At 43.7% G+C, this 144,179-nt stretch overlaps 1 protein-coding gene across 5 annotated transcripts; it reads left to right on the forward strand.

The window, feature by feature from the left end:
• Nucleotides 1–15,395: 15,395 nt before the first annotated feature.
• LOC128826379 (butyrophilin subfamily 3 member A3-like) lies at nt 15,396–113,044 on the forward strand. 5 transcript variants are annotated; one of them, XM_054009632.1, is made up of 18 exons: nt 15,396–15,664; nt 18,690–18,711; nt 34,179–34,331; nt 44,682–44,810; nt 47,014–47,049; nt 50,171–50,239; nt 54,826–54,906; nt 57,463–57,504; nt 60,225–60,317; nt 69,942–70,022; nt 76,323–76,355; nt 85,038–85,058; nt 98,951–98,971; nt 102,159–102,179; nt 105,475–105,495; nt 107,002–107,022; nt 110,348–110,374; nt 111,907–113,044. In XM_054009632.1, the coding sequence occupies exons 4-18, from the start codon at nt 44,693–44,695 to the stop codon at nt 112,434–112,436; spliced, it is 1,215 nt and encodes a 404-aa protein (XP_053865607.1). In that variant the 5' UTR covers nt 15,396–15,664; nt 18,690–18,711; nt 34,179–34,331; nt 44,682–44,692; the 3' UTR covers nt 112,437–113,044. The 5 variants fall into 5 exon arrangements, with proteins under 5 accessions (XP_053865607.1, XP_053865604.1, XP_053865605.1 ...); XM_054009629.1 differs by lacking the exon at nt 34,179–34,331 and adding an exon at nt 40,712–40,798; XM_054009630.1 differs by lacking the exons at nt 34,179–34,331; nt 50,171–50,239 and adding an exon at nt 40,712–40,798.
• The last annotated feature ends 31,135 nt before the right edge of the window (nt 113,045–144,179 follow it).

The following is a 144,179-nucleotide window of genomic DNA, read 5'->3' on the forward strand; positions in this document are numbered from 1 at the left end:
AAACTAAATTTCCTTTTACATGTTCTAGGCTTTCCCCTTTATCTGGAGGTGATAGATCAGATCACCTTCCTAACAGCCCCAGATGGCCTTATTTCCATGTGACTAGTTTGGAATGTGAGGATGTGATCATTCACTTCTCAGCTTATAGCTGCCTCTGCTGCTTAGCCAAAGGCCTTACTTAGCCTAAGAACAGAGCCTCAGACTGTCACAGTACAAGAAGGCCCTTTCACAGATAGATAGTGATTTTGATTCTTTCTTTTATACCTCTATAACTAGCTAAGTGATAAGAATACACGTAAATTCTTAAAGTATATGCCTTTACAGACAGGCCTGAATATCTATCTCCTAACATCCCCAACATGCGATGAGATCCAGTACCTCCCGTTCGGACCATGCTGGAGCTTGTCTGTGAATCCAGGACTGCGTGATCTCTTGTGATGTTGGACTCTGCATGGTCACCTGTGATGGTGGACTGTGCTGATGGTCACCTGTGCTGATGGTGACCAAACAGGAAATGAAATTCAAAAGTTCCCGTGGCTTTTCCTGCCCACCCGGCTAGTGCATCGGAGTTGAGACCCCTGTGAAGGAAAAATGGTCTAAGGCCTAAAACTTTGGTCAAGTGAACTGTATGTAGGGTCAGGTAAACTGTATGTGTGACCTGAAGGGAAGGGGGGAGGTAAAAGGAGAAGGGTAGAAAGAAACTCATCTGGAGTACTGTTTCCAGTTTTGGGCCTCACACTACAAGAAGGATGTGAAAAATTGGAAAGAGTCCAGCAGAGGGCAACAAAAATGATTAGGGGACTGGAGCACATGACTTATGAGGAAAGGCTGAGGGAACTGGGATTGTTTAGTCTCCAGAAGAGAAGAATGAGGGGGGATTTGATAGCTGCTTTCAACTACCTGAAAGGGGGTTCCAAAGGGGATGGATCTAGATTGTTCTCAGTGGTAGAAGATGACTGAACAAGGAGTAATGGTCTCAAGTTGCAGTGGGGGGAATTTAGGTTGTATATTAGGAAAAACTTTTTCACTAGGAGGGTGGTGAAGCACTTGAATGTGTTACCTAGGGAGGTGTGGAATCTCCTTTCTTTGAGGTTTTTAAGGTCAGACTTGACAAAGCCCTGGCTGGGATGATTTAGTTGGGGATTGGTCCTGCTTTGAGCAAGGGTTGGACTAGATGACCTCCTGAGGTCCCTTCCAACCCTGATATTCTATGATTGTATGTACTTAAAATAAATTTGCTTTTAGTTTTTCTGTCTTTTGCTAGTGACTCTTCAAATTCCTTTTTGATCTTCCTATTGATATTTTTACACTTGACTTGCCAGAGTTTATTCTCCTTTCTATTTTCCTCAGTAGGATTTTACTTCCAAATTTTAAAGGATGCCTTTTTGCCTCAAACCATCTCTTTTACTCTGTTATCTAACCATAAAGGCTTCCCCCTCTCCTTTGGTCCTCCCACTGTTTGTTTATTTGTGGTAATAATTTAGCGTGGCACTCCATTATGGTGTTTTTAAATAGTTTCCATGCAGCGTGAAGGTATTTCACTCTTGTGACTCTTCCTTTAATTTCCATTAAATAGCTTCCTCATATTTCTTTAGTTCCTGCTCTTGAAGTTAAAAACTACTGTGGTGAGGTGCTTTGGTATTTTATGGAAAATATTCTGATAGGATGGCACCACAAACAGTACATAACTAATCATCTTTTTTTCCTCAAAGATAGATCACTACATATTGTTAGGGTTTTGATATAAATTAATAATAAGAGATATCAAATAATAAGAGTCCACCAACTTTTATTAATAAAAAATTATCAATCAAAACATAATACAGAAAGGAAAAGTCATTTGTTACCCACCCATCCTGAAGACAGCAGTGCAGCTGGTCAAAATTCCTCAAGATTACATAATTACATACTCCACCTGTATTTATACCTGACGTGAAGATTGGTTATACAATTTAGCACAGAAAGCATGGTATAATATAGGATACTATTTGCTTACTGTTACCTGCTAATATAACTTATTGAGATAAACTAGTAGTTAGCAATGATAAAATACATTCCTAGTAAATAGCACTCTGAGAGAGCTCAGCTTTACAGATTTCAATAAAGTTCCATTCCTTATATGGGGAGCCACCTCTGCAAGATTAGCAATGTATGTAACTATAATTTCACAGGCAATGCTGTTCCACTTTGCCTTCCTTCTAACTGCAAATTACTCTGTTACTTTGGTTCAGTTTCATCAACAGTGTCGTGATGCATCAGGAAGCTTTGGCTTAGTTTGGTCAACAAAACTGAGCATCACAGCCATTTTAAATTTATTCTTCTCGTTTAAATGAACAAAGGCTCATGGTTGTTTCTTTGTGTAAATTTTTAAAGAATGGATTAACCTCTCCTGAGAACGAACAATCATTAAATGGGAACAACACAGACATGTCAGTTACACTGAAAAAGGTCACCTGCCTCTCTTGGTAACTAAGGTAAACTCCAATTTTTGTGGACTTTTTCTGCACCATGACCAGGGTCCATGGATCTGTTTTTGCCCAATAATCTCTGCCACTCAGACCCAGAGCCCAGAATCCCTCTTTAGGTGATAAGGAAAGTTTACCTTTTCTCTTTGTGGATTTTCTGGCCACTCTCACGTCCCAGTCACTGATCTTCCCAACATCCACCTCGCAGTAGTGCTTTCCAGAGGAGAAGCCTTGAGAGCCCAACACACAGACAGTCGAATCGAACCTTTCTGGATTTGATGGAACTTTTTTAGGTTGAGCTTCATGTTTAAAACTCTTCTCATCCTCATCAATGCAGAGGTTGGGGTGGGCAGTGCTTGCATCGAGAGTAATGTGATCTGCAAAGAGACATTGGGTTGTCAAAAGCATTGGTCTAATGTCAGTCTGAGCTGGGATAAGGGGAAGTTTACACAGTGGGCCCCATCTTGCAGTCCCTTCTCAGCCTGGAGTTTTGCCTGATTCAAGCCTGCTTGACAATGTTTTTGTTGTATTGAGATACTTCAGATAAGAGTTGTCTGAGGTTCACATAGAACTGAACGTGATTCTCAATAATTTGGGTGGCATCCACAAGGGGGATGCAGCCAAATAAAATCAACATTTAAGGTGCCATTGTATTCACAAAATACTACCTCTCTCTGCAGGAACATAAATTCCCTAGGCACGTTGGTGTCCACCATTAAGTTTCCCAAGGTGCCTGTCATAGGTTTCACCCCCACTCTGAACTTTAGGGTACAGATGTGGGGACCTGCATGAGAACCCCTAAGCTGAATTACCAGCTTGGATCTGGTCTGGCTGCCACCACCAAGTGCTTTCACAAGAAGCAGGGAAAGAACCACTTGAAGTTCCTCTTCCCCCCAAAATATCTCCCTCCCAAGTATTATAACCCTTCCCTGGGTAGCCTTGAGAGACTCCTCCACACTTCCCTGTTTGATTCCTGGGTCTTTTCCACTCCAGCCAAACTGAAACTGATTCTAACACAAAGAGACTCAATTCCCGCCTTCCTCTTGAAACATCTTGTCCCCCCATTGGTTCCTCTGGTCAGGTGTCAGCTAGGCTAGGTGAACTTCTTAACCCTTTACAGGTAAAAGAGGCATTAACCCTTAACTATCTGTTTATGACAGTGCCTAAACTGTGGCAGCTGGGAATGCACACAGCCACCTGAGTACTGACATTGTCTAGTAGCATGGCACGTAACTCATGCCCAAGCCCCAGCAGGATTCAGAAACTAGGTGTTCCCCTGCCTAGCCTGTCTTAGGGGCCTGATCCAGTGGATGTGAAAGACAGGTAGGTGAGGTAATATCTTTTACTGAACCAACTTCTGTTGGTGAGAGAAACAAGCTTTCAAGCTACACAGAGCTCTTCTTCTCACCAACGATTTGGTGGGGACTGAGAATCAGTTCTGCTCCCTTCTTTGACACTGACTCATTGTGAGCTTATTCAAATATCATAAGCAGTATCTGTGAAACTTCACTAAGGAACAGATCCAGCTGGACTAATATTTGCAAAGAGATTAGAAGAAAATTGCAATACAATGCAAATTACTGTCACAACTCTCACATCCATATGTGTCATAAATCACCATGATTACAGCTATCTTCCATTATCCCCTTAATGATCATCACTTAGTAACATTCCTTTAGCACTATCACCATAATCAGCAGAAAAGTGTGTAGATATTAATATGAACAAAAATATTCCTAGAATGCAAACACAGACAGATGTAATACACCTTACCTACACATGGGCTCCTCTAAACTCCAATTATTGGAACCTGAGCAGGGTCTTCATCTGCCTAAGAACCAGGGCTGCCCAGAGGGGGGTCAAGTGGTGCAATTTGCCCCAGGCCCCGGGCCTCGCAGGGGCACCCACGAGAATATAGTATTCTATAGTATTGCAACATTTTTTTATGGAAGGGGCCCCTCAAATTGCTTTGCCGCAGGCCCCCTGAATCCTCTGGGTGGCCCTGCTAAGAACTACTTTGTCTGTCTTGACCTCAAGCCAATGCCTCATCTCACCTGTAGTACTGTGTCCAGTTTTGGACCCCACACTACAAGAAGAATGTGGAAAAATTGGAAAGAGTCCAGCGGAGGGCAACAAAAATGATTAGGGGACTGGAACACAACACTTATGAGGAAAGGCTGAGGGAACAGGGAATGTTTAGTCTGCAGAAGAAGAGTGAGGGGGGATTTGATAGCTGCTTTCAACTACCAGAAAGGGGGTTCCAAAGAGGATGGATCTAGACTATTATCAGTGGTACCAGATGACAGAACAAGGAGTAATGGTCTCAAGTTGCAGTGGGGGAGGTTTAGGTTGGATATTAGGAAAAACTTTTTCACTAGGAGGGTGGTGAAGCACTGGAATGAGTTACCTAGGGAGGTGGTGGAATCTCCTTCCTTAGAGGTTTTTAAGGCCCAGCTTGACAAAGCCTTGGCTGGGATGATTTAGTTAGGGTTGGTCCTGCTTTGAGCAGGGGATTGGACTAGATGACCTCCTGAGGTTTGTTCCAATCCTAATCTTCTGTGATTCTTATGTTCTATTATCTTACCTCAATAAACCACTTTGGGCCAAGTAAAGTGGGATAATTTCATCATATGTTTTACATACAACATATTATAGTTATGCATATGCAGTCTAATACTTTCCACTTGTCTTTATTGAATATACATCCTTCTTTACTCAGCATTTTGCCCACTTTTCCCAAAGTGAAACTGACAATATCTGGCAAGATGTCTCCTCCTCACTTTTCTTTTAATCTCCAAACCCACCTTCACACTGTCCCACTCATCCACTCCAATGACACAGAATAAAGGCCACATTGTGCCTCACCCTTATGTGGGCATAGAGGGTGCAAAAAACAATCTCCCCCTTCTGGCACACTCCCCGTGTAAGCACTGGACACATCTTCAGGCTCTGGGTGATCTCCTCTCCTACCTGACCCCTCACCAGCCTGTAAATGGAACTGGGGGAGTGTACTGAACCCCATGCCCTGGCGTTGCATTCTTCCTATAGCCCAAGTACTGCAAAGGACAATGTAGCAAAGTTGCACTGTTTTATCATCACTCAAGTTGTTAAACTGGAGTACATTGAAATGAGCCACTGCATATTCATACTCATGAAGGCACGTGCATCACATGACCTCCTCATTACCAAACTAAGGAAGTATAACCTAGATGGAGCTACTATAAGGTTGGTACATAACTGGTTGGACAACAGTTCTCAGAGAGTAGTTGTCAATGGTTCACAGTCATACTGGAAGGCCATATCAAGTGGAGTTCCAGCGGGATCAGTTCTGGGTCCAGTTCTGTTTTAAATCTCCATCAGTGACTTAGATAATTGTATAGAGAGTACACTTATAAAATTTGCAGACGATACCAAGCTGGGAGGTGTTGCAAGTGCTTTGAAGGATAGGATGAAAATTCAAAATGATCTGGACAAACTGGAGAAATGGTCTGAGGTAAATAGGATGAAATTCAATAAGGACAAATGCAAAGTACTCCACTTAGGAAGGCGCAAACACTTGCACACATACAAAATGGGAAATGACTGCCTACAAAGGAGTATTGCAGAAAGGGAATCTAGGGGTCATAGTGGACCACAAGCTAAATATGTGTCAAGAGTGTAACACTGTTGCAAAAAAAGTAAACATCATTCTGGGATGTATTAGCAGAAATGTTGTAAGCAAGACATGAGAAGTAATTCTTCCGCTTTACTCCACACTGATTAGGCCTCAACTGGAATATTGTGTTCAGTTCTAGGTGCCACATTTCACGAAAGATGTGGACAAATTGGAAAAAGTCAAGAGAAGAGCAACAAAAATGATTAAATGTCTAGAAAACATGACCTGTGAGGGAAGATTGAAAGAACTGGGTTTGTTTAGTCTGGAAAAGAGAAGACTGAGAGGGGACATGATAACAGTTTTCAAGTATCTAAAAGGTTGTTACAAGGAAGAGGGAGAAAAAATATTCTCTTTAACCTCTGATGATAGGACAAGAAGCAATGGGCTTAAATTGCAGAAGGAAGGTTTAGGTTGAACATTAGGAAAAACTTCCTAACTGTCAGTGTGATTAAGCACTGGAATAAAGTGCCTAGAGAGATTATGGAATCTCCATCATTCGAGATTTTTAAGAGCAGGTGTTATAAACAGATAGTTAAGGGTTAATGCCTCTTTTACCTGTAAAGGGTTAAGAAGTTCATCTAGCCTAGCTGACACTTGACCAGAGGAACCAATGGGAGGACAAGATGGTTCAAAGGGAAGGAGGGAAGTTCCCTTTGTCTAAGTCAGAGTTTCACTTTGGACCAGAGTGAGAAAGCTCCAGAATTCAGCCTCTTATTAAGTAGTGAGTATTAGTGAAGGAAATAAATAGGTTTATGTTTATTTCTTTGTAACCTGTCTTGTGCAATTAGAGGAATCATCAAATTGGGTATTTGGGTATTCTTTGTGTAACTAAGTTTTTGCCCAGGGGAACATCCTCTGTGTTTGGAATCTGTTGTCTGTGAGAGTAGCTGGTATGCTAATCTCTCCCAGAGGGTTTTCTTTTACCTTTCTTTTCTTTAATTAAAAGCCTTTTTGTAATAACCTGATTGATTTTTCCTTGTTTTTAGATCCAAGGGGGTTGGATCTGGGTCCACCAGGAGTTGGTGGGAGAAAGGAGGGGGAATGGTTAATTGCTTCTTGTGTTAAGATCCAAGGGGTTTGGATCTGTGTTCACCAGGGAATTGGTGAAGAGTCTCTCAAGGCTACCCAGGGAAGGGAATTAGTGCTTGGGAGTGGTGGCAGCAGACCAGATCTAAGCTGTTAATTGAGCTTAGAGCTTCTCATGCAGGTCCCCCACATCTGTACCCTAAAGTTCAGAGTGAGGAAGGAACCTTGACAGCAGGTTAGACAAATACCTGTAAGAGATAGTCTAGATGGTGCTTGGTCCTGCCATGAGTGCAGGGGACTGGATTTGATGACTTCTCGAGGTTCCTTCAAGTCCTATAATTCTATGATCATGAGCCACCAGGATGTTCTAGGGAGCAGTGTCCAGTGGAGCTCCTCACCCTCATCTCTTCCTCCCATCCTGGAAGGTTTTCAGGGTATCAAAAAGGAAGTGGTCCCAACCACCCTTCAGCTCCTTCCCCTAATTTGAGAATTCATAACATGAGACTCCAAAGAAGTGGGGAAGATGGGTGGGCAGTGTCACTATGCAGAGGCTTATCTTGGAGAACAGTTATGGATAAGTAATCTGTATTTCCTCTTCAAGGGGCTAAATGAGGGTACAGTTATGGGTGGAGGTCTCCAGTCTGGGACTCCAGTCAGAGGTGTGTACAGAGAGGCAGATCTATATATGAAAACCATTGCTTTTCAAGATGGTCTCATTGCACATGCTGCTTGTAGTTTTGAGGCACCCATGGCACAGAAAAGAAAGCACCCCAGGAACACTTCTGAAAATGAAAAAGAGCTCTGCCTCTGGACCCCAGAGCTGAATAGAACATCCTTCAGGGTGTTAGCACAACCACACAGCCTTTTGTCCCATGCCAGCTAGCCCTATTGCCCACTCTGGCAAACCTAATTGATACCGTGGCCAGAAAGCAAACCTCACACACCAGTAAGTGTAGGTGATGGATTATATAGCTGCCTCTGCTGCTTAGCCAAAGGCCTTACTTAGCCTAAGAACAGAGCCTCAGACTGTCACAGTACAAGAAGGCCCTTTCACAGATAGATAGTGATTTTGATTCTTTCTTTTATACCTCTATAACTAGCTAAGTGATAAGAATACACGTAAATTCTTAAAGTATATGCCTTTACAGACAGGCCTGAATATCTATCTCCTAACATCCCCAACATGCGATGAGATCCAGTACCTCCCGTTCGGACCATGCTGGAGCTTGTCTGTGAATCCAGGACTGCGTGATCTCTTGTGATTTTGGACTCTGCATGGTCGCCTGTGATGGTGGACTGTGCTGATGGTCACCTGTGCTGATGGTGACCAAACAGGAAATGAAATTCAAAAGTTCCCGTGGCTTTTCCTGCCCACCCGGCTAGTGCATCGGAGTTGAGAGTGTTGTCCAGAGTGGTCAAAAGGAAGCATTCTGGGATAGCTCCTGGAGGCCAATAATGTCGAATTGCATCCACAATACTTTTAACCTGGGATTGCAATCTCGATTTAAGCACTACTCCACTTGCTGAGGTGGAGTACAGAAATTGGATTAAAGAGCCCTTTAAATAGAAAAAAACCAGTTTGGTTGTGTGGACGGATTCATTTTTTTTTTCCGAATTAACTCGGCTAATTCCAAAATAACTGACTAGTGTAGACCAGGCCTCAGTGTGGACACAGGGCAGTGCAGCCATACCACAGATGGAATATGGTAGTCCTCCAATGCTGTCCTACAATTCCCTGGAAACTCCTCCAAAAGTACCTGTCTTGCAGCCTACCTACACTCTATTGACAAGGGGTGGCCCCAGATGGAAGCCTCCTGCCAGTTCATAGCACTCTGGACAGCCTCATGGCACCAAATTACAAGCTCTTTCCACTACAAGCAACTTCTTTGATGAACCAGTTTCAGATCCACATAGACGCACAATGGCTGCTGAGCGGTCACCTCAGAGGGCTTCTGCCTGGCTTGAGGGTATTGAATCTTTCATGGATTTTTGGGCCAATGCACGTCCCTTCCATGGACTCAATACTCAAAACAGAAACTGTCTTAGATGGGGAGTCACCCTTCTGAGGATCAGTGCCTGGAGGAAATTAAGCATTTGAAGGTGATTTTATGTCTCTAACATTGCTGTGTCTGAAGGGTCTCTAGGCTCGTCTGTTCCACCATGGGGCACGCAGAGCAATTACTGCCAATCTGCAGCACCTGACACTCACTGTGTGGCTACAGCAGTGGGGAGGGGAAGAGGGTAGAGTGAGATTTTCAAAGCCAGCAAGGAGATTTTGATAGTAGCATTGCCAGGCCTTGGGCTACCGTGTGTTTTTCCTAAAGCTCCAGCTCCTGGAGGCACATGATTCTGTGAGAATCTCAGCTTTCATTTAAAACAAAAGTCAGTGTCTAGCTCTAGTAGTTGCAGAGAAAAGCTTAAAAATGAGACCTGAGTGTGACCGAAGGGAAATAAGAAGAACCTGAAATGTGGGTTTGGTTTGGTATTAAAATCTGATTACTTTTTAGCCAATCTCCTGATTTCTGAGGCCTCATTCATGGTGTTTGAAGGTTTGGGGTTGGCGACGCTGCAGCTCCCATTCACCCTGATTGCACAGGGCACTGCAAAGATCTCAACATTGCAGGCCATGAGAATCCAGGTTCCAAGGAGGGCAGGTCTAGCAGCACGGTGCCTTCGGGTCCCATGGCAGGACAGGAAGGAATCAGTGTTGCGGGGGCTCTGGGAGCCTCTCTCAGGGGCAGCAAGAGCAGGGTGACATGCTGCAAGATCCAACAATCCTGCCACCCAGAGCTAAGACCCAGTCACCCTAATATTATCTGGACCCCACAGCCTCCTGGGCCCGATCCTTTTCCTCTGCAGGACTGAGAAGGTCCCAGGGGGGTCACTTAGTGTCAGATCCCCCTACCCCAGCCATTCATGGGGCAGCATACACGGGGGACAGGGAGGGAAATAATTGGGATTCAAACTCTTTTTACCAGAGTGAGAACACAGCGCCAGGAGGAGGATCCCCAGGTGTTGACATCAGGGGGCGCTACTACCCCTGAAATGGATCTTTACTGGATCCCGGTGGTGCAAATTACTGTCATACCAGTGAAAAAGGTCCACAGTAATTATCTTCAGTACACAGCAGTTTATTGAGAAGGAATTACACAAGCGGTAAAGGGTTATATTAAGCACATAACTCCTATGTTAGACATTAAGAGCTATACATTCCTCTTAGCGAGTCTCTTTCACAAACATACACAAACAGACCCTGCACTAGCCTCATGCAGTTCCTGCTAGGCAAACAGAGAAGGTGGTTACCAATTTTATAGATGGCTTCTTCTCTCCTGGTCTGTTCTTCTCAGCCCTCTGGTCTGTCTCGGATTCCCTTGAGGCAAGGCCTTGATTGCCTTAGACCCCTCTAGTTCACAGTCCTACTCGAGCCCACGGAGCAGAGGTTTGGCTACTCTGTCTAGCAGCGTTGCTTCTTCAAATGTCAATTAAGGAATCCCAACAACAGTAATTTACTTTGCTTGATTCTTATACTCTTTTTCCTCAAAGGAGCCACATGTCTTAAAAGCATGCCCAGTGGGCGTGTGGTTATGAATTTTACCTAATTAGTGTTTTAGAAGAGGCTGGTGGGGGGTGGGGGGAAATGGTACCGAACGAAGATCACCCCACGTTTACTCACTCATCACTCATTCACTCTGGCTCTCTGCGTAGTGTCCTTGCTGTAAGGTCACTATAACTAGGTCCACCTGTGCTCCAGGCTAGAACTTTATACATGTGATATTTACTTTTGTATGGGCCCATATTTGTCATCCAATAGGTTCAATATCGATTGTACATGCAGACTTTGCCAGTTCTTTATCAAATGTGCTTCTGCTTAAACGGAACCTGCTTCCAGGATCCTCTGCAGCCATTCAGCCATGTTTAATTCATGTCAAGTTATGTACTCACCATTCATTCAGTATGGCCACACCAATATGGCACCATCCCAATAGCAGGAGGCACACACAGACCTGCCACCTCATCATCATGGGGACACCCCGGACAGAGCAGGGATGGTTAATACCTCCCTAGACTGCCTGAGGGGGCTGGCAGTGCAGGAAACATGCCCCATCCATCATCTGACCTGATCCACTATGTTCCAAGGCAGAGCATCTCCCCAGGGACAGGAGAGGATGTCACCCCTCCCAGGCTGCTCTGCCTCCTGCCCAGGCCTGGCACTAGGAATTTTCATCCCCCATTATCCACCTCATTTCCTCCCCTTGATGGTTCTCTGATCATCCATTGGTGCAGGTGCCCCGCGATACCAGTGCAGGGAACTCCAGCATCAGAGCAGGGGCACTTCTGAGGTAACACCAGTGATACCCACACCGCTATGCCCACTGAAGAAGGAGCCTGGCTCAGTGCCTGCCATCACCTTGGACAACACAGCAGATGAGTGACCCAGGGCTCTCCACAGCTAACCGCATGAGGCTCTACAGCATGAGTTAAAGAGCCAGGCTGTGCAGCTGGGGCTATGACAGACTCATGTGCTGTGTGGATCAGGCCCAGAGGGGACCACACCCTGGCTAATAGGTGACATCTGGGCACCTTTCTCCACTGCTTTTGTAGTGCGATACACTGCTCTGAAGAGTGCATCTGCAGCGAACATAAATTGACAGAGTGTTAAGGTCACAACCAAATCATACTTCTACAGCTATTTCATCATTCCTTAGAATCCTTAAGGTACAATGATGTAGTGGTTTGCCAAATAATGCTATCAGGGGCTTGTGGTCTGTTTCAGCATCCACTGTCTTGACATAAATATATTGCTTGAGAGAGAAACAAATTGAGGATTGCCCAGAGTGTGTCATGGATGTCCCTGGTCAGAGGAGTCACGATTGCATGAACTGGTTCATAGATCATAGAATCATAGAAGAATCATAGAAGATTAAGGTTGGAGAGACCTCAGGTTGGAGAGACCTCAGGAGGTCATCTAGTCCAACCCCCTGCTCATAGCAGGACCAACACCAACTAAATCAGCCCAGCCAGAGCTTTATCAAGACGGGCCTTAAAAACCTCTAAGGATGGAGATTCCAACACCTCTCTAGGTAACCCATTCCAGTGCTTCACCACTCTTCTAGTGAAATAGTGTTTTCTAATATACAACGTAGACCTCCCTCACTGCAACTTGAGACCATTGCTCCTTGTTCTGTCATCTGTCACCACTGAGACAGCTTAGCTCCATCCTTTCTGGAACCTCCTTTCAGATAGTTGAAGGCTGCTATCAAATCCCACCTCACTCTTCTGCAGACTAAATAAGCCCTGTTCCCTCAGTCTCTCCTCATAAGTCATGTCCCCCTGCCCTCTAATCATTTTCATTGCCCTTCGCTGGACTTGCTTCAACTTGTACATATCCTTTCTCTAGTGAGGGGCCAAAAACTGGACACAATACTCCAGATGTGGCCTCACTAGTGCCAAATAGAGGGGAATAATCACTTCCCTCAATCTGCTGATCCTCCTAATCCTACTAATGCAGCCCAATATGCTGTTAGCCTTCTTGGCAACAAGGGCACACTGTTAACTCATATCCAGCTTCTCGTCCACTGTAATCCCCAGGTCCTTTTCTGCAGAACTGCTGCTTAGCCAGTCGGTCCCCAGCCTGTAGCAGTGCATGGGATTCTTCCATCCTAAGTGCAGGACTCTGCATTTGTCCTTGTTGAACCTCATCAGATTTCCTTAAGCCCAATCCTCCAATTTGTCTAGGTCACTCTGTACCCTATCCCTACCCTCAAGTGTATCTACCTCTCCCCCCAGCTTCATGTCATCTGCAAACTTGCTGAGGGTGCAATCCATCCCATCATTCAGATAATTAATGAAGATATTGAACAAAACCAGCCCCAGGACCGACCCCTGGGGCATTCCGCTTGATAGCGGTGCCAACTAGCCATTGAGCCATTGATCACTATCCATTGAGCCCGATGATCTAGCCAGCTTTCTATCCACCTTATAGTCCATTCATCTAATCCATACTTTTTTAACTTGCTGATAAGAATACTGTGGGAGACTGTATCAAAAGCTTTGCTAAAGTCAAGATATATCACGTCCACTGCTTTCCCCATATCCACAGAGCCAGTTATCTCATCATAGAAGGTAATCACCTTGGTCAGGCATGACTTGCCATTGGTGAATCCATGTTGACTGTTCCTGATCACTGTCCTCTCCTCCAACTGCTTAAAATGGATTCCTTGAGGACTCCTCCATGATTTTTCCAGGGACTGAGGTGAGGCTGACTGCTCTGTAGTTCCCTAGATTCCCCTTCTTTTCTTTTTTTAAAGATGGGCACTATATTTGCCTTTTTCCAATTGTCCAGGACCTCCCCTGATAACCATGAGTTTTCAAAGATAATGTCTAGTGGCTCTGCAATCACATCAGCCAACTCCTTCAGCACCCTTGGAAGCATTAGATCCGGCCCCATGGACATGTGCATGTCCAGCTTTTCTAAATAGTCCTTAACCTGCTCTTTCACCACAGATTATGTGAACTGTAAAATTAAAGAAATTAGTGGTAGTTTGTGTATGGAGAGTATGTTAAATTTCATCACCTTGGGATATGCACTGCAATGCCTCTGTTTAACCAGGAACATTTAGATCAAGATGCAGAGCTGGTGGATGAAGTGACAGACACAGAGGACCCAAATAAAGCATTAGTTGAAATAATCAAACCAATGGAAAATGTTTAATGTGGAAGGTTAAACGTCTTCTTTGCTCAGCAAATTACAAAATCCTGCAGAGAAAAAACACTAAAACTTAGGGCACAGTTTGGGAACAAAAAAGGGTGTGCTGTAAAAATAAAATTAAGAAAACAACAAGTGCTTTAAATAAAATGTCAATTGAAAAGGACATTGTGAAGTGTGTTTTTATGGAGCCTGAGGAGTTGGGGGAGGTTGGTTGTCGAAAGGGAAGTAGGTTGCACGTGTAGTATATTTGTTGTTAGGTTACAGTTTGTTAACAACAACAAGAGACGTCTGAATGGCTTGTTCCTCTAACAAGGGCCCCCGGGTGCTTTTGCATGTTTGGGGCATCTGGGCCTTTGCAAAGTAGCCCCAGAACCCCTCTTAAATCATACCATCTTCCACTTAAACTTTGTCTTTTCATTTTCCCCCAGGGTCACTGCATTGGGACTTTAGTGATCATGACACCTCTGTTTTCAGCAAGGTCTCAGGTCTCTCATCTACTGGTTCATATTATTTAATGCTGTAAAGCGTCTAGGGTTACAGTTTGCATAAAAGTGTTGTATAAAACAAAAAAATAATTCTGTAGGGAACCTAAAAAAGGTAATAATAAACACATTTGTAATTGTTGCTTTACAGGCTCTGCTACAATGTATCTCCAAGTATGTTACCCCACAATGTTTTTGTTAATCTTATTTATGTATTATTTCTGATAGTCCATTGGATGGGGGAGATATTACCTCAAAGTGTGGGAAAGTGTTTCTGAATGACAAACTAAAGCATAACAACTAACAAAGAATGGCTGCCTACAAAACTGTTCCACTGAAAAAGATTTCAGTCAGTTATCAATATACCCTTAAAACTCAAGACAGCTTTCTTATCCCCATGTCCTGTTCACTATGGCTGTGGCTTTTGTCTTTTTTATTTCTTTTTTTTTTTTAAACCCATCACTTGTGCGGGGGAGGTTAAGCGTACTTTGCATTTTTAAATCTTTCTTTACAATTTACAGGCATGGCATGGAAGAAATCATGTGTCACAGGAACAATAGCATCCCTGCCGCACTTTCTCCAGGGACTAATTGTCAGGTGTAGAAAATGTTTAAATTACAAGCTACCACTTTCAGTTTGAAAGGGGTTTCCTGGTCCTGCTTGCATCCAGGTGGTGCTGCAGAAAGATGTGCAATCTGGGTCTTTCAGCAGTCAGCTGACGGAGAGCCAGCCTAGGGCAAGGTAGGGTGAATTCTGCCTCTCTGTTTTAGGGATCAGCCTGCTCTTTCCCCCTCTGTTTTGGGGTTCTTGTCTGCTAGGGTTCTGGCTTCTAAGGAATAAGCAGTGTTAGGTTGCAACTTTATGATAAGAATATTTTATGTTTATCTAACCTCTCTGTGTGTATGCCATGAACAGAGCACTAATAACTGGTGATTGGTCTTTTACCAATAGCAAAGTACTACCCTAATCTTGTTATTGGCTCAGGTGTGCTTGTCAGTGTCAAAGGGCTGCCCACTTCCTGCTCACCTGCTCAGACAGGAATAGCAGGTGCACAGCAGCATCTTAAGCCTCCACATCCGGATCCAAAGTTCAGAACAGTTTGCAGGAGCATATGTGGAAGGGGAGACTTACAAACCTTAAGCCTTTGGGCACCTTTGCATCACAATTCATCATCCAGCCCATAGTTATTCATCAACCAAATACTGCAATAAAACTGAAAACCATTTTCTAAGAGAAAGAATCAGACAGAATACAGAGATTTGCTTGGGTCTGTTACACTCAAGGAGATTCTATAAGGCCAAGAGTCAGACTGAAATTCCAGACAAATGTGAGTCTCAATATTAGCGATACTCTTCATATTGTTAATCTGTTTCTGCTCTATTTGAGACTAGCAGGAGCTGTTATGATGTATTTTCAGTAGCGTTTTCCTCTCAGTTTTCCTCTTCTGTTTATCTAGTTTCTGTCTATCCTGTCCAGAGGCACACTGGGTGCATCTGAAGCTCCATTGTCTGTGTCTGCACTTGTGGAATTATAGATGGTCACTGATTAGGGGATGTCTTTCAGTATTTGGTACTTGGGATTATAATACACTATTATTAATACATTAGTGTCTTGTCTCATAGTTTGCATCACCGTATTCCTGCCCAGTAACAGAACAAGTTGGGTCTTTTTGATCAAAGCTAAATTTAAACAAAAGAGTTGTTTCAACTAAATCAATATTTTCATGAAAAATATTATTGTAAAAAAATATTTTATATTCCTATGTTCTTCAGTTGGTTTTTATCCCATTATTCCCTGCTGGTACCTACAGTATGTTGGTGGAATCATGGTTATTTGTAGGGCAATTGGCTTTACTGTGAGAAGGCTCTCTCTCTGTTCAGCTGATGGCATCACTGTGATAGCTCTTGCCCTCCTATTTGGTGCTGTTCTGTGTTCTGACATGTTGCCCTTACATTTAAGAGGAAAAGTTAATATTTAAAGATTGAGCTGCTCTGTAAATAGCAGAAACTCTAGGGCTCTCTGAGTCTAGGCTCCCAACTCTGCAGCAGGAGCCTGGAAATACAGGGGGCTCTCAAGTTTTCCAGGCTCATTGCTGTAGTTTTGGGAGTCTGGAGGTTCTGGGACATGCTCCCTGGATCTGCAACTCTGGGACAGCCAGCCATGTGGGCTGATCTGGGGCTGGAGACCCAGGGCTTCTGGGTCAGCTGGAAGTGCAGCCCTTGGGAGTCCCAGAAGCTGCAGAGTGAAACGGAGTGAACCGAGCTTTATAATTCCACCTGCACTGCACTCTTATCATCCAGAAATGCTGCGTGGCAGGGTTTAATGTTTAACTACAGAATCATCCTGTTTTTCAAATGAGGCTAAGAGAGCTGGGCACCCTAGTTCCACAGATTTTCAGTTAGTCCCCTTTGAAAATCCCAATTTAATGGTCCTGTAGTGTTGTGTGACAACTGTATTAGCTATGTAGCCATGACAGACCCAGGATATTGACAAGAGATTGTGAGTGAGGTAATGTCTTTTATTGGATCAACTTCTGTTGGTGAGAGAGTGAAGCGTTCGAGCTTACAGAGAGCTCTCCTTCAGTTCTAGGAAAGTCACTGCTAAATACAAGGGGGAAAGGAAAGGATGGGTGGGAAAAGCAGCTGGAGGTGGCGGGGTGGGGGGGAGCGTTGTTAGTGGGTTATAGATTGTTGCAATAAGCCAAAAATCCAGTGTCTCTATTCTGTTCATGATTTTTAGCATCGAGCAATGTTTTGAATTTGAGCTCCCTGACACATTTTTTGAAAATGTTGGGCATGTTTCCTTTGAGGATTAGGACTGACAGGTCAGATATCAGTCACCCACCTTGCTTCTCAACTGTATAAGCTGTTAGGGAAAAGTTTATACCCTAACCTACAGTCAGTGTTGATTTAAAGCTTCACATCTCCTTATCACGTGAGAATTTGTTTAATGGAACAAATTTTACAATGAACCTTCTTAGTTCTAAGTACAGGAAGAGCTGGCAATGGCACTTTAATTAACATTGCCTAACTTTCCTGTACAAAGCCCTGTATTTTTTTCTTTTTCTTTTTCTTTTCAGTGGCTTGTATCTTTGCCAAACTTTCACTGTTTGGGCTGAAATTTTCCTACTTGGTCTCTGCTTCTGGTTAAACTATTTTTAGAAAGTTTAAGTAAAAATGATCCAGTCATTTCTGAGAATTAACTTAGGAGAAAATACTGCATAATTATGGTGTATTGAAAACTGTATTAAAATGATAGGCTATCGCTTTAAATTGTCAGGAGTTATTCCTAGGGGGCTCTGTAGGGAAGTGTGTGATCTGGGTCTACACTAATCAGTCCGCAAAGAACCAGCCTTTATATATGCTCTATCTAAAACTGCAGTTTCTTAGATTTAAGCACACACAGACATAATCAATAGGTTTAGAACATCCCAGATATTTACCTAACATCTGGAACAGTATTGAATAATTAACAGCAAGTTTGCAGTGTCCAGTTGCTACCCAACGGGGAGAAAGGGTGTCAGGAAAAATGTCTCTCAAGATGGCTTCAGAGGACTGCTCCAAAATACACTCTATTAGCTAATCTTTAATAACTAATTTCTGCAAAACACACAGGTCATTATGACCCTTACTGGATCATCAGTCTTCTAACTTTCAATAAACTTTCTAATATCAGAGGCGTCTAAACTCAAGGTTTTCCAACCACCAAGATGGGTTGAATGATTCCAATCTACAGGTTCAGGTGAAGCTGAGGGGAGCCAAATGCCTGAAGGAAGCCTTGTTAGCAGCCCTGAAAATAGATGCAGCCTACTAAGCAGAAAACCAGACCAGTTGGTTAGTTCACTGTGAAAAGTTTGCCCAGCATAAAACAGGAACTCTGTGGCAGAGACAGGGGTAGAATTCAGTTCCCCTGCACAGCAATCAGCTGCCCTAATCATGAGCCCCTCCTTTATTTTCCTGAAATCCCGCCTCATTCACTACACATCCTCCAACTTCTGCGACAAATGAGGTGGGGACCTGTAGACAACAGCTTTCTTCACTACACGAGCCTACTTCATAGTCAGAGCATGGTCCATCCTGTGCACTGAATGAGGCAAGGGTTCTGTAGAAAATAAATAGTATGAGATCATGTAACTAAAGATGGTATCACAATGCATACAGCGAGGGGGCTGAATTAAGTCAAGCATGTTTGAGATTTATGCAGGCCTCTAACCTCCAAATTAAAAAAAAAGAAGCATATTAAGATGTATGTAGTATGGCCACTCTTCCTGTAATACATTAACAAATCTTCTTATCGCTTAAATACATTTTCACACATGAATTTAACAATTGGTATTGAATTTTCTCTTTCAGGAAATAAACAAGATGCCACTAAGTAAGTATACATTGATTTCCAAATATTTTCACTAAATTTTATTTTCAATATTATTGGGTCCCTGATTGATCCCTATATACCCAGACTGTTCTAGCTAGAAAAGAGGTATTTGGAGCCCACATCTTTGGATTTGAAAATTAATTACATAAGAAAGGTTAACTCACAGGCTTAATTGCTCTTTCTGTAAAGTTTAAGGACTGGATTGATATCAGAATATTATGGTAAATTATGAGTTGACATATAATTTTAATGGGAAATTAACACACTATAAATTTCTGTATTATATTTTATTAGCAACTATGGGATAACAGTTTTTTATTGGTCAAAAGGTATATGATATGCTAGGGCAGTTTTCAAGAAGACAATTTGGTGCAGGATCCCCTTGGCACATTAAACAGGTCCTTAAAATTCCTTTGCCTACAAGTAACCTTGGGAAAGCCTGCCCAGAACATTTCAGCCACTGGGGAGGAATAGCTCAGTGGTTTGAGCATTGGCCTGCTAAACTCAGTGTTGTGAGTTCAATCCTTGAGGGGGCCACTTAAGAATCTGGGGCAAAATCAGTACTTGGTCCTGCTAGTGAAGGCAGGGGGCTGGACTCAATGACCTTTCAGGGTCCCTTCCAGTTCTAGGAGATAAGTATATCTCCATATATATATATATATATATATAGACCTCCAAAAACCAGATAGTCCATGTCTCACCATATATATGGAAAACCATTCATGTGCAGACACAAATACTTTGCATCTGAACATGTGGCTCAATCACTGAACACTGTATACACCACACACAACCCAGTGGCTGAAATATTCTGGGCATGTATCCCTGGGGTTAGCTGTAGGCAAAAGAATTGTAAGGATCTGTCTAATATGCCAAGAGGGTATATATATTTCCCTCTTTCAGAGAGTTTCCAGGCAGGAAAGAGGTGGCTCAAAGGATTTGCAGATGGATTTGTGTGAGGAAAGCTGCACCTTCACGGTGGTTGCCACTTCTCCTAATTGCCTCATGCCTCATAGTAGGATTCCTTGTTGACCTTGGTGAGGGTGTGGCAGATTATCACATGGGGAAGGCATCAGAACAACATGGAAGTTGGGGAAAGGGCCTGGAGGGGAGAATCATAATCCCAAGTGTTGCTGCTCTTGTGCATGACCATTTCTATGGAAAGTGAGAGGAGATGTGGAAAGGCAGAGGATGAATTGTCTTGTCTGGGGGAAGGAAGATAGTCAAATGGCTGGGTAGGGCAGAAGATCAGTTCATGGTTTGAAACGGGGGAAGCAAAGGAGAATTTGCATGATTTTGCCTGAGACAGCAAATTGGTAATATGGGGCTAGAGACAAAAAGTGAACTGGATTGAAGAGGCTGTGGGAGTAGAGGAGGCATTGCTGGAGTTGCACAGGATCAAGTTGTCAGACTCCTCTCAGGTCAGACTGTCAAAAAACTGGTCAGACAATCCCAAACCAGTGGTATCTATAATAAGATTTAACCAAACTACCAACAAATGTATGATCTTGGATCACTATACTAGCTTAACTTGGAGCCACAGACAGTCCCCTTAGACACTTCAACCCATATTACCACCCAGAGAAATAGTTTTGGGGACCTCAGGATGGGCAGGGATGGTGTCCCTAGCCTCTGTTTGCCAGAAGCTGGGAATGGGCAACAGGGGATGGATCACTTGATGATTACCTCTTCTATTCATTCCCTCTGGGGCACCTGGCATTGGCCACTGTCAGAAGACAGGATACTGGGCTAGATGGACCTTTGGTCTGACCCAGTATGACTGTTCTTGTGTTCTTATATTGTCTGAAATGGTCCCAAAATAACTTGTGATACAGAACAGCAAAGACACTATGCCAGATGGCATTAGGAATCTCAACTCTGTAACTCCTGGCTTTGTCCAGTCTCCTAGGGACTGTAATACTTTGGTCTAATTTCAGTTGTCAGATTTAGTGTTTGGGTGCTGGATGGTGCTGGTGGCCTGTGATATACAGGAAATCAGACTAGATGATACAGTGGTCCCTGAACTCTATGATCCACCTTAATATTTCTGTAATATATTTTATTGACTTGTGAGCATGCACAGCTACCAAAATGTGCACAACTGATAGTCTGAAAATATTTGTATGCAATAATTTCAGTCTTAGGTGTACCCCAGGAAAGAAGGAGTTCCACAATTAAGTCCAAAGCCTCAACTAATTCAGTTGGCACTAACTTTAGAATTGTCTGCAGTTAGTGAAAATAAGAGACACTCTGTAGCTAAGTAGTAGCAATAGAATTGGGTCCCATTGCACTGCAGAATGCACAGGATCCTGCTTCCTTCCTGTCTTACTTCAGCTGCCTCAGTCAGGTTGCACAGTATATTACCCAGAAAGGAATTTGTTCCTAAACATGAATGTCTGCATTTATAGGGTTAATTCCCCCCTGGCAGAAGTCCTATGCATCACTTAAGTCCCTGCTAAAATCTCAAAATAGGATTTACATTGGACTGCAAAGTGTTACTGCAGTGTTCCTGCAAGTGCAAGACATGGAGTATTGCTTAAATTGAGGTGTTATAGATCATCTTGTTACTAATTGGCCAAATTGAATTCCAGCTGATGTCAGTGAGAGTCTCTCCATTGACTTGAATGGATTCGAATCAGGCCCATAGTGAACATCTCTTGTTTATTTTGTAATGCACTCAGGCACTGGAATATGAGGGATTAAGTTATTACAACATGATTTAGGCTCTGACTCAGTGCTGAAATATCAGGTAGAGAAGGCGAAATAATGTTAGGCTATAGCTACACATACAATGACAAGCAGAGAACAGGCACTGCACGTGTTGCTACACACTGCAGTGAAAGGCTCCAGCAGCAGGGACTTGCAGGAAATGGAATGCTAAATTGTAGTATACTGCTCTGCCAATAGGCTTCATGGTGTTATTTAAACCTTAGCCATTCTGGGCAGAGCATTAAAGGATCTTATGATGAACACCTCTGGTGTAAATAAACAAACTCTGTAGCCACTCCATTTCTGATATAGAAGTACATGACATGGTGTCAGGAGTAAAGTAAGAACAGAAACAGAAGGGAAACTGCAATAAAAGTTGCATATAGAAGAAACCAGAAACAAACATTGCAGGATCTCATCACCATACCACTTTTCAATGCCCCAAAGAACTTCAGCTTTGACAAACCTTCACAATGGACAGACTGGAAGCAAGATTTTGCATTCCTACCAAACTCCACAAAGAAACTGGAGATATAGAGGCATTATCTTTAATTTATGCTATTGGGAAGCAGGCAGCAAATCTTTAAATGCTTTGACTTTACTGAAAGTAGTCATAAAGATGAATATGAAAGGTTTTGGGTATGTTTGATGCAGAGCCAAAGTGGGGATTTTTTGTAATATTTTTATGAGAACTGTTTGTGCCTCAGTTTCCCCTATATGCTACATTGTTGCTTAGTGATTGGAAAGGGACAGTTTGCTCTCAGGGCAGGCTAAGATACAGGTGTGAATGGTACACAGCTGTCTGGGGCTTGGGCTTGGGCTCACTATCAGTGGAGCCTCTGAAAAGACAATAGCAAATCCAATCACTGGGACATTGAAACCTAGCAATCAATGACCATAGATTCCCCAGCTCTCAGCAGGAACAAAGGACCAGAGAAGTGTGAAACTGGGTTAAAAGTGTTGGCTGCTGGAAGTAGTCAGGGTCATACCTGGGATTCTGATCAAGGAGGTCAGATGGAGGGAGAGACGGAGCTTGAACAATGGTGGTTCACTACAGCTTAGCTGGGCTCTGGCTTTGCAGAATGGACTATGCTTTAACCTTCATTTCTCCATACTAATCAAGGACTTCCTATACTTAATTCCTGTCAACTACTAAACCCTACTGTTTGACAGCATTGGCTGAGTGCCACTGCAGATGCTTATGGAGGTGCGTTGCTCCCTTAGATTACACAAAACTCCCTCAAGTGTCTGTCTCAGTGGGACTCACTGAATGGAGCTCAGAGTGTGAAAGAGGAGTGGTGACAGTCCAGAGCTCCAGTCTAAGGAGGCGGGTGAAGCCACATGACTTGTCCTGAAGGAAGAGTGGGACTCCAAGAAGCTCTGGCACACTGAAGGGGTTCCTCCCAGAAACTGTTCCAAAGCTGGGGCCATAGTCCTGTGGATCTGTGACAGATGGATACTTTATACCTCAGAGACACGTGGTTTATGAAAGAATATGTTTCCACCACAGAATTCAAGAGCCAGGGGAAATGTTGAATGTTTTTTAAATAGGGTTACCATATTTCAGGTACCCAAAAAAAGAATACTGCCAGATGGAATGGAACTGGAGGGAGAGGGAGCTGAGGGTGTCTATTTGGAGGTGCTGGAGGGAGTACCTGTAGCAGGGGTACTCACTGGAGGTGGGGTGCAGTGTTGTTCCCTGTCATGGTAGCAGGGTGGCTGGCACAAGCCCAGGACACAGTGATAGCTATCAATCAACACCTCCCTGAAGGACCCCTCTGCAGGGCTGGGACCTGGAGTGTGTGTGGCCCAGATATATCAGCTGTGGCTTGCAGGGGAATGGACCAATTAGCTGTGGATGCAGGGAAGCGAATCTATCAGAGTTCTTTCTTAGCGGTAGCTTGTGTGCTGTGCAAAAACCCCAGACCTTTCCTATTATTTGAAAACATGAAAATATCAGAAACAGGCTAGTTATTGGGTTAAGAAATAAAAAAATTAAAAAAACCTTTCACAGCAGCTACAGTAGAAGAGAGATTTAATCCTAGCCACAGCTATTGAAATAGCAAAGCAGTCTGAACTGGGGAGAAAGCAAAACCAAGAGCAACAATCAAACTTGAAAAAGAATAAACTAGTTTAGATGCAGTAAAGAGGCTCATCATGACTGTTCAAAGTCGTTATCATAAAACCCTTGATGCAAGAAGAGAGACTGCCCAGGCTGAGACACAAATTCCAGCCTATATGCACAAGGTGTGGAAAAAGTCATATCCTAAGAGAAGATGCGTGTCTAGCCGGAGTTAGACAATGTAATTAATATATGAAATATAAACATTTTGCAGCTGTTTGCCACACAAAAGCAGTCAGGCAGTTTACTCATATTACCATTATTTCTGGGATCTGTCACACATGAAAACACAGAGTCTGCCTGGAGAGTGAAAGTGAATATTGGTAGCAAGAGTATGGACTTTAAAAATTGTTTCAGGAGAGCTGATGTCACACTCATCTCAGAAGGGACTTTCAATCACCTTCATCCCCTCCTAGAGCTGAAGTCACTTGACACAGCTCTGACTAGCCCTGAAGATATTCTGAATTCCATGGGCCAGTTTACCACAGAAACAATTGACAAACACAGAAGCTATGCATTCAGACTGCATGGCGTCAAGAGATCAAAGACCAACAATGTTCTCAGCCATAAGGTGACTGCCATGAAGGGCTTAAAGTGTGAAAGGTGGAAGAATTCAACAGAAGATTTCATGCTATTGGATTTTGAAAGGAGAAACAGTAATAATCAACTTAAGAGACAATGCTGAACCATACAATGTACAAAGACCCTACTAGGAAGACACTGGAAAAGACTAGCTGTAGATTTATGTGAATTCAGAGGACATTTTTTCATGGTTATTGTGGACAATTTTTCCAGGTATATAGAAATAATGTACTTGAAAGACAGACCATGTTGCAGCAATATCTAGAACCTGAAGTGCACTTTTGCTCACTTTGGTATTTCAGAACAACTAGTGAAGGACAATGGACCACAGTTCACTTCAGCAGAATTTGAGTTATTCTGAATGAAATACAATTTTGATCATATTCCTAGCATCCTACATTATGTCAAGTGAATGGAGAGGCTGAGAGAGCTGTACAACCAGCCAAGAAAATTGTACAGCAGGAAGATTTATTCTTTGTTCTCAGTTACAGATAAACACCAATAGCAGCTACTGGATATCGTCCAGCACAACTCCTCATGGGAAGTCAACTCAGAATGACTGTTCCAACTTTGGAAAAAAATCTCTCCCCAAAGTGGCCAGACATGAAGAAAGTAGCCAAATTGGATAAAAAGGCTGAAATAGCTTATGGACATTTTTACAAGAGATGTCACACAGTTGGAGAACTGCCAGTTCTAGAACCTGGTGACTGTGTTTGTGTCATGTTGGATGGAGAAAAAGAATGTACAATTCCAGCTGACATAAAGAAAAAGAATTCAGCACCCAGACCAACCATTGAGAGTACAGCAGAAACCATCAATATCTACAGTTTGTTCCTCAGAAAGAACAAATCAACAGAACAAACTATACAGATTGCAGATTCAGAAGAACACTCAAGGACTGCAAACAGCCAGTCTCTGCAACTAATGACAGCCAGATGGCCAAGTTGTTACATGTTGGGATCATATAATTATAAAACCAGTATATTTCAGAGAGGGTTAACAGACTGATCTGTACTGTTTCTCAAAGATAGTGTGATTATAGGAATGTAGAACTGAAAGGGGGAGGTGAAATGAAATGCTAAAGTGTATGATACAATTCTGCAACTAGGTGGCCTTGTGTTTCAAATGCCTTATTTAAATGACCCTCAACCATACGTGAGAGAACATTAAACAATCTAATGCTGAACACATCTCGTGTGTATGAGCAAGCTCTGTAGCCAGGCCTTATGTGATACAGAAGTACATGACAGCAGTGAAAGACTCAGGCAGGGGAGAAGCACTACACTGCTAAAAATAGCGGTGTAGGCACTGTGAACATATATTTTCTGGGGGTTCAGATATGTACTGTACTGTGCTCTACCTGCCTAAGATGTGTCTTGCTGTCTACACTGCTATTTATAGCCATGCTGGATGGATGTTCAGCATCTGCATACTGCACATTGCCCTAGGTGTAAAGGCACCCTTAATGATAATGACCTATGAATAAGGTTTTCCACTGCTATACAGAAAGCTCTGTGCTTCTGTGGTGTCTGTCCAGATAAACACTATATTTTGATAAGAGATTACCATACATTTATCAGTGCAGGGCAAGTGGGCAGAAGAAAAGGGTTCAGAGCGTTGTGTCTCACGTGGTGTAAATGAGAGATGCTCTGCTGCTGAGTCTTGAGTTTAACGGTGGGGAAGGAGATGATGCAAATACCTGATTAGAGCTTGGCAAAACAAATATATGAAAACATCCACTGAAATGCTTGGAAAAATAAATATGTTTCTGTTTCACACTAGTCTGGGTTCCCATTTCCCATTCTGCCTCAGAAAATCAGAAGATTATGCTCCGGAACACAAACAGCGGCACTATTACAGGTGTTTTAAGATTCAAGTAGTGGGAGAAATGGCATGAGAGAAAGATGGAGCTCTGGAGACAGGGGAGAGACAAAGCAACTGAGAGAGGAATATTGCCCCTGAGGGGGAGATTGATAAATGAAGACTAGATCTTCTATGGAAAAGAAAGGCTGGCACTCAAAGGAAAGAAGACATTACTGCATTGAGTGACGCTGTTTCATGGAGGTGGAAGGTGCAAGTATTTCCTTTTCTGATACTGACCTCTTTGTTAAGTGCATTGAGATCTACTGATGAAAAGTGCTACATAAGAGCTAGGTATTGTTATCTGCCATCTCTTTGTTGTAGAAGTCTACAGAGGTTCTGACAGTGGAACTAATTCAGCCTGGAGCTGCCATACAGTGCAGTAACACAGTAGCATTGGGCCTGCTGGCGGGGAAAAGGCTGTTCTCTACCAGATGAGAGGCAATGGAAGACACTGCAATGAGGTGCAGATAGCAAATACCAGCACTAGAGAAGTGGCACCTCCTCCAGCAGAGACGGGAGTGTGATTGCCCACTAGGGAGCCCTTCTCTTTAGTGACGACTAGGCATTCTCTGCCATGCAGCACCACAGAGTTCACGACTCACCTCATAGCTGTGTAATGAGGAGGAAAGGGTTGCCCTCTTGGGGAACAGGAGGGCCCATAGGAGAGTGAAAGAGCCCTAAAAGGCAGAGAAAGTTCTTTTGTTCTTGGCCTCAGCCCCCTGCAAACTGTCTCGCCATCTTCCTGAACTCTGCCCTTGCCACAGCTGTAATTATTGTATCAGAGGGACAGAACATCCTATTAATGGTGATCTGCAAGAGGAAAACATGGAGTTGTGCCATTTTTACCTTCTTTATCATGTAGAAAGTAGGTCTGAAACTGTTTGAGTTGTATTCTTCTGCTTGTTAGTTTATATTAAAAGTTTCAGTCCTGTCATTGCTAGAAGATTATGTGGTTTCTAGAAAACTAACGTATTGATGATTTCACAAGAACCAAGACAGTGAACGCTGAGCAGTTGAGAAGAGGAAGGGAATTTTTTTCCAGACCTTTTTAAACTTATTTTTGTTTTGGGGTTGTTGCTTTTTTCTACCTACTTAATTACAATGACTAATATTTTGTAGAAAACTCCTCTGTGTAAAGTGTCCATATCCTTCTTACTTCAGTTAATGAAGTCAGATGTAATATTAATTTTCTAAGACCCTTAATAAAATAGAATTAAAATTAGAGGTGATTGACAAATTTCTAATAACCTTTTTAGATGGGGGAAAAAATCATATGATGAAAACTTTTAATTATCTGATTTTTTTAAAACTCAAAATAAAAATTCTCCTCACATTTTGCCTGGAAATTGTGGATTTCACACCACTTTCTGATTGATTTTCACCTTTTGACAGTTACAAAACAGTTAAATATCATGCAAAAATGGATTTTCTCTCACTTTGGCCATTTTTTTACTTTCTGATATTTTTCCAGTGGAAAATAGGGAGGAAAATTAAAGAAAGAAAAAACAATTATAAGCCAAATTGATTAGGAGAAAACGTTGTAACAAGCCAGTGTGAATGACAATTGGGAGATGTTTAAGGAAACTTTAATAGATGTCCAAAAATCAACAATTCCAAAATCACAAAAAGGAAGGCTGGATCAGTTTTTAAAAACAGATATTCTGGTAAAGAAAGGAAGTGAAAATGGAAAAGTGGAATGCGATAGCAATGATATAAAGTAGTAGTCATGAAATGCAAACAACTGATAAATTGAAGTTTTCAATCAAATATGTATGGCTGGTTGAATTAAGTACAACAAGAAGGATTTTTTTAAACATTGTTTTTAACAGAAGGAATTCCAGCAATGGTATAGGATCATTACTAGATAACAATGGTAAAATTGTTAATTATGATGCAGAAAAAGGAGAAGTGTTCAATAACTATTATGTTTGTGTACTTGGAAAGAAGCTGGCTGATTTAGTCGCATCTTACAGGAGAAATTATATATGTTCTATAACAACAGTAATTTGGAAGGATATCAGACAAGAACTGCTAAATCTAAACATTTTCAAATCTTGCAGGACTGGATAATGTGCATCCAAGAATTTTAAAAGAATTGGCTGAGGATCTCTGAGCTATTTATGTTAATATTCTGCAAATCTTGGAATATTGAGGAAGTCCCAGATCACTGGAGAAAACCTAATGCTCTTCCAATATTTAAAAAGGGTAAATGGGATGGCCCAGAGTGCTATAGGCTGTAGTCTGACATCAGCCCCAGGCAAAGATATGGAAAGTCAGATATGGGATGCAATAAATGAAGAATTAAATGAGGGTAACAAAGTTAGTACCATCCAGCATGGTTTTATGGAAAAATAGGTCTTGTCAAACAAACTGGATTTTTTAAGAGGTTACAAGTTTGGTTGAAATAACATAGTTAAATGCAAGGATTTGACTTAATCCCAGAAGTCTGATTAAAAAATAGCAGTAAGCAAAACCAATTCAGAACATTTTAAATGGATTAAAACTTGTTAATTTCCCATATTTAGGATAATCAATTATCATCCAATGGAGGTGTTTCAAGTGGCTTCTTAAAGGGATCTGTTCTCAGTCCAATACTTTTCAATACCATTAGCAATGATTGAGGAAAAAAATAATTGCTGCTAAAGTTTGTAAGTGACACAAAATTGATGGAGTGATAAATAAGGATGGCAGGTCTAGATTACAGGGTAAACTGGACTCACTTGAACAATATACATTTTAAACTGTCTAAATGGAAGGTCATACATCTGGGAGCCAAGAATATAGATCATATATACAGAATGGGTGACTTCATTTTGGAAATCACAGTCTCAGCGAAACATTTACAGGTCATGTGAAAATGAAATGAAAAGGAGTTTGAAGTGTGATGCAGTGACTAAGAAAGCAAATGAGATCCTTAGCTGTATTATATGTGGAATATTAAGTAGTGATTTGTTATTACCACTGTTTATGAGACTGTTAGTGTGGCTATTGCTGTAATACTGTGGTCATTTGTCAAAATTTCAACAGGATGTTAAAAGAAAGGAAGAAGTTCAATCTATTTATCTTAACAAAAGCATCCTAAGAAATGACTTGATCATGGCCTATATGTACCTATGTGGGGAGGAGATTTCTGGTAGTAGAAGGCTGTTAAGAACATAGGACAGAAAGGGAACTCCCAGGTTATTGAGTCCAATCCGTGATATCACAGGTAACCCCTTTGTATCATCCCATTCATAAACTTATCAAGCTTCATCTGAAAACTAGTTACTCTGGTAGGCCCCATTCATCCCATTGGGAGGCTGTTCCAGGTCCTCTGATGGTTAGAAACCTTCCTCTAATTTCCAGACTAAATTTATTTATTACCAGTTGCTGCCCATTGATTCTTGTGCCAACATTGTCCTTTAGCTGAAATAGCTCTTCTGCCATCCTGGTGTTTTTCCCTGATGTATTTATAGAGAGCAATTGGATCCCCTCTCAAGCCTTCATTTTTCTAGGCTAAACAAGCCAAGCTTTTCTCTAGTAAGATCAGTCCTCCAATCCCTTCATCATCCCACTAGCTTTTTTCTGTACCTGTTCCACTTTGAATTCTTCTTTCTTGAACATGGGTGACCAGAATTGTACACGGTTTCCAGATGAGGGTTTACCTATGCCTTGTACAATGGCACCAGTATATCTCTATCTCTACTAGGATGGCATTTGCCTTTTTCATGGCTGCATTACAATGGTGGTTCATAGTCATCCTGTGATTGACTAATACACATACAGGTCTTTCTCCTCCACTGATGTTTCCAATTGATCAGCCTGCAGCTTATAGCCAAAATTGTTGTTGTTAGTCCCTAAGTGCATGATCTTGCAGTTTGTACAATTAAATTTCATCCCATTTCTATTACTTCAGTTCTCAATGTCACCCATTTCTTCAATGGTCTGATCCTCCTCTGTACTGACGGTGCCTCCCAACTTTGTGTCATCAGCAGATTTCATTAGCTCGCATCCTACTTTTTGTGCCAAGGTCATTAATGAAAATATTAAATAAGAGCAGCACTTTCATTATAACAAGACAAAATTATAACAAGAGTCAATATGTGAAAGCTGGAACATAGTGACCCTGCATGCGAGTTTGCACAGCAAGGGCCTCAGAAATCTGTTTAGCATTTTCTTCCTACAGTTTGTCTTTTTCATGTTTTATCTCTGTTTGTTTTTGCAGTAATTCTCTCAATTGGTCATGAGTTCTTCCATTTTGCTGCTGAACATTCTTTCCATTTCATGTGATTTCTCAGCAAGAAGGTAATTTTCTTGCAAGTCATTTTGGATAGACAAAACCCCATTATTTAACTTTTTATTATCCTGTTTGTATTTCTGTGTCTTCTCACATTCTCTGTATCTCTGTGTCTGTTCTACCAACTGGTGGGTTTTTTTAGTTCTTTTACGTGGCTTCAAAGTTTTTCTCTTTCTCTTTAAAGCAGCCAACTGGGACATATTTGGACTTGATACATTCTTGAATTGTATCAAGTTTGTTCTTCTGGGCTTCAATTTCTGCATGGTAAGATTTCCTCTTGGCATCTCTCATATTTAGCCAATGTCTCAGTGTTACTGCCCTGTAACTCTTGTATGCCTTACCCTCATGATCTTTTAGACTTACATACTGTGTTTGTATGTGGTTCTGCAAGAGTCGCAGCCTCTTTTCCAAAGTTCAGTTCTCTTCATTTACTCTCATAAATTTTTGCTTTATATCTTCAGTTTCTTTCTTCAGATCTGACAACTCTCTGTTAGCCTTTTCTAAGGTGCTGTTCAAGACTGTTTTAATCTCCTCATGTATTATAGCAGGTACATACTGATCATTCAGAGTGTCCCTCAGAGTTGTGTTTTCAGACACTAGTTTGGAGACTTTTGCTTGTTCAGCATCATATTTTTGATGAATCTCAGCAAGCTGCCTTTTAAGTGCCACAGTGTTGGATTTCAAGGCTGCCACTTATTTTTTGTGGCTTATCTGGAGACAGGTGCATAGCCTAGAAGTGACTTACATTCTCACTTCAACTGGTCTTTTCATCAGCAACTTCTCAGCTTCTGCTTTGTTTTCATTGTACTTTTGCGTTACTGCCACAAGTTTTTTTTTTTTCAGATCCCCAATAGTCAGTTCACTTGTTTTTTTTTTTTTTTCATCTCTTCATTCAGTTTTAAAGACACATATTGGCTTTTAATCTCAGGAGTTAGAGTGTGTATTTGCTGCTTAAACAGCTTGTTGTCCATGTGAACCCTTTCCATGTCCTTCTGCAATGTCTGATTCTTCAACAATGATTCAGAAATTGCTTTTTCCAGTTCTTCAGATCTTTACTCAAATCTACCCCTCATTTGTTCATGTTCCTCTGGCCTCATGTGCTGAGCAAATTTAGCTTTCTGACTCTCAAATTCCCTCTTTAAGAGCCGAAACTCTGCCTGCACTTTTTCATATTCTCTTTCCACCTCTACTTACTTCTTTGCTTTCTCATTCACTTCAATTGATAATACAGTCTTCATATTTTTATATTTCTCAGCAGGTACAGAGAGGACTAACTTTACTGCTATTTCTTTTAGCTGCCCTTGTACCTCCAAGAAATTTCTCCCATTCTTCTCTCGCTCCATCTGTAACATACCGAGCTCCTTCTGCAATCTTTTGTTTTCCTCCACCTGCCTTCCCTTATTTCTCTTAAATTCCATAACTAACAACTAATTTTGTTTGATCTGATTCCTTAGCTTGCCTACGTCTGCAGAATTTTCTTCATATTTTGCTTTCATGTCTTCTAAAATATTTTCCAATTGCTTTAGTTGTCCATCAGATTCCTCCTTGGTTCTTTTACACTCTGATGCCAAAGCTTTGCATTCAGCTACCTTATGAGACAGCTCTTTCAGAAGTTTGCTTATTTCTTCTTTTGCTGTCCCATAACAGATTCTTATGTTGTCTAACTCTCTCTCCTTCCTTAGTGTGGCAAAGTACCTTCTTCTCCTCAGCAGGCTCAGTCCTTTTTAGCCTTGGAGACACAGGCTTGGGCGAAGCAAATCCTTGTAGGTAGCACAGGGTCTGGCTATTCCTTCCCTCAGTCAGGCCCTTGTGCTTGTTTATCTTCCCTTCTGGGGACAGAGTGCGGCCTTCCTTGCAGGAAGGGTTCAGAGCCTTGCTGCTCTTAGCTTACTGGCAGCTTCCCTGGTTCTGTCACTCTCCCCCCCCCCCCCCACGCCGGGGAGGGTTTAAAAAGGTCCCAAGCAGTTGGAGGCAGCTGAACCTAATTAGTTCCCTGGTAACCCCTTGCCCAGCTGAACCTTATTTCCCCATGGTTCTCTCTCCTCAGTGGCTTGGGAGAGGCCTTTTTAACCCCCTGGGACTGATTATTACCCCCCCTTTGTAGCTGTTTGTCCTGGGTTTGCCAAATATCCCCCCCCCCCGCTCAACATTATGGGGTTGGGCTACTTGGGTCGGAAAGCAGTGCACTCTCGCAGGCCATCCACATTGCCATGTTGGGTTCCAGACCTATGTCATACTGTGAAGTGGAAGGGTTGAAGCGACAGGAACCATCTTGTTACTCTCGCGTTTTTGTCCTTGTTTTGGTGCATCCACTGCAAAGGGGCATGGTCCGTGACAAGGGTAAACCTCCATCCAAGTAGATAGTAGCGGAGGCTTTCTATGGCCCATTTCACAGCCAGGCATTCCTTTTCCACCAAGGTGTATTTCCGTTCCCTAGGTAGGAGCTTCCTACTGAGGAAGAGGACGGGGTGTTCATCATCTCCAACCATTTGGGAAAGCACCACTCCCAGACCTACTTCAGAGGTGTTGGTTTGTAGGATAAACTCCTTCCCCCAGTCTGGGGCTACTAGTACGGGGTCTGTGCAGAGGGCCGTGCTCAGATCCACAAAAGTGCCTTCGGCTGCAGCAGACCATTTTACTATGTCAGGGCCCCGAGCTTTTGTTAGGTCCGTTAATGGGCATGCTCTGGGGGCGAAGTGGGAAATGAACCACCTATAGTACCCCACTAGTCCCAGGAATGCTCTGACCTGTTTCTTCCAGAGTGGTCGGGGCCACTTCTGTATAGCTTCTAACTTGTTGAGCTGGGGCTTCACCACGCCCCTCCCCACTATATACCCAAGGTACTTGGCCTCAGCTAACCCGATCGAACATTTGGAGGGATTGGCAGTCAGCCCTGCCTTCCTCAGGGTGTCCAGGACCTCTTCCACCTTCTCCACGTGCGTCTCCCAGTCGGGGCTATATATGATGAAGTCATCGAGATAGGCTGCCGCGTACTTTCCATGGGGTTGCAATAGTTTGTCCATTAGCCGTTGGAAAGTAGCGAGGGCCCCATGCAACCCAAAGGGGAGAACAGTGTACTGATATAGTCCTTCTGGAGTTGCAAAGGCTGTCTTCTCCTTGTCGGCCTTGGCCAGGGGGATCTGCCAATAGCCCTTGGTAAGGTCAAGGGTAGACATAAACCGTGCCTTTCCCAATCTGTCAATCAGCTCATCTATCCTGGGTATAGGGTAGGCATCAAATTGGGACACCTCATTGAGTTTGCAGAACCTCATACTGCCGTCCGGCTTAGGCACTAAAACCACGGGACTGGACCATTGGCTATGAGATTCTTTAATGACTCCTAAGGCCAGCATTTTCCTGACCTCTGTCCTAATCTCTTCTCTCTTGGCCTCTGGGATCTGGTATGGCTTAACGTTCACCTTCACTCCAGGCTCCATGAGGATGTGATGGTGAACCTCCATAGTCCTGCCCGGCTTTTCGGAGAACACATCCTGGTTGCGTTTGATCAGGCTGATCACTTCTGATCGTTGTTCCAGAGTCAACTCCGGGGATATCCCCACCAGGTCGGGCTGGTTGCTTTTAGGGGATGGAGCCCCCAGCGCAGCCACTGGAACTTCTCTATCCTGCCAAGGTTTCAGCAGATTTATATGGTAGATCTGCTCCAGCTTCCGGTGGCCCGGCTGTCGGACCTTATAGTTGACTTCTCCTATTGCTTCTATTACCTCGTACGGCCCCTGCCACCTGGCCAGGAGCTTGCTCTCGGCTGTGGGTATGAGCACCATCACCTGGTCCCCCACCTGGAACTTCCGGATCATTGCTTGGCGATTGTAGTTTGTCTGTTGTGCCCCTTGGGCCTTCTCCATGTGTTCGCGCACAAGGGGGGGTGACTTGGGCTATTCTGTCTTTCATCTGCAGCACATGTTCAACAACGGTTCTCCCAGGGTTCGGCTGTTCTTCCCAGTCTTCTTTAGCCAGGTCCAGTATGCCCCTGGGGTGGCGACCATATAACAGCTCGAAGGGGAAGAATCCAGTGGAAGCCTGAGGAACCTCCCATACGGCAAACAGCAAGTAAGGCAGCAGGGCGTCCCAGTCTTTCCCATCATGATTAATCACTTTCCGTAACAGGTTCTTCAATGTCCTATTAAAGCGTTCGACCAGGCCATCGGTCTGGGGATGGTAGACCGATGTTCTAAGGGTCCATATGTGGAGCATTGTACACAGGTCCTTCATCAACTTAGACACAAAGGGGGTCCCTTGGTGCGTCAGGATCTCCTTAGGTATACCTACTCTGGAAAAAATCTGGACTAATTCTTTGGCTATGGTCTTGGACGTGGTATTCCATAGGGGTACAGCCTCTGGGTATCGGGTAGCATAATCTAGTACTACCAGAATATATTGATGCTCCCGGGCTGACTTTTCCAATGGCCCTACTATGTCCATAGCTATATGCTCAAATGGGACCTCGATAATTGGCAGAGGTACCAGAGGGGCCCTTAAGTGTGGTCGGGGCCCATGTATCTGGCATTCCGGACAGGATGTGCAATATTGCCGGACTGCTGCATAAACGCCAGGCCAAAAAAAACCTCTGTAGAATTCGATCCAGGGTCTTATCTACCCCTAGATGGTCCTTGAACAGATGGCTGTGGGCCAGATCCATTATGGCTCTTTGATGCTTCCGTGGGACCAAAAGTTGTTGTATGACTTGCTCTTGGACACGGACTACTCTGTATAGCAGGTCGTTCTTAATCATATAATATGGCCCCGGGCCCTTAACTCTCCCCTCCATGGGTACCCCATTTACCTCGATTACTTCTTTGAGAATATTGTGGTATATGGGATCATTGGCCTGATCCTGACCAAAATTCCCGCATGCGGTCCCCATTTGTCCAAACTCAGGGGGGTCTACCTCCATCTCCCTCTCGGGGAAAGCCCCTGGGGAACCAGGTCCAGCGATAGGGTTGTTGATCGCCAACCCAATCCCACTGTCAGTCGAGCCCCTTCTTTCCCCTACAAGCATAGACTTCTGGCACTGGGTCAGGATCCTCGTCCCCTCCTTTTATCTGCCCTCCATTCCCTCCTAGTCTTCCTGGACTTCCCCGGCGGGGAGAACAAATCCTGGCTAAATTCATGGAAGGCCGGGGAAGGGTTAATGATCTGAGCCACACCCTGGGTCCCAGGGTCATTATTTTCCTCTACCTCCTCCCCAGGGAGTAGGCTATCAAACCCCGGGAAGTCTCGTCTGATAAGGACAGGGTAGGGGAGTTTTGGAACTACTCCCACTGTCAACCTAGTGGGGTTTCTGAGAACTTCTATTTTTACGGGGATGGTTGGATAATAGTTGACATCCCCATGCACACAGGATATTCCCAAGCATTTGGCCCGGGATAGTTGGTCTTGCCCGACCAACTTCCCCGAGACTAACGTGATTGCACTTCCCGAGTCTACTTTAAGGCTGTGGTCTTTATATCATTCATCTTAACTGGTCTAGTATATCTATGAGGGACCATCACAACCCCGACTAGACTTATTAGATCACATGGTCCCCCTATATCTCCCAGTTCACATTGCACAGGCTCTCCTAGATTCGGGCATTGGGCAGCGATATGCCCCATTTCACCACAAGCATAACATCGGTACCCCGCTCGGGGCAGCCCCCTATTTTTCGGGCTGCTGGGCTTTATCTCTCGAGTCTTTCTCCCCCAGTCCTCAAGTCTCTCCGGGATCACTGGCTGCTCTTCTGCCTCCTTCCACCCCTCCATTATCCAACCTGGCGCAAGGGCAAACCGGGGCCTCGGTGCAGAGACTGATCTCCGATTCTGGCGCCTTCCTTCCCCGGTGGTCCGAGAAAGTTCTTGGGCTGCTAAGTGTCTCTCTACGAGGGCAACTAGTTCATCATACAAGGAGGGATCATTTGGTGGACCCACCCTCATATGCCCGGCGGCAACCCCCTCATGTACCTGTCCAACACCAGGATTTCTACTACCTCTCTGGCCCATGGGCCTCAGGGCGGAGCCACTTCCGGGCAAGGTGGATCAAGTCAAATAGCTGGGACCTCAGCGCTTTGTCGTCTTGGTACTTCCACTCGTGGAAGCGCTGGGCCCTTATGGCCAGCGTCACCCCTGACCTCGCCAGGATTTCCGCCTTCAGCTGGGGGTAATCCATAGCTGCTTCTATGGTCATATCAAAATAGGCCTTCTGAGCTTCCCCACACAGAAATGGAGCCAGGATGTCTGCCCACTGATCTTGGGGCCAGGCCTCCCGCAGTGCTGTCCTCTCGAATGCAAGGAGATATGCCTCTATATCGTCATCCGTTGTCATCTTCTGTAAATAGTTGCTTGCATATAATGTATGTGTACATATGTTGAATCCAGTCACACCCAAAAAAGGCTGCCAGATGTGCATGTATGTATGTCAAATCTGGTCAGGTAGTGAAAATATTCTGGGTACAATTACAGTCACCTGAGTGACAGGTCCTACTCACATCAGACCTACCCACAGCTGCCAGATCTGTAAGTGGGTATGCGTATGTGTACAGGCACTGTATCTGACCAGGTAGTGATTTCAACCCGAGTATGACTATTTATATAATCTCAACCCCAGCCACATTTGAGTAACAAGCTTTATTTATCAAAGGGGTAGCCGTGTTAGTCTGGATCTGTTATAGCAACAAAGAATCCCGTGGCACTTTATAGACTAACAGACGTATAGGAGCATGAGCTTTCGTGGGTGAATACCCACTTCTTCGGATGCTTTACTTACCATTCTAGCTTTCATGGTTGTCAGACCCTTCTAAGCCTACTAACATTTCTTTCCTATATCTGGCCAGCAAGGGATTTCAACCTGAGTATAATTACAACCTCAGCCACTCCTGAGTGACAAGTTTTACTTATCATCCAAACTTGCACAGCTGCCAGATCCTTCTGAATTTTACTACAAACTACAATTGCCCGTTTTGTGGATAACTCCTCATGGACTATCTTATACCACCAATCCCACTGTTACCAATCCATCCAGGGCATCAGCAACAGCCAGGACTCAAGTGCTTTTTGGCAGTGAGTTTCTATGTTTCAACCATACCTTACAATTCCTCAGAATAAAGCCTGCCTCCCTCCAGCCTCTACTGTCTGTACCTGAACCCAAAGTCTGCCTCCCTACGCCTTCTGCTTCCTTCTAGGTGCCTGACCCCAGAACCTGCCTCCCTTAGGTGCCCGATTCTGTTTTCATGGTCCTTCTTTTAGCCTATTTATCTAGGTTCCTTTAATTCAAAATGTCAACATTAATGGCAATTAATTATTAACAGGTACCTTTTAAATAATAAAAAAAAGTTTACCTTATTGCTGAGGAATTATTTCTTATACTTACTGACCCTTCCACCAGCCCTTAAACGTTTTACCCAGGCTTCTCAATTTTTTTTAGGATCAAGGCTCAAGCTATCAGTTTAAACAATAATTCCCTTAATAATATCTTATAACTAAAAACTTTTCATTTACCTGCTAGCATGTTTTATGAAAAAGAAACTGGATTTTAGTGTGTGGGTATATATATGTGTGCATGTATGTGTTGGGTGTGTATCAGTGCATGTGTGTGTATGGTATGTATGTATGTATATGCTGGGCATGTGGCTGTTAGGTATGTGTTTTATGTATATGTGCTGGGTGTGAGTATTGGGGATGTGTGTATGTATGTGAGATGTGTGTGTATATATGTATATGTATGTTAGGTATGTGTGTATGTTTATGAATATATGCTGGGTGTGAATGCTAAGGGATGTGTATATATAGGTGAGGGGTGTGTGTGCATGTATATGCAGTGTATGTGGTGTATGTGGGTATATGAGGTATGTGTATATGTTGGGAGTGTATGTGTGTGTGTGTGTGTGTATTTATCAGAAAAAGAAAGAGACAAAAGAAAGGTAAAAAGAAAAAGAGAAAAGAGGAGGAAAGAAAAAAATCACTGTTTGGCGTCAATCATCTTTTATCCAACAGGGATACTATATCCTCCCTGACCTTGAAATAAAGCTTTTAAGCTTCAGGATTTTAACATAACACCTTGAGCCAATTTGTTACCCTAAGATTTAGATGCCAATTATGTTAACTACAACTTTGTCTAATTTAACAAAAGGGTAAAAAGGTTGTGGCCAGCCCTAAAGGAATTGCCAGGGAGCTTGTCTCCGACCCACAGAGGGCTCCCCAGAGAGAGCTAGTTTTGCTAACCCCTGAAAGGACACGGATACAGACTCCCGCTCAAGGATTAACACGCACCCAAGCAGCAATTCTTCGAAAATGAAAGGATTATTTATTTAAAAGAAATAATTTGTTACAATATATTTAATAAAGCAAGAAAAAGTGTATAGAACAGAGTAAAATGTAGTGATGCAATCTAACCCTATACTTAACACAATGTAATATGGATGGCCTGTACATACATATATGAGAGACCATCATCACATTCACAAACTAAAACAATTATTTAAAAATTACATTGACATTTAACAATAAACATTTAATATTTAACAATTAACATTAAATATTTAATATTCAGTGAGTGGTGATCAGCCAGTCAAAGATGGGTAGGGGGGATCTCACTCAAGCCACAGGCATCCAGCTTTATTTACAGACAGACTCATACAATCTTAAATAATAGGTGGAAAAGAAGAACAGACTTACACTTATATCCAAACTTCCTCTGTACCGTCTTAGGTCCTTCTGAGCTGTCTTAGTTTAGGAGCATAGTCTCTACAGTTGCGGTCTGTCTTTGAGCTGCAGATGTAATGGTGGCTGCTGCTGCTGGCTGTTACTGCTGGCAAGGTAGCTGCTGGCAGGCAGTTCGTTGCCAAGGCAATGTTAAAATTCTGCTGCTGCTGATGATCTTTGAGGCTTCTTGATCTTCCAGGTAGCTGGTTTTCAGGTAGCTGCTTTAGGCTGTTCTGTTCTTTGTCTTCCAGCTCTGCTCTTTTCAAGGATCCCAAACCCACTACCAACTCAGCCTGCTGGCTGTAGGCCTTATATACTGGTTGCTCTCTCAAGGTCTGCTCGTTAGCATATTTTCTCAACCAATAAGATTCCTAGAATTGGCATAATTGGCTGAAGGGGGAGGTTCTAAAATATGACAATCAGCTTCCTGTAATTAGCATATTGCCACATGTACCCACATGTGCTTGTGACAGCACATGCTTGTAATGTCATTCTAGGAGTGCGCCTCTCCTATGATGTCATACCTACTTTTAGGTAAAAAAGCTCCTTTCCTGATGCCATCTTGGATTCTAGAACTTTACACTACCTAAATTTAGATTGCGCCATCCTTGTCTCTGCCATTTTGGTCAGCCATGTTGGATTTTTTTAAATTTAAACTTACATTCATTTCTACTTAATTATAGCACTACTCTTAAAATTAACTACTGTTTTATACAAACCATAGTGTCCGAATGTTGTCACCACCTTAATTATATTAATTAGGAGAAGTGAATTGTACGGTTGTTTTAAACTCCTTCTGAGGTTTTTCTGCAAGCCTCTTTTCAGGTGTTGTAAGGTGTCACAGAACATTCAGGGCAAAATCTCTCATTTCATATATCGTCTTCACCGGACGCGCTACAGCGGCACAGCTGCATCGGTGCAGTTACATCAGTGTAGCACTTTTAGTGTAGACCTCCCCTATGAGTCTATGAAAAAGGGGGAGGAAAGAAAAAATGGTGAGAGAAACCTGAAAATTAAAAATTTTGGGGTTTTGTTGTTTTGCTTTACAAAAATGAAGACGTTCATCATAAAAATGAAAATTCCCACAGGAAATAATAATAATAATTAATAATAATAAAATAATAATAACAAAATCAACAGAGAAAGTTTGAAAGGATTTTTTCCCCGTGGAAAATTCCACCAGGAAAAAAGAATCCCATCTTTCAAGTAGTTCTCAGGACAAACCATGGAACCAATTATCTTTATTAAAAAAACTAATGGAAATATATCTCTTCACTTTTGTATTTACTGTCTCAGAGTTCTATATAATCTCCTTTAATATAATCACATTTCTTGACTATTATTTATTATCAAATTCACAATTCATGGGTGTCATTCTTAGACAGACGAAATTGTATCCCAGTTGAAATTGTCTGTGCTTCGTAAGATTATTTAACAAATTCAGCTGTTTGTTTCTAAAAGCCAAAGGGAGTTTAGTGTCCATGTTAACTCCCTGAGGTTCATTCAAAAATATCCAACTGACAGCACAGAAATGGTGCAAACTAGACAGTAAACTTTGGAATTTCATTATCTCCAAAAAGAACAGGATATTCTTTGTGGTGTTTCTATACACATCAAATAAAATCAATACAATAATACAAATAATAACAAATAATATTAACTGTTTTCAAGCAAGATTTCACTTTTATTTTTAAATGGAAATATATGTCTAAAAATAATATACGGTACAGTAAATGAAATTTTCTATTTTTGCAGAATGGATGCTCATATTGAATTTCATACTAGTTCTTACTTCCATAACCATTGTCATGTTTTTCATCAGATGTAGAAGGCAATATTTTGGTAAGAATTGCACAATGAAATAATATTGATTGTTACAATAAACATGTTCAAAATATACAGGCAACCTTAATTCTGGCTTTTCCTAATTTTGGGGTGGTTAACTTTTGAGCCTTAACACAATTATCTTAAGAGGGTTGTTTAATGTATTTTCCTTGTTTTAAAAAAAATCTGTTATGTTCGACTATAATCTCATCACTTCCACATCATCAGCTTTTGAACCCTTGGCCTTCAGTATGTCAGCACAGACCTCTAGAAAATTAGCTAGAGGATTAACTATAATAGGGAGCAGAAGGAATAGGTTATAATCTGCTAAAGACCAGCCACATTATGTAATCTCATTGAGGCAGGGACAAGATTGTGCCTGCAATTATATACAGTTGTAAAATTGGGACAATAGTTGTTTGCCCTTGCAATTGCCCTGATTAGGGTGCCAAACTGCCTGAATTTGGGGTGTTTTTGCACATGCAAAAATTTATAAATAAAATAAAATTTCTCCTTCAGTATTGGAAACCTGGTTCAGAGTTGGGTAAAACTCAGGTCCGTTAAGTTGTCATATTCCTCATTGTCATAATAGTAAGAGGTGTCTTGTCTGACTAGCTTGAAAAGAACAACCTCTTAATCCTGACTAGGATAAACAATTTTAAGTTGAGACAAATAGGAAAGCAATTCTATCCAAACTCCTTGAAAAACGGAATAGTTTGTTCAGTCTTCAAGAAATCACCACTCAACCTCTGCAAATATGGCCCTGTCTTCGATCTCCCATTTCTGGGCAAAATAGCTGAGAAAGAGCTAAACACCAAGATCCAACAATATGTAACATCAGTCAACACCCTGGATGCCTCACAATTACAGTTCAGCCTGGGGCACAGTCTAGCACCCTGCCAGTGGGGTGGGTCAGAGCCCAAGCCCTACTGGGACTTGTGTGCAAGCCCTGTCATTTTGCAGGTCAAACCACAAACCCAAGTTAGAAGGTCTGCATAGTGCAGTATGGACGCGTTAGCATGGTGGTGAGACCTGGGTCCAGTAACTGTAACACAGGTTTATATACTGTATGGCCACTCAAGCACAGGCTGGGAAACAACAAATCCACAAGCCCAGATCCCTTAGATCTGGGCTTGGACTGCAGTGTAGATATACCCTTAGACAGAGGCAGCAGTGCACATGCTCAAAGGCAGGAATGTAGGATCCTAGGGAAAGCATACTGCAAAAATTTAGGTGCCCAGGATTGGGCAGCAAATGAGGGGGAGTGTTGAGGATTGGTCCTACTTTGAACAGGGGGTTGGACTAGATAACCTCCTGCGGTCCCTTCCAACCCTGATATTCTATGATTCTATGATTGCAGTGTTGCCTGCAAATGGGATTTAGGCACCAAAGTCTGGAGGTTAGCCCCTATGTACCTTTGTGAAACCCACCCACTGTCATTAGCAGACTCTACCAAACCTTTGTCTATGAAAAGACCTTTCAACCATAAAAATAACATTTTCCACAGAAACCCCTTTCTACCCCCCAAATTCCCCAACCAGTCAAAAAGTAAAAGCAAAAAAACCCTAAAACAAATAACTTCGAAATAATTAATTAAATCTAAATTGCTTAAAAAACAACAACAAACCTTTACCCTAAAAAAGATTTTTTACCACAAAAAGTGAAAGGTACCGGAGTCCCTTTAAAGTCCACTAAAGAGTTTGCTCTTGCTACTGTTGTTATATGCAAAGCACTCGGATATGACAGTGATATGTGGCAGTAAAAATCCCAAAGACAGATCTCTAGGCTTACAGTTCTATTTACATTATAGCATCAACAGCAGCAATGTTATAATTAAGGTTCAAAAGCTCCATTATGTGCAACCCCTCATTTATAGCATTCATATCTATTTTCAAAAATGAGTAAAGCTAGGGCTGTATGTAGTATAGTTGTAGCCGTGTTTGTTCCAGGATATTAGAGAGACAAGTTATGTGAGGTAATACCTTTCCCAGACCTGAAGAAGAGCTCTGAGTGGCTCGATAGCTTGTCAACAACAGAAGTTGGCCCATTACCTCACTCACATTGCATCTCTAAGTTAGGATTGGCAGAATTTGATTTTTATTTTTAACTGATAATGTTAATTTTTATTTTTAAGCTTTTTTATTTTTATACATTCCATAATTTCTCACAACTGTGAAAATTTTAAAGTCAGACAACAGCAGGTTTCAGCAATAATTATTTAAACAATAGACATTGGGATTCAAAAGGTAAAGTTTTGTAGCTATTAAAACATAAAGTGTCAACATCGGGTGTGAAAATATACATATTAAATATGCTTAAAACAAATGCTAATAAGTTCCTCAACCAGCATTTTTTTTACTTTGCCTATCTGTAAATTTGGATTATTATTGAAGGAAATATTTTTTCTTAGGTTTGTGTTAGGTTTACCAATTTTGGTTGGATGTATTCCTGGAGGTTTCATCACATGACATAATCTTTAATTAAAAATTAATCTTTAATTCCTGGAGACTCCTGGACAATCCTGGAGATTTGGCAACCCTAGTTTGTGTATGTGTGGTGGAACTGATGTTTGCTGACTTTTGCTAATTAAAGTATAGTATTTTCTTTTGTCAATTTATTGGGACCTCTCCAGTTCGTCAAAAATGAAAGTTGGTAACTTGAACCAGCCATTCAAACTATCTGGTTATTCTCTTAACTGTTTTTCATTAATAATTGTTTTTGCAAGATCTTCATTACTTGCTAACTTCCAAAATTTGATCTCTTTTGCCCAGATCATTCATTCCTAGGGACAGACCCATGGGATGGGAACTCAGAGGCCTTTGATATATTACTAAAAGCCCTTTTGCATTCACTCCTTTACGGAATAGTGGGCAGAGAAAATGACACTTTTCCCTTATCCTTTCTCTTTAAGGCTGACCAAATACTGCAAAAGCCTTTATGTGGGGTAACAGACCCAGTAATGACCTCTTCGAGACAGGTTCCAAAAGGCAAAAACAACTTTCCAGTCTCAGCCACAGAAAAAGAAAACTGTCAGCAACACCTAAGTCCCTTTTTGGAACCAGGCCTAAGACAATAATAATTAACAAACTTTAGCATTCAATATTCCTTCTGTAGACCCAGGCCTGCTCACTGACTTTAACAGGACTAGGTGTGGGAGTTAGGTGAACAGGATTTAGTTTACAATATTTAATTCTAAATGTTAAGGTGTTTTAGGGTTGTTCAATGATAGCCAGTGCAATTTTTTTTTGTCTCATTTCCATGTATTTCCCCATCTGTCTGTCTGTGTCTCTTGTCTCATATTTAGGTTGTAAATTCTTCGGGGCAAGGGGCTGGCTTTTTGTTGTATGTTTGTACAGCACTTAGCACAATGGGGTCCTGATCCAGGCTATGGGCTCCTAGGTGCTATGATAATAATAAAAAATAATAATAAAAATAATTAATAATGATCCTGCAAGGTGCCTTAATACAGCATAATATTTAAGTGCCTGCTTAAATTTAAGTAGGTAAACTGATCTCATTAGGACTACTCATGTGCTTCAAGTTACTCACATACCTAAATGCTTTGCAGGAGCAGAGGGCTTGGCATCTTGTAGGATCCTGTGCTACGAAAACTAGATATTCAGCAGGTAAAGAGACAGAATGGCTCATGCGCCATAAAAAACACAAGACAAAAGACACTGTTTTTATGTGTATGTGGAGGGGGCAGGAGGACGGGGGCGGACCAGAACCTATGAGAAACAAACCAATTACATGCATTCTTAAAGGTTTTTAGAAACTACAATCAATCAATCAATAAAATCTACATAAAAGTACACAACAGCAGTGAGCAAGTTCTACCCCTCAATCAATGTAAATTATTTTATATGTCTTTAAAATTACTTACTATATCTTTATTTTTCAGGTCATACATGGATGAGAAATATACATTGGACAAACATGAAGGAGAAGTACATATGTCCTGTGCATCCTGTTAAAAGAGGACTCTGTTTGATTATTTCATTTTTGATCCTTGGAATATGCTTTCTTTCAGGTTAGCTTTCTTACTGCTTATTTTCATCATTATTAATAGAAGTCAATTTAAAAACTAACAAAAATCTTTATGAATGTTACAATGTAGCTTTCTTGTAATCTCCTTAACATACATAACATAGCACATGGAAAACTTTAGAAAAGTCCTCTCAAGTGAAAAATATGTATGGAAAATAAGTGACACCAAATTAGACAGATAGCACCATAGATGATAACTCCAGCTGTGGAAATTAAATGGCTGAGTATGGTCAGACACACTAATTAGTGACCTGCCCCAGTACAGCCATATGACTACAAAAAGTAATGTTGGGATGGAGTCAGACTCTGACAAGGAATGAAAATAAACTAATCTGCAGCAAAAGAAAGAATCTCCAGGTCTTGTCTGACAGAAGATAGAGATGGTAAATAATAACCTTTCTCCACGCTATCAGCTGCAACCCATGGGATGCAGCCTCTGGGAAGGGGCAGTGACCTCCTGAGGTGAATCGGTAAGCCCAGATACTGCAGCATCCCTTTAAAGGGTGACATATAGTTTCTCTTTCTCTTACACTCACCTCTCCATGGGTAGAACCAGGGCTTTGCTCACTTCCTGTCTCTCCCCAATCCTCATAAGCACCATTCAGCCCTGGGTAGAAGATAGAAAAGTGCAAGGACTGCAGACTGAATACAGGGATTTTAATCCTTCTAGGCACTTTACCAGGCCATGCAAGAGGAAAGTTTTTTAGCCCTCTTTCGCCATTGTGTGAGAGCGAGCAGAATCTAGCTCTAAATGTGGCTCCATTACAATGACCTTAATATTGCAGGAATACCATGTGATTAACTTGTGAATATGCAGAATTACTAAAATGTACATAATCTAAATAAGCAAATAATGAAGCAATCAATTTGCAAATGTCTAGAAGATAATAAGGTGATACGTAACAGTCAGCATAGATTTGTCAAGAACAAATCATGTCAAACCAACCAGATAGCTTTCTTTGATAGGGTAACATGCCTTGTGGATATAGGGGGAAGTGGCAGATGTGGTATATCTTGATTTTAGTGTAGCTTTTGATACTGTCTTGCATGACCTTCTCATAAACAAACTAGGGAAATGCAACCTAGATGGAGCTACTATAAGATGGGTGCAAAACTGGTTGGAAAACCATTCACAGAGAGTAGTTATCAATGGTTCACAGGCATGCTGGACGGGCATAATGAGTGGGATACCTCAGGGATCAGTTCTGGGTCTGGTTCTGGTCAATATGTTCATCAATGATTTAGATAATGGCATAGAGAGTACACTTATAAAGTTTGTAGACGATACTAAGATGGGAGGGGTTGCAAGTGTTTTGGAGGATAGGATTAAAATTCAAAATGATCTGGACAAACTGGAGAAATGGTCTGAAGTAAATAGGATAAAATTCAATAAGAACAAATGCAAAGTACTCCATTTAGGAAGGAACAATCAGTTGCACACATACAAAATGGGAAATGACTGCCTAGGAAGGAGTACTACGGAAAGGGATCTGGGAGTCACAGTGGATCACAAGGTACATATGAGTCAACAGTGTAACACTGTTTAAAAAAAAAACCAAACATCATTATAGGACGTATTAGCAGGAGTTTCGTAAGCAAAACACAAGAAGTAATTCTTCCACTCCACACCCCAATAATTAGGCCTGAACTGGAGTATTGTGTCTAGGTCTTGGCGCCACATTTCAGGAAAAATGTGGACAAATTGGAGAAACTCCAGAGAAGAGCAACAAAAATGATTAAATGTCTAGAAAACATGACCGATGAGGCAAGATTGAAAACATTGGGTTTGCTTAGTCTGGAAAAGAGAAGACTGAGAGGGGACATGATAACTGTTTTCAAGTATATAAAATGTTGTTACAAAGAGGAGGGAGAAGAATTGTTCTTCTTAACCTCTGAGGATAGGACAAGAAGCAATGGTCTTAAATTGCAGCAAGGGAGGTTTAGGTTGGACACTGGGAAAAACTTCCTAACTGTCAGGGTGATTAATCACAGGGATATATTTCATAGGGAGGTTGTGGAATCTCCATCGTTGGAGATTTTTAAGAGCAGGTTAGACAGACACCTGTCAGGAATGGTCTAGATAATACTTAGTCTTGCCTTGAGTGCAGGGGACTGGACTAGATGTCCTCTTGAGGTCCCTTCCAGTTCTATGATTCTATAATCTGCCTTCTGGTTTTATTTTTAAGCTCGGGCTGCAACAGGTGAGATCAGCGATCACACTGGTAAGTAATCTCAGAATTCCCTTTGTGCGACATGTGTCTGATATGCACTTTGTTGTCATAAACAGATGCATTTAGTTTGGAGAATTAAATCTGCACTGGGGTGAATTGCACCCAAGAGAACAGTGACACTACTATAAACATGATAATGACCAGTAAGTGAAATTGTAATCAGTGTAATTGTTTGTGGGACAATATCAGAAGCTGGAGGATCAGAACAAAGACTGTGATCAATACATTTCATTTAGAGTCCAGGCACTTCAAATTCACAGTTTTTTCACACCACAGTTACTTCATAGTTTTATTTTCAAATATACACAGTTACCACAAAATGTATCCAAAAGTGTAACTTTGAAGTAAATACAGTGTAACCCTTCTGCCAGGTGGAGCTGGAAGCAACCAGGGCCGGGTTCAATATCTAGGGGTTCCTTTACAACATCATGACACAGAACCAGCTCAAGCCCCCAACCAGAAGCCTTGCAAAATTACACACCACCATGGGTGCCTCTGAGAGGCAAAACTTCCCCTCTCACAAGCACAGAGTCTGAGTGTAGAATAGAAATGTTTAATGAAAGGAGGGAAGTCCCCTGACATTAATTAGGGAAAATGCTACAGTCAGGATTCATAAACATAAAACTGTGAGGAGGTCATGCACCCCAAAGTGTGTGGGGCAGTGTCTTTTGTTTCATGTTCTTGAGTTCTACAACCAAAGGCTCCTTTTCTGTGCCTCTTTCTGCTCCCTGACCATACCCCACTCACAGTGTTTGTCCTTTGTCAGTGAGAACCCAGGGTTCAGGATGTATATCTGTGAGGTCACCTCCCACACAGGGAAAAAGGCACCTGGCTTGCACCACCATCTGAGCACTTGCTCTGGCTGGCCAGCCCACCAGCCACTTGTTCCATGCTGCTGGCCACCTCTCCAGCTGCTGTTCTGCTTGCCAATCACCTTCTGCCTCTTGCTTCTCTGCTGGTCAGTCTCTTGAGAGTCCACCCAAATCTTAGTGATTGTCAGCGCTTAGCAGGCTGGGCTGAAATGCTGTCCTGCCACAAGTGTTTTCAGCTCTAATGAGCACTTAACATAACAAAACCATCCTAATGGGGCCTATTTAGCTCTATCTTTGAACAGTACGGAAGGAACAGGTGAAACCAGACTGGGGACCTTAGGTAGCCTGCACATCTCCTGCCTAGGATACCTGTCTCCACCACTCTTACTTTCACAGGGCTCTGGAATTCAAGCCCCTTGTTTAATGAGTCCCTTTCAACTGAGGGTGAGCCCCTCAATTAGGCTAAGCAGAGTTCAGCTGCCCTTTACTCATACAATAAAGATAACAACATTGATAACAGCATTTCACTACTCCTGCATTCAGTACTAAAGTGATTTGTAACCCAACACCAGCCAAAGATGATCACTTTGAGCTACACAACTCCTGTCTGTTGGATACCTATGCAGAGTAGGTGTGTTCATGTAAATACAGTTTGCTCCTGAAGTCTCTCCCCCTCCCAAACTAGCTGTCAGGGGAGAGTTCATTCAGACCCTGCTTACAATAGCGTAAATGCAACATAATTAATGTATCTGCATTCTAATAAACCAAAGCAACCTCCAGTCTAATCAACATAATATGCATAGCTGGAGAATTTCAAAGACACAAAAACAACAAGGAGTCTGGTGGCACTTTAAAGACTGACAGATTTATTTGGGCATAAGCTTTCATGAGTAAAAACCTCACTTCTTCGGATGCATAGAGTGAAAGTTACAGATGCAGGCATTATATACTGACATATGGAGAGCAGGGAGTTACTTCGCAAGTGGAGAACCAGTGTTGACAGGGCCAATTCAATCAGGGTGGATGTAGTCCACTCCCAATAATAGATAAGGAGGTGTCAATTCCAGGAGAGGAAAAGCTGCTTCTGTAATGAGCCAGCCACTCCCAGTCCCTATTCAAGCCCAGATTAATGGTGTTGAATTTGCAAATGAATTTGAGTTCTGCTGTTTCTCTTTGAAGTCTGTTTCTGAAGTTTTTTTTGTTCAATGATAGTGACTTTTAAATCTGTAATAGAATGACCAGGGAGATTGAAGTGTTCACTTACTGGATTATGTATGTTACCATTCCTGATGTCCGATTTGTGTCCATTTATTCTTTTGCGGAGGGACTGTCCGGTTTGGCCAATGTACATGGCAGAGGGGCATTGCTGGCACATGATGGCATATATAACATTAGTAGATGTGCAGGTGAATGAGCCCTTGATGGTGTGGCTGATGTGGTTGGGTCCTCTGATGGTGTCGCTAGAGTAGATATGGGGACAGAGTAGGCAACGAGGTTTGCTACAGGGATTGGTTCCTGGGTTGGTGTTTCTGTGGTGTGGTGTGTAGTTGCTTGTGAGTATTTGCTTCAGGTTGGGGGGTTGTCTGTAAGCAAGGACTAGCCTGCCTCCCAAGGTCTGTGAGAGTGAAGGATCATTTTCCAGGATAGGTTGTAGATCGTGGATAATGCACTGGAGAGGTTTTAGCAGGGGGCTGTATGTGATGGCCAGTGGTGTTCTGTTATTGTCCTTGTTGGGCCTATCCTGTAGTAGGTGATTTCTGAGAAAACTTATTAAAAACAATAAAAGAACCTATAAGCGTGCTAATCAGCCTACTGGACATCACCCTGTCTGCAACATGGGCTGTGGCAGGAGTTCTCCTTCATCACACCGAGGGGTTTTCCAGTGGTTTCAAATTGTCACACTCTGCCCCAAACAAAAATTCAGTCCTATGGGACCACAGGAGGCCAAGCACTTCCAAGCCTTCCCTAAGCATTGGGGCCCTCCATGCACTTGAAGCCCTGTCCATTTCGTGGGTCAGGAAGGAGGTCCTGAGTCAGTTTCAGCTCAGATTATTTATCCCAAGGTCCTTTCTTGTCTGCTGGTCTCAAGAGAATCCAGTTTCACTTTTTGAAAAGACTATGGATGGGTGATCATCCGGGACAAGCTTCAATGGGCCGAGAACCAGAGGGATCAAATTAGCTTCACCTTCCCCCTAGAGAAGTTATGAACAATCTCACAATCCTTGAGGAGAGGGAAAGTAAGCTGACCCAGCAGGAGAAGGACCTAACTTCTCATGAGCCGGCCTTCTTTTTGTGAACAGGGGCTGCTAACAGGGAGTTTCACAAGGGAATTCCCCAGGTGAAGGAGGAGCAAATACAGCACTCTTGGGGTAAGTGACTGTCTGTAGTGTGTGTTTGTGTTTGGGGGTTACTTGCTGTGTGCTGAGCTTGTGTTTGTCAGTCTGTTTGTTTGGTTGAAGGACCATGTGCTGTGGCTGGCAGTTGGAAGCTGTGAGCTTCAAAGGAAGGTCTGAAAGCTAGAAGCCTCTGGTAATTGGCTGAGCCTTAATCAGTGGGTGGGGCATTCACACAAGCCAGGGCTTTATAAAGCAGTGCACAAGTGACCAGGCAGCTTTTGCGACCAGGGGCTGCTAACAGGAAGTTTTGCAAGGGAGTTTGGAGGGGGGGTGGGAAGGGAGCGGGTGTCCCTTGCTGGTCCTATCTTTTTCCCTTTACTCCCCTTAAAACCTATAAACCAAACTACATTCAAAACTTCTTGCTTAAACAACCCTTTCATTAACTAGGAGACAATGCAGGCAGAAGCCCAGCTGCAGAGTGGGGGCTATCCAGTTTATTGCACTGAGTGCAGCATGTATGATTACCTGCCCTGTGGGCGGGTGGCGTATGTGTGCATTCGGTGCAAGGAGCTCCTGGCCCTCAGAGACCACGTACAGACTTTGGAGGCCAATGTAGCGGAACTGGAGGAGCTAAGAGAGGCAGAGAGGTATGTTGATGAGGCTTTCTGGGACACTGTAGAATTGTCCCACCTCCGGTCAGACAGCCCCTGCACTGTTGAGGAGGATGAAAGGCCCAGGGAAGCAGAGCAGTCAATGGGAGCAGAGAGAAACCTCGCCATAGTTGGGACCCTCCTTCCAGATGGTGCTGGGGTTGCCTCTCACACTGAGGTTACCTCTCCGGGGGAGGGAACTCCAGTTGCTAGGAAAAGGCAGGTGTTAGTAATGGGAGATTTGATCATTAGAAACGTAGATAGCTGGGTTTGTGATGACCGGGAGAACCATATGGTGACTTGCCTGCCTGGTGCGAAGGTTGCGGATCTCTCGAGGCATCTAGACAGACTTATGTGTAGTGCTGGGGAGGAGCCGGTGGTCGTGGTACATGTAGGTACCAATGACATAGGGAAGGGTAGGAGAGACGTCCTGGAGGCCAAATTTAGGCTGCTAGGGAAGAGCCTGAAATCCAGGACCTTTATGGTGGCATTCTCAGAAATGCTCCCAGTTCCACGCATAGGGCCAGGTAGGCAGGCAGAGCTTCAGAGTCTCAATGCGTGGATGAGACGATGGTGTAGAGAGGAGGGGTTTACATTCATTAGGAACTGGGGAAACTTCTGGAATGCGGGGAGCCTATACAGGAAGGATGGGCTCCACCTAAACCAAAATGGAACCAGACTGCTGGCACTAAACATTAAAAAGGTTGTAGAGCAGTTTTTAAACTAGGAGATGGGGGAAAGCCGACTGCTGCAGAGGAGCATGTGGATCAGACAGATGTGGGGTTCCAGGCGGAGCAGATAAAGTACACGACCAATGTGGTTGCAAGCTGAATCCGAATCTGTTTATTGCAAGCTTTCTTTTATAGTTTTTCTCAACATTACATAACACAATTAGGCTATAATCACACATCTACGGATTGGACAAGAAGGAGAATCATGTGTTTATCACATGTATAGCCCCACACCGATTGGTTCAACCGTTCCTTACATAAGGCCATGATTTGTTTACCTCATCTTATATAATACTAGACCACCAGGGGGCCTTACATAAGGCCATGATCATCTTATATAATCCTAGACCACCAGGAGGCCTTACATAAGGCCATGATCATCTTATATAATCCTAGACCACCAGTGGGTCTTACATAAGGCCATGATCATCTTATATAATCCTAGACCACCAGGGGGCCTTACATAAGGCCATGATCATCTTATATAATCCTAGACCACCAGGGGGCCTTACATAAGGCCATGATTTGTTTACCTGGCAAGTGTCCCATCGTGACCCTTACCTCCTCATGGAACTTTTCATTAGGTTGGTGTAGGGATGATACATCCCCACACCTCCCCCCTTTTTCTTAAATAAGGCCTATAGGAAGGTCCAACTAACATTAGGACAATTACTAGCCACCTGACTCCTTTTTTTGAACCTATAAAACTGACGACAGGTGACATTTAACAACTGGGAACTATTAAAAAACATAACATTACATAAATACCCACGAAAACCATTGGGGATCCGATGGGGTGGCCATGAACAAGCAAAAAGGGCTTTTTGGCCAGTTTGGTTCGCCCAGGTGATTCAAACATTTTGTCGTGGGTTAACAAAAGGTACAGAGTTTGGACATACAAAGACCCCTGCTCCTATAATAAGGAGTCCGAACAAACAGAAGCACAGCATTATCAGGTGTCTAGGTTGTAGCAAACAACAAGTGCAGGTCTGGTGTCGCGGGGTTGTCGTTCGGCTTCTGCGTGGCGGTGTCGGGCTCTTTAGCAATTTGTGTCTTGAGCCACGGCCGGAGGGATCTTATCCGGTGGTTTTTTTTTTATATGTCCTTTTAAAGTTAGATAAGCCTGGCTCCGCCATTCTTTTCAACCTATTCCGCAACTGCTCACCCTGCCCCGGGAACTTCGCCCGGAACTTTGGGGTACAAACATTATTGGTGACAGGAAAGCCGGGCTGGTTCAGGGCTCGCAATGTGTGGGACTGCGGGGGATGGTTCTTACCGGCCAAATGGGACAACTGATTCAGCATGTCCTGAAGGCCCTGTTTGTACATTCCCGCGTTTCTGCCCCCATTTCAACAAACGGGACAATGCGTCAGAGGGAAGCTTCTCTCCCCGCTTTTTAGCGATGCGTAATAAAAAATCATGCACCGTCTCCTCCTCTGCAGACAAAGCAGAGTCCATTTTATTAAATGCAGCCGCTCACCTGTGAGCTCACGAACGTCTCTCTCGGACGACCAGGAGCCGGTATCCTCCGGTACCTCCTGCCGCGGCTGCCACCTCCGCCTTTTCTCACCGAACACTTCAGTCGGCTGTGAGCTCACGAACGTCTCTCTCAGACGACCAGGAGCCGGTATCCTCCGGTACCTCCTGCCGCGGCTGCCACCTCCGCCTTTTCTCACCGAATGCTTCAGTCGGCTGTGAGCTTACGAACGTCTCTCTCAGACGACCAGGAGCCGGTATCCTCCGGTACCTCCTGCCTCGGCTGCCACCTCCGCCTTTTCTCAAACCATGTTCAGTTTTTGGTCGTGCTCCAGTTGACACTGAGCTTGGCAAACCATCTAAATCTTGGTAGCCTGCCCTTTTATTCCCACAGATTCCTTTTCTCTGATGATCTTTGTGAAGAAGGCCTGTCTCCACCTTAACAGGGCACGGCTGTTTGCGCTTTTTGGTAGAAGGAGTGCTGGAAGGAGAAGAGCCAGCACTGAGAGCCTTTTCAATATCTAAATTTAATTGTTCCAGTTTCTTCATGAGAGATGACAGAGTCTGACCACTTAGATCCTTTTTTTGGTTGGATCTGCTTTTTCTTTGCTCAGCTTCTGAGACAACACCTGTTGGGTCTACTGTCTGAGAACATTGATCCCTGCTCCACTGGCGGCTGTGTCTAGTATGATTTCTGCTAGCTTACTCTGGGCAAAGTCCTGGCTGCCTTGATGTTCAAGCCGAATCACGTCGGGGTCACCATTTGTGGGGTTCCAGGCGGAGCGGATAAAGCACACGACCAATGTGGTTGCAAGCTGAATCCGAATCTGTTTATTGCAAGCTTTCTTTTATAGTTTTTCTCAACATTACATAACACAATTAGTCTATAATCACACATCTACGGATTGGACAAGAAGGAGAATCATGTGTTTATCACATGTATAGCCCCACACCGATTGGTTCAACCGTTCCTTACATAAGGCCATGATTTGTTTACCTCATCTTATATAATACTAGACCACCAGGGGGCCTTACATAAGGCCATGATCATCTTATATAATCCTAGACCACCAGGAGGTCTTACATAAGGCCATGATCATCTTATATAATCCTAGACCACCAGGGGGTCTTACATAAGGCCATGATCATCTTATATAATCCTAGACCACCAGGGGGCCTTACATAAGGCCATGATCATCTTATATAATCCTAGACCACCAGGGGGCCTTACATAAGGCCATGATTTGTTTACCTGGCAAGTGTCCCATCGTGACCCTTACCTCCTCATGGAACTTTTCATTAGGTTGGTGTAGGGATGATACATCCCCACAGACAGAGACTTCTCTTAGGGGAGAGTCTAATGATAGAGAATAGTCAGGAGCAGAGGATGGAGGAGGATAATGTAAGTGCCAGATCAAATGATAAACATTCACATAAAAAAAGAAACTGACACATCAGAAAAGGGCAGACAGATAAACAGTGACAAATTTTTAAAGTGCTTGTACACAAATGCTAGAAGTCTACATAAGATGGGTGAACTAGAGTGCCTTGTGATAAAGGAGGATATTGATATAATAGGCATCACAGAAACCTTGTGGACTGAGGACAATCAATGGGACACAATCATTCCGGGGTACAAAATATATCTAATGTGAACTGCTTGAGCAATTTTTGTATCTGAAATAGAAATATATAGTATTTGTAACAATATAGTACAATAATTGGAGTTTGTAATAATTCCTGGATGATTCTTCTACCATAGATTGGATGCAGATACTAATTCTGATACAAGTTTGCCCGACTTTCATCATCTCCGCTATCAACCTGTTCATCAGTTATAAACGTGAGTATTCCGGTCTAAATTTCCACCGTAAGAATCTATTGATTGGTATAGTATATTTTGAATATATTTGGGAACTGAGTAGAAATTTTATCTTAAAATTGTTACTGTTGCTGAGATCACACATTACTATAATGACAAATGGATCTAGATTACTAAATACCAACAACATGGCTTTAACGGCCATTCTTCTTTGAGTGGCCTCTTCATATTCCCAATTGTAGGATCAAGGCATCCCTGCTGGGAGCTACTGTAATGTTCTGGAAGGCAATGTCTGTTGGGGTCACTCACACTTCCCTCCCCTCCCATCCCAAAGGCGCAAAAAGAGGAGCAGTCCCAACCACCCTCTTCCTCCTTCCTACCACGGAATGTGCAGTGAGCTCCGATCAATCACACACAGAATCCCCCATGCTGCTCTCATCGGCTTTCCATCTTTCTTCCCTTTGGACACACATTTTATTTACAGTGGATCAATTGTCACTTGGTCTGATTTCTATAGAAAAATAAGAGAAAAGGAGATGCCCATCCAGCATGGTCTTTGTTTGGACCCTTGTAAGTGGAAGGGCTACCTCGCACACCCCTCAGGTCCAGTCGATTGAAGTCTGGTCATCTGTAAGTCCAGCATCCATGTGAGGATCCCCTCACCATCAAGGTCTCTGGGCTGCTCCAGATTGACCTAGCAGGCCTGGCTGTGAGGCAAACTCTTAGCCAAAGTACGGCTGGTCACTCAGCTGCTGCACTGAGTCCGCACTCAGCAGGACCTGCAGTGAATGACCCCTCAGGCACGTGGCAGCAACCTATCACAAAGTAGAGACGGGTCGGATGTCTCCATGCTCAGTTATTTCCACAATGCCAGCAGAGCAGCAGATCAGTCTGAGCAACAGCACTCCCCAGCCAGGAACCCTCCTGCTGCCTCCCAGTGCAACAGACTACAGCGACTCCCAACCCTTGCTCCTGCGCCTGCTCCTCTGCCTGCTCCTCCTTCTGCTGAGCCCTGCCGGTTCCCTGAACTTGCCTTACTCCAGTCTTATCACTGACCCACTCCAGCCTGTCATCCGCATTCTGATCCCTCTAAACCCTGACCACCTGGCTCTGGTCCTGATCCTCATTTGGCTGCAGACTCTTATCTAGGATTTGACCCTGGCCTGTCTCTAGATCGTCATTCCAGGAGAACCCTTAGCCAGGCCCAACCTTACGGCTAACTGTGGCTCATGGTCCAACCACTAGGCAAGATTTTTGGAGGCAGGACCTGACATACCAATCTAGTTTCTAATTTTTCATTTCCTCCCCTCACCACTAAAACTGATTTTTCCATTTAAAAATCAGAAAATTCCACTCTGGAATGGAAGCAGAAAGAGAGAATCTGATATTTAAAAATTCTGACAGTTGGAGAGGTTGGAGTGGAGGAGAGGTGGAGTACTGAAACAAGGAGAGCAGAGTTAGTGTCTCAGGAAGGGATAGGGAGGAAATACACTGGTATTTGGATGATGAGAATGGGGTTGAGAGATGAAGGAGGAGGTGGTGGAAAAGGAGATATAACTGGATTGCATGTCTGTAATTAATGGAGATGGCAGGTGCAATTTTTTTATCAGGCCCCTTTTCCATATGGAGGTGTGCTGAGGTTCTGATGATGGATTATCTGCAAGATGCAGCTACCACATGATATAGTAACACTCTGAGCATGCTGCCTGATTAAAGGAGAAAGCTCATCCTCAGCTGGAGGAGGAACAATGGCAGGCACCAGACTGGGGTGCAGATGGCAGATACCAGCAGCTCGCCGTGGAGAGGCAGAGGCAGGAGAGAGTGTGCCCAGCAGAGTTCCCTTCTCTATGATTGGAAGGATATATTCTCTGCCATTCAGCACCACAGGGTTTATGTCTCAGGCCACAGCTCTGTGATGAGGGATGCTCTCAAGTGGGACAGGAGGGTCCTGGAAGAGGGAGAGCGTGTCCTTACGGATAGAGAGAAGTTTTTTTTCCCCTGTCCTCAGACTGTTCAGAACTGTCTCTCCATCTGTTCCAAATCTGACCTTGTCACATATGGGATAGTTTGTCATTTTAGTGTCCGAGGAAAAAGGACTGCCTATTAAAGGTGATGTGCAAAGGATTAATCATAGAATCATAGAGTTATAGGATTGGAAGGGACCTCAAGAAGTCATCTAGTCCAGTCCTCTGCACACATGGCAGGACTAAATAGCATCTAGATCATCCCTGAAAGGTGTTTCTCTAACCTGCTTTTACAAATATCCAGTGATGGAGATTCCAGAACCTTCGTACACAGCTTACTCCAGTGTTTAACCACCCTAACAGTTAATAAGTTTTTTCCTAAAATCCAACCTAAACTGCCCTTGCTGCCTGTCTTATCCTCTGAGGTTAAGGAGAACAAATTTTCTCCCTCCTTCTTGTAATGACAATTTATGTACTTGAAATCTATTATCATGTCCTCTCTCAGACTTCTCTTTTCCAGACTAAACAAATCCATCATAAACTGTAAAAGATTAGTGTAAAACAACGTACTTCATTTACATTTTGCCCACCTTCTTATCCATTTGTTTTCCAGACCCTGTTCCAAAACCTACAAATGCAAAATCAAATGTTAATGGTAAGTGAACCTACAGTCTATGAAAAATATCATGGTTTGTGCTACAAATATCAGAACTTGGAGAGTCTGAATAAAGATATAAGTAATACATTTCTTATTAAAATTCAGGCAAATTCATACACTGTAGTCAAACTGTAAAACAACCACTGAAATCTGTGGAAAAAACAGAAGTCTTTATTTTTTGTACCAGTCTAGTTTCTCAGTTTTCATCATCTCCCCATAGAGCTAAAACTGAATTTTCTACTTTAAAATCAGAAAAATCCATTCTGGAATGGAAGCAGAAACAGATAATCTGATATTTAAAAATTCTCATAGTGGGAAAATATGGAGTGGGTTAGAGGTGGAGTATTGAGGCAAGGAGAGGAAAGATAGTGTCTCTGGAAGGGATGGGGAGGAAATACACTGGTATTTGGAGGATGATGAAGAGTGGATGAGGGAACAAGAAGGAGGAGGAGGAAAAGGGGATGTTACTGCATTGCATGTCTCCAATTCTTGGAGGTGGCAGGTACAATTGTTTCCTTATATGGCACCTTTTCCGTATGGAGGTCCGCAGAGGTTACTATGATGGATTATATGCAACATGCAACCACCACATGATATAGTAACACCTTGAGCACCCTGCCTGAGTCAGGGAGAGAGGCCATCCTCACGTGGATGAGGAACAATGACATGCACTGGACTAGCTTGGAGATGGCAAATTCCAGCACCTCCCCCAGGAGAAGGAGAGGCAGGACAGGCTGTTACCAGCAGAGATCGCTACTCTTTGACTGGGATCCTGTATTCTCTGCCATGCAGCACCAGTGATCCCATGCCTCATCCCATAACTGTGTGATGAGGGGGAGAGGGATGCCCTCTGGGGGGAAAGGTGGACCCTAGAGGAGGGAGTGGGTGTCCTTAAGGATAGAGAGGAAATTTTTTCTTCCTGTCCTCATGCTATTGATAACTGTAACTCCACATGTTCCAAATCTGACCTTGTCACATGTGGGATTCTTTGTAGTTTCTGTATGCTAGAAAAAGGGCTGCCTGTTAGTGGTTACCTGCAAAGGGAGAAAGCTAGCCTTGTTTCCTTTTCAGTTTTTTCATGATAGAGAAAGTAGGTTTGAAATGGCTTGCTTTCTTCTTTTCCCTTCTTCTGCTTATACTTGTACATTAAAATACCTTCTAGTCCAGGAAGGACACTCTGTGTTGCATGGAGAACTGGTGAAATATCTACATCACAAAAGCTAAGAAAGCAAACAAGGGACAAGGGACTTTTTATTTTGAATGCTCAAAGCATTTAAAAAAAACCACTATGCAACTTCAATGACTAGGTGAATTTTGGGAGAAAAGAAACCTTAATAAAAGTTAAATTAAATTAAGTTAAATGCATCCTATGAGACCCTAACAAATCCATCAGCAAACACCGGGGGGGGGGGGAGGGGAAGGGAAGGGGAAGAGATGTCTTTATTATTTATTCCTATTTAATATTACTCATGTTTATTGTGGTCATGCCTAATAGCTAGCCACTGTGTTTGGCACTGCACAGACACACAGCAGCAGATGGTCCTTGCCCTAAGGAACTGACAATCTAACTAGTCCAGACAAACAAATGGAGGGGGAAGAGCTATTACAAGCAAGAGTGTGATGGCAGCAAATGGCATGTTAGTGCCACAATTTGTTTTCCTTTTATTTATTTCTTGTTAGGAGGGGATAAGCTAAAAGTAAAGGGATGGGGGATGTTAAAAGGAGGGGAGCAAGGGAGACAAGGTGGTGGAGTAGAAGAGGATAAAGGTGGGTAGAAGGGCAGTGAGGGTATGAACAGGAAGAGGTTGGAATGAGCAGCCAGTCATCACCAGACACATTCTCTTTCCCCACCTCCTTCCACATTTGGTGTGGAGTTAGGTGGCCTTTGAGCACACCAACTGCCTTGGGCCCCACAGCACATTAGGCCGAGCAATGCCTTGTCCATTGCTCGCTCTGGGGTTTAGGAAGGAGGAAGGCATCTGGGAATGTCAAGTGAGGCAGTCGTGCACACATCTAGAGGCAGAAACATAAGCAATTGGGGAACTTTTACTGCAATAATGTGGGTATTGGGTGAGTTTAGACACCTACAGGGTTCAGCAGCAACCAAAGAGTAGCTTAGTCGATCGCAGTATCCCCTGATAGTGGGACTTAGGCACCTAAGTCTAGAGAGAGGTGCCTAAGTCCTGTAGTGGCAAAACATGTTAGTTAGTATGTTAGCTAGCATATTTTAAGGAACACTTTTTAAGCTGGTCAGCATACACCTTTAGGTTAGTATGAAAATATCAGTTGTTACACTGAAGCTCCTGGTCCTGTGAACATATGTTTAACTGTATTACCATGTGTACTCCCATTGGAAACAATTGATATTAAGCACATGCATAAGTGTTAGCTGGATTGAGACCTTAAACAGATGAAATAGTTAGTTTTTTTTAATGTGTTGTTCCATAAAGTGATATTACAGCTTCCTGTCTGATGTGAATTGGGGACTAAGCTTAAGGTTTTTAATGTGAATTATTTCCTTTTTCTCCAAACAACAACAAGAGATGCTCCATGTTGTTTTTCTATTTTGCATCAAAGAAAATCACAGAAATACATCTAATGTGAGCTGTTTGAACAATTTTTGTATCTGAAATGGAAATATATTTTGATCAATTTGGTACAATCAGTATTACATTATTACAGTTTGTAATAATTCTTGAATAATTCTTCTACCATAGATTGGATGCAGATACTAATTCTGATACTAGTTGGCCCGACTTTCGTAATCTCCACTATCAACCTGTTCATCAGTTATAAACATGAGTATTGTGGTAAGAATTTGCACCTTAAAAAACCATTGATTCATGTAATGTAATTTCAATATATTTGGGAACCGAGTGGAAATTTTATCTTAAAATTGTTACTGTTGCTGAGATCACACATTCCTATAATGACAAATGGATTTTGATTATTAAATACAAACAACAAGGCTTTTAACAGTTATTCTTCTTCTAGTGGCCTCTGCATATTCCCACTTGTAGGATCAAGGCACCTGTGCCCGGAGCTACCGTTGTGTTCTGGAAGGTAGTGTTTGTTGGGGTCACTCACATTTCTCTGCTCTCCCATCCCAGTGGTGTAAAATGGGAGTAGCCCCAACAGCCCTTTAGTTCCTTCCTACCATGGAATGTGCAGTGAGCTCCGATCAATCGCACACAGAATCCTCCATTCTGCGCTCATCGGCTTTCCATCTTTCTTCCCTTCGGACGCAAATGTTATTTACCGTAGATCACTTGTCACTCGGTCTGATTTCCTATAGAAAAAGAAGAGAAAAACAGATGCCCACCCAGCATAGGCTTTGCCTGGAACCTTGGAAGTGGAAGAGCTACTTCGCACACCCCTCAGATCCAGTCCACTGAAGTCTGGTCATCTGTAATCCAGCATCCGTATAAGGATCCACTCACCAGTAAGGTCCCTGGGTTGCTCCAGCTTGACCTAGCAGGCCTGGCTGTGAGGAAAACTCTCTGCACTTTGTAGGGCCTGCTTTGCGTCACCCCTCAGGCAGCAACCTATCACAAAGCAGAGACTGGGTCAGTTGACCCCAGGATTCGTTATTTCCACAATGGCAGCAAAGCTGTGAAGGAGTCTCAGCAACAGCACTTCTCAGCCAGGAACCCTCCTGCTGCCTCACAGTGCAACAGACTAGCAACTCCCAGACCTTGGCCCTGCCCCTGCTCCTCTGCTTGCTCCTCTCCTGCTCTTGACTAGCCTTACCTGAACCCTGCCCTTGCCCTGCACCAGCTTCACTCCACCCTCCTCACTGACCTGCTCCAGCCTGGCCTCCATCTTCTGATCCCCCCAAAACCCTGACCACCTGGCTCTAGTTCTGTTCATCATTTAGTTCTAGACTCTAACCTTGGTTTTCACCAAGGCCTGTCTCTGGATCATGATTACAGGAGCACTCCCATGTACCCTTAGCTCAGGTCCAACCTTACACTGAGCTATGAATCATGATCCAACCACTAGGTAAGATTATTGGAATCAAGGTCTGACATTCCAGTCTAGTTTCTCATTTTTCTCCCCCTTTCCCTCTCCTTCCCCGAGCTAAAACTGAATTTTCCACTTTAAAATCAGAAAACTTCATTCTGGAATGGAAGCAGAAACAGAGAATCTGATATTTAAAAATTCTGAGTGGGAGAATTTGGAGAGGTGGAGTACTGAGGCAAAGAGAGGAGAGATAGTGTCTCTGGAAGGGATAGGAAGAAAATACATTGATACAGTATTTGGAGGATGATGAATAGGGGATGAGAGAAGAAAGTGGAAGAGGAGGCAGAGGATATATACCTGCATTGCATGTCTCCAATTCACGGAGGTGACAGGTACAATTGTTTTTATCAGGCCCCTTTTCCATACCGAGGTCTGCTAAGGTTCTGATGATGGATTATATGCAATGTGCTGCTACCATGTGACATAGTAACACCCTGAGCACCCTGCCTGAGTAGGGGAAAGAGACCATCCTCTGTTGGAGGAGGAACAAAGGCAGGCACCAGACTGGAGTTCAGATGGTAAATACGAGCACCTCTCCCAGGAGAAGCAAAGGCAGGATTGGGTGTGCCCAGGAGAGATCCCTTCTTTTCAACTGGAATCAAGTATTTTTTGTCATGCAGCATGACAGGGTTAAGGCCACAGTCCATAACTGCAATGAGGAGGAGACGGATGCCCTCTAGTGGGACACGAGAACTCTAAAGGAGGGAGACGGGATCCTTAAGGATAGAGAGAAGTTTTTTTTCTTCCTGTCCTCAGGCTGCTGAGAGCTGTGTCGCCATCTGTTCCAAATCTAACCTTTTCCCCGGTGCGATACTTTGTTGTTTTAGTATCACAGAAAAAAGGTGACATGAAAAGGGTTAAATGATAAAATCGTAGGACTGGAAGGGACTTTGAGAGATCATCTATTCCTGTCTCTTGCACGCATGGGAGGACTAATTATTATCTAGATGATCCCTGACAGGTGTTTGTCTAACCTGCTCTGAAAAATCTTTAATGACGGAGATTCCACAACCTCCCTGGGAAATTTATTCAAGTGCTTATCCCCCTAACAATTAGGAAGTTTTACCTAATATCCAACCTAAACCACTCTTGTGGCAATTTAAGCTCATTACTTCTTCTACTATTATCAGAGGTTAAAGAGAATATTTTTTCTCCGTCCTCCTTGTAACAACTTTTTATGTAATTGAAATCTGCTATCATGTCGTCTTTTAATCTTTTCTAGACTAAACAAACAATTTTTTTGACTCTTCCCTCACAGGTCATGTTTTCTAGACCTTAGAATCATGGAATCATAGAATATGATGGTTGGAAGGGACCTCAGGAGGTCATCTAGTCCAACCCCCTGCTCAAAGCAGGACCAATTCCCAACTAAATCATCCCAACCAGGGCTTGTCAAGCCTGACCTTAAAAACCTCTAAGGAAGGAGATTCCACCACCTCCCTAGGTAACCCATTCCAGTGCTTCACCACCGTCCTAATGAAAAAGTTTTTCCTTATATCCAACCTAAACCTCCCCCACTGCAACTTGAGACCATTACTCCTTGTTCTGTCATCTGGTACCACTGAGAACAGTGTAGATCCATCCTCTTTGGAACCCCCTTTCAGGTAGATGAAAGCAGCTATCAAATCCCCCCTCATTCTTCTCTTCTGCAAATTAAACAATCCCACTTTCCTCAGCCTCTCCTCATAAGTCATGTGCTCCAGACCCCTAATCATTTTTGTTGCCCTCCGTTGGACTCTTTCCAATTTTTCCACATCCTTCTTGTAGTGTGGGGCCCAAAACTGGACACAGTACTCCAGATGAGGCCTCACCAATGTCGAATAGAGGGGAATGATCACGTCCTTCGATCTGCTGGCAATGCCCCTACTTATACAGCCCAAAATGCCGTTAGCCTTCTTGGCAACAAGGGCACACTGTTGTCTCATATCCAGCTTCTCGTCCACTGTAACCCCTAGGTCCTTTTCTGCAGAACTGCTTCCTAGCCATTCGGTCCCTAGTCTGTAACAGTGAATGGGATTCTTCCGTCCTAAGTGCAGGACTCTGCACTTGTCCTTGTTGAACCTCATCAGGTTTCTTTTGGCCGAATCCTCTCATTTGTTTAGGTCCCTCTGTATCCTATCCCTACCCTCCAGCATATCTACCACTCCTCCTAGTTTAGTGTCATCTGCAAACTTCCTGAGAGTGCAGTCCACACCATCCTCCAGATCATTAATGAAGATATTGAACAAAACCAGTCCCAGGACCGACCCTTGGGGCACTCCGCTTGAAACCGGCTGCCAACTAGACATAGAGCTCATTGATCACTACCCGTTGAGCCCGACCATCTAGCCAGCTTTCTATCCACCTTATACATTCATCCAGCCCATACTTCTTTATCGTGCCGGCAAGAATACTGTGGGAGACCGTATCATAAGCTTTGCTAAAATCAAGGAATAACACATCCACTGCTTTCCCCTCATCCACAGACACAGTTATCTCCTCATAGAAGGTAATTCGGTTAGTCAGGCATGACTTGCCCTTGGTGAATCCATGCTGACTGTTCCTGATCACTTTCCTCTCCTCTAAGTGCTTCAGAATTGATTCCCTGAGGACCTGCTCAATGATTTTTCCAGGGACTGAGGTGAGACTTATTGGCCTGTAGTTCCCCGGATCCTCCTCCTTCCCTTTTTTAAAGATGGGCACTACATTAACCTTTTTCCAGTCATCCGGGATTTCCCCCGATTGCCATGAGTTTTCAAAGATAATGGCCAATGGCTCTGCAACCACATCTGCCAACTCCTTTAGCACCCTCGGATGCAGCTCATCCAGCTCCATGGACTTGTGCACGTCCAGTTTTTCTAAATAGTCCCGAACCACTTCTTTCTCCACAGAGGGCTGGTCACCTTCTCCCCATACTGTGCTGCCCAGTGCAGCAGTCTGGGAGCTGACCTTGTTCGTGAAGACAGAGGCAAAAAAAGCATTGAGTACATTAACTTTTTCCACATCCTCAGTCACTAGGTTGCCTCCCTCATTCAGTAAGGGGCCCACACTTTCCTTGACTTTCTTCTTGTTGCTAACATATCTGAAGAAACCCTTCTTGTTACTCTTAACATCTCTTGCTAGCTGCAACTCCAAGTGTGATTTGGCCTTCCTGATTTCACTCCTGCATGCCTGAGTAATATTTTTATACTCCTCCCTGGTCATTTGTCCAATCTTCCACTTCTTGTAAGCTTCTTTTTTGCGTTTAAGATGAGCAAGGATTTCACTGTTAAGCCATGCTGGTCGCCTGCTATATTTACTATTCTTTCTACACATCGGGATTGTTTGTTCCTGCAACCTCAATAATGATTCTTTAAAATACAGCCAGCTCTCCTGTACTTCTTTCCCCCTCATGTTATTCTTCCAGGGGATCCTGCCCATCAGTTCCCTGAGGGAGTCAAAGTCTGCTTCCCTGAAGTCCAGTGTCCGTCTTCTGCTGCTCTCCTTTCTTCCTTGTGTCAGGATCCTGAACTCGACCATCTCATGGTCTCCGCCAAGTAGGGTGACCAGACAGCAAGTGTGAAAAATCGGGATGGGGGGTAATAGGAGTGTTTATAAGAAAAAGACCCAAAAATCAGGACTGTCCCTATAAAATCAGGACATCTCGTCACCCTACTGCCACACTCACATCCACTTTTACTTCCCCTACTAATTCTTCCTGGTTTGTGAGCAGCACATCTAGAAGATCTCTGCCCCTAGTTGGTTCCTCCAGCATTTGCACCAGGAAATTGTCCCCTACACTTTCCAAAAACTTCCTGGATTGTCTGTGCTCCGCTGTATTGCTCTCCCAGCAGATATCAGGGTGATTAAAGTCTCCCATGAGAACCAGGGCCTGTGATCTAGTAACTTCAGCTAGTTGCCAGAAGAAAGCCTCGTCCACTTCATCCCCCTGGTCTGGTGGTCTATAGCAGACTCTCACCACGACATCAGCCTTATTGCTCTCACTTCTAAACTTAATCCAGAGACTCTCAGGTTTTTCTGCAGTTTCATACCGGAGCTCTGAGCAGTCATACTCCTCTCTTACATACAGTGCAACTCCCCCACGTTTTCTGCCCTGCCTGTCCTTCCTGAACACTTATCTCCATCCATGACAGTACTCCAGTCATGTAAGTTATCCCACCAAGTCTCTGTTACTCCAGTCACATCATAGTTCCTTGACTGTGCCAGGACTTCCAGTTCTCCCTGCTTGTTTCCCAGGCTTCTTGCATTTGTGTATAGGCACTTAAGATAACTTGCTGATTGTCCCGCTTTCTCAGTCTGAGACAGGAGTCCTCCCCTCTTTCACTCTTCTGTTCATGCTTCCTCCCGGTATCCTATTTCCTCACTTACCTCAGGGCTTTGGTCTCCTTCCTTTGCTGAACCTAGTTTAAAGCCCTCCTCACTAGGTTAGCCAGCCTGCTTGCGAAGATGCTCTTCCCTTTCTTCGTTAGGTGGAGCCCGTCGCTGCCTAGCACTCCTCCTTCTTGGAACATCATCCCATGGTCAAAGAATCCAAAGCCTTCTCTCCGACACCATCTGTATAGCTATTCGTTGACTTCCACAATTCGACGGTCTGTACCCAGGCCTTTTCCCTGCACAGGGAGGATAGACAAGAACACCACTTGCGCCTCAAACTCCTTTATCCTTCTTCCCAGAGCCACATAGTCTGCAGTGATCCGCTCAAGGTCATCCTTGGCAGTATCATTGGCGCCCACGTGGAGAAGCAGGAAGGGGTAGCAATCCGAGGGCTTGATGAGTCTCAGCAGTCTCTCCGTCACATCGTGTATCCTAGCTCCTGGCAAGCAGCAGACCTCTCAGCTTTCTCGGTCGGGGCGGCAGATAGATGATTCAGTCCCCCTGAGGAGGGAGACCCCAATCACCACCACCCACCTCCTTCTCTTGGGAGCAGTGGTCGTGGAATCCCCATCCCTAGGACAAGTATAATTGTCTGGATATGTGGACTCCCTACTTAGACCCTACGCCACCAGCACTCCCAGCTATCTCTGTGACACCACTGATTTCCTGAGAAAACTACAATGCATTGGTGACCTCCCAGAAAACACCATCCTAGCCACCATGGATGTAGAGACTCTCTACACAAACATCCCACACACAGATGGAATACAAGCTGTCAGGAACGGTATCCCTGATGATGACACAGCACAACTTGTTGCTAAGCTCTGTGACTTTATCCTCACGCACAATTCTTTCAAATTTGGTGACAATATATACCTCCAGACCAGTGGCACCGCCATGGGCACCCGCATGGCCCCACAATATGCCAACATTTTTATGGCTGACCTGGAACAACGCTTCCTCAGCTCTCATCCACTCATGCCCCTTCTCTACCTACACTACATTGATGATATCTTCATCATCTGGACCCATGGGAAGGAGACCCTGGAAGAATTCCACCATGATTTCAACAGCTTCCACCCCACCATCAACCTCAGCCTGGACCAATCTACACAGGAGGTCCACTTCCTAGACACCACAGTACAAATAAGCGATGGCCACGTTAACACCACCCTATACTGAAAACCCATCGACTGCTATACCTACCTTCATGCCTCCAGCTTCCACCCCGGACACACCACACAATCCATCGTCTACAGCCAAGCGCTGAGGTACAACCGCATTTGCTCCAACCCCTTAGACAGAGACCAACACCTACAAGATCTTCACCAAGCATTCTCGAAACTACGATACCCACACAAGGAAATAAAGAAACAAATCAACAGAGCCAGACGTGCACCCAGAAGCCTCCTGCTACAAGACAGGCCCAAAAAAGAAACCAACAGAACTCCACTGGCCATCACCTACAGTCCTCAGCTTAAACCTCTCCAACACATCATCAGTGATCTACAACCCATCCTGAACAATGATCCCTCACTTTCACAGACCTTGGGAGGCAGGCCAGTCCTTGCCCACAGACAACCCACCAACCTTAAGCATATTCTCACCAGCAACCACGCACCACACCATAACAACTCTAACTCAGGAACCAACCCATGCAGCAAACCTCGATGCCAACTCTGCCCACGTATCTACACCAGCAACATCATCACAGGACCTAACCAGATCAGCTACAACATCACCGGCTCATTCACCTGCATGTCCACCAATGTTATATATGCCATCATGTGCCAGCAATGCCCCTCTGCTATGTACATTGGCCAAACTGGACAGTCACTACGCAAGAGGATAAATGGACACAAGTCAGATATCAGGAATGGCAATATACAAAAACCTGTAGGAGAACACTTCAACCTCCCTGGCCACACAATAGCAGATGTAAAGGTAGACATCTTACAGCAAAAAAACTTCAGGACCAGACTCCAAAGAGAAACTGCTGAGCTCCAGTTCATTTGCAAATTTGACATCATCAGATCAGGATTAAACAGACTGTGAATGGCTATCCAACTACAGAAGCAGTTTCTCTCCCTTGGTGTTCACACCTCAACTGCTAGCAGAGCACCTCACCCTCCCTGATTGAACTAACCTCGTTATCTGCATACTGATTTATACTTGCCTCTGGAAATGTCCATTACTTGCGTCTGATGAAGTGGGCGTGCACTCACAAAAGCTTATGCTCCCATACTTCTGTTAGTCTTAAAGATGCCACAGGACCCTCTGTTGCTTTTTACATCCCTAGGACAGTGCATCTCATGCCTTCCAATCGTGGAGTCTCCTTCGGCTCCCTTCCCTCAGATGTATCATCTACTCCACTCTCCGCATTAGTACCTGTGGAGAGAACATGAAAAAGGTTGCTCTCCATTGCAGATACATGGACGCTCCTCTTTCTTCTTCTGGAGGTCACATGCTGCCATATTTCTTCACCATCCCTGTGTCCCCTCTGCGCAGCCTGCTCCGATTCTTCAGAATGTTGTGCCCGTAGAAGCATATCCTGACATCTGTCTAGGAAATCTTCATTTTCTCTTATGCAACGCACGGTCGATACTTGTTTCTCCAGACCTCAAACCTTCTCTTCCAATATGGAGACCAGCTTGCACTTTGTGCAGACAAAGTCGCTTCTGTCCTGTGGAACAAAGACAAACATGGCACAACCTGTGCGGGTTACAACAGCTGAACGCTCACCTTCCATCATTTTTTCCTTCTAAGAGCTTCCTCAGCTGTTGCAACAACTCACAGAAGCTCTCAAGATGAAAGACTCAGTGGGCTATCCCCAGGCAAACTCCCTCTGTTAGCCTCTGCTGTTTGCCGCTCAGCTGGTTTGCTGCTGACTGCCTTTTTATACCAGTCAGGCCCACTCAAGGCCCACCTGGAACAACGCACTCCCAATTCACACTTTTCAAACAAACAATCAAGCACACGGTCAAACTGACAAACTGTCCCAGCAACAGACACTCAGATACTCACCAACACAGCCCCTCTAATGCAGCACTTAGCGTAACTTTAATAATTTTGGTTGCTCTTCAATGGACTTTCTCCAATTTCTTCACATCTTTCCTGAAATCTGACACCCAGCATGGCACAATACTCCAGCTGAGCCTAATCAGTGAGGAGTAGAATGGAAAAATTACCTCTCGTGTCTTGCTCCCAACACTCCTGCTCATACATCCAGAATTATGTTTACTTTTTTTTGCAAGAGTGTTATATCATTCACTCATATTTAGCTTGTGATTCACTATGATCTCCAGATCCCTTTCTGCAATACACCTTGCATGGATGGAAGACAGAATCTGGGAACATCAAGTGAGGCAGCTATGCACACATCCAGAGGCAGAAACATAAACATTTGGGGAGCTTCTACAGCAATAATGTGGGTATTGGGTGAATTTACGCACCTTCAGGGTTCAGCAGCAACCAAACAGGAACTTAGTGTTTCACGGTGTCCCCTGATAGTGGGACTTAGGCACCAAGTCTAGAGCGAGGTGCCCAAGCCAAGTAGTGGCAAAACATGTTAATGAGTAGGTTAGGTAGCAACTTTTAAGCTAGTCAACACACACCTTTTAGGCTACTATGAAAATATCAGCTGTCTTTGTGAAACTCCTGGTCCTGCAAGCAGATGTTTAACTTTATTACTATAAGTAGTCCCATTAGAAGCAATTGAAGTTAAGCACATCCATAAGTGTTTGCAGGATTGAGACAGATGTTTTTTAAAAAAAAATATTTGTGGTGCTCCATAAAGTGATGCTATAGCTTCTGATCTGTTTGAATCAGGGACTAAGCCTAAGGTGTTCACTGTGAATTATTTCCTTTTTCTCTAAAAAACCCCAAGAGATTCTCCATGTTGTTTTTCTCTATCTTGCATCAAATAAAATCACAGAAGTAAATCTAATGTGAACTGCTTGAGCAATTTTTGTATCTGAAATAGAAATATACAGTATTTATAACAACATAGTACAATAACTGGAGTTTGTAATAATTCTTGGATAATTCTTCTACCATAGATTGGATGCAGATACTAATTCTGATACAAGTTTGCCCGACTTTCATCATCTCCGCTATCAAACTCTTAATCAGTTATAAACGTAAGTATTCTGGTCTAAATTTTCCACCATAAGAAACTATTGATTGGTATAGTATATTTTGAATATATTTGGGAACTGAGTAGAAATTTTATCTTAAAATTGTTACTGTTGCTGAGATCACACATTACTATAATGACAAATGGATCTAGATTACTAAATACCAACAACATGGCTTTAACGGCCATTCTTCTTTGAGTGGCCTCTTCATATTCCCAATTGTAGGATCAAGGCATCCCTGCTGGGAGCTACCGTAATGTTCTGGAAGGCAATGTCTGTTGGGGTCACTCACACTTCCCTCCCCTCCCATCCCAAAGGCGCAAAAAGAGGAGCAGTCCCAACCACCCTCTTCCTCCTTCCTACCATGGAATGTGCAGTGAGCTCCAATCAATCACACATAGAATCCCCCATGCTGCTCTCATCGGCTTTCCATCTTTCTTCCCTTTGGACACACATTTTATTTACAGTGGATCAATTGTCACTTGGTCTGATTTCTATAGAAAAATAAGAGAAAAGGAGATGCCCATCCAGCATGGTCTTTGTTTGGACCCTTGTAAGTGGAAGGGCTACCTCGCACACCCCTCAGGTCCAGTCGATTGAAGTCTGGTCATCTGTAAGTCCAGCATCCATGTGAGGATCCCCTCACCATCAAGGTCTCTGGGCTGCTCCAGATTGACCTAGCAGGCCTGGCTGTGAGGCAAACTCTTAGCCAAAGTACGGCTGGTCACTCAGCTGCTGCACTGAGTCCGCACTCAGCAGGACCTGCAGTGAATGACCCCTCAGGCACGTGGCAGCAACCTATCACAAAGTAGAGACGGGTCAGATGCTCAGTTATTTCCACAATGCCAGCAGAGCAGCAGATCAGTCTGAGCAACAGCACTCCCCAGCCAGGAACCCTCCTGCTGCCTCCCAGTGCAACAGACTACAGCGACTCCCAACCCTTGCTCCTGTGCCTGCTCCTCTGCCTGCTCCTCCTTCTGCTGAGCCCTGCCGGTTCCCTGAACTTGCCTTACTCCAGTCTTATCACTGACCCACTCCAGCCTGTCATCCGCATTCTGATCCCTCTAAACCCTGACCACCTGGCTCTGGTCCTGATCCTCATTTGGCTGCAGACTCTTATCTAGGTTTTGACCCTGGCCTGTCTCTAGATCGTCATTCCAGGAGAACCCTTAGCCAGGCCCAACCTTACGGCTAACTGTGGCTCATGGTCCAACCACTAGGCAAGATTACTGGAGGCAGGACCTGACATACCAATCTAGTTTCTAATTTTTCATTTCCTCCCCTCACAGCTAAAACTGATTTTTCCATTTAAAAATCAGAAAATTCCACTCTGGAATGGAAGCAGAAACAAAGAATCTGTCATGTAAAAATTCTGACAGTGGGAAAGGTTGGAGTGGAGAAGAGGTGGAGTACTGAAACAAGGAAAGGAGAGATGGTGTCTCTGGAAGGGATTGGGAGGAAATACACTGGTATTTGGAGGGTGAAGAAGATAGGATGAGAGAAGAAGGAGGAGGAGGAGGCAAATGAGATAACTGGATTGCATGTCTCCAATTCATGGAGGTGGCAGGTGCAGTTTTTTTTATAAGGCACCTTTTCCATATGGAGTTGTGCTGATGGATTATATGCAACATGCAGCTATCATATGATATAGTAACACTCTGAGCATGCTGCCTGAGTAACGGATAGAGGCCATCCTCTGGTGGAGGAGGAAGAATGGCAGGCACTGGACTGGGGTGGAGATGGCAAATACCAGCAGCTCCCCCAGGAGAAACAGAGGCAGGAATGGGTGTGCCCAGCAGAGATCGCTTCTCTTTGATTGGGATCATATATTCTCTGCAATGTAGCACCACAGGATCCATGCCTAAACCAATATCAGTGTGATGAGGGGGGAGAGCAGTCCCCTCTAGAGGGAAAGGAGGGCCCTTGAGGTGGGCGACGGTGTCCTTAAGGGTAGAAAATAGTTTTTTTTTCCTTCCTGTTCTCAGGCTGCTGAGAACTGTCTCTCCATCTGTTCCAAACCTGACCTTTTTACATGTTGGATATTTTGTTGTTTTTGTATCATAGAAAAAGGATGGTCTGTGAAAGGTGACATGCAAAGGGATAAATCATAGAATCATAGGACTGGAAGGGACCTTTAGAGGTCATCTAGTCCAGTCCCCTGCACTCATGGGAGAACTAAATATTATCTAGACAATCTCTGGCAGGTGTTTGTCTAACCTTCTCTTAAAAACCTCCAATGATTACGGTTGCTGCATGATGATCTAACACCTTTGACAGGGACAGGTCTTTTGTCTAGTGTTTTGGGAACAGTGAAGCCCCTGTATATGCCCAGGGCAGTGGAGTCTGGCACTGCAGTCTCCACTCTGCGATATTTGGAGAGCTGCTGATTCTGTGTCTAACATACAGGTGTGACAAACTGACCTACCTTGCAGGTCCTCACAACACTGGAAGGGGGAAAACATATTACAAGTGTCTGATCAGATCTGGGATGGGCGATCACTGCGTTATAGACTGGTGTCTTCACATGGTACTTCCTGTTGGCCATTTTGAGATGCAAAGTCTTGGTGTCTTGCTTGTGAGGGGGATTGTTTTCCTTTCTCGTGTTCTTTCTAACAGACCCTCATCCTGAAAGTGAAAGGAGACGGAGAAATCCATTCTTAGATTCTCTTACTTTTAGCATCTTCTCAGTCAGTTTATTCAGTTCTAGACCTCTCAGTTTCCTGGATTCTAAGAGGTTTTCCAGCCCATCCCTAAAGACTTAGGTCCAGATTTTCAAAGCTTTAGGTGCCTAATGATGCAAATAAGCACCTAGTGGGACTTTCAAAAGTGTCCATGCACCTAATTTCAGGAATATGGGGCAAATCTCAACAGCTGCTTATATGCTGCAGTTCCCAGCCAAGGGGAGCTGTGGGGGTGGTGCTGGGGGCGGGGGCAGAATGCAGAGCAGAGCCCCAGGCTGCCCCTAAATGTAGGAACCGGAGGGGGGCCATGCCGCTGCTTCTAGGAGCTGCGTGGAGTGGCCCCCGACCCTGCTCCCTGACTGGAGCACCGGAGCGTGGCAAACCCCAGACCCCACTCCCCAGCAAGAGATCGAGGGCCGGATTTAAATGACTGCTGGGCCGCATCTGGCCTACGAGCCATAATTTGCCCACCCCGGCTTATTGGTTTCAAAGCCTCTTTGCATGAGAAAGAAGAAGTGCCTGAAACCATCTTCTTTTCTGCAAGGCACATTTCCATGGATCCACAGAGAAGATACAGAGTGCTGTAGGTCTGCTTTAGATTTATTGCTGCACATGAAGGGTGACAGAAACACCTAAGTATGCCCATCCTTAAATGGAACAGTCAGGCCCAGCATCGACAGGGCCTCAGTAACCCAGCTTCAGTTCCTCCCATCTTGGAGGGAATCAGAGGCCTGCATCAAGTCTTTGAAAAATAACTAATTAACTAGGCTGGAGCTCTTGTGGTCACGTCTAAAAGTGGAGACATCCATCACCTACACTTACTGGTATGTGAGGTTTGTGTCATGGCCACAATACAAATGAGGCTTGTCAGAGGAAACAATAAAGCTAGGTGGCATGGAACAAAATTCTGTCTGGCAGTGCTAATACCCTGAGGGATATTGTACAGAGCTCTGTCTGATTTCCAGAAGTGTTCCTGAGGCACTCTCCTCTCTGTGCCATTGGTGCCTCAAAACTACAAGCAGCAAGCACAATGAGAGTATGATCATTTTCATATATAGATCTGCCTTTCTGTACATGCCTCTGACTGGAGTCCCAGACTGGAGACCTCTACCCAAAACAGTGCCCTCAGTTGGCCACTTGAAGAAGAAATACAGGTTACTTACTGTAAGGCAGTTGCAACTGTCCCACTGTCTGTCTGGGAGGGAGGCTACGCCCCCTCGCTAGAAGTCCTCTGGAAGGGAACAGTTCAGGTGGGAATTAGCACTGGAGTTCCTGCCACTCGGCAGGATAGCACAAAACTGCATCTAGGGGCCCTGGTCCTCCAACCAGGCGGGTCACCAAACAGTCAAAGGGCTCTAGCCTACAATCAGGGTAGAGCAGAATTGTCTATAAGCCCCAGCCCTCAGGAAGGGTGGGGCTGCAAACAGTTAGCAGGCTCTGGCCAGTATTCAGGACAGAGCAGTTACAAGTCTATTAGCTCAGGCCTTCAAACAGTGTGGGGCAGCAAAGTCTAGAAGGCCAGGCCCTCAGACAGGGCAGGGCAGAGAATTTAGGAGTTTCTGGCCTGTAATCAGGACAGGGCAGTAGTGAGTCTATACACCAGGCCCTCAAACAGGGCAGGGCAGCAAACAGTCGGGGGTCCTGGCTCTGGCAGACCACCAACAAACACAGGCCTCTTGGCCTATGGTGGGGAGGCAACCACTCCGAGGTCCCTGGTCTGGGATGTGGTGGAGTTGAGTGGGCCCATGTCCTCTTACCCCTGCCACTCCACCACGTCCCAGACCAGGGCCCTAACAGTGGTGGAGTGGTCCGTCACTGGGTCAGCAGGGAAATCCAGCCGCAACATGCTAGTCAGCGATCAGTCAGCAACACAACCGAACTATATTAGGCTCCCCTGGGCTACTTCCTACACTCTGGACTACTTCCTACACTCCTGTTCAAGTGGGGTACCTGGGGTACCTGGGGTCATTGTCCTTCTTGCTGGTATAAACAGATAATGGCAGCCCCAGCAAATCCTCTGTGTCTCTGGCGATCAGCAGCTCTGGCAGTCCCTCCAAATCTTGGGTGCTGCAGTGGTTGCTGTAAGGTTCAAGCTACAGCAGCAGGGAAGAGACATCCTTCTCCTCCAGTGGCTCCTCCCCAACTGAGCTGAAGGGCCTGCCTTTTATACTTCTTGTTCCTATCCCACCCCTCTGCTTCTGGTGGGGCAGGCGGAGGTGTCCCAGCTCTGCCCACCAGGGGGTGGTTGCAGCTGTCCCTTGGTCCATCTAGGAAGGAGGCAATGCCCCCTCGCTCCTGTTGTTCTCCAAGATGAGCCTCTGCATATTCACACTCTCCTACCACCTTCCCCACTTCTTTGGAGTCTCAGTTTAGGAATTCTCAAATTAGAGGAAGGAACTGAAGGGAGGTTGGGGCCATTTCTCCTTCGACACCATCAGAACCCTCCAGGATAGTAACCCCAATGGGCACTGCTCTCCAGAATATCCTGGTAGCTCATAATGCACGTGCCTTGATGAGTGTGAACATGCAGAGGCTCACTGCAAAGTGCTCCCTTTAAAAGTAAGTAATCCTAGTTCCTGAAATGCCGTATTTTAACGCTCAAATTTAAAAACTTGAGTGATGATAAAACAACAGTGCAACTTCTCAGTGTCCCACACTACATTGCCCAGTGGAGTGCTTGGGCTGCAGGAGGAATGCAACACCAGTCCCTGAGGTTCAGTACACTCCTCCACTGCATCAGGCCCACTCACAAGCTGGTGAGAGGTGAGGTAGGAAGGGGGGATGGCCCAAAGCCCGAAGTTGTGTCTGATCCTTATAATATGGTGCCAGAGGGAGATGGTTTGTTGAAACCTTTATGTCCACATAAGGGTGAGGCACAATGTGGCCTTTATTTTGTTTTGTGGAGTGGGTGGTTGGGTGTGTGAGTGCAGAGGGCAGAGCTAGAGATTAAAGGAAGAAGGAGGAAGAGACATCTTGCCAGACATTGTCACTTTCAGTTTGGGAAAAGTTGGCAAGATGCTAAGCAAAGCATATTTTGAATTCAGTAAAGACAAGTGCAAAGTACTAGACTTAGGAAGGAAAAATTAAATGCACAACTACAAAATGGGGAATGACTGGCCAGGTGGTATTGTTGCTGAAAAGGATCTGGGGGTTACAATGGATGACAAATTGAATATGAGTCAATAATGTGGTGCAGCTGTGAAAAAAAGGCTAATATTAGTTTGGAGTGTATTAGCAACAGTGTTATATGTAAGACATGGGAAGTGATTGTTCCACTCTACTCGGCACACAGTGCTTTACTGAAGCAAGATAATAGTGCTCAGTGTCTTGAAAGACTGAGTTCTTAGTGACTTGCATGACATTCCAAAGAACACTGAAACTATCAATTTGAGGGTAATAAACTTGCTTTTCAAGAGGAGGATGACACTGCCATGACATATGGTGTGTTCTTGTGTAGGGACGGTAGAAGATATTTTAGGCTGAAGAAAAGGGCAGATTACGCTCTTTTTCTGCATCTTGTGTTTGATAAATTGGATAAGAAGATCCTATATGGTACATGTGCTGAACAGTAACTGGAAAATTATCTGCATGCCTAGATTAAATACCTTATATCTTTTTTCAGGAAATCACAGGAAACAGCATGATCCTGAAGCAGGTAAAAATTATTGTAGGCTAATCTAAAATATTAGCAAGTGTTAACTGCCATGCCATGTATAATATTTTTGTTTGATGATATAGTGTGTATTGTCAAAAAAGGGTAAGCCTAGTGACAGAGGTCTGACCAGACTGACACCCCCTGCAATGTAATCATATCCTGTCGGCAGACAGGACACTGGGCTAGATGGACTATTGGTCTGACCCAGTATGGCCATTCTTCTGTTCTTAACTGGAGTTATTTATATTGAGGTCAACTGGGTTGTACAAGGAGTAAGGCAGGGGAGAATTATACATAAACATCAAAATCAATGGGATTATTCATGTTCTTAAAGTTTAGCCTGTGCTTAAATACCTTGCTGAAATTGGGGTCCTCAGTCTAAACACCCTCGAACTTTGATTGGACAGGGAGTGCAAAAGCATTAAATGTATTTAAACAATACTGGAAAGTACATATAAAAATCCATGTTAAAAGGAAGTTATTTAGGTTGCAAAGTCAAACTGTTGAAAGTTAGACAATGCCAGATATACAGTTGCCTAGGGTTACCATATTTGAACATTCAAAAAAGAGGACACTCCGTGGTTGGGAGGAGGGAGTGTAACCTTCACTGTTGCAGCTGCCCTCCCAGATTTTAGATATTTAATTAGGGTTACCATACGTCCTTTTTTCCCCAGATGGCGATTTAAGAACCAAAAAGCCTGACATGTACAGGAAAATACGGACGTATGGTAACCCTCCCTAAAGTTCCATGATCAGCAAGATTTGAATCCTGAATCTTCAGCACCACAGCAGACTAACTCTGTTAGCTGGCAGCAGGAGAAGGATGTTATTCCAGAGGGCCAAGTTGAGGAGAGGGGGATCAATTGGGCCATGTGGTGGGTCTGGGGTATCAATGGAGTGTAAGGCCAGCCCTGCAGCATCCCACTCATTCATGAGCTGGGACATGTGGTAGTTCCTGCCTCATATGCTGTTCCCAGAGGGAATCTGGCCACTAAGGACACATCCTGGGTCAGGGTGGGGACAGGCCTGCCCAGCTCACTCTGGCCATAGCTAGATCTGCTCTGCCTCTGACAACTCCCAGCTATACCCAGCCACCAGATGTCCTGATTTTATAGGGACAGTCCCAGTTTTGGGGTCTTTTTCTTATATAGGCTCCTATTACCCCTCACCCCCTGTCCCGATTTTTCACACTTGCTGTCTGGTCACCTTAACCCAGTGTAGGGTTTGGTGCTGCCACTTTGGCAGCAGTATGATTCTGGCCTTAAAATGTATCTGTTTAGTAATTATTTTGGGGTCTGGCAATATTTTCCTGAAGAACAAATATGAGAGAAAAGGAAATGGGGATTTTTGACAATTTTGTTACATGTTTGAATTTTTAATAATAATATGAGATGTCAAATATCAAGCTCACATGGAATTTGTTTAGTCAAAGAATACAGAAAGGAGGGTTTTATTCAGTACTCATCCAGTCTGAAAACTGGAGAAGTGACTGTAGCACAGTTTGCTCCTCGCTAAATCCCCAAACCCATTTTCATATATCCTGTTCAGGACAAAAAATTCCTTTCCCAAAACTAATTTAACTGTGTGTTATGGTCCTGATATCCCAATTTATGCAACCAATAAGCTAAAGACTGACCCATTGTTGTATATGTTCAAGGTGTAGAGGTATACCTACTGTGACAACCGCTATTCTGAAGTTTTCCTGAATTTTTGTCACTTAAAATCCAAAATCTTGGACTAGCTTCTGAGATCAGTTACATAAATTCAGATATGGAGTTATTCCACTGACTGCAAAGTCTTTTTTTCTGGATTCACAAAATTCAAATTGATTGAAGATTCTGTCTCTTGCCTACAACTATAAAAACCTTACTCATTTAGATAAAATAAAGGGCTCATTTTTTTAGTGTTTATTTCAGAAAACTGCTGTGCAGATAATTCTGTGGGACTTCCTCTATATTTAAAATTGTCTAACACAGAGCACAATTTGACCTACTTTTTTGTATTTTGAATGCTTTTTTTCTGATTATGTATGGAATTGTTCAGTAATATATCTAGCTAGTCAACCTTTATTATTAGTTTTCCCAATTTAAAAACAAAAAGTAATGTATGAAAGATATTGTTCTTTCTCAGGCCAAAGCCTTGATGAAAACAGTAAGTTAGCATTGAATTCTGAATACTTACCCTCCCCCAGCACAAAGGATTGAAGAGTCAATTATTTTGAAATAAAAGCCTCTTGAAAACCTGATACATACACATGGCCATGAGTCATGCCTGCCTCCAAAATTGCAAGCGTGTCAGGATTTAAAAGCAGTGGAATTGCTATTGTTCCACTGCATGGGAAGGAAGGCAAGTTATGTAATGACTAAGGCCCAGGTTCACAAAGGTATTTAGGTGCTTAGATCCCATTGATTTCGGTGAGAGTTGGGTGCCTAAAACCCTTTCTGAACCTGGGCCTAGATTAACATATTTATAAATATTAAGGCCAAAACGGACCATTAGACCATATAGTCTCATCTCCCGTATAACACAGGCCATAGAATTTGATCCAGTTACCCCTGTATTGAGTCCAGCAACTTGTGTTTGGCTAAAGCATCTTCCAGATGATTGACATGGTCTTTTCTGTCCTTATGTCCATGAGTCTATGAGAAAGGCTTCTATTCTTGATCTGAAGACATCAAGGGATGAATAATCCACACTTATGTTGGGAATTTGGTCTAACAGTTAATCACCCTCATGTTAAGAAATGTGTGCCTTATTTCTAATTTGAATTTTTCTGCCTTTAAATTCCAACCACAGGTGCTTGTTATGCCTTTCTCTGCTAGATTAAAGACCCCTTTGTTGCAACATGGCCTAGTATATCTCTGTATAAGGTGACCAAATGTCCTGATTTTATAGGGACAGTCCCAATATTTGGGACTTTTTCTTATATAAGCACCTATTACCCCCAGCCCTGTCCTGATTTTTCACACTTGCCATGGGGTCAACTCTGTCAGTGACTGGGACATGGGTTGTCGTGCCTAGTGATTGGAGCAGGCGTCACGCCCAGTGGTTGGAGCTGACATCAGTAGCTAGGAATCTGAGTCAAGGGTCAGAACTGGAGTCAGAGGTCAGGTGCCAGAGCCAAGGGTCACAGCTGGAATCAGGAGCTAGGAGTCAGAGTCTTGGGTCAGAACATGAAGACAGACCTCTTGTCTGATGCCTTTACTTGGGCTGAGGGATTTCACAATCCAACTGTGCACTTACAGAGTTCCACCAAGATTGTGAGCGCTGAGTTAGATCCAAAAGGAGACTTAGACTCCGCATTGCAGTGCTTTACTTTAAGTACCCTGCTGCCTAGTGCAATCCACAGTCATAACATAAGTGCTCAGACTCCTTGTACAATGCACAGAGAGAGGCGGGTGCCTAAAAAGGGATTCACGAAGTCAACATGCTGTGCTGCCTAAAGCAACCAGTAGGAATTGCTGAGGAAACATGTATGGCCTAAGCTTAACCCTCAAAGGGAAGTGGGTACTTAAGTCAGATCAACTGCAGAAAGGATCCCTTTTTACTATTGAGATATATCAGTAGTTAGAGCATTCACCCAGGATGTGAGAGATGTGGGTTCAAATCCCAATTCCATCTCACGTGGAGCAGTGATTTTACCCCATGTCTCCTTCCTCCCCTGAGCACTGGAGCATTCTGTTATGAGGGGCCTCTGAGGCTATGGCTACACTGGCACTTTACAGCGCCGCAACTTTCTCGCTCAGGGGTGTGAAAAAACACCCCCCTGAGCGCAGCGCTGTAAAGAGCCAGTGTAAACAGTGCCCCAGCACTGTTGAGGTGGACTATCTGCAGCCCTGAGAGAGCTCTCTCCCAGCGCTAGCGCGCGACCACAGCACTCCCGCGGCAGCGCTTTGGAGTTTCGAGTGTAGCCACGGCCTTAGTGTCTACTATTAAAGGTTTTCCACTTTGTATGAAGTACTTAGTCATTGGATCAGGGACCGGAAATCAGGTCACCCACTTCCCAGGTCAGTGCCCCAACCACTGGGCTCTAGAGTCTCACTCACTCCTTGCTGCAGTGACTATTCAACTATTTCATATAAAGTCACACAGGTTGAAGAGGAGAGATTGAGATAAGAGCCCCCCACATAATACCCTGTAGCCCAGTGGTTCAGGCATTTACCTGGGAGGTGGAAGACCTATGATCAAATCCCTGCTCCAAATGGGGTACTGTGGGATTTAAACCCAGATGTCCCATGTCTTGGGTGAGTGCGCTAAGTACTCCTGCGGGGCCTGATCTGGTAGGCCTGGTCTTGGACAACCTCTGAGATGGCCTAGCTGCTCTGGCCCCCCGGGAAAGATAGTGGGGGATCCCCTACCTTGAGCATCCTGCTAGGGCTTTGGTTTGAACTAGGCAACAGGCAACTGGTCTTAAGCTGCTTTGCACAGGCTCACCGGCCAAATATTAGGCACCTAGAGGCATAGGCGCCGACTCTGTGGCTCCTCCCAGTGCTTCCTGCCACCTAACAGCTGTTTGGTGGTGCTTTGAACTTTCCGGGAGGGAGGAGGAGGAGCAGAGATGCAGCAGAGCGCTCAGTGGAGGAGGCAGAGAAGAGGCAGGGCAGGGGCAGGGACTTGGGGGAAGGGGGTGGAATGGGGGCGGGGCGAGAAGAGGTGGGAAAGAGTGGGGGAGGGGTCAGGCACCCACCAGGCAAAGGGGAAGTTGGCGCCTATGCCTACAGATTTAGGCACAGGGCGTCAAATTATTTGTATGTGTGTGTGCTGGGGGTGGGGAGGGGGGAGTTGTGACAGCATACAGAATATTGTATGTGATTATATTATATTGTGGAAGTCCAGGGAGGGCAAAAAGTAAAAGACAGACTGGGGCATAAAGACCTACAAAACCTGGGCAGGGGCAAACCAAAGACTTGGGGGGCACAATTGCCCCTTTACGCCATAGCAAATGATGCCTCTGGTTAGACAGCAACTGAGTAGAGGTTTTGAGGATCCAAATCTTGAACTGAGGTATCTAAAGGGGCAGATAGGCACCTAAATCCCTTTGTGGACCTAGCTTCTGGGCTTGTTTTTCAACCTCTTTGGGGAGAACCTGAGAGCAAAGAAGAACCACAGGTATAGGCAAAGAGAATTTCTTAACCACAGTTGACTTTACTCTTAAAGGAGGCCTTAGAGTTACAGACTTTTGAAAAATAACAAACACCTGAAATTCAATCCTCAGAACAGTCCTCACTACCCTGGGAGTCCTGGGTTTGGGCAGCATCCCTAAGGGAGTCCACATACTTCCTGCCTCCACTCTCTTCAGCTAGGTGTTCTGTTCCTGACTACAAAAAAGCCCCTGGACTTAGAGACCATTCCTCTTTTAAAACAGCCTCTGACACCTTTTTTCTGCCTCTGCACTTCCTCCAGGGACTTTCCAGGCTCCACCCCTTATAAGCAGAGTAATTTAAAGTCACTGGGCTTGCTTCCAGCAGAACCATTGTCCCACTGGGATAAAGCCCTTCAACCCTGATGGTTACTGCTTGCTCTGTCACAGCTTTCCAGATATAGTGTGTCCACTATGTGTTAAATCTCTGATACAGAAGAGATACTCTAACCCAAAATTAATACAATCATAAATGGCCTTCACAAAACAAAGTGGAGTTCATCAGTTGACAAAGACATTCAAAGTAGAGCTGGCTGGGAATTTGTACAAATCATTTTTTTCATAGAAGGATGCCAATTTGTTGAAACTGAAACTGTTCATGAAACAGGTTTGTATTCAATGACTCTCCAGGCTTGAAAAAAAGTTGAAAAACAGTTTCAAAGTTGTCACAACATTCTGACATTTTCAAGATTTTGACTTTTTGGTTTGTGAATATTTTTGAGATTTTGACTTTTTGTCCCCATTTGAGGTGGGGAAAAGACAAACTCTTGAAAGTATTCCAGGGATGGAAAATCTATTTTCCACCCAACTCTCATTCAAAGTCCTGGATTGATATGTGAAGGCTAACTCTTTGAACGTTCTAGCCACATCTTAAACCCTTGCATAATAACACATCCACACATAACTCTTGAGTAGGTTCCCTATATAAAGACTGTCTAGTTAGTTACCAAATTTCCTCAGATCATATTATGAGTATGAAGAGACAGCACAAGAAGCATTTTGCCACTGTCCCTCCTCAGCACCGGAAGCCTCCACTCTTGGGCTACATTCAATACGAAATGTCATAGTTGCAATGCAGCCAACCGGTACAACAAACTGTAAAGGAATATCGAGGAGTCCGGTGGCATGTTAAAGACTAACAGATTTATTTGGGCATAAACTATCGTGGGTAAAAAAATCCCACTTCTTCAGATGTATGGAGTGAAAATTACAGATACGGGCATAGATATACTGGCATATGAAGAGAAGGGAGTTACCTTACAAGTGGAGAACCAGTGTTGACGAGGCCAATTCAGTAAGGGTGGATGTGGTCCACTCCCAATAATTGATGAGGAGGTATCAATGCCAAGAGAGGGAAAATTGCTTTTGTAGTGAGCCAGCCAGTCCCTATTCCAGCCCAAATTAATGGTGTTAAGTTTGCAAATGAATTGTAGCTCTGCAGTTTCTCTTTGAAGTCTGTTTTTGAAGTTTTTTTGTTGAAGGATGGCTACTTTTAAATCTACAAAAAAAAACCTTCACCATTTGTGAGTGAAGCAGTATTAAAACCTGATTTTGTTTGTGTACAGACAAACATAACATGACATAGGGTGATAGTTTAAAATGATCAAGTAGGAATTAGGTACCCAACTACCAATACCTTTTAGTGGGAGTTGGGCATCTACCTTCCCTCTGTGCCTTTGAAAATGTCCCTAAATGTTTATTGTATTTAATTGCCTTTAGCTAATTCAGCCAAATTCATGCTCTTCAGGGCAATTCAAAGTACTACATAAACTTAAGAGCCTGAGTCATGTTTGTGAATGAGGCACAGATTTAAATCCTGATTTTGTTTGTGCACAAACTTAAACATAATATGGCATAGTAGACGTCATTGCAGATGACGCTAAACTGGGAGGAATAGTAGATATGCTGGAGGGTAGGGATAGGATACAGAGGAACCTAGACAAATTAGAGGATAGGGCCAAAAGAAATCTGATGAGGTTCAACAAGTTCAAGTGCAGAGTCCTGCACTTAGGATGGAAGAATCACATGCACTGCTACAAACTAGGGACCAAGTGGCTAGGCAGCAGTTCTGCAGAAAAGGACCTAGGGGTTACAGTGGACGAGAAGCTGGATATGAGTCAACAGTGTGCCCTTGTTGCCAAGAAGGCTAACGGCATTTTGGGCTGTATAAGTAGGTGCATTGCCAGCAGATCAAGGGACGTGATCATTCTTCTCTATTCAGCATTGGTGAGGCCTCATCTGGAGTACTGTGTCCAGTTTTGGGCCCCACACTACAAGAAGGATGTGGAAAAATTGGAAAGAGTCCAGCAGAGGGCAACAAAAATTATTAGGGGGCTGGCGCACATGAAACATTTCAAAATTATTGAAACAAAATATTTCAGTTGACCTGAGCTAAATATTTTGGTTTGTTTTTGGCTTTTTGTTATGTAAATATTTTCAAGATTTTGTCCCCATTGAAGTGGGAAAAATGTCAAACTCTTGAAAATATTCCAGGAATGGGAAAAATATTTTCCACCTAACTCTAATTCAAAACTCTGCACTGATATGTGAAGGGTAACTCTCTGAACTCTCAATCCACCTCCTAACCCCATACATAATAACAGCATCTGATCCACACATAATCCTTGGGTAGGTTCCCTGTATAAAATCTGCCTACTCAGGGACATAATTTCTCCAGACCCTATCATGTGTGTGGAGGACCAGCACAAGAGGCCTTTTACCACTGCCCCTCCTCAGCACCGAAAGCCTCAACTCTTGGGCTAGATTCAGTAACTGTCCCTGAGAAATGTCATAGTTGCAGTGCAGCCACCTGGTACAAAGAACTGTAAAGGAATATATTGATTTAGGGGGTCTGTGTGACAGATACAATGTGGGGTAGCTGGCTCTAAGACCCCTTCAGCAGTCTCTAGCACAGAGGTTACGTTGCTTCAGGGCAGATGGGGCCATGGTTGGGGCATTCCTATAATCTGGCTATTCTCATATAGTGCAGCCATACATAGCAGCTGTTAAAGTCAAAGTGCAACTTAGAGCAACCCTCAATGCTGCTCTAACTTTCATCAGCCCTGAACCAGCAGCCCTGGAATAGGTGGGGGTATAAGCGAGTTTAGACTCTTTTAATCTTTTGCCCATCTTGGCATTGGTGCAGGCTGAAGTAATAAATTTCACACTCATCAGGGTTATTCAAATTACTACACAAATTTAAGAGGCCAAGTTATTTTTGTGAGTGAGGCACAGATTTAAATCTTGATTTTGTTTGTGTACAAACTTAATTATACCATGAAATAGTAAAGGTGATATTTTAAAGGGCATAAGTAGGAGATAGGCACCCAACTTCCAATTTCTTTCAATGGGATTGAGGCACTGAACTTTGTGCCTTTGAAAATCTCCCTCTAATTTTTATTGTATTTAATTGTCCTCAACTAATTTGGTCAATTCCAGATGGTGTTAGACCTGATTTTGTATTTTCATTTAATCCATTATCAGAGTATTTTGTAACATCTCTAGATGATTTAGTCTGATTAAAGATTTGTTGATTTTTGCAGGACCACTCCTGGAGGAACATGGTAAGTGTCTATTGTGTCTTAAAAGCTGAGAAGAGCTCTACAACCAGAGGCATATTGATGTTGCTGTTACTTGAGAAATGTTTTCAGTCTTTATCTTTTGTTACAATGTGTCTGACAAAGTCACAAACTACTACACAAGGAAGATACATTTTAAGACTCCATCTCCTGAGATGCTGTGTTCTCCTCCTGGGAAATCCCACTGATTTCCCACACATCACAGTGCTGAGTGTTTTGTGCCATTTATACTCACCTTACCACATGAGCTGGTTGAAAAGTCAAGGACTTTTTCCCCTCCAAAAAAAAAAAAAAAAAAAAAAAATTAATCAAAATAAAACATTCAATTCCAATCTCAATGAACATCTTCATTTTGGTTTAAAATTTCCCGACAAAAACAACAAAAGCCCCCCAAAATGTTATTTTCCTAAAAAAAAAAAAATCTTTTCAGTGAAAAAGCAGGAAAAATATGGTTAAAAACTTTTTTTTAGCAGTTCTAACATGAGTAAGAACAACAGGATTTCACCCTTAATTTATTTAGTTTTCCAGAATAAAAATGTGTATGTTTCAGTATTTGCTTTCCTTTTCATAGATTTTCAGGGAGGGCAGTGATAAGTCTGTGCTGATTTTTCATCAGTTTCACTCACACTTAAATTGTCAAAAATAGAAATTTACATACTGAACTATTCCCCTCCTGTCATTACAGTGGGTGCGTTTAAAAATTAATTCTCATTTTAGCAATGTTCCCTATACTTGTAGAAGTTAGGGAAGCTAAAACCGCTAGAGTTTCTGAAAGACCATAAGGTGTCAAACACTGGGAAAGAGAAGGAAGCAGTGTCTTGTGTTTGTGTGCGTGTGTGTGTTTGATAACACATAATAACATAAGAACAGCCATACTGGGTTAGACCAATGGTCCATCTAGCCCAGTATCCTGTCTCTGACAGTGGCCAGTGCCAGGTACTTCAGAGGGAATGAACAGAACAGACCATCAAGTGATCCATCTCCCATCATCCACTCCCTGCTTCGGTCAGTCAGAGTATATCACTTCCACCGCTTTCCCCATATCCACAGAGCCAGGTATCTCATAGAAGGCAATCAGGTTGGTCAGGCATGACTTGCCCTTGGTGAATCCATGTTGATTGTTCCTCATCACCTTCCTCTCCTCCAAGTGCTTCAAAATGGGTTCCCTGACGACGTGTTCCATGATTTTTCCAGGGACTGAGGTGAGGCTAACTAGATATAGATGGACACTATATTTGCCTTTTTTCCAGTCATCCGAAACCACCTCTGATCATCATAAGTTTTCCAAGTTCATGTCCAATGGCTCGGCAATCACATATGCCAACTCTGTCAGCACCCTTGGATGCATTGCATCCAGCCACATGGACTTGTGCATGTCTAGTTTTTCTAAATAGTCCTTAATCTGTTCTTTCACCACTGAGGGCTGCTCACCTGCTCCCCATACTGTGCTACCAGTGCAGCAGTCTTGGATCTGACCTTGTCTGTGAAGATAGAGGCAAAAAAAGCATTGAGTATTTCAGCTTTTCCTACAGCTGTCACTAGGTTGCCTCCCCCATTCTGTAAGGGTCCCACACTTTCCCTGACCTCCTTCTTGTTGCTAATATACCTGTAGAAACCCTCCTTGTTACTGTTACCAGCTTTGCCCATTGCTCTGGGGTATTCTCATTTATTAGGGTTACTCTTCTGGGGTGGGGGGAATTCTGTACTTCTATCAATGTACTGCTTGTGTCACTTGTGTTCTCAAAAGGAGCTCTACTTCTCCCTGCTGCAAGTTCCCTCCCAATGGGGCTATCCTGCAGGACCTAGATGGGTTCTTCCAGCCCCAGAATGAGACAAACACACACACACACACACACACACACATTAACAGAGCACAGCTGAGAGGACCAGGTTAATCAGCACTCCCAAGCTGACCCTTTATATGTCCCTGGACTCAGTAGGCTGGGTCGAGCAGCACTTCCAAGCCATCACCCTCATATGGCATTGGACTCAACAGGCTGGGTTGAGCAGCACCTCCAAGCTCTCACCCTCATATGCCACATGCACTGCACCGGAATAGAGTATGCCTGAGCAGGTTGGGTTGAACAGCACTTTCAAGCTGCCACCCTCATATGCCCCTGGACTCAGCATAGTTTAGAAAACTATAACTAATCACACAAGTCAGGGTCAGAAGACTATACTGAGAGAGAGAGATGGGTTCTCACCTCTTCATGAAGTTTGAATCAATTGAGGGTCCTAGGTGGTTGTGGTAGCTGAGGGTCTGAAGTGCTAGAGACAGGCAGAGCCCCCAACATGATCAGTCAGGAGAAGATGAAGCCCCAATGGAACTTATGCAGAGTTTGGATCCACGCATCAGAATACTTACTTGAGCATGGGTAGGATTTTTTGTAGAGAAAAAACAATGGTTCAAGGGAGAACACTACATTTGTTTATGTGTAAACAAGGGAGAATACAAAAGTTGTTTTGTTCAGGCTAGACCATGGGAGCTTATCATTCCTGGTTTTGGGTGGTGTTTCTTGGAGGGACCTCACAATGCATTTAAGGAGCTTCACTATTTTGGATACCAATAAAGGATTTATTACTTGAATTTGTATGATAATTATTGAGCTGGGGTGTGCAGGCGTGGGTTCATTAACATCTGGACCAGAGATACCCCATCATGAAGTACTTCCCTGCTTATTTGATCCCAGAGTTCCGTCATCTTCAGGACACAGCCCTCCAGATGTGCCCCATTCCGTTCTCCAACCCCCTCTTCACGGGGACCAACAGTCCTCAGTCCTTCCACTTGCCTCATTGGCAAATAACAGTCTTACGTCTAGCCACTTTCCACAGTAACAAGCTACAGTCGATACTGGCCACTCCCCTCCATGGCAAGTGGGGGAAAGGGAGGTGGGGAGACCCAGGCTGGTCCACTACTCCGGGTCCCGACCCAAGGACCTCTACGCGGCAGCCACATGCTGCATCTCCCTTCTACCCCTGCCGTCCATTTCCCTGGGCCACTTCCTCGTAGCCCTAGCTCCTTCTTTGCCCCATATCAGGGTTTCAGTCTGTCAGCCAGTCAGGCTAGAGCTCCCTCTCACTCCACTGACCCTGTCCAGCACTGCTCTATTTGAGGTGCTCCCTCCAGACACCAGTCCTTCTCCCTTGCACTCCATGGAGACACTGCCCTCTGCTCTGCTGAGCAGCTCATTTTATATGGCCCTCACTGGCCCGGATCGGCTACTCCAACAAGCCTCCTCCTTATTGGCTGGCTCAGTAAGCCCTCTTCTCATTGGTTGGGGTTCTGCGCAGCTTCTCTGAGGGCTGCTTTAACCCCCCTGTCACCTGTGTGGGGCAGCTGCCCCACCACAGTGAACAATTTCACTTCCAGAGAAGCAGGCTGTGGGCTGAAACTAAGAACTGTGGATGTATTTGTCAGAGAGTCACAGTCTCAGTGCTCTGAAACCACTCTGAATGAAAGGTTTCAGAGTAGCAGCCGTGTTAGTCTGTATCCGCAAAAAAACCAGAAGTACTTGTGGCACCTTAGAGACTAACAAATTTATTTGAGCATAAGCTTTCATGGGCTACAGCCCACTTATTCGGATGCACAGAATGGGACATATATTGAGGAGATATATATACACATACAGAGAGCATGAAAAGGTGGTAGTTGTCTTACCAACTCTGAGAAGCCAATTAACTAAGAGAAAAAAACTTTTGATGTGATAATCAAGATAGCCCAGTACAGACAGTTTGATAAGAAGCATGAGAATACTTACATGGAGAGATAGATTCAATGTACATGGCAGAGGGACATTGCTGGCACATAATGGCATATATCACATTGGTAGATGTGCAGGTGAACGAGCCCCTGATGGCATGGCTGATGTGATTAGGTCCTATGATGATGCCACTTGAATAGATATGTGGACAGAGTTGGCATTGGGCTTTGTTGCAAGGATAGGTTCCTGGGTCAGTGTTTTTGTTCAGTGGTGTGTAGTTGCTGCTGAGTATTTGCTTCAGGTTGGGGAGCTGTCTGTAAGCGAGGACAGGTCTGTAAGCGAGGACAGCAACCACACGATGGATATATGCTATCATGTGCCAGCAGTGCCCCTCTGCCATGTACATTGGCCAAACCGGACAGTCTCTACACAAAAGAATAAATGGACACAAATCTGACATCAGGAATCATAACATTCAAAAACCAGTAGGAGAACACTTTAACCTGTCTGGTCATTCAATAACAGACCTGAGGGTGGCAATTTTGTAACAGAAAAGCTTTAAAAACAGACTCTAACGAGAAACTGCTGAATTTGAATTGATATGCAAACTAGATACAATCAACTTAGGCTTGAATAGAGACTGGGAATAGCTGAGCCATTACAAACATTGAATCTATCTCCCCATATAAGTATTCTCACACTTCTTATCAAACTGTCTATATTGGGCTATCCTGATTATCACTTCAAAAGTTTTTTCTCTTACTTAATTGGCCTCTCACAGTTGGTAAGACAACTCCCACCTTTATATGCTCTCTGTATGTGTATATATATCTCCTCAATATATGTTCCATTCTACGCATCCGAAGAAGTGGGCTATAGCCCATGAAAGCTTATGCTCAAATAAATTTGTTAGTCTCTCGTATTGGCGGGTAGCAATCGATTTATCCGGGATCGATATATTGCGTCTCGTTAAAACGCGATATATCGATCCCCGAACGCGCTTACCGTCGACTCCGGAAAGCCACCAGAGCGAGCGGCGGTAGCGCAGTCGATGGGGGAGCCGTGGCCGTCAATCCCGCGCCATGTGGACCCCAGGTAATTCGATCCAAGATACTTCGACTTCAGCTATGCTATTCACATAGCTGAAGTTGTGTATCTTGGATCGATCTCCCCCCCCCAGTGTAGACCAGCCCTAAGGTGCCACAAGTACTCCTGTTCTTTTTGCAATACAGACTAACAAGGCTGCTACTCTGAAACCTGTCATTATCCATCAGATTTCTTTTAAAATACATAACTGAACTGCTGAGAGTTTCTCTCCCATCAAGTTGGTTTGTTGCTATAGAATATTTGTACTTATTTTCTCTCTTGCCTCAAATTGAAGGATTGATTTTTAAGTATCACTTTATCGTATACAGAGTCAATAATGCTGGACCTTCTTTTCCATTAACTTTCTCTTTGAGTGTATGCAGGAGGCTAACATAAGATATTTATGATGTTTACTTTTTCAGGATGTTATACTTTTTCATGATATGATGTGTGTTATTAATTTGACAAATCATTTTGTGGGGATAAAATATATATTTATTGTACATGTTGTGCACGACTGTGGGATAGTAACTTTATGAATTTCAACAAATGCTTTGTTTCATATTCTTGGCCATACTGTTGCTTCTTTCATGCTGCTCTCACTACACAAATTCTCCTCCCTCCCTCCTCCCCCCCCAAAAAAAAGAATCTCAGTACCAGGGGATTTTCCCTTCTACTGGGGAATATTTCTGTGGTGTACAGCCAGTATATATCTCTCCATTTCCCCCTCCTTCTTGCCCAGTGTAAAGGGGGTGGCCAGGAAGAATGGGGCACTGCTCGCCATTCATACTATCTGCCTTCTGAAATACCCATAGGATCTGTTGATAATGAGAACAATGTAGTGCATCCTTCAAGCTGCTCTATCCTCTAAAGTGGGAATATCTGACTGAAGAGCTAGCTCAAAATTGGAGGGAATGATGAAAGCAGAACTTGTCATCGCTCCTCCTCCCAAACCCCGAGTGTCCTTGAGCGTTCTTTAGCCAGTAGTTCAGATCTCTTTAATAACCTTCAACCCACGGATTAGTGCATTCTGGTAAGAGGTGGGAAATCCAAGTTCAAACCCCTAATCAACCTCTGGCATAGGGACAACTGGTTCTCCTACATCCTGGGTGAGTGCCATAACAACAGGCACTAGTTAGAGATGAGTTATGTACGTATGTAGGAGGATCTTGAGCTGAGAATGGCCACTGCATCCTCTGTCCATTTCTGAAGAAAAAAAAAATCTGTTTCAACCCACCTTATGTGCATTTCCACGGATTTTCCTGTGAGCTATTTGTTCATGTTCAAGGCAGGATGGAGTCCATTTGTGAATGCTTAAATATTGATTTTCTTTATCAGGAAAACTGCAAGAAAATAATCATAAGTATTGATTGGATTGGCTGCTGGCTTCCCCTTCTGCCCTCCAACCACCCAATGAAATAAAATAAATCAGCAGTTAAATAAATAAGGAAAAAAAACTAAGCAAAAACCTCTATAATGAAAGAAAATTATGATTTCTTTCCCTAACTTTGTATTTTCTGTGTTCAGAAATGGCTATTACTACCTAGGGAATCACATTTTTTGTTATACTTGCCCTTGATTTTACATCTCTACCTTCAAGGAACATGGGCCTGATTTTCAGAGTTTTTTAGCACTCCCAACTCCCAGTTAAGTCAACAGGATATACAGATTGTCTGGACACAAGGGGTCTCAAAAGTAGGCTCTGCAAATTAGTGGTCACTATTAAATATTTAACTTCAAGATGTGCAACAAAAAAAAGGGAATTCAGCTGAGACTCTGAGCAGACCTTTTCATTTTACTTAGCTTTAATATGTTTATTATTTTTTTCTACAAAACATGTTTCAACTTTGTCTCACATTCCAATGTTTTCTACATCTTTCCTTTTTAATATTGCTACCTATGTGTCATGTTCTCCCTCTCCCTCTCACTGTTTGAGTCCTCTCATTTCTCATCCAACAAGCTAATATAGCGATAAATGTAATGTAAAAATCCAGATGGAATCTATTATCAAGGCTATCTTTTCACTATTAAGTTTCTGTATTTATATGTATAAATCACCCACCCGTACCATGTGAAAACATTTGTGTCCTCTGTTTTGTCTCATACCTCAAACAGTTGCCTTAAGGTTGGATTTCATAATGCTGCAGTGCTAGTTACATTAAGTTAAATTTGGGTTTTGATCCTCTGACCCTATTAGCTGCTCTGTAACAGTATTCACACTCCACAGAAAAGTGTTAGCCACTTTCAGCTGAATTTTGTATCCTGGCTGATTTGATTCCAACCTTTGTGATGTCCAGGAGAAATAGGAAAGTTAGGACTGGTTCTGAACAATTTCACTCACACTGAAGCAGGGTCTGTGTATAACGAAGAGCCATGGATGTATTCATCTCACTGTCCTTCAAGAAATCGGCCTTTATTCAGACAGCCCATACAAGCCAGAAAGCAGGTTGGTGTATGCAGTTATTTCTTCTGCTCGAAGTAATGCTCTAAAAGAAGCAGTGTAGACAAGGAGGCAGAGGTGGAGACTCAGGCTCGTCACCGAAGTACAACACCATCCAACCCTCTGCACAGGTACTTGGGTAGATAGCCCAAGCCCCTGCCACTGACCACTGCCACCACACTGCTTTTCTGTACCTCATCCTCGAGCACAGCTATTGTGTGTAAAGCACCAAAGCTGGGAATCACACCTCCCAGCTGCTGTGTAGAAGTACCCAGAGTGTCACAAAGGTAGTGGAGCTGGGCAGGGAATCTCTCCATTACATTACATTTGGATACTAGTTTGCATATTGAAACACTTGTATTATTTTGTAATATTTTTTACATTTTACAGAGGAGCTTGAGATAGAGAACTGTAGATTTACTCAGATTTTTGGGTTTAATGTTAATCAGATTGATCACACATTTCTTTTAAACCCCATAACAGAACTGTTGATGACTCTCTTTCACAGCAAGTTGGTTTGCTATCTTATAATATTTGTATTTAATTTTTCTCTAGTCTAAAATTGAAGGACTGATTTTAAATATCACCTTACAGTAAAGACATTCAATAATGCCGTGCCTTCTCTTCCACTAATTTTCTCTTTGAGTGTATGCAAGAGGCTAGCATAAGATATTCGTGGTGTTTATTTTTTCATGATAAAATTTCTTTTCATAAGATGGTGTGGGTTATTAATTTGGGAAATCGTTTTGAGAAGATACAAATTCTATCTATTTTAAATGCTCTGTACTACTAGGAATTTCTCTATGAATTTCAACAAATGCTTTATTTCATATTCTCAGCCACACTGCAGCTTTTTCATGCTGCTCTCACTACACAAATTACTCTTCCGCCCCTCAGAAAATGAATCTGAGCACTAGGGGATTGCCCTTGCACTGGGGAATCTTTGTATGGTGCACAGCTGCTATACATGCTCCTATATCGCCCTCCTTCTGGTCCAGTGCAAGGAAGTGGCTAGCAGTAAGGAAGCATGCCTTGGCATCCATACTACTTGCCTTCTGCAATGTCTATGGGATCTGTTGTTAACCCAGAACAGTTTAGAGCATCCTTCAGGATGCTGTATTCCACAGAGTGGGAACATCCCACTCCTGAGCCAGCTTGAAATTGTAGAATATGATGGAAACAGAACCTTATATTACTTCACCTCCAAATCCCCACCCCTAGCTTCATTGAGTGTTCTTTAGCCACAGCTCTGGACTTCCCATATAACCTTTAGCTCAGTGGTTAGGGCACTGAGGTGGGAAAATTAAGTTCAAATCCCTGCTCAACTTTAGGCAGAGAGTGAGAACTGGGTCTCCCACATTCTGGTGAGTGCCATAACCACTGGCATTGGTTAGAGATGGCTTCTGTGTATATGTAGCAGGATCTTTGACTGAGAACAGCAGTTGCATACTTTGTTCATTTTTCAAGTATGGAATAATATTGTTCTGACAGACCCTGAATGCATCTGCACTGATTTTCCTAGGAGCTATTTGTGCTTCTCCAAAGGAGAGTTTAGCCTGTTTTGTGAATGCTTAAATATTCATGTTCTTTTTCAGAAAAACAGCAAGAATTTTCTAAGTATTTATAGGATTGTCTAGGAGTTTCAAAAAAATAAAACAAAATTAATAAAAAATATAAAATAAATAAAAACAAAATACCTCTATAATGGAAAAAAAATGTTATTTCTTGAACTTTGTCTTCCCCTGCCTCCCTTTCAGCTCAGAAATGTCTCATACTGCCCAGGGATCACATTCTTTGTTATACTTTGCAATGATTTTGCATGTCCAACTTCAGAGACCTTGGGCCTGATTTTCAAAGCTGCTGAGCTCCCACAACTCCAAATAAAGTCAACAGGAGACTCAGGTTCTGTGGAGACATATGTAGACAGTGACAATCAGTGGCCTGTATTGAAAATTTAAGTCCCAGTTGTACAACAGCAAAAGGGAGCTCAGCTTCAGCTTTGAATAGACCTTTCCATTTTACTTAGTTTTTATAATTCTGTCATTTTTCCTAAACAAAACCATTTTTTCTCTTTTCTCACATTCCAATGTTTTCATCATCTTTTCCTTTCTACCTTTCCGCCCAGATGCCAAGTTCTCTCTCTCTCTCTGTCTCTTTTTTAGTCCTTTCATTACTCATCACATGAGATCAAATAATGCTGAATGCAATGCAATAGAATTGGTTTTCAAGGTATTCTTTTCCTTATTAAGATATTATATGTATGTATATCTCCCTGCCATCCCAGGTAGAATCCTTGATGCACTTTGTTTGGTGTCATGCTTCAAACACTTACCTTAGGATAGGTCTACACTTAAAATGTAGCTGTGCCACTGCAGAAGCCATAAAAACAACAAGGAGTCTGGTGGCACCTTAAAGACTAACAGATTTATTTGGGCATAAGCTTTCGTGGGTAAAAACCTCACTTCTTCAGATGCATAGAGTGAAAGTTACAGATGCAGGCATTATATACTGACACATGGAGAGAAGGGAGTTACTTTGCAAGTGGAGAACCAGTGTTGAAAGGGCCAATTCAATCAGGGTGGATGTAGTCCACTCCCAATAATAGATGAGGAGGTTCAATTCCAGGAGAGGAAAAGCTGCTTCTGTAATGAGCCAGCCACTCCCAGTCCCTATTCAAGCCCAGATTAATGGTGTTAAATTTGCAAATGAATTTTAGTTCTGCTGTTTCTCTTTGAAGTCTGTTTCTGAAGTTTTTTTGTTCAATGATAGTGACTTTTAAATCTGTAATAGAATGACCAGGGAGATTGAAGTGTTCACTTACTGGCTTTTGTATGTTACCATTCCTGATGTCTGATTTGTGTCCATTTATTCTTTTGCGGAGGGACTGTCCGGTTTGGCCAATGTACATGGCAGAGGGGCATTGCTGGCATATGACAGCATATATAATATTAGTAGATGTGCAGGTGAATGAGCTCTTGATGGTATGGCTGAGGTGGTTGGGTCCTCTGATGGTGTCACCAGAGTAGATATGGGGACAGAGTAGGCAACAAGGTTTGCTACATGGATTGGTTCCTGGGTTGGTGTTTCTGTGCTGTGGTGTGTAGTTGCTGGAGAGTATTTGCTTCAGGTTGGGGGGTTGTCTGTAACCGAGGACTGGCCTGCCTCCCAAGGTCTGTGAGAGTGAGGGATCATTTTCCAGGATAGGTTGTAGATCGTGGGTAATGCACTGGAGAGGTTTTAGCTGGGGGCTGTATGTGATGGCCAGTGGTGTTCTGTTATTGTCCTTGTTGGGCCTGTCCTGTAGTAGGTGATTTCTGGGTACCCGTCTTGCTCTGTCAATCTGTTTCCTCACTTCCCCAGGTGGGTATTGTAGTTTTAAGAATGCTTGATAAAGATCTTGTAGGTGTTTGTCTCTGTCTGAGGGGTTGGAGCAAATTCGGTTGTATCTTAGGGCTTGGCTGTAGACAATGGATCGTGTGATGTGTCTTGGATGGAAGCTGGAGGCATGTAGGTATATATAGCGGTCAGTAGGTTTCCTGTATAGGGTGGTGGTTATGTGACCATCACTTATTTGCACTGTAGTGTCCAGGAAGTGGATCTCTTGTGTGGACTGGTCCAGGCTGAGGTTCATGGTGGGGTGGAAATTGTTGAAGTCCAGGTGGAATTCTTCAAGGACCTCCTTTCCGTGGGTCCATATGATGAAGATGTCATCACGGTAGCGCAAGTAGAGGAGGGGCACTAGGGGATGAGAGCTGAGGAAGTGTTGTTCTAAGTCAGCCATAAAAATGTTTTCATACTGTGGGGCCATGTGGGTACCCATAGCAGTGCCACTGACTTGAAAGTATAAGTTGTTCCCAAATCTGAAGTGGTTGTGGGTGAGGACAAAGAAACAATGCTCAGCCACCAGGCATGCTGTGGCCTCATCAGGGATACTGTTCCTGACAGCTTGTCGTCCATCCTCATGTGGAATATTGGTGTAAAGTGCTTCTACATCCATGGTGGCCAGGATTGGTGCACCAATGCATTGTAGTTTCCTCAGGAAGTTGGTGGTGTCTCAAAGATACCTGGGAGTGCTGGTAGCGTAGGGTCTGAGGAGAGAGTCCAAATAGCCAGATAATCCTGCTGTAAGAGTGCCCATGCCTGAGATGATGGGGCGTCCAGGGTTTCCGGGTTTATGGATTTTGGGTAGCAGATAGAATACCGCTGGTCGGGGTTCTGGGGGGTGTGTCCATGTAGATTTGTTCCTGTACTGTAGCCGAGAATTTCTTGAGCAGATGGTGTAGTTTCTTATGGCAGAAGCTATATTGCACCACGCAGTGTGTACAGCACCTATCCCAATGGCAAGGATTCTTCCCTTGACATAGGTCATCCATCTCTCTAAGAGGCAGTAGTTGAGGGCTTGTCTACTCTTACATCGCTATAGCATTTAGTGAAGATATTACTACGCCAACAGGAGAACCTTCAGTGTAGGTACTCCATGTCCCCAAGACGCAGCAGGTATGTCAACGGCAGAAGTCCCCCCCCCCATCGACATAAAACTGTCTACACCAGGGGATAGGTTGGTATAATGGCTTCACTTAGGAGTGTGAATTTTTCATACCTCTAAGTGAAGTAGTTATGCAGAAATAATGTTCTAGTCTATACCAGGTCTTAATGTTAGATTTCACTGCTACAGAGTAAGTTACATCATGTTAAATTTGGGCTTTGAGCGTCTCAAACTTCATTTTTAGCTTCTCAGTAACCATATTCATGCTCCACAGAAAAGTTGTGTTAGTCACTTTCAGTTGAATTTTGAACAATGACTGCTTTGACTCTGACATTTTTTTTCTTGTCGCATAGTTGAGGAGAAATTGAGTAAGTTGGACTTGCTTTGTGAACAATTTCACTCACACAGGTGCAAATTCTGTTCAACTGCTGTATTCATCTCAATTCCCTTAAAAAAGTTAGCCTTCATTTGAATGGCTCACACTTTGGTGTCAGGAAAAAGATCTTGGAGTCATCAACAACAAGTCAGGAAAAAGATCTTGGAGTCATTGTGGATAGTTCTCTGAAAATGTCCACGCAGTGTGCAGAGGCGGTCAAAAAAGCAAACAGGATGTTAGGAATTATTAAAAAGGGGATAGAGAATAAGACTGAGAATATATTATTGCCTTTATATAAATCGATGGTACGCCCTCATCTCGAATACTGCGTACAGATGTGGTCTCCTCATCTCAAAAAAGATATACTGGCACTAGAAAAGGTTCAGAAAAGGGCAACTAAAATGATTAAGGGTTTGGAATGGGTCCCATATGAGGAGAGATTAAAGAGGCTAGGACTCTTCAGCTTAGAAAAGAGGAGACTAAGGGGGGATATGATAGAGGTATATAAAATCGTGAGTGATGTGGAGAAAGTGGATAAGGAAAAGTTATTTACTTATTCCCATAATACAAGAACTAGGGGTCATGAAATGAAATTAATAGGCAGCAGGTTTAAAACAAATAAAAGGAAGTTCTTCACGCAGGGCACAGTCAACTTGTGGAACTCCTTACCTGAGGAGGTTGTGAAGGCTAGGTCTATAACAGAGTTTAAAAGAGAACTGGATAAATTCATGGTGGTTAAGTCCATTAATGGCTATTAGCCAGGATGGGTAAGGAATGGTGTCCCTAGCCTCTGTCTGTCAGAGGGTGGAGAGAGATCACTTGATCATTGCCTATTAGGTTCACTCCCTCTGGGGCACCTGGCATTGGCCACTGTCGGTAGACAGGATACTGGGCTAGATGGACCTTTGGTCTGACCTGGTATTGCCTTTCTTATGTTCTTTTTTATTTTAAATAAATTAATGGAGATATCCTATTTCCTAGAATGGACCTTGAAAGGTCATTGAGTCCAGCCCCCTGCCCTCACTAGCAGGACCAAATACTGAGTTTACCCCAAATCCCTAAGTGGCCCTCTCAAGTATTGAACTTGTAACTCTGGGTTTAGCAGGCCAATGCTCAAACCACTAAGCTATCCCTACCCCCCTTTTCCTGTCACAAATTTAATGAAGGGGATTCATGCAGCTATTTAATTTTCTGTCACAAGTCAGTGTGCTAAAAATAGCAGTGTGGACAGAGTGGCACAAGCAGCAGGTTGGGCTAGCCATCTAAGCCCAATGCCGCCTGGCTCCCATGAACAGATAGCTTTAAATTAGGATGTGCATATTGAAAGACTTTGTATTCTTTTAAACCAAATTTTATTTTTATGTTTTTAGGCAAGGTTGAAAAACAGGACATTAGGTTTACTTTGAACTTTTAGTTTAGTTTTAACCAGACTGAGTACAAATTACCTAGAGATTGTTGATGTCACAATAGTTCCTTCGACAGACTGAGGGTCCAAGCCATTGTCAGTAAGGTGTCTGTGATAATGGGTGGCTGGGAGGAGAGCATTTGTAAACGGAAGTCAGTAGGGTGTGGGCTGGGTCTCCAATGTTATGAGTGTACAGTGTCGTTGTTTAGTCATGGAATGCAAGATTCTGAGCTGTTACTGAGTTTGGGTGATGTGTCAGGATTGTTGTGTAAAAAAGGGGATGAATGAGAAAAGCTGATGACTGGGGAAGACAGCTCCTTCAGTGAGGTAAGGTAATACCAGTTCATCCAATTTCTAATTGAAATTGCACTGTTCTTTTTCAGACCAACTCCAAAATGAACGTGGTAAGTTCTCTTTGATTTCTCAACTGCTAGTATCCTTCAGAGGAATGTTTTTAAATGAAAACAGATATTTCTTCTTTTCATTGCCTTTGCTCAATCCAAGGAGAGCAAATTACTCAGCAGATTTCTTTTTAAGCCCCTAACAGAACTATGATAACTTTCTCTCCCACCAAGTTGATTCATCATCCCAGAATATTTGTATTTATTTTCTCTCTAGTCTAAAATTGAAGGAATGATTTTCAGAATCACTGTATACTATGCACATTCAATATTTCCATGCCTCCTCTTCTGTTCATTTTACCTTTGAGTGTATGTAGGAAGCTAGCATAAAATGTCTATTGTGTTAATTTTTTCATGATATTGTGTGTTAGAAATTGGGAAAATTATTTTGAGTAGATAAAATTATACCTATTTTAAATGTAGACACTGTTGTTGAACATTAGCTCTTTGAATGAAATAAAAGTCTTCTCACCACTGGGAAAGTCCCTCTGCCTCTCCTCTCGGTCACCTCCCGTTCATGCTGCCGCTGCTCTTCCTCATGCTTTCACTGTTCCTTACAGTCCTCTTGTTCCTTCTCATGGTCCTCCAGCTCTTTCAGTCTCATCTCCAATTCCATCTGTCTCAGATCCATGGGGAACCCCGTGAATATCCCCTGATGGCTGGGGATGTGGGTCTTAGCAACACCCGGCTGTCTCTCCAACTTCTCCCAGACCCTTTTGCAGCCCCATTTGGGTCAGGAACCTGCTTCTTAGAGTGATCCTCCTCCTCCAGCTGTGCATTATGCTTCACTTTGGTGAGCTTTCCAATGCATAACCCTCTCCCTCTGCTCAAGTCTACAATGTCCTTCTTAAGGACATCATTTTCCGCTGTTCCCTCTAATTTGCCTTACTGCTCCCAGTCACTTACTGCAGGATGCTCCTGATGCCCTCAACAGCCAACCGTCCAACAGGTGCTCATCCCAATGCTAACAACAGCTGTCAAAGTCACAATCAGTGCTCTGAAACTGCTCTGAATGAAGTCAGTCAGGACTCCAGTGGAGTGTGTCTCCCCTCAGGGCACACTAGAAGTTACCCTCTTTATATCACTCATCACCATGTATTCTTTAACAGGTTTCCACACCCCATTTACGGTTTATGTCCCACCCTCGGTTTCCATTTTCAGTCATGTACAGGTTTGGCACTGTTGGCCATTTTGAAAAATATATATATTTTTTTAAATTTCTGGACGGGGGAATGTTGTGCGCTTGTGTTTTGACATGTTTGGCTGGGTTTTGTGAGAGAACTTAAAGAAAAGGAGTTTTAAAAAAAGAAAGATTTTTGGTTAGGTTTAGTAAGGCGAGAGATAAAAAGTTTAAAAGAGTGAAAAGAGTTATTAAATAAAAAAGGAGCATTTAAAAAAGTTATTTTGAAATACTAAAAGAGAAAAATCCTTTTTTGTTAAAACTTAAAAGGCTTTTAAGAAAAATAAGAGTTATTTTGAAATAGAAGAGAAAAAATATCAAGGTAAAAAAAGAATTATTAGGTTAGGAGAAAGCACATGGCAGAAAACAGGAGATTTAAAAATTAGCTAGAGCATCTGTGTTCAGTGACACATGGCTGTGTGAAAGAGGTACAGCATAGAAAACAGCAGCAAGAAAGAGAAAGATCCTTTTTTGTTAGTGAGACAGGTAAGGTATAGAAAACAGCAAGAGAGAGAAAGATCCTTTTTCATTAGTGAGCAGAATACATGATTAGTGAGAAAGGTAAAGTTTAGCAAGCGGCAGCAAGAGCCAAGCAGCAAGCTTATCCAGCGCCTGTCCCTAGGGAAATGATAACTATATTGGAGGCTGTGAGCCTCAGAAGCAAACCCTATGGGGCCAATCAGGAGCTGTTCAACTGCTCACCGGCCACCTCCTCTCTCCCCTCCCATCCCCAACCCTCAATGTAACTGACTCATTCTTATCCAAAAAGCAGCCCCCAATACCCTTTTCTGACAATTCTGTTCCAACTCACTCTGTATGCCTCTCCACTGGTATTCATAGGAGACATTTTTGCTTATATAATGGAGAGATTCGCCCCTATGGTGAATGCTTAGATATTGATTTTCTTTTTCAGAAAAATTGCAGGAAAAATGGGATTGTCTCGTGGTTTCCCACAAACAAATTAAATGAAATGAATAAAGTTATAAATAAACAAAATGAAAAAAAATGATAAAACCTCTCTAATGGAAAGCATATTATTTTTGTCCTTAGTGTTCTCCTTCCCTGATCTTTCAGCCGACAAATGTCTCTTATTGCCTGGGGATCCCATTTTTTGTAATACTTGCCATTGATTTTGCACCTCCACCTTCGAAGAGCATGGGCCTGATTTTCAGAGTTGTTGAGCACACCCAGCTCCCAATTAAGTCAACAGGAGACACTAGTTCTCTGCATAGGCCACTGGTAACTGCAGAGAGTGATGGGGGAGGGGCGAACAATGGCAACTCCGTCCCTCACCACCACAACCACTGTAAACTTCCTGGTGACTGCCAAGGCACCCCCAGCAACATTCTGTTCGCCCATGTTGCCCACAATAGGGAAAATGGTGTCCTGGGCAAACTTCTATTTTGGCGCTCTGGCCACCGCTGCCTCTCTTGGTTCCCCACATTGCACCTACCTCCCACTGCCTCCTCCAGATCCCCACCCATCACGCTGTCCCCCACTACCTCCGCTAGTCATCCCCTCATCCCCCCTGCATCCCACTCCATCCCACAGTCCCAACCCATCACCCAATTGGCCCTGGCTCCCAACTGCCTCCGCAGGCTCCCCATCCACTCCCTCCATCATCCCTGGGCCCCACTGCTTCCCCCAGCCCGCAACTCTACTGTTGCCCCTGAAAATCAGGCCATGTCTACAATACCAGCTGTGAGTTCAAGTCATTGTCAATAAAGTGCCTGTGATAATGGGTGGCTGGGAGATGGGTATTTATAAACAGGAGTCAGTGGGGTGGTTCTCCAGTTTTATGTGAGCCCAGGGCCTCTCCTTTGTTAAGTTCTCGAACATATGATGCTGAGCTGTTACTAGATCTGGCCAATGGATCAGGTGTGGTTTGTAGGAAAGTGGATGAATGAGAAAAATGGCATCCTATGATTGTTAAGCTCTGCAGCTCCTTGAGTAAGCTGATGTAATAAGTGTTCACTAATTGGTAATTGAAATCACAATGTTCTTTTGCAGACCATCTCAAGAGCGAAAACAGTAAGTTCTCTTTGATTTCACAACTGGATTTCCCTTCAGAAGAATGTTCTGAAATAAGAAAAGAGATCCTTTATTTCATTTCCTATCCTGGGAGAGTTCTTTAACCATTAGGTTTTTAAAAAATCCATAACAGAACTGTTGAGGACTTCCTTTCACAGAAGGTTACTTAATTAGCCTAGAACTTTTGTATATGCTGACATTTCCTCCTCCTTCTGGCCCTGGATAAGGGGCGTGGCCAGGGAAAAGGGGACACCGCTCAATTCCTACTACCTCCTATCTGCAGTACCTATGGGATCTGTTGGTAATGAGAATAGTTTAAAGCATCCTTCAGGTTGCTGTTTCCTGCTAGGTGGAAACATCTCAATGAAGAGCCAGCTCAAAATGGGAGGGAAAGACGACAGCAGAATCTTTGCTCCCTCCTCCTTCACACCCTACCCTGAGCATCCTTGAGTGGTCTTTAGCCACAAAACATTTTAACACTTTATCTCACATTGTAATGTTTTCAACGTCTTTCCCCTTTAATCTTGCTATCTATCTCCCTGTCTCTGTTTTAGTCCTCTCATCCTATGAGATAATATAATGATGTAACAGTGTAACAGTCGAGATAGAATTATTTTGAAGGCTTTTTTTCATTATCTATCTATCCATCTATCTATCTATTGTGACAAAGTTCTGTCCTTGACTCCGTGGGTCTTGCGTTTCCTGACGGATTTTGCTAGCCTCAGAGGCTCACTGTGACCCTCCGCCTAGCCCGTCTCTCTCTAGAGGCAAGGGTCACAGTCTACTGAGCCATTTTCATCATAAACTTTTGTTCATTATCTATCTATCTATCTATCTATCCCATACACCTTATCTATCTATCTATCTATCTATCTATCTATCTATCTATCTATCTATCTCACCCTCGCATACCATGTCAGGCTATTGATGCACTTTGTCCTGTTTCATACCTCAATTTTTCTCCTAACGTTGGCTTTCATAGTGCTGAAGGGCAAGTTACAGCAAATTAAATTTGGGCTTTGATCTTCTTATATTTACACTCCACAGAAAATTGTCCTTAGTCACTTTCAGCTGAATTTTGTAAATGACTGATTTTATTGTAATATTTTTGATCTCCAGGAGAAAATGAGAATTCTAGGATAGGTTTGTGAACAGTGCCATTCACACAGAAGTAGGCTCTGTTTGAAACAAAGAGCCATCACTGTGTTCATCTCACTGTCCTTCAAAAAAATCAGTTTTTATTCAAATGGTGAACACACCCAGCAAGTTTATTTCAGCATAAGCTTTCGTGGGCTGCAGCTCACTACTTCAGATACAGATTACCATGGCTGCTGCTTTGACACCCAGCAAGGGGATTCACGTATTTAGTTATTTTTCTTGCTCGAAGTAGTGCGCTAAGAATAGCAGTGTTGACCCAGTGCCAGAGGTGGAGGTTCTGGCTCCCCACCCAAATCCACCTCTACCCGAAGCCCTGGGTACTTACTTGGTCAGTTAGCCCAAGCCTATGTCAGTGACTGCTGCCACCATACTGCAATGTTTAAGCAGAAGCTCGAGAAGTGCTGTTGTGTATACAGGTTTCAGAGTAGCAGCCGTGTTAGTCTGTATCCGCAAAAAGAACAGGAGTACTTGTGGCACCATAGAGACTAACAAATTTATTAGAGCATAAGCTTTCGTGGGCTACAGCCCACTTCTTCGGATGCATATAGAGTGGAACATATATTGAGGAGATATATATACACACATACAGAGAGCATGAACAGGTGGGAGTTGTCTTACCAACTCTGAGAGGCCAATTAAGTAAGAGAAAAAAACTTTTGAAGTGATAATCAAGATAGCTCAGTACAGATAGTTTGATAAGAAGTGTGAGAATACTATCTTACAACAGAAAAACTTCAAAAACAGACTTCAATGAGAGACTGCTGAGCTGGAATTGATATGCAAACTAGATACAATCAACTCAGGATTGAATAAGGACTGGGAATGGCTGACCCATTACAAACATTGAATCTATCTCCCCTTGTAAGTATTCTCACACTTCTTATCTCCTCAATATATGTTCCACTCTATATTCATCTGAAGAAGTGGGCTGTAGCCCACAAAAGCTTATGCTCTAATAAATTTGTTAGTCTCTATGGTGCCACAAGTACTCCTGTTCTTGTTGTGTATACAGACACTCAAGCTGAGAATTGCATCTCCCAGCTGCTGTGTGCACATGCCCTGGATGTCACAAAGAAAGTTTATGAAATGAAAAAAAAATAGATAAAACCTCTGTAATGTAAAGCATATTATTTTTGACCTTAGTGTTCTCCCTCCCTGCTCTTTCAGCCGACAAATATCTCTTAGTGCCTGGGGATCCTATTTTTTGTTATACTTGCCATTGATTTTGCACCTTCACCTTTCAAGAGAGTGGGCCTCATTTTCAGAGTTATTGAGTGCATCCAGCTCCCAATTAAATCAGTAGAAGACACTGTTTATCTGCATAGGCGACTGGTAACTGCTGAAAGTGCGGGGGAGAGAGGCGAACAATGGCAACTCCCTCCCTTGCCACCACAGCCACTGTAAATTCCTGGTGATTGCCAAGGCACCTCCAGCAACACGCTTTTCGCCCATGTTGCCCACCGTTACGGCCGGCCCTGCCAGGGTCAGCCATAGGGAAAATGGGGCCCTGGGCAAACTTGTATTTTGGCGTTCTGGCCGCCGCTGACTCTCCTGGTCCCCCACATTGCTCCTGACCCCCACTGCCTCTTCCAGACCCCCACCCATCACCCTGTCCCCCATTACCTCCCCTAGTCATCCCCCCATCCACCCTGCATCCCACTCCATCCCACAGCCCCGACCCATCACCCAATTGGCCCTGGCCCCCAACTGCCTCCACAGGCTCCCCACCCACTCCTTCCATCACTCTGGGCCCCACTGCTTCCCCCAGCCACAACTCTGCTGTCACCCCTGAAAATCAGGCCATGTCTACACTACCAGACTGTGAATTCAAGTCATTGTCAATAAAGTGCCTGTGATAATGGGTGGCTGGGAGATGGGTATTTATAAACAGGAGTCAGTGGGGTGTGGGGTGGTTCTCCAGTTTTATGCGAGCCCAGGGCCTCTCCTTTGTTCAGTTCTCGAACATAAGATGCTGAGCTGTTACTAGATCTGGCCAATGGATCAGGTGTGGTTTGTAGGAAAGTGGATGAATGAGAAGAATGGCAGCCGATGATTGTTAAGCTCTGCAGCTCCTTGAGTAAGTTGATGTAATATGTGTTCACCGATTGGTAACTGAAATCACAATGTTCTTTTGCAGGCCAACTCAAGAGTGAAAACAGTAAGTTCTCTTTGATTTCACAACTGGATTTCCCTTCAGAAGAATGTTCTTAAAAAAGAAAAAAGATCCTTCATTTCATTGTCTATCCTGGGAGAGTTCTTTAACCATTAGGCTTTTTAAAACCCTGTAACAGAACTGTTGAGGACTTCGTAGAAGGTTACTTAATTAGCCTAGAACTTTTGTACTTATTTTTTCCTTTGGTCTAAACTGATTTTAAGTGCCTTACACGAGGATGCATGTCTATGGTATACAGCCAATATATATGCTGCCATTTCCTCCTCCTTCTGGCCCTGGTTAACGGGCGTGGGCAGGAAAAAGGGGACATGGCTCTATTCCTACTACCTCCCATCTGCAGTACCCATGGGATCTGTTGGTAATGAGAATAGTTTAAAGCATCCTTCAGGCTGCTGTTTCCTGCAAGGTGGAAACATCTCAATGAAGAGCCAGCTCAAAATGGGAGGGAAAGACGACAGCAGAAGCTTTCTTCACACCCTACCCTGAGCATCCTTGAGTGGTCTTTAGCCACAAAACATTTTAACACTTTATCTCACATTGTAATGTTTTCAACGTCTTTCCCCTTTAATCTTGCTATCTATCTCCATCTCTGTTTTAGTCCTCACATCCTATGAGATAATATAATGATGAATGCAGTGTAACATTCGAGAGAGAATTATTTTAAGGCTTTTTTCATTATCTGTCTATCTATCTATCTCACCCTCGCATACCATGTCAGGCTATCGATGCACTTTGTCCTGTCTCAGACCTCAATTTTTCTCCTAACGTTGGCTTTCATAGTGCTGAAGGGCAAGTTACATCAAGTTAAATTTGGTCTTTGATCTTCTGACACCTCACTTTTAACTGCTCAGTAACTATATTTACATTCCACAGAAAAGTGTCCTTAGTCACTTTCAGCTGAATTTTGTAAATGACTGATTTTATTGTAATGTTTGTGATCTCCAGGAGAAAATGAGAATGCTAGGATAGGTTTGTGAACAGTGCCATTCACACAGAAGTAGGCTCTGTTTGAAACAAAGAGCCATCACTGTGTTCATTTCACTGTCCTTCAAAACAGTGAAGTTCATCTCACTGTTATTCAAATGGTGAACACCCAGCAAGGGGATTCATGTATTTAGTTATTTTTCTTGCTCGAAGTAGTGCACTAAGAATAGCAGTGTTGACACAGTGCCAGAGGTGGAGGTTCTGGATCCCCACCCAAGTCCACCTCTACCTGAAGCCCTGGGTATTTACTTGGTCAGTTAGCCCAAGCCTATGTCAGTGACTGCTGCCACCATAGTGTAATGTTTAAGCAGAAGCTCGAGAAGTGCTGTTGTGTTTACATACACTCAAGCTGAGAATTGCATCTTCCTGCTTCTGTGTAGACATGACCTGGATGTCACAAAGAAAGTTTAGCAGTGCAAATAATTTGTCCATTAGTGTAAATTAGGATGCTACAGTGCATATTACATACTTTAACACTCGTGTTTTAAATCTGTTTTCATTTCTCAGAGAAGCTACAGCACGAGAACGGTAGGTTAACTTTGATTTTTTTAGTTTAGTGTTAATCAGACTGATCGCAAATTGCTTTTATTTTGTTGGTATCAAAATAGTTCCTTAGAGAGCCTCATTGTTCAAGCCGTTGTCGATAAGGTGCCTGTGATACTGGGTGGCTGGGAGATGTGGATTTATAAACTGATTTTCACAGGAGCTATTTTTGTTTCTATAATGGAGAGTTTAGCCCCTGTGGTGAAAGCTTAAATATTGATTTTCTTTTTCAGTAAAATTGCAGGAAAAATGGGATTGTCTCGTGGTTTCACACACATAATTAAAGTGAAATGAATAAAGTTATACATACATAAAACAAAAAAAATTAGATAAAACCTCTACAATGGAAAGCATATTATTTTTGACCTTAGTGTTCTCCCTCCCTCCTCTAAAAGTTAGATGCTTCTGTAAGGGGACAGGGGGCACCTTACCAAAATGGGGTAGATTTGTAAGACTGGCCTCTCCCCATGACAGGAGAGGGGCCAAAAATGAGTTAGGATCCTGGGACTGATAGGGTCTCTGGCCAATCAGAGAGTTTCTGATCAGGGTCAATGGTCTGTAGCCAGTACCCCAAGTCAGTCTGATTCACCCAGCTGCCTTGTCGATCAGAGAGCCCAGCAAAGTACCGGTCTCCATGAGTTCTGGAGAAGGAGACAGTGAACACAGCTCCAGGGGAGAGGAGCTGGGGGTGGGGGCAGGGGGAGAAGAACTGTGTGAGAGACCCAGGGTAGCTGCGAAGTGACCCAGAAACACATGTGGGCACCAACACCGGGGCAGTTGTCACTGCAGAGAGCAGAAAACTGTCTCTGATGCTGGGGCAGACTCAGCCAGATCCATGGAGAGGAATGAACCTAGCACCAGAGGTGGGGCAGCAGGGAGGATTTGGGGGATCAGGGCCTCACTGTAAGGGAATGGGAGAGACATAGCCAGGGGGAGTTAGTGGGGCAGCAGAGAGGGCTGATCTGTGGGAGCCTATTAACTGCCCCTCATACTGTTCTGAGACCTGCAGTGCAGGGAGCTGTGACTTCCCAGAGCTGGGGGTTCCTGGCAGCCCTTGAGCCAGGGAGAGGCAATGAGTCCTGCAGAGTGATTGTAGCCGGGTCTGTGGAGGCTTGTCCGGTGCCATCCTGAGGCAAGGCCCAGAGAAAAGTGGCCCCAGCTTGCAGAAGGCCAGGGAGTCTGGGGCTCAGAGGAGGACTTGTGTTTCTTTTCTCTGTTTCTCTCCCTTTCAGTTGACCTTTGGTTACAGGGCGTAAGAGCAGACACTGTTGTGTTAATTTGTGTGGAACTCTGAGTGACACCATGTCAAGGCTAATTACCCACTCTGGCACTTTGAGTGTAGAAGGTGGGGGCCAACAAGGATTTTAAAAATTATTACTGGCCACTCCAGGCTTATATTAATCCCCCAAGGTTACAGCTTTTCTCTGACCTTGGATTGGTAGATGCTGCCACCACCCAGGTGCAGAACCTCTTTGAGAGCCCAGGAAGGTGCACTTAGGAATCCCTTCCCGTGGGGTACCCTCCAGCCTTTCACCCCACCTCTGGGGAAGAGATGAGAAAGAGAAAAAAAAGTAAATCAGCTGTTGCCACCAGCTTATTAAACAACATGTACACAAACATCTTAAGACACAAAAATCCAATCCTGTTCTTAAAAAAGGTGAATTTTATTTATTTTTTTTTTTTTTAAGAAAGAAAATACATCTGGAATCAGGCTATTGCTAGATTTTAAAAGAGCAACTACAAGGCTTAAGCACCAAGAATAGCTTTCTTGGGGTCCAGCTTAAAGGTTACAAGCAAAATAAAAGCACCTGGGATTAGCACAGAGGAATCCACAAGCCATAAAGAAATAAAAGGGATAAACCTAATTGCGTCTTCCTAGACATTTCCTGATCTACTTACATATCTGAGGTTTTTAATGAGTAGTTTCTAGGTATGATACTGATAATTTTTCATACCTGGCCCAAGCTTCTTACAGCATAGTTGCTGCCCTGTCCGCTTCTCCCCGGGTGAACAACAACAAACAGACAAAATGGGAGTTGTTTCAGTTTTCAAAAGTTCTAGCCTTCCCATTGGCTCTTTTGGCCAGATGCCCACTCAGTTCCTTTTACCTATGCATAGCAGTGAGACTTTTTAACCCTTTACAGGTAGAACAATTAGAGAACAGCTACTAAGAGGGATTTTATAGCTATTGGCTGACTGGGTGTCCATAAAAGGGAGCTACCTTCCTCCCCCGCTTCATTTATCACACACCATAACCCAGTGTGGGGCATTACCCCCATAGTGCCACCACCCTTCACGTTCTGGGGCTATCAAATCAAGGAGTCAAGTTTCACCACCCACACAAGAAATTGTTACTGTTGAAAATGTGTCATTTTGTATGTGTACATGCAGAGCAAACAGTTCAGTATGTTTCCAATCCTGGAGTAGGAAGTAGTGTAATGATTGTTTCAGTATACTGTATTTTACAATCTTTCAACTGCTTAGTATATTTTGAAAACTTCTAAAAAGTCCCCACACACCATTTTTAGGCTGTTTCATTTGATTTGGTGTTGTATGTATGTGCCCTTCTTAACAGTTTAGTTAAAGACAAAGCTTCTTCCCTAGTACCCTGCTGGTGTAACCTTGCTAGGTAGATCAGCGGGAAGGAAGTCCCCTGGAGTTACTAGTGTCCCACCACTTCCCACAGGCAGTGAACCACACCCAGGTTGTTCCTTTGGGTCATGCCAGGGGCAGAGAGAGATGGGCTGCTTCTAATCCCACCAGGATAATTTAGGGTGGAGAAGGTTCCCATTTTACAATAGTCCTGTCTCTAACCCCATTACCCTGTAGTGAAGAGCATTCAACACCCAAGTCATTTGTGGACCTGAATCCTAGCCGTTCTCTCATTTGGGGGTACAGCTGCACCCAAACCACCAAAAAACATAATTATAGTGGGGTCTGAATTGTTGTTAACAGAATGTCAGGTGGTGTGCATAAGGGGTGTGCATAAGGTGTGTCGGGGGGGAGGGGGGTGAGAGAGTTTGGTTTATATAAGAAAAAAATAAAACCATACCATGCCCCAAAAAGAACGGGTTACATGATGAGATGAGCTTAAGGTGCAAGACAGACAAAACAGTTCTTAGGCAGACCAAGACCTTGCTCAGGTTTTTAATCAGAGGAGTTCAGAAAAGGCCTTGTGCAGGCATGGTGTACTATGTCTGTCTGTCTGTGCATTCTGTGTATATTTTAACATCCTATTTTCAGAGCCAGGAATACCTTTAATATGAGCCCCATTTATTTTAATGTATGTTGTTTCTCCCTCTGATTTCAGAATGGAGAAAGGCTCGCAATAAAACAGGTAACAGAATTCACATTTATTCCAGCATTAAGAAATCATTGTGTGAATACAGCAACCAAACTAGAAATGTGCCAGAAAATGCTGTTATCCTGAGAACAAATCCTGAGAGTCATGCCCAGTTTTTACACAGTCTCTACTTAGGCAAAATTGTCATGTATAGCAGGATCTGATGCTGACCTCAAACCAATTTCACACCAGTGTAACTTCATGGATCTGTGTGAAGTCACTCCTAATTTGCACAGATGTGAGATCAGAATCAGCCCTCAGTGCGAGTTAGATCTGGGTAAGGAGTGAGGAAATGCTAAGTCAGGGCATCAGGATTTGGAGCAGGATAAAAGCACAGATGAGGTGATGGTGATGGTACTCTATTAATCACACTAAGGTGAGTAATGATCCCAGGAGTGATGAAGGTGGGTAGTAGTGGCCAGGAGTCAAATGTGTGGGATCATGATGGCATTTCATACTGATGAAGACAGTGGTGACATTATCTCTGGCAGTTGATTTGTGATTGTGGCTGATTATGGTGATGATGGAAAAAATGAATGTGACACTGAGTGATGATCATTAAGGGGATGGTGAAAGACACAGCGTGATTCATGGCAGATGAGCCTATGAGATAGTAATTTGCATTTTTACTGTAATTTTCTTCTGATCATTTCAAACTCTTTCCAAATCTTAATCCAGCCAGACCTATCCCTCACTGAGGTTGGTATTGTACACAGTTTACAAGAGACTGCTCAATATATTTGAACAGCCTCACTCAACAAGTCCGTGTCAAAGAGGGGAATAGAACTCAGGACTCCTGATGCTCAATCCCTTACTCTAGCTTCTAGACAAGACATTATTTTCATTACTAAGATAGCCCATTGAAATATTTATTGTTCAATAATTAAGTCAATAGGGAAGTACAGAGATACCACATAATAGATGCAATAATTTTCTTCTCTATGATCTGATTGTCTGTTTGGAGATTAATGTGTTTCCCAAGGCCCCAGTTCAGCATAATACTTAAACAAAGACTAAACTTTAAGCAAACATAAGGGTGGCACCTCCTTATCTGAGCACATCTACTGGATCAGGCCACAAAAGCAGGTTAGGCAGGGGAGCACTTTGTGAATCTTGCTGGGGCCTGAGTGTGAGTTAGGTGCCAAGCTGCTAGGCAATGTCAGGACTTGCTTTAGGCACCTTGGGCACTTTAATTGTGGAAACCTAGGTGCTTAGGGAATTTAGATACCTACAGAGTCAGGCAACCAATTTGTGAATGCCAATGGCACCTAAAGGTTGAACTTTTTTGCCTATATCCCCCTTGTGAATGCAACCAAATAATTCAGAATCACTTTCAGTTTTGTGTGAACCTCACATAATTCTCATAGATTTCAGTACAAGAAAAACATTGTCAAGCAGGCTTCAATCAGGCAAAACTCCCACCTGAGAAGGGAGTGCAGGATGGGGCCCACCCTGTAAACTTCCTCTTATCTCAGCTCAGACTGACATTAGACCAGTGCTTTTGAAAACCCAATCTCTCTTTGCAGATAACATCACTCTTGATGCAGGAACAGCCCACCCCAATCTCTCCATTGCTGGGGATAAGAAGAATTTTAAACATGAAGCCCAACCTCGGCAAGTTCCACCAAATCCACAGAGGTTCGATTCAACTGTCTGTGTGCTGGGCTCTGAAGGATTCTCCTCTGGAGAGCACTACTGGGAGGTGGATGTTGGGATCAGCACTGACTGGGATCTTGGTGTGGCCAGAAAATCCATACAGAGAAAAGGAAAACTGTCCTTGTCCCCTAAAGAGGGATTCTGGGCTCTGGGTCTGAGTGGGAGAGATTACTGGGCAAAAACTGATCCATGGACCCGGGTCATGGTGCAGAAAAAGCCCAAGAAAATTGGAGTTTACCTTAATTACCAAGAGAAGCAGATGACTTTTTTCAATGTAACTGACATGTCTGTGTTGTTCACATTTAAGGATTGTTCATTCTCAGGAGAAGTTTATCCATTCTTTAAAAATTCCCACAAAGAAACAATAATGAGAATTTCTTCAATTAAAGAAGAGGACTAAATTTAAAATGTCTGTTATGCTCAGTTTTGCTGACCAAACTAATCCCAAAGACCCCTGATGCATCATGGCACTCTTGACCAAACCGAACCAAAGTAAGAGAATGCTTCGCAGCCAGATGAAAGACAAAGTGGAAAACCATTGCCTGTGAAATTATAGTTACATGCATTGCTAATGCTACAGGGGTGGCTTCCCATGTAGCAGATGCAACTTTACTGGAATCCATAAAACTGAACTATCACAAACTGAGCTATTAACTAGGAATGAACTTTTTTTTATTACTAACTACTAGTCTATCTGGATAAGGCATATTAGTAGCCAAGAGTAAGGAAATAATATTGTATATTATACAGATGTATCTGTGCTAGACTGTATAACCAATCTTCAAGTCAGGTATAAATACAGGTGAGGGATGTGTCTTCAGAATGGGCTGGCAATGATTGACTTTTCCTTTCTGTATTATGCTGTGTAATCTTTGATTAATAATTTTTCTTAATAAATGTTGATGGAGCCTAGTTATTTGGCATCTCATATTATTAATTTATACTGAGCCTGTAACAATTTATACTGATGTATCTTTGTGTGTAAAATAAAAGAGGTTTGTGGTGCCATCTTATCTGTATGCTTTCCATAAAATGAGTGTCCAACCTCTTAGCAGTTACTGATATCTGCATACCATTTTAAGAACATGATGTTTCTGACACAGAATGTCAGGATTTTACTGAGGAAAATGCAGCACTGTTTCATACCATGAGGACAATTTGAAGCAGCATGCTTTTGCAGCAAAGCCACTGTTAGCAAAATCAGCATCTGTGAGACAGTGGATCAGAGATAAGAAGACTGCTTCTTCCCCCAATTTTTAATAAGTACAAGTGAAAGTTATATTAAATTTTGTAAAGGAATAAACACTTTAAAAGACATGCCTATATGAAGACAGAGCCCTTTACTTAACATTTTTGCGTGTGTTTAAAAAAAAATGAGCATGCAGAAACCCCCCTGAGTTAAAACCACAGAACCTTAGTTACAGCTAGTTTATATTCCCCTCATTCTGTAATCCAGTGGATCAGAGAGAAGTTTATTTTCCTCCCCACTTTTTAACAAATCCATGTGAAAGTTATAGTTAGCAAAAACAGTGTCTGTGAGGCAGTGGATAAGAGATAAGAAGGCTGCTTCTTTGCTCACTTTTTAACAAATACAAGTGAAAGTTTTGTAAAGGAACAAACACTTTAAAAGACAAACCTATATGAAGCTACATCCCTTTAATTAACATTGTTACAGGTGTTTCAATAAAATAGAGCATGCAGAAACACCACAGGTTTAAAACCACAGGTCCTTAGTAACAGCCAGTTTATATTCCCCTTATTCTGTAAATCAGTGGATCAGAGCGAAGAAGTTTGTTTCTTCCCCCCACTTTTTAACAAATACAAGTGAAAGTTATATTAAGTTTTGTAAAGGAATAAACACTTTTAAAGACAAACCTATATGAAGACAGAGCCCTTTATTTAACACTTTTACATGTGTGTTTCAAAAAAAAAGAGTATGCAGAAACACGCCAGAGTTAAAACCACAGAACCTTAGTAACAGCTGGTTTATATTTCCCTTATTCTGTAATCCTGTGGATCAGAAAGAAGTTTATTTTCCTGTCCACTTTTTTTTTCCAAATTCATTTGAAAGTTATATTAAGCTTTCATTTTCTTAGGACTTTTAGATGTAAGTTTGAATTTTTCTGTTGCACGATCAGAATATCCTTCTTTTTAAATGTTTGCCACCCATGTGCAGAGACACAGGTACAAGCTCCTGTGTTTGTTTTGGGTCCATAGATTTTATTAAAATAATATATCACAGGCTGGAGCTGTGGCTTTCTCTACATTTTAAAAACAGATAGGACTATTATACTCATTCATTAGCCCGTTCGTTTATAAGCCGACCCCCCCAAGATGGTTAGGTAAAAATAGCAAAAACTGTATGACCCTTTCATAAACCGACCCTATATTTCAGGGGTTGGCAAACTTTGGCTCCCAGCCATCAGGGTAAGCAGCTGGCGGGTCGGGACATTTTGTTTACTTGGAGCGTCTGCAGGCATGGAGCCCCTCAGGTCCCTGTGGCGGCAGTTCTCCGTGTTCCCAGCCAATGGGAGCTGTGGGAAGTGGCTGGGAACGGCGAACCGTGGCCACAGGGAGCTGAGGGGCTCCGTGCCTACAGTCGCTCCAGGTAAACAAAAAGACAATGTGTTAGATATTCAATTCAATGATTCCATAGAGTTTTAAATCATCAAATTTTGGTGTAGACCCATTTATAAGCCGATCCCCGCTCTTTGATGAGTCACTTTTTTACCAAAAATATTCAGCTTATGAACAAGTATATACAGTAATTAGGCTAGCTAGCGATCCATGCACTATAGTCTGCCTTAGCAATGCCCTTCAGTTTGCTGGGTTTTTTACACAGACTTCTTTCCTAACTTTTTAAACGCTTTTAAAGTTTTAACAAATGGTGAGATTACATTGAAAGACACTTTGTGAAAATCATAACAAGTATTTTATTCCATTTACTGATTGTAAAAGCCAAAAACCATCGCTTTGTGACTGCATGAAGCTCAGAGATAGCCTATCTGAAGAACACCCCACCCCTCAACTTTTCCTCCATACTTTTAACACTTGCCAAACATGCAGTGTTTCATTATATAAAGGGTTTTTAACATGTAACATGAAAATAAAGGGTTTTTAAACATTTAACATGAAAATACAGCATTGACTGAGATGTAACATAACATGACCTTTTTAAAGGATATTCTGTATACAATGAGGCCTATTTGAAGCATTATCTTTGTTTGCTTTTTTAAAGTTTAACATGAAAAAGCAGTATTGACTGAGCTGTAATAAAACAAGGCCACTCTTAGGGAAGCAAGAAGTATACTGTGAAATTTGCTATGGCTTGTTAGCAATGTGATTACTAGACTGTCTGTGCCACAGGATTCCATCTGAAGAATAAGGTAGAAGATTGTTAAATTACTCAAATTTCAATACAATGAGCACCCTTCTTAGGGACACTGTCCCTGCCCATCGTGGCTAGTAGCCTCTATGAATTTCTTTCTTTCTTTTACAACAACAACAAAAAACTCCTTGTTATAGTCTTGGCCTTTACAACGTTTTCTGACAAAAAGTTCCACAGGTTAATTTTGCAGTGTTTATTTCCCTTTTGTTTATTTTAAACCCGCTGCTTACAAATCTTAGTTGGTAACTCAAGTTCTTGTGTTATAAAAAAAGAAATAAATAGCACTTTCTTATTTACTTTCTCAACAACAATCAGATTTCATAGACCTCTATTGTATTCCCACTTTAGTTTTCTCTTTTCCAAGTTGAAAAATCCCAGTATTGTTAATCTTTTCTTATGTAAATTTGTTCCAGACCCTTGGTTATTTTTGTTGCTTTTTTTCCATGTGCTTTTTTCCAGTTATGGCTGTTGCACACTAAGTGAATGTTTTTAAGGATCTATACACAATGATTCCAGTACCTCTTTTTTTGTTTGTTTGTTTTTGTTTTTGCATGGTAGCAGCTAATTTAGACCCCATACTTTTATATGTATAGTTGGAATTATGTTTTTCCAATGTGCATTACTTTGCATTTGTCAGCATTGAATTTCATCTGCTTCATCACCCAGTTTTGTAAGATCTCTTTGCAACTCTTTAAAGTCTGTTTTGCACTTGACTATCTTGAAGTTTTGTATCATCTGCAAATTTTTGCCACTTCATTGTTTGTTTGTTTTTAATATAGAAATCATTTAACAGTACTGCCTACTGCCAATGTATACATCTCACAGTCATTCAAAAATTGCCCTTGTCCTTAGCAATTCGGGAAATGAATTCGAGAAAATAAAACATATTTATTTTAAATGCAGTACACTGCTGTGGAATAGTCACTCTTTAAATTTAAAAACAAACAAAAAAAAGCTTTGTTTCAGATTCTTAGTCACACTGCAGCTTTTTCATGCTTATTTGTTTGTTGGCCTAAGTTTAGAGAATGTTAGATGCATCTCCCTCTCTAAACTTGCTCACAAAACTCCCATTTGCTACTTTTGTTCACTAGCTCCTCCAGTTGCTTTTAAAATCCCTGTTCTCCCTGAGTGGCCTGTTTCTGAAGCAGAAACCTTACAACCCTGACAATATATATAGTATATATATAGAAATATATAGTTCAATAAGGAAATATAGCAATCTAATACAATAGGTGCAATAATTTGCTTCCCTACAATCTGATTGTATCTTTGAAGATTAATGTCTTTTCCAAATCTCCAGTTCAGCAGTTAACGAAGGGCTAAACTTTAAGCATATTTAAGGGTAGCACCATCATCATATGAGCACATCTACTGGATCAGACTCCAAAGGCAAGCTACACAGCAGAGCACTTAGTTTGTGAATCCTATTGGTGCTTGGGCATGAGTTAGGTGCCAAGCTGCTAGGCAATGTAAGGAAGCAGGTGGCCAAGGGCCTGCCCAACTGCGAAAGTTTAGGAGCTTTGGGAACTTTAATGGTGGAAACCTAGGTGCATAGGGAAATTATGTGCCTGAAAGGCTACACAGCAGCTGAGCAAGGGTTTTGTGAATGCCAGTGTCATCTAAATGTTGGACTTATGTGGTTATAATCCCCTTGAGAATGTCATCCAAATAATTCAGAATCACTCTTAGCTTCAATCAGGCAAAATGCTCACCCGAGAAGGAAGTGCAGGATGGGGCCCACCTGTAAACTTCTCCCTTATCCCAGCTCAGACTGACATTAGAACAACTTTTTTGAAAACTCAATGTCTCTTTGCAGATAACATCATTCTCAATGCAGACACAGCCTACCATAACCTGTCCATTTCTGGAGATAAGAAAAGTTTTAAACATGAAGCCCAACCTCAAAAAGTTCCACCAAATCCAGAGAGGATTGATTTGACTGTCTGTGTGTTGGGCTCTGAAGAATTCTCCCCTGGAAAGCACTACTGGGAGGTGGATGTTGGGAGCAGCACTGACTGGGACCTAGGAGTGGCCAGAAAATCCATAGAGAGAAAAGGAAAGATTTCCCTGGATTCTGGGCTCTGGGTCTGAGTGGGAGAGATTATTGGGCAAAAACAGATCCATGGACCTGGGTCATGGTGCAGAAAAAGGCCAAGAAAATTGGAGTTTACCTTAGTTACCAGACAGGCGGGTGACATTTTTCAGTGTAACTGCCATGTCTGTGTTCTTCACATTTAACAGTCGTTCATTCTTAGGAGAAAATTTTAATGTTTTATTGGAGTTTCATGCGGTACTGAGTCAAACCTCTGTCAGAGTCTGAGACCTGGTCCACACTACAGGATAGATTGGTTTAGTTGCATCTTTCAGGGCTGTGAAAAATTTCACGCCCTCTGTGCTATATTTAAGCCAACCCAAGCACTGGTGTAGACACCCCTAGCTCAATGGAAGAATTCTTCTGTCGTTCTAGCTTCCACTCTCTGAGACGTAAATTTAATACAGCCATAGAAGAACCCCTTCATCGCGGTAGTAAGTGTTTACAGTACAGCACTGCTTCTATAGTATTTCTAGTGTAGACACACCCTGAGTCTATTACGTCAGCCCAGTTACCTTTATCACCCAAAAGTGTCATCTCCTCAAAGAATGATATCAAGACCATTTCACAAGACTCAGTCCAGCTCCTAACAGGCAGTTTGTCCAGATAACTGTTTGTCACCAACAGTCCCACAGAACAGGTTAGAAGGACATTTCCTGTTTTGGTACCAAAAACAGGCCCTAGCTGAGTGCAATTTCCAAGTGACCCAGCCCCTCCCTGCCCCCTCCACTCCCATGGTAACCCCTTCTCATGGGAGGACTCACGTGAGAGGTGAATGGCAGATTGTCACTTGGTCTCCAGCAGGCCATTCTGCACTCTGCAGCTGATGTCTCCATTGTCTTCTCCTTCTGTGACAACACTATACGGGTTCTCCCTGTCCTGAGTCACATTGGTCACAACCTCTATCGCCAAGTTCTTCCAGTTCTTTCCAACCCACTGGAGTTCGGGTTTGGGGAACCAGCCTGCGGTTCTACAGGCCAGTCAAATCCCCTGACCTCGGGGGGCCAGAACATCAAAGAATACTGGAGCCACAGCTACAGGGAGAGACAGAGAGTGTGTGTATCAGGAAATTGTGTCTTTGGTAGCACCATGTGATTCCCCAGCTACTGCTGGATATAGGGGGCTGTGACTGGAAAGCTCCATTTCCTTTTGTGCAAAGCCTCCCTGGAATCCCTCATCCTGACAATTGGGAAAATTAAATAATATTGTCTTGCATTTCCATAGAGCACTGAGCACAGGCTCATAGAGGAAGGCTTTAACTGCCACACAGAGGTCACTGCACCTGCTGCTGAAATGCAGCCACTTCTGGGATAGACCCAAGCAGGATCACTGTACTTAAGAACAAACCAGGAAATGATGGATGGTGATCATGCCCACATCTCTGCTTGCACTCCGCCTGTGCCATCTTCCTAAATACAGTCCCCTTTGGTGTCCTTCTCCTGCACTGGTGACATTGCCCAGGCCATGCCACCTTATGCTTGGACTTCCCTCTCACAGTAATGCACACAACCACCCTCCCCTCATATAAATCTCTCCCTAAAAGTACATGTCTCCTGCGGAGCCTTTGGACTAGGAGCCACCAAAGATGGGAGATGATTTAAAATTTTCTCAATGCTCTGCATTATCATAGGAGGGCCCCTCATCAGGGGCTTGATGTTACTGAACTGTACTGTCTGGGGCTATGTTACTCAGTGAGCTCAATGGGCAGAGACCATCCCTTCCACTGCCCTTGTGCAGCACTGAACATGGGTCAGTGCCCAGGGAATAAAAAACAATATCCCAGCCCTTGGACACTGCAGGGAGAGTTTCAGGGAGGCCAAATATAATTGTTACCTGAGCTGGGATCTGGGCAGAACATGGGAGTAAAGGTCCCACTCCCTCAGACAGCACCGCAGTGAGCATGAGAGCTGAGGATAGTAGCTTTATGTCTCATTGAAAATAGGTCATTTAATCCAACACTGACCCTGCTAGCACCACAGTGGGGTCAGTGCTGAGTGCAAAGGGAGAGTGCCCCCTACTGAGTCCTGCACATAGCTCCCTGCAGCACTGGAGGCTCAGTGTTGGGGAATTCTCAGTGGCAGAGGAGGCTCCGGCTGCCTAGATAACAAACCCCCTTGTGCCACATCTCATCTGTGACCCGTAGCTCAGTGTTGGTTTAGTGGCTCCACTCTGCGTTCCTCATAAAGCACTGGTATTTCCCATCACCCTCCAGTTGGAGCTGTTTCAGCTTCAGGGAGACATTCCTGCTGCTGAACTCCTGCGGGAACAGCTGTGTTTGATTCTGGTAACTCTCCCCTAGCAGGTCCTGTCTGCCCTTGTCTGCATACTCATGACCCGGGAAATTTTCCTCCACAGCATTTCCATGCTGGGTAGTTGGACCGGGGTGAGAGCTGGCAGGGTAACGCCACTTTTTGGCCAACTAATCCCACCAATGGGTGTGGGGAGCCAGCCAGGGAGAATGTCTCTGGAACAGAAAACGCCAGGAGCTGCCTGAGTGAGAAGAAAGAGGAGAGGGCGTCACTGAGCCAGGGTCAAGCAGTTACAGACACACAGTGTATAGTGGATCTAATGCGGGAAAGGCAGTTAGAGAACCCCAGTGCATTAAAGCCATCCACAATGGTCTGCACATTTCTCAATGTCACTACCCTTGATAGCAGCTGGTCAATGATTGCATTAGCTACCTGCAACACAGCAGCCCCTACAGTAGATTTGCCCAATCCAAACTGATTCCAGACTGATCAGTAGCTGTCAAGTGTTGCAAGCTTCCACAGTGCTATGGCCACTCGCTTCTCAACTGTGAGGGCTGCTCTCATTCTGGTGTCTTTGTGTTTCAGGGCAGGGGACAGCAAGTCACAAAGTTCCATGAAAGTGGCCCTATGCATACGAAAGTTTCGCAGCCACTGGGAATCATCCCAGACCTACAACACTATGCGGTCCCACCAGTCTGTGATTGTTTCCCAGGCCCAGAATCGGCGTTCTATGGCATGAAACTGGCCCAATGCCATCATGATCTCCCAATCACCACATGCTGTGCTTCTAGGAACGTCTGTGTCCATGTCCTCATCAATATAGTAATCACACTGTCGTTGCTTCCTCGCCCGGTTTTGCAGGTACTGCACATACAGCTGGATACTGTGTGAGGTATTTACAATGGTCAAAACTGCAGCGGAGATCTGAGCAGGCTTCATGCTATGGCACTTGCACGGGTAATCCTGGGAAAAGGGCACAAAACGTAGGAGGCCTGTTCGGTTCAAGATGGCCGATAAAAGGAGGTAAATGGTTGTCTTCTGTAGCTTTCACAGAGTCGGGAAGCTCGCTAGAGCTGCAAGAGCGGGAGAACAGAGTTTGTGGTGGAAGCGTGAGCAGAGTTTGCGGCGAAAGCTGTGCGGCTCAGGTCATGATGGCCGAAAAACAACGGGGAATTGTTGCCATCTGTAGCTTCCATGGGAGCCCAGGACCGACAACATGGAAAAACAGGACCAACAACATGGAAAAAGTGGCAGAAGCTGTGTGGCTCAGTTCACGATGGCTGAAAAATGGTGGGGAATTATTGCCTTCTGTAGCTTGCACACGAGCCCAGGACAGACAGCATGGAAAAATTAGCTAGTGATGCAAGAGCGGGAGAGCAGAGTTTGTGGCGGAAGCTGTGCTGCTTGGTTTATGGTAGCTGAAAAAAGGCAGGAAATGGTTAGATAAAAGAGTAGACAGAAAGATGAGAGGACATGTGAGGTGGATTCATAGTACCAGGAGACAGGCGGAGCACCATACTGCACCTTCTGCTGGCAGTATGGCGTCTGCCGTAGCTTTCACGGAGGGAGGAGCAAGTGACTACACACACCCAGAAACACTCGCGAGAATGTTTTTGCCCCATCATGCACTGGGAGCTTAAGCCACAATTCCAATGGGCGGTGGGGACTGTGGGAACTGTGGGATAGCTTCCCACAGTGCACAGCTCCGACATTCTATGCTAGCCTCAGTACTGTAGATGCCCTCTGCCGAATTCATGCGCTTTAGTGGGGACACACAACACCGAATGTATAAAATTGCTTTCAAAAATTTGAATAAAATAAGTTCGAATTAATTTTGTACTGTAGACATACCCTTAGTGTGGATGCAGGGCAGTGCAACCATACCACAGCTGACTCAACCTGGTCCTCCAGTGCTTTCCCACAGTCCCCTGGAAACTTCTCCAAAAATGCCTGTCTTGTAATCTACTACACTCTATTGGCAAGGGATGGCCCCAGTTGGATGCTACCTGCCAGTTCACAACGCTCTGCACAGCCCCATAGTACCCAGTTACAAACTCTTTCCACTGCGAGCAACTTCTTTGATGAATCAATTTCAGATCAACATAGATGCATAATGGCTGCTGAGAGGCCAACTAAGAGGACTTTTGCCTGGCCTAAGGGTATCGAGTCTTTGATGGATCTTTGGTCTCATGTATGTCCCTTCCCTACATTCAATACCAAAAACAGAAACTGGCTCAGATGGGGAGTCACTGTTCTGGGGATTGGTGTCTGGGGGGAATTAAGCATCTGAAGGTGATTTACGTCTACACAGTAGCTGTGTCTGAAGGGTCTCCAGGCTTTTCTGTCCCACAATGGGGCATATAGAGCAATTACTGCCCAGCTGCAGCATCTGGCACTTGTGGCTACAAGTGTCAGGGAAAAAAGGTGAACTTCTCAAAGCCAGCAAGGAGATTTTGAAAGCAGCATTGCAAAGCCTTGGGCTACCATGTGTTTTTCATACAGCCCCAGCTCCTGGAGGCATGTGATCCTATGAGATTCTCAGATTTCATTTAATACAAAAGTCAGTTTCTAGCGCTAATGGTTTCTGAGAAAAGCTTGAAAATGTGACCTGAATGTGACTGAAGGCTCAAAAAGCAAGGAAAATAAGAACCTGAAAGGTGATTTGGGTTTGGTTTGGTTTTAAAATCTGATGATTTTTTAGACAATCTCCCAATTTTTGATGCCTGAGTCATGTTGTCTGAAGGCTTGGGGTTGGTGACAGTGCAGCCCCCATTCATCCTAATGGGATGTGGGCACCAGCATAGATCTCAGCCTTGCAGACCATGAGAATCCATGTCCCCTGTGGGGCAGGTCTAGCATCATGGTGCCGTTGGGTCCCATTGCAGGACAAGAAGGGATCAATATTGGGGGGCTCTGGGAGCCTCTCTCAGGGGCAGCAGGAGCTGAGTGACTTGCTGCAAGATCCAACAATCCTAGCACCCAGAGATAGGACACACCGTGGTTACCCTAATGTCATCCCTGACCTACAGCCTCCTGGGCCTGGTCCTTTTACTCTGCAGGACTGAGTTCTGTGGGAGAGGGGTCATTGGGAATCAGATCCCCCTAGCCCAGCCCTGCAGGGAAGAGTGTACATGGGGGACAGGGAGGGAAATAATTGAGATTCAAACATTTTTAACAGAGAGGAGGATCCCCATGATGCACGACAAAGCTGCCACTGTGTTGCCATGGAGACACCCCAGGCAGGGACCTGTAAGGAGAGAGCAGGGATGGTTACCACCTCCCCAGACTGTGTGAGGGGCCCGCAGTGCAGGAAACATGCCCCATCCATCATCTGACTTGACCCACCCTGTTCCCAGAGACAGGAGAGGATTTCACCCTTCCCAGGCTGCTCTTCCTCCTGCCCAGGCTTAGCACTAGGAATTCCACTACCAGAATGTGACATGTATCCACCCCAATTTCCTCCCCTTGTTGGTTCTCTGACCATCCATTGGTGCAGGTGTCCCCTGATACCAGTTCAGGGGAAGCCTGCAGCAGAGCAGGGCCACTTCAGATTACCCCAGTGGTACCCACACCACTGTCCCCCATGCAGAGGGGACCTGGCTTTGTGCCTGCCACCACCTGGGACAACACAACCGATGAGTATATATGTGATGGGGGAAGAACACTGGGGACCCAGCCCCACCACCTAGCACCACTGTAATAATCATGGGTTTCATTAAACAACAAATCAGTGAATGAAAAATGAATAAATCTTGTATAAACAAACAAACAAAACTTGAGAGCTTCAGTGGGAACTGCTGTGCACTGTTCTCCACCCTGCTACCAGGCACAGCTCAGAATTCCTAAATGCATAACACTGTCCCTTAGGAGGAAGCCTCTCTAAATTATAATTTTGTACAATCAACTCTCTACATCTTCCCTCCTCAAAAAAACCATTAGCTCTTATATACATATATAAACAGCTAACAACTATCTAATGACATTAAATTCTCTACCCTTCTAGTACATTTCCATAAACCCAAAGTGTCAAGTACCTAGTGAAAAATTACCAGCACATCACTCTGGAGTGAGTCTTTACCACTCACATTCCTCAAACACCCCTTCTCCAGGCAGGTTAGCAAGTCTCTGACACTTTCTGGATGTTTTATCTCCCTCTCTGATCTTCTCTGTATCAGGCCTTGGCTACACTGGCAATTCACAGTGCTGCACTTGCTACGCTCAGGGGTGTGAAAAAACACCCCCCCCCGAGCACAGCGAGTGCAGCGCTGTAAAGCGCCAGTGTAATCAGCGCCTGCAGCTCTGCACGCTCCCTCGCAACGCTGCACGCTACTCCCCTCGGAGTACCTTGCAGTCCGCGAGCGTAGCCAAGGCCTCAGTCTTTCATTACAGTCTGAGTTGTTCTCTTTTTCCTTGTCAGTTTCTCCTTTGTCCATTGCTCATAAACAATCAGGCAGTTGGGAAAGGCCAAAGTCCATATCTATCATCAGTGTTCTGGAACTTTCTGTGATTACTCTTAGATTCCTTCAATTATGTTGAAATGTGTCCTCTCGGTCTGTCTGGACTACATAAGACCTTTGATGCAGCTGTTCTTTAATGGCACTCCTTTGGCACCAAGTACTAGAGATGTGATTCCTCAGGCACACTCTATTACCTGGGTTAAGAGATCATGGACCCCTTTGTCAAAACAATATTTCTGCCAATAATTCTGATTTTCTTTCGTCTTCTGTGTGGTTTCATTATGATGAGATTTCAGCAAGTTATCAGTGATTGGTAAATTAGAGCCGATCCTTCTTCCCATTAACAGCTGAGCTGGAGAAGAGACATACTCCAGAGTTGTAATTCTGTAAACCACTAAAGCTTTATTCAAACCACCCCCACTGTCAAAAGTCTTTTTTCATAAGGTTCTCTTCCGTTTCAATAGGTCTTTCTTCAAGTCCATTCGACTGGGTGTAATCTGGACTTGATATTTTGTGATGAAAATCCCAATCGATGGCAAATTGCCTAAAAGCTGCACTGGGAAATTGTGGCCCATTTTCACTAAATACTGCATCTGGAAGATTCCCTTCATGCCAGCTATCACAGACTTACTATTAGTACTGTGCAGTGTGCAAATTTCTGCATACAGAGAATTATATTCTGTGACTATTAAATAATCCTTTGATTTCCAGGTAAAGCAGTCAGTGCCGACTTTCTCATAAGGCCTTTGTGGAACTGGGTCTCTCAGTGGCAGTTTTCTACTGTATTAGTAATGCTGTGATTGATCCAGAGACAATACATCACCTTTCATGCTTGCTGTTTGCACTCTCAATTCCTAAATTACCCTCATGGATCTGTGTGATGGGGTGTCTTCCCCACACTGGCTCTGAGTGAACTGAGGTAGGCCAGACAGGCCCAATGAGTCAGTTAGACTGCAAACTGGGAGAATTAAGCCTGGGAGGAAAGCCCTAATTAGGGGAAGCTCACCTGTGTAGGAATAGAGGTGCTTATATAGATAAAGCCAGGAACTTAGAAGCAGAGGGGGCTGTAGGGAGGTAGTCTGCAGTTGAGACAGGTACTGCACGGTTATTTTTTCAGAGGAGGGAGTTGAGAGGCTGGCAAACCCACAGGAGTGGGGAGGAACAGGAGGTAAAGAAGAGGTTCAGGGACGGGCAACAGGGTGCAGGAGGAAACAACACTTTGGCTGCTATTTAGAAGGTCTCTAAGCCAGGACCCTGAGTAGAGGGCAGGCCCAGGTTCCCCTACCAGCCACTGAGGGAGTGGCACCTGGGGCAGTGAATGGGAGGACTGCCTGAGACTGCTGCTGAGCAGAGACTTTGATACAGATCACTCCCAGAAGGGGAAACCCCAAAGTGAACTAGCTAAAAGCCTGAGTCATGAAGAGGATGCTGCAGTTCCTGGAACAAGAGAGGGACCACAGGCTGAGAAAGTGGCAAAGTGTGAGCACTGGAAGGAGAGTCAGCCTGGCAGAGCTAATCCCCACAATGCCTAGGAGGGGTGCTACCTGTGATGAGTGCAATACAGCTATCACAATGTAATGTGCTATCCAATCAGGGCCGGCTCTGGCTTTTTTGCTACCCCAGGCAAAAAAGGCTCCTGCAGCCCCCCGCCCCCAGCGGGGAGCGCGGCAGGGGAGGGCGCCGAGCCCGGCAGCGGGCCCACTCTCCCCGACTTGCTGGAGCGCCGGGAGGACGGCAGAGAGCCCGGCTGTGGCTCCGCTCTCCCCGGCGGCCAGAGTGCCGGGGGGAGGGCGGAGAGCCCCGCCGGGGCTCCGCTCTCCCTGGCCGCCAGAGCTCCAGGGGGAGGGCGGCGAGCCTGCTGTGGCTCCGCTCTCCCCGGAGGCCGGAGCGCCACGGGGAGGGTGGCGAGCCCAGTCGCAGCCCCGCTCTCGGGCCGGAGCACTGCGCCGCACCGCCCCCCTCCGGGTGCCGCCCTAAGCACATGCTTGGTGGGCTGGTGCCTGGAGCCGGCCCTGTATCCAATATCAAAATCATAACATCCCCCTATACTCTGTATGTTACCCCTGATGACTAATAACTGAAGTTTCAACACTCTGTATCATCTATATTTAAACATTTTCTAATAAAATTTTATTTCTTTCCATAGGCTCATTGGCATTACAACCTTGCTGCCTTTCAAAATTACCCCATCTATTACATGTGGTATGTAGTTGTAGCGTGTGTGTGTGTGTCTGTGTGTTGGATGGCTGTCATCACATATTTTTTGATAATTGTTTTGAATTATTTTAAGGTAACCTTCCTGTTGTTGTTTTTTTCCTTCTAGAGTTTGGGAGGAAAAAAAAAACCTCCCTTGCTAAGTACTTATGCTAAACAAGCTGCTCCACTTTGCATTTAACTGTGACAATGGGAGTACCTTTCCCAGACCCGAAGAAGATCTCTGTTTGGCTTGAAAGCTTGTCTCGCTCACCAACAGAAGTTGGTTCAATAAAAGATATTACCTCACCCACCTTGTCTCCCATCTATCCCAGTAAGTTCATGTCTTAAGTTCTAATAGTCTCTTATAATTGGACAGCAACTGCTTATTTCTTCAAGTCACCTTTTAATTATCACTTTTTTAAGGATCCCCGACAATTTATCTGTCTCCATTTCCCCTCGTATTTGTTGCAGCTTCCTGTTAGCTATGGGAATTGACTTTATATAGGTTTGCATCTCTATCTCTATGTTCTTCACTCATTTTGTAGTGGGAGACACTGCTCTGGAAAGTTCATCTGCAGTGAACATAAATTGACTGAGTGTTCAGGTCACAATCAAATCATACTTCTGCAGCTACTTCATCATTCTTATAATCCTTAAGGTCAGTGGTGCAAGTGGAATCCATGTCTTACCGGTATGGGGGGGAGGTCCATGGGGCATGTGACCTCCTCAAGTGACCATCCATGTGACTCCTTCCCATCCCCAGTCCAGGGCCCCCATACTCCCCATCCCCTCCCTATGATCCACCCTCCTTACCTGGGGATGGGGGGGCTCTGGCCTCCTGCTGCACCTTCAAAACCGCAGCAGCAAAAGGAGCAGAATGTGGGGCTGCAGGGCAGCCCCATGCCCGCTGCTCCTCCGGCACAGCTGTATCACCCCCAGCCCTTCCACACAGGGTCTCCTCCGTCTATACAGCAGTCAGCCCTGCCGAAGGACAGGATGGGTGGGGGGAGGGTCCCAATCATTGGAGTGTTCATTTACGAATTTACATATCATGGCCCCCAAAGTTCCATTAAACTTCTCCACCAGGCCATTTGTTTGATGGTGGTAAGGGGTGGCCACCAAGTGGTTCACCCCATGAGCTTCCCACAGGCTTTTCATGGTCCCTGCCAGGAAATTAGTTTCTGAATCGGTCAGGATGTCGGAGGGCCAACCTACCCTGGCAAAAATGTCTGTTAGTGCCTGGCAAGGCTCCCTGGAGGCTTTCATCTGCTTCCTGCTTGGCCTGAAATTGTTCCCTTGATGCTGGAGACATCAGTTCCTCCTTGGACTGTGGACTTGGGCTTGGTCCCTCTGGAAGCAATGCAGGTGCTGGGGCTGTTTCCGTTGACTGTGAACCGCTCTCCGCTGGTGCACCATGTGGTATTTCAGGCTCTGGCTGAGCCTCTTGTGTAGGGTTATTTGCTGCTGCTGCCAGTCCAGACTTGGTGGTACCCTCTGGTGCTGAAGTTGTAGATGGGTTTGCAAGCGCTGGACTCAGTGCTGGCAATGGTTCTGGTGCTGGTTGCTTTGCCAGTTCCGGATCTGGGACTGGTTTGGGCTTGGTCTCTGGGACTGGATTCACTATGTCTGTTGCAGTTATTGGCAGGGAATCCGGTTCCACCACCTCTGTCTGGGTCTCTGGTAACACAGACAGGGCCCTGGTGGAAAGCTCAGGAACAGGGATAGGTGTGAAAGCTTGCTTGGCCAGGCTGCAGGTGACCATTCCCACCCTCTTGGCTAGCTTCACATGGTTGGCCAAATCTTCCGCCAGCAGCATGGGAATGGGATCATAGAATCATAGAATATCAGGGTTGGGAGGGACCTCAGGAGGTCAGCTAGTCCAACCCCTTGCTCAAAGAAGGACCAATTCCCAACTAAATCATCTCAGCCAGGGCTTTGTCAAGCCGGGCCTTAAAAACCTCCAAGGAAGGAGATTCCACCACCTCCCTAGGTAACCCATTACAGTGCTTCACCACCCTCCTAGTGAAATAGTGTTTCCTAATATCCAACCTAGACCTCCCCCACTGCAACTTGAGACCATTGCTCCTTGTTCTGTCATCTGCCACCACTGAGAACAGCCGAGCTCCATCCTCTTTGGAACCCCCCCTCAGGTAGTTGAAAGCAGCTATCAAATCCCCCCCCCCATTCTTCTCTTCTGCAGACTAAATAATCCCAGTTCCCTCAGCCTCTCCTCATAAGTCATGTACTCCAGATCATTTTTGTTGCCCTCCACTGGACTCTTTCCAATTTTTCCACATCTTTCTTGTAGTGTGGGGCCCAAAACTGGACACAGTACTCCAAATGAGGCCTCACCAATGTCGAATAAAGGGGAATGATCATGTTCCTCGATCTGCTGGCAATGCCCCTACTTATACAGCCCAAAATGCCGTTAGCCCTCTTGGCAACAAGAGCACACTGTTGACTCATATCCAGCTTCTCATCCACTGTGACCCCTAGGTCCTTTTCTGCAGAACTGCTACCTAGCCATTTGGTCCCTAGTCAGTAGCAGTGCATGGGATTCTTCCATCCTAAGTGCAGGACTCTGCACTTGTCCTTGTTGAACCTCATCAGGTTTTTTTTGGCCCAATCCTCTAATTTGTCTAGGTCCCTCTGTATCCGATCCCTACCCTCTAGTGTATATACCATGCCTCCCAGTTTAGTGTCATCTGCAAACTTGCTGAGAGTGCAGTCCACACCATCCTCCAGATCATTAATAAAGATATTAAACAAAACCGGCCCCAGGACCGATCCTTGGGGCACTCCGCTTGAAACCGGCTGCCAACTAGACATGGAGCCATTGATCACTACCCGTTGAGCCCGACGATCTAGCCAGCTTTCTATCCACCTTACAGTCCATTCATCCAGCCCATACTTCTTTAACTTCCCGGCAAGAATACTGTGGGAGACCGTATCAAAAGTTTTGCTAAAGTCAAGGAATAACACATCCACTGCTTTCCCCTCATCCACAGAGCCAGTTATCTCCTCATAGAAGGCAATCAGGTTAATCAGGCATGACTTGCCCTTGGTGAATCCATGCTGACTGTTCCTGATCACTTTCCTCTCCTCTAAGTGTTTCAGAATTGATTCCTTGAGGACCTGCTCCATGATTTTTCCAGGGACTGAGGTGAGGCTGACTGGCCTGTAGTTCCCCGGATCCTCCTTCTTCCCTTTTTTAATCATCACAGACTGCAAACGTCTACATTCCTGTCCAGCCCTTGTACTGGACAGGCAACTCAGCTGTAGGCAAGTTTAAAGATTTTGACATGAATGGTTGAATCGTCACTTGGGCCTCTGGGTTGATGAATTTGGGGTCCACTAAGGATTGGTGGATAGTTGACACCTGTGCTCCAGTGTACCTCCACGCTGTAACAGTCTTCCTGCCCACACTCACAGTTTTCCTTCGCTCTGAGGGTAGCTGGGAGACATCTGGGCCTGAGGACCTTGGGTGTGACTCTGGCGTAATGATCTGCCATCTTCTGGGGTTCTTGGGGCAGTTGGCCTTCACATGCCCCAGTTCATTATATTTAAAACATCACCTAGCTGACTGGTCACTGGGGCAAGCTGGGTTGCTGAAGACTGGTGTGGTCGGATGATAAGGTGTCTGGGGTTTCCTTGAGATGTAGGTGGGGCTTTGGGTTGCCCCCAGTTATAGGGTTTTGTTTCAAGATGCCCCTTCTGATATTCACTCCAACTGCTACTAGATTTTTTTCTTTTCTGCCACCTCCACCCATTTGGCTCCAATCTCCCTCACCTCGATTACAGTTTGGGCTTCCCATCTGGATGTACCTTTCTATTTCCTCAGGAACAGCCTCTAAGAACTGCTCCATTTGCATTAGGAAGGTCAACTCTCCTTGGAGATTTAGCACTTGCTCCTGATATCCAGGCATCCCAATTTTTCACAATGTGGTAGGCATGTCAGGTAAATGCTGGGCCGGCTCCAGGCACCAGTTTAGCAAAAAGGTGCATGGGGCGGTCACACCGGAGAGGGGCGGCACGTCTGGCTCTTCGGCGGCAATTCGGCGGCAGGTCCCTCACTCCTGCTCGGAGCAAAGGACCTCCCGCCGAAGTTCCGCAGATTGTGATCGCAGCTTTTTTGGGGGCGGGAGGGAGGGCTGCTTGGGGTGGCAAAAACCCTGGAGCCGGCCCTGGGTAAACGACACATCTGGTTTCCACCTTATGGCTCTGAACCGCCAACAGGCATGCTCGGGTGTTAGCCCCATTCTGATTCTGGCCTTGTTTTTAAAAAGTTCATAACTGTTCATGTGTTCCTTAGGCATTTCAGCTGCCACCTCTGCTAAGGGTCAACTGAGCTGCGGCTTCAGCTCTACCATGTACTGGTTGGTAGAGAAGCTGTACCCAACGCAGGCCCTTTCAAAATTTTCTAAGAAGGCCTTGGTATCATCGCCTGCCTTGTAGGTGGGGAATTTTTGGGGGATGGGGAGCGGTACCTGGAGAGGGATTGGCTGGTATATTTTGCCTAGCCCTTGCTAACTCCAGTTCATGATTCATCTCTTTTTCTTTCTGCTCCATAGCTCTCTTCTGGTCAGCTTCTGCCTTGGCCTTTTCTGCTTCAATCCTTATTCTTTCAAGCTCCAAAGGTCTTTCGTGGGCAGCCTCAGCCCTGGCCATCTCTCTGTCATGTTTCTTTTTATTCCTCGGGCTGGAATTTGGCTAATTCTAGGTCCTGTTGCATAGTTTTTTCCTTTGCCTGACATTTTCCACCTGGTCTACCTTAGCTATCTGGGGACAGCTTGGAATTTTTGGTTACTGTAATGTGACTCTTTAGAAAAAAACAAGTAAAACAGGTTTTTGTGACTTGTCTTGACAATATGTTAATGACCCTCCAGTGATCACAGCTGGAGCTTCCCTTCTAACAAAAAGCCCTCTGTTAGAAGCTCTTATCTGTTTGCGTTCAGGGTATCTGCTTCCACAGCATTTCAACAGAGGGAAAAGAAATCTGGCTTTTGGTTCCTTTAAAATTCCTCACCGCTGCTCACCATGTCATAGGTTTCACCCCACTCTGGACTTTAGAGTACAGATATGGGGACCTGCATATGAACCTAGGGTTACCATACGTCCGGTTTTTCCCGGACATGTCTGGCTTTTCGGCACTCAAACCCCCTTCCGGGGGGAATTGCCAAAAAGCCGAACATGTCCGGGAAAATGCCGGCCAGGCACTTTCCCTCCCGCGGCGGCTCTGCTCCTCCCCTGACTCTTCAGCTCTGTTTAAGAGCCGAGCTGCCCGAGTGCTATGGTCTTCGGACCCCAGCCGCCAGCTGGGCACTTCCCCTCCCGGGCTCCGGCGGCGCAGGGTCCGGAGGCATGGGGGCTGCCCGAAGCTGGTAGCGCTGGTGCAGCTCGGCTCTTAAACAGAGCCGAAGAGTCAGGGGAGGAGCAGAGCCTCCAGACGCGGAGGCCCCTGACTCTTCGGCTCTGTTTAAGAGCCGAGCGCTACGGGCTTTGGGCAGCCCCCATGCCTCCGGACCCTGCGCCCCCAGCCGGGCACTTCCCCTCCCGGGCTGCCCGAAGCCCGAGCGCTACCGGCTTCACGGTTTGCCGGGCAGCCTCCAGACCCTGCACCCCCGGCTGGGTGCTTCCCCTCCCGGGCTCCAGCTGCGCTGGGGAAGCACCGGCCGGGGGCGCAGGGTCTGGGGCCTGCCTGGCAAATAGTGAAGCCGGTAGGGCTCGGGCAGCCCTTTCCGCGTGGCTGGGAGTGGGAGGGAGGAGGAGGCGGAGTTAGGGCAGGGAAGGGGTGGAGTTGGGGCGGGGCTGGGGGGTGGGAAATGGGCAGGGCCAGGACCCCGTGGTGGGTCCTCTTTTTTTATTTGTTAAGTATGGTAACCCTATGTGAACCTCTAAACTGAATTACCAGCTTAGATGTAAATGGCAGTAATGGTTCTCTGTCATAAAGTTTCAGAGCTGGAAGAGTCTAATTTTAATTCTCAAAATCAGTCAGCCAATTGGGCTTTATTTTTACAAGATCACTGGGCCAACACCCAACATCCATCTGAATATCCTTGTAAACATGATGAGTTATATTTCTGTTTTAGCGAAAATCTGATTTTTTTAACTTAATAGCAGAATGTGCGACACTCATTACATATTCTACAGGGTTTAGGCCTGGGACCAACCTTTCTCCTGTTACAGATACCTTTTATGGCTATGGAACTTTGTCCTTTACTCTTCTGTATTTATCTTGTTCTTGTTTGTGGTTTGACAATCTACTCTGTGGAGTCACCGTATGGAAGAAATCACATGACAAAGGAGAAATACCATCCCTGCCCCCACTTCCTCCAGGGACAATTGTCCTGTGTTGAAAACTATGTTTAAATTACAAGCTATCACTTCCAGTTTGTAAGGTGTTTCCTGCTTCTGCTTGCATGCTAGGTGTCTCTGTAGAAAGGCATGCAATCTGGGTCATTAAACAGTCAGTCTTCATAGAGCCAGCCTCGGTTAAGGTGTGGTGAGATATATCTCTTTGTTTTAGCGAGCAGCCTGCTCTGTCCTTCTCTGTTTTGGGGTTCTTATCTAGTAGGGTTCTGGATTCTAAGCAATAAATGATGTTAGGTTGCAACTTTCCAGCAAGAATATTATATGATTTTATCTAACTTCTCTGTGTGTATGCCATGAACATAATATTAATAACTGGTGATTGCTCTTTTACCAATAGCAAAGTACTACCCCAATCTTGTCACTGGCTCATGTGCGCTGTTCAGTATCAAAGATCTGCCCACTCCCTGCTCACCTGCTCAGACAAGAATAGCAGGTGCAAAGCAGCTGCTTAAATCTGCAAACCAGATCAAATGTTCAGAAGGCTTTGCAGGAGCATTGGCAGAAGAGGAGAATTATAAACCTTAAGCCGTTGGGCACCTTTGCACCACGATTCATCATCCAGCCCATAGTTATTCATCAATCAAAACTGCAATAAAAGTGCTAACCATTTTCTATGAGAGAGACGGAATAGAGAGCTTTGGTTGGTTCTGTTACACTCGAGGGGATTCAGTAAGGCCCACTGGCAGACGGAAATTCCAGGAAATGTGAGTCAAAATATTAGCGATACTCTTCATATTATGATTATTCTATTTCTGCTCTATTTGAGACTAACAGTAACTATTAAGATGTATGATCAGTAGCATCTTCCTCTCAGTTTTCCCCTGCAGTTTGTCTAGTCTCTATCTGTCCTGTCCAGAGGTACACTTGGCACATCTGAACTACTATTGTCTGTTCCTGAAGTTGTGGAATTATAGACGGCCACCTATAAGGGGGATGTCCCAGAGTCTTTCAGTATGCAGTACTGGTGATTATAATGCATTGTAATTAATATATTAGTGCCTTGTTTCATTATTGTTTGCATCACAGTGTTCCTGCCATGTAAAAGAGCTAGTTGAATCTTTTTGATCAAAGCTAAATTTAAACAACAAAAAAGATGTTTCAACTAAATGATTATTTTCATTCAAAATATTATTTTGACCAAAAAGCTTTGTGTATTCCTACATTCTTCAGTTAGTTTCTACCCCATTACTCCCTGCTGGTACCTACAGTATGTTAGTGGAATAATAGTTATTTGTAGGGCAATAGGCTTTAGCATCTGAAGGCTCTCCCTCTGTTCAGCTGATGGCATCACAGTGATAGGTCTTGCCCTCTGTCATAACTATAAAGGGAAGGGTAACAGCTCTCCTGTGTACAGTACTATAAAATCCCTCCTGGCCAGAGACTCCAAAATCCTATTACCTGTAAAGGGTTAAGAAGCTCAGGTAACCTGGCTGACACCTGACCCAAAGGACCAATAAGGGGACAAGATACTTTCAAATCTTGGGTGGGGAGGTTTTTGTTTGTGTTCTTTGTTTTGGGGGTTGTTTGCTCTTGGGACTAAGAGGGACCAGACATCAATCCAGGCTCTCCAAATCTTTCTGAACAAGTCTTTCATATTTCAAACTTGTAAGTAAACAGCCAGGCAAGGCGTGTTAGTTTACCTTTGTTTTCTCAACTTGTAAATGTAACTTTTTGGTAGAGTGTTTATCTCTGTTTGCTGTAACTTTGAACCTAAGGCTAGAGGGGATTCCTCTGGGCTCTTTAAGTTTGATTACCCTGTAAAGTTATTTTCCATCCTGATTTTACAGAGATGATTTTTACCTTTTTCTTTAATTAAAAGCCTTCTTTTTAAGAACCTGATTGATTTTCCTTGTTTTAAGATCCAAGGGGTTTGGATCTGTTTTCACCAGGGAATTGGTGAAGAGTCTCTCAAGGCTACCCAGGGAAGGGAATTAGCATCGAGAGTGATGGCAGCGGACCAGATCTAAGCTGGTAGTTAAGCTTAGAAGTTTTCATGCAGGCCCCCACATCTGTACCCTAAAGTTCAGAGTGGGGAAGCAGCTTTGACACCCTCCTATTTGGTCATGCTCTGTGTATTGACATGTTGCCCTTAAATTTAAGAGGAAAAGTTAATATTTATAGATTGAGTTGCACTGGAAATATTACAAACTCTAGGGCTCTCAGAGTCTAGGCTCCCAACTCAGCAGCAGGGACAACTATATTGACTGTGCTGTAGCCACGTTGGTCCCAGGATATTAGAGAGACAAAGTGGGTGAGGTAATGTCTTTTATTGGAACAAATTCTGTTGGAGAGACAGACAAACTTTCAAGCTTACACAGAACTCTTCTTCGGGTCTGGGAAACTAACTCAGAGTGTCACACCTAAATACAAGATGGAACAAATTAATTAGCATAAGTAGTTAATTCATATTTCACAGGACCATTCAGGGTGGTGTGGTCCACTAACACTCCTTCAGTTATAGGAAGGAAAGGAAGGGAGAGGAGGGAAAGCAGCTGAGGGAAGGTTATTAGTTATGAATTTGAGCTTTCAGGCTTGTCTTTTGAAAGTGTTGTACAGGTTTCCTCAGAGGATGAGGACTGATAGGTCAGATGTCACTCAACTGTTTTAGCTGTTAGGGAAAGGGTATGCTGAAATCTTACACCCTACCCTGCTGTCAGTGTCAATTTAAAGATTCAGATCTCCTTATCTCATGAGAAAATATTTAATGCAGCAAAATTTGCAATGTACTTGCTTAGGCCTAATTACAGAAAGAGCTGGCATTGACACTTATGTAAGGTTGCCAAACTTTCCTTTACAAATCCTGTTTGTTTGTTTGTTTTCCCCAGTGGCTTTTATCTTTGCCAAACTTTAACTGTTTAGACTGAAATTTTCCTACTTGGTGTCTGCTCCACATGTAACTATTTATCGAAAGTTTAAGTAAAAAAGCTCCATTCATTTCTGAGAATTAGGTTAGGGGAAACTAATATGTGATTATGGTGTATTGAAAACTGTTAAAATGATAGACTATCACTTTAAGTTGTCAGAAATTATTCCTACTCCTGCTTTCAAGCTAGGGGGCTCTGCAGGGAAGTGTGTGATCTGTGTCTTCAGCAGCCAGTTTGGAAAGAGCAAGCCTAGAGGAATCTGGGGTGACTTGTGTCTCCACCTAAGGGAGCAGTCTGCTTTGTCTCTCTCTCTCTGTTTTCGGTTCCTGTATGTTAAATATCTGGATTCTTAGAAATAAAGTAGTGTTGCATTGCAACCTTCCAGGAAAATAATTTAATGTATTTTTTTTTTAATTCCACTGCTTGTATGCTGTAAACATAATAGTGATAATGTAAATAAAGTCTACCATAACACATACACAAAAGGGGGGCAAACTGTGGTTGCACAGACTGTCTTAATTCTGACACATCCTAACTTTTCAGTGGATAACGTTGCAACCTTACTGTTATAAAAAAATGTTCTTTCCTAAATTCCACTATGTGCACCCATTTTCTGGACAGTAAGAATTCTGGGTGTCATTACCGTGGGTTGTAGTCCCAGCTCCGTCAGAAAAAAACTTTGTGTAGCCTTTCCGATCATCAGTTGCTCCTTCCATAAAATATTGTATGTATGTGCTGGGGAAAAGTCTGATATTTGCTTACATATATGGCAGAGTTCTGAGGCTTTCTTCAATAACAAGGATTATGAAATGCTGAGGATTACTAAGGTCAGTCAGTGGAAGTGGTTAGACTAGAAATCATGGCCTTCTAACTCCCAGATCAGTGTCATAGAATCATAGAATATCAGGGTTGGAAGGGACCTCAGGAGGTCATCTAGTCCAATCCCCTGCTCAAAGAAGGAACAATCCCCAACTAAATCATCTCAGCCAGGCTTTGTCAAGGCTGACCTTAAAAACCTCTAAGGAAGGAGATTCCACCACCTCCCTAGGTAACCCATTCCAGTGCTTCACCACCCTCCTAGTGAAAAAGTTTTTCCTAATATCCAACCTAAACCTCTCGCACTGCAACTTGAGACCATTACTCCTTGTTCTGTCATCTGGTACCACTGAGAACAGTATAGATCCATCTGCTTTGGAACCCCCTTTCAGGTAGTTGAAAGCAGCTATCAAATCCTGCCTCATTCTTCTCTTCTGCAGACTAAATAATCCCAGTTCCCTCAGCCTCTCCTCATAAATCATGTGACCTCCACTGGACTCTTTCCAATTTTTCCACATCCTTCTTGTAGTGTGGGGCCCAAAACTGGACTCAGTACTCCAGATGAGGCCTCACCAATCTCGAATTGAGGGGAATCATCACGTCCCTCGATCTGCTGGCAATGACCCTACTTATACAGGGCAAAATACCATTCACCTTCTTGACAACAAGGGCACACTGTCAACTCATATCCAGCTTCTCGTCCACTGTAACCCCTAGGTCCTTTTCTGCAGAACTGCTGCCTAGCCATTCGGTCCCTCCTTTGTAGTAGTGCATGGGATTCTTCCATCCTAAGTGCAGGGCTCTGCACTTGTCCTTGTTGAACCTCATCAGATTTCTTTTGGCCCAATCCTCTAATTTGTCTAGGTCCCTCTGTATCCTATACCTACCCTCCAGCATATCTACCACTCCTCCCAGTTTAGTGTCATCTGCAAACTTGCTGAGATTGCAGTCCACACCATCCTCCAGATCACTAATGAAGATATTGAACAAAACTGGCCCCAGGACTGACCCTTGGGGCACTCCTTCTTTAACTTCCCGGCAAGAATACTGTGGGAGACCGTATCAAGGGAGACCTTGCTAAAGTCAAGGAATAACACATCCACTGCTTTCCCCTCATCTACATATCCAGTTATCTCCTCATAGAAGGCAATCAGGTTAGTCAGGCATGACTTGCCCTTGGTGAATCCATGCTGACTGTTCCTGATCACTTTCCTCTCCTCTAAGTGTTACAGAATTGATTCCTTGAGGACCTGCTCCATGATTTTTCCAGGGACTGAGGTGAGGCTGACCGGCCTGTAATTCCCCGGATCCTCCTTCTTCCCTTTTTTAAAGATGGGCACTACATTAGCCTTTTTCCAATCATCTGGGACCTCCCCGGATCGTCATGAGTTTTCAAAGATAATGGCCAATGGCTCTGCAATCACATCTGCCAACTCCTTTAGCACCCTCGGATGCAGTGCATCTGATCCCATGGACTTGTGCTCATCCAGCTTTTTTAAATAGTCCCAAACCACTTCTTTCTCCACAGAGGGCTGGTCACTTCCTCCCCATGCTGTGCTGCCCAGTGCAGTAGTCTGGGAGCTGACCTTGTTCATGAAGACAGAGGCAAAAAAAAAACATTGAGTACATTAGCTTTTTCCACATCCTCTGTCACTAAGTTGCCTCTCTCATTCGGTAAGGGGCCCACACTTTCCTTTTACCTCCTGCCGAAAGGTATTTGATACAGCAAATTAGCAGCAGCAGCAGGAGGATTCATCATGCTGGAGACCTTTGCAGTCACTTCAGGATGACAAAGGAGGCTCAGGAAACTCTGGGACCACAGGCAGCACAATGGGTCACAAGTGTGAATTTTCAGACATGTCAAGCACATGTGAAATAGCAATTTTCTGCAGCTGATAATTCAGCCAAATTGAGACAAATTTTCATAGAAACTGCAAAAGATACTACTGTGACCTGAGGGCTATCTGCCTACAACAGTGGTTCTCAAACGTTTGTACTGGTGACCCATTTCACATAGCAAGCCTCTGAGTGTAACCCTCGTTATAAATTAAAAACACCTTTTTATATATTTAACACCATTATAAATGCTGGAGGCAAAGCGGAGTTTGGGGTGCAGGCTGACAGCTTGCGACACCCCGTGTAATAACCTCATGACCCCTTGAGGGGTCCCAACCCCCAGTTTGAGAACCCCTGGCCTACAACATTGCAAGTAAATCTTGGTGACATTTTTTGACTGAAATCCTTTTAGGCAAAAAATGCAGCTTCAGGAGTACTAAAACATTTCATGAATTTGTGTAGATTTTGAGTTTTTGGGTTTTTTTTTTTTTGGCTAACAAGAAAAAAATAGCTGAAAAAAATGAAGTATGTTGTTTCAACATTTTAAAATCAAATATTTTGATTATTCTATTCAAAATGACTTTTTGTTTTGAAATTTCCTTTAATTCTATTTAATTTAAAATTTTAAAATGCTCAGAATCAATATGAAACATTCATTTATTGGTTGAACTAAATGTTTCAATCAACCCCAAATTATTATTTTAATTAAAAAAAATCATTTTTTTTAATTACTAGTGAACTCAAAAATCCATGTTTCAGTTGGCTCTAGTTTCAAGTTCCTAATTCAGTAGCCTCAGACCTTAAGCTGTTAAAAAATAATGGAATATTGGAGAAAACAAATGAACAATTTTTCCCCACTAAGTTTGTGCTTGAAAATGTCTGAGCTAATCAAACTTTAATTAAAAATTTGAAGAATCTGTGACCAGTCATGGAAAAGTCTATCCTGAAAGGGGAAAGAAATGGCATTATTACAAGAAACTGCAAACAGGGTTTTCTTATAGAAAATTATAGGCAACTTTAATTCTGGGAGATACCATTGTGCCACTTGTATAGTATAATGAGCTTCCCCTTACCTCCCTAGCTGCATTACCGGTGTGTGTGTGTGGTTTGAGAGACAGGCTGGGAGAATGGAAATTGAAACAAAACATTCTTTCAGTGGACAGAGCAGCCTGTACCAGCCTATTGTGCTAGATTCTGGCTGCATTAACTTTTGTTGGATTTTAGACAATGTTGTCTTGCATGATTACTTTGGCTTCCCATGATGTCATGTTGGTATAAGAATTGTGGAATGGTGATGACAAATAAAAGCAGGGCATACCAAGCCACTGGCACAGGTATGACAAGAAGGAGCCAAGATGGAGCAGGCTGGGCCACACATGGCTGTAAACCAGTGGAGATGAGGCAGAGTTGGATGGAGAAGTTGCAGAGATCTCCCACCAACTGAGAGGGCCAGGGAAGAACTGGAAAAGGGATACTGCCTGCTTCAGAGGCAGATAAGATAGTGGGAAACACCAGGGGCAGAAAGCACACACATTTGATGGCCAAATGAACTGGGAGGCATACCTGATGCAATTTAAACTCACAAGTAAGCTGAACTGCTCATCAGTGTAGGAGAGAAGAATTTATTTGGCCACAGGCCTGACTGGAGAAGCCCTGACAATTCTTAGGTCTGTAGGCATGGAGGAGGAATGTGGCAATTATCAGGCCCCTCATGAGTCCTTTGCTGTCAGGTTTGGGGTGGAGAAGCAGACAGATATGGCCGTATCCAAGTCTGGTTATGATGGAGGGACACAGCGGAGAAGCACTCACGTGTTCCTGGGGGTTTGCAGCAGTGGGTGTGAGTGGTTTATTTATGGCTTCTGGGGAAATGTTTGAGGAGAGGGTGCTGCAGCAATTTGTGGATGGGCTAAATGATTCCAATATGTAGGGGCAGGTGAACCTGAGGGGACCCAAATCCCTGAAGAAGGCCTTGGTAGCAGCCCTGAAGAGACAATTTACTGAGTGGAAAAACCATGGTAGTTGGTTAGTTCACTATAAAAGTTTGCCCAGCGTCAAATAGAAACTCTGTGGCAGAGATAGAATTCAGTTATCCAGGGCAGCAATCAGCTGCCCTAACCATGAGACCCTCCTTTATTTTCTTGCAGCCCCCTGCCTCATTCACTACACATCCTTCAACTTCTGCAACAAATGAAGTAGGGAACATATAGACAACAGCCTTCTTCACTACACAACCCTGATTCATAGCCAGAGCATGGTCCATCCTGTTCACTGAATGAGGGAAGGGTTCTGTGGAAAAAAATAGTATGAGATCATGTAACTAAAGATGGTATCACAATGCATACAGAGAGAGGGCCAAGTTAAGGTTGTATGGGCAACCTTAATGCAGGCATTTATCAATTTTTGAGTGTTTGGCTTTGGAACCTTAACATTCTTAATATATTTTCAGTGTGTACTATATTCATCTCACAGTCATGCATGTCTGAGATTTATGAAAACCTCTGACCTCTAAATTAAAAAGAAAAAAGGAAGCACATCAAGATGTATGTAATATGGCAACTCTCTAACACATTAGCAAATTTTATTGTTGCTTAGATAAATATTCTAGATATGAATTTAATGAGTATTGATTTTTCTCTTTCAGAAAAAAACGAAAGATGCCACTAAGTAAGTACACATTAATTTCCAAATATTTCCACTAAATTTTATTTTCCATAGTATTAGGACCTTGATTGATTCTCCCTCTCCCCCCGACTGTTTTAGCTATAGAAGTGGTATGTGGAACACAGTTTGGGGTGTGGAATCTAGTTAGAGAAGAAAGGTTAACTCACAGGCTTAATTTCTCTTTCTGTATGGCTTGAGGACTGGTTTTATATCAGAATATTGTGGTAAATTATGATCTGACACATAATTTTAATGGAAAAATAACACACAATAAATTTCTATATTTTATTTGTATTAGGATTTATGGGATAAAATATTTTTGTTGCTAAAAGTATATGCACTGTGCTAAGACAGTATCCAAGAAGACCATTTGGTGCAGGACCCCCTTGGCAAATTAAACAGGTCCTTACAATTCCTTTGCCTACAGTTAACTCTGGGGAAGCATGCCCAGAATATTTCAGACATTGGGTTGTGTGTGGGGTGTATGGTATTTGGTGATTGAATCAGACGTTTAGATGCAAAGTGATTGTGCTTATCTTGTCTAATATAGATCAAAACCAAGCACTCCATGTCTAGTCAGATATATGGAACTATGCACATGAAGATAGGGCAAGCACAAATACTTTGCAACAAATATCTGGTTCAGTCACTGAATTCTGTAGACCACACACATCCCAATATCTGAAATATTCCAGGCATGTTTTCCGTGGGTTAGCTGTAGGCAAAGGAATTGTAAGGGCCTGTGTAATGTGCCAAGGGGGGGTATATATATTTCCTTTCGTCAGAGAGTGTCCAGATAGGAAAGAGATGGCACTAAAGGACTTGCACGTGGATGTGTGCAAGGGAAGCTGTGCCTTGGAGGAGGTTGCCACTTATCCTGGTTGCCTCATGTATTTTTCTTATAGCAGGATTCCTTATTGGCCTAGGTGAGGGGGTGGGAGATTATCACATGGGGACGTCATCAGAAAACTATGGAATTTGGGAAAAGGGCCTGTGGGGGTGAATTGTAATCCCAAGTGCTGCTGCTCTCATGCTGTCAGAGGTAAAAAGCAGAGTCCATTGTCAAATCAGCAATGGACATGACCATTGATATGAAAACTGGAAGTAAGGGGGCAGTTTGTAGGAGGTGTGGGGAGGCAGAGGATGAATTGTCTGGGAGAAGGAAGATAGTCAAATGGCTGAGGAGGGCAGAAGATCGGTTTATGGTTTGAAATGGGGGAAGCAAAGGACAATTCGAGTAATGTTGGCTGGGACAGCAAACTGGTAATATGGAGCTAGAGGCAAAAGATCAGCTGGATCAGAGAAGCTATGGGAATAGAGGATGCATCTCTGGGGTTGCACAGGATCAGTTAGTAACTTGGAATCACAGGATGCATTGTATATGCGTGTGTGCCTGAAGACTGCACTAGAAGATGGATTGGAGAGGTAGGGAAGGCTGAGAATGAATTGATGAGCGAGATGAATTACTGAAGTCTGGGGTTGCAATTGATCACTTAAGTGATTGGGAATGGCTTGGGATCAGAGAATGAATTGTGTCTGTGTGAGTGCCTAGAGGTGTTCCGGTGGCAAAAGGATTGTTAAATTTGTGGAGGATTGAAAATGAACTGTTAGGGTAGGTTCAAGGAGGTAGAAGAAAAGTCAGAGAGTGGACTGGAGATCTGACAACATATAAAAGAAGTTCATAGGAAGCTGAGAGATTGGGAGCATTAAACTGGATGAAAGTGGGGTAGAATATTGATTGACTAAGGACAAAGTATGGAAAAAGAATAAGAGTCGAACAACAGAGAAAAGGGTCCTTTGGGATTAAGTGGAGTATATGGTAGGACTGAGAAAGTGGCAGAAGTGGATGACAGAGATTAAATTATCCCATACTCAGCATTCTACCAGGGGGAGGCGGCAAGGCACTACACTGCTAAAAATAGCAGTATGGACATTGAGGCACTGCTTGGGCAAATAGAGAGGAATGTAGTGTATATTCTCTGGGGGTTCAGATATGTGATGAAATCTTTTCATTATCTGAAATTTTTAAAACAAAAATACTCAAACAAACAATTCCCTCAATATTTCTGTTTTTTTTCTTTCAAAGTGTGCATTCTTCCCCCCACCGCCCACTTTCTGATTGTTTCCTACCTTTTGGCAGTTAGAATACAGTTACAAATTGTGGGATAATGTATATTCTCTCACTTTGGCCATACAGGTTTTCTGTTTGTTTGTTTGTTTTGAAACTTTCTGCCCTTTTTCTAATGGAAAAAGTTGTTCAAGGAAACTTTACTAGTCCCCAAAACCACAATTCCAGAATCACACACACACAAAGCTTTATTAGTTTTTAAAATATATAAATATATCCTGGCTAAGAAAGGAAGGAAAAACAACTATATAGATATATATCAAATGTAAAAGGGGAAGGTGATAGCAATGATATAAAGTAGCAGTCAGGAAATTCAAATAACTGAAGCTAGTTTTCAATGCAATATGTATGGACAGTAGAGTTAAGTATAATAAGAAGATATTTAACATACCTTAAATAGAAGGATTTCTAATAATGATATAGGACCATTATTAGATCACAATGGAAGAATTGTTAATTACGATGCAGAAAAAGCAGAAGTGTTCAATGAATATTTTGTTTCTGTACTTGGAAAGAAGGTGGGTGATATATTCTCATCTTATAAGGAAAATTAAATGTGTTCTATGCCAACAGTATTTAGGGAGGATATTAAATAGTTACTGCTAAAGGTAAACATTTTCAACTCTCCAGACCAGATAAAGTTCACTCAGGAGTTTTCAAAGAATTGGCCGAGGAGCTCCTGAGCTATTTGTGTTAATATTCTACCAACCTTGGGATACTGAGGAAGCTCCAGAACACAGGAGAAAACCTAATGCTCTTCCTATGTTTAAAAAGAGCAAATGAGATGACCCACGGTACTATAGGTTGGGTAGTCTGACATCAGCCCCGGTAAAGTCAGATATTGGATGCAATAAGTAAATAATTAAAGGATAGTTAATGCCATCCATCATGGTTTTATGGGAAATAGATCTTGTCAAGAAAATTGGATTTTTTAAAAAGAGATTACAAGTTTGGTTGATTAAGATAAATGTGTTGACATAATATACTTAAATGTAAGGATTTGACTTAATCCCAAACATTATTCTGATTTAAAAAAATAGCACTAAGTAAAACCAATCCACAATATCAGGAATCATTGCCCAGG

Source organism: Malaclemys terrapin, chromosome 20, assembly GCF_027887155.1.
Source record: "Malaclemys terrapin pileata isolate rMalTer1 chromosome 20, rMalTer1.hap1, whole genome shotgun sequence".
Lineage (NCBI taxonomy): Eukaryota > Metazoa > Chordata > Testudines > Emydidae > Malaclemys > Malaclemys terrapin.

Coding starts and splice junctions, on each gene's coding strand:
- LOC128826379 (XM_054009629.1), top strand. Junction 40,799..44,681: donor ATGTAGAAGGCAATATTTTG/GTAAGAATTGCA, acceptor TTTATTTTTCAG/GTCATACATGGATGAGAAAT. Junction 105,496..107,001: donor CCAACTCAAGAGTGAAAACA/GTAAGTTCTCTT, acceptor TTCATTTCTCAG/AGAAGCTACAGCACGAGAAC.